At 38.7% G+C, this 115,544-nt stretch overlaps 3 protein-coding genes across 8 annotated transcripts; 2 read left to right on the forward strand and 1 right to left on the reverse strand.

Annotated features, from left to right (window-relative positions):
• Positions 1–12,190: 12,190 nt before the first annotated feature.
• On the forward strand, positions 12,191–37,068 carry ssh2a (slingshot protein phosphatase 2a). Of its 2 annotated transcripts, XM_039662562.2 has the most exons (15): positions 12,191–12,354; positions 16,127–16,170; positions 29,012–29,121; positions 29,934–29,998; positions 30,080–30,201; positions 30,294–30,359; positions 30,455–30,520; positions 30,610–30,804; positions 32,410–32,503; positions 32,658–32,786; positions 33,082–33,128; positions 33,225–33,371; positions 33,441–33,641; positions 34,068–34,935; positions 35,346–37,068. In XM_039662562.2, the coding sequence occupies exons 1-15, from the start codon at positions 12,292–12,294 to the stop codon at positions 36,636–36,638; spliced, it is 3,510 nt and encodes a 1,169-aa protein (XP_039518496.2). In that variant the 5' UTR covers positions 12,191–12,291; the 3' UTR covers positions 36,639–37,068. The 2 variants fall into 2 exon arrangements, with proteins under 2 accessions (XP_039518496.2, XP_039518495.2); XM_039662561.2 differs by lacking the exons at positions 12,191–12,354; positions 16,127–16,170 and adding an exon at positions 22,891–23,444.
• A 3,104-nt stretch (positions 37,069–40,172) lies between these two features.
• ankrd13b (ankyrin repeat domain 13B) lies at positions 40,173–67,561 on the reverse strand. Of its 3 annotated transcripts, XM_089121190.1 has the most exons (16): positions 67,158–67,561; positions 54,461–54,596; positions 52,179–52,303; positions 51,746–51,791; positions 51,490–51,633; positions 51,059–51,281; positions 50,777–50,843; positions 49,612–49,693; positions 48,850–48,914; positions 48,574–48,704; positions 47,615–47,772; positions 47,310–47,486; positions 46,862–47,025; positions 43,426–43,502; positions 43,172–43,231; positions 42,589–42,681 (listed from the first exon to the last, which is right to left on the reverse strand). In XM_089121190.1, exons 1-15 carry the CDS (start codon positions 67,263–67,265, stop codon positions 43,201–43,203), a joined length of 1,734 nt encoding a protein of 577 aa, XP_088977316.1. In that variant the 5' UTR covers positions 67,266–67,561; the 3' UTR covers positions 42,589–42,681; positions 43,172–43,200. The 3 variants fall into 3 exon arrangements, with proteins under 3 accessions (XP_039518486.2, XP_088977315.1, XP_088977316.1); XM_039662552.2 differs by lacking the exon at positions 43,172–43,231 and having other exon boundaries at positions 40,173–42,681; XM_089121189.1 differs by lacking the exon at positions 43,172–43,231 and having other exon boundaries at positions 42,527–42,681; positions 43,419–43,502.
• A 1,296-nt stretch (positions 67,562–68,857) lies between these two features.
• On the forward strand, positions 68,858–94,399 carry git1 (G protein-coupled receptor kinase interacting ArfGAP 1). 3 transcript variants are annotated; one of them, XM_039662531.2, is made up of 21 exons: positions 68,858–69,371; positions 73,590–73,723; positions 73,797–73,909; positions 74,663–74,768; positions 75,043–75,129; positions 75,516–75,646; positions 76,859–76,953; positions 77,251–77,293; positions 77,749–77,775; positions 79,187–79,235; positions 80,831–80,903; positions 81,421–81,518; positions 82,823–82,934; positions 83,078–83,205; positions 84,294–84,446; positions 85,180–85,461; positions 90,091–90,168; positions 90,260–90,339; positions 91,480–91,644; positions 91,737–91,800; positions 91,884–94,399. In XM_039662531.2, the coding sequence occupies exons 1-21, from the start codon at positions 69,320–69,322 to the stop codon at positions 92,097–92,099; spliced, it is 2,286 nt and encodes a 761-aa protein (XP_039518465.1). In that variant the 5' UTR covers positions 68,858–69,319; the 3' UTR covers positions 92,100–94,399. The 3 variants fall into 3 exon arrangements, with proteins under 3 accessions (XP_039518465.1, XP_039518477.1, XP_039518472.1); XM_039662543.2 differs by lacking the exon at positions 85,180–85,461; XM_039662538.2 differs by lacking the exon at positions 77,749–77,775.
• Positions 94,400–115,544: the final 21,145 nt, after the last annotated feature.

The raw sequence follows: 115,544 nt of genomic DNA on the forward strand, positions 1-115,544 counted from the left end.
TCAGAGAATGTCAAAGCAACATGTAGCCTAGGTTTATTTAGCGAAATCAGATTGCATGTAGTGGGTGGAAAATGAATATTGAAACTGTTTTTTTTTTATATTTAAATCAGCACACATTTCACATTAAACATACATGGTTTAATGATTGCAACTCATTCCTATGTTTGTTATATGACTTTTTTTTTTGTGTACAACCAAGTTCTTGACAAGAAATAAAATGTATAGAGGGGTGAATGTGACGTCATGTGAGTGACAGGTTGTCCCGCCCTCGTACCAGTAAACACATCATCAGAGAAGAGATATCGCTGTAAGGGGGTAGGGGGAGATATTTGATTGAAGATTAGAAGAGCACATGAATTTATCAAAATAATTAATTGTAAATTTTGATTTCATGGTGACTTTATGTTCCACGTTTATTTAGGCCTATAAACATTTGCAACATTTTCTTTTATAGAAACCTATCTTTGATCTGTGAACTGTATGTATTTTCTGCATCTGTTTGTATTAGCTCCTTGAATCCTTGTATCCTGGAATCCTTCTCTCCTCCTCCTCCTCCTCTTTTCTCCTGTCTGTCACCCAGCCTTTGCCCCGCCACTAACTGATCTGGGTGATATGTTGCCTTGCCAAGACAGGAAATGAAACCTTTCATTCCTCCTCAGTTGCAGCCCCTTTATCAAAAGCAACTGGGTTTCTTCATTGCAGCTCACCGCCTAATGAACTCATTTTGTGCGCAAAGAATGCCTCCTTATCTCAACAAATACACACAACACACACACTTCCATCTCCCCCCCCCCCCCCCCCCCTCGATTCTCACTACACTGTATTATAATTGTTTTCAGAAGGCTCAGAACTTTAACTTCAATCCACCTTCTTTATAGACTGAGGTGCTGAGAGAGTAAAGACACATATGACTACAAATGAAAGGGTGGGAGAGAGAGATGATGGTGGACTCAGGTTAAAAAAAATGGTGGTCTCGGATTAGTTAAATATCACTAAACAATCTGGATGAATTGGAAAATATGATGATAAAGTTAAATGTTTAGAATTTTCTTTTTTTTAAAACACAGCTTTAGTTTGTCATTACTTCAGGGCTAAGCATTTCACAACTGTTGCATTGTCATCATCTAGGAGGTGACGCCATCTCATGGAGATTGCAGTGCAAGAGGTTTGTTTGATAGACACATTTAATATTAGTATAGGCCACTGTGGTTACCCATTAGCTTTTCACCCTAAAATAGAAGTTCTGTAGTCAAAATTACTCAACCTCATGTCGTTCCAAACCTGTAAGACTTTCGTTTGTTTATCTATCTATCTATCTATCTATCTATCTATCTATCTATCTATCTATCTATCTATCTATCTATCTATCTATCTATCTATCTATCTGACAATGAAATGGATCTTCCTTCACATGATGTGCAAGAGTTTCATGAGGGGTCACATTAGCTAAATTCCCCTTAAGTTAAAAGTGAAAACCCTGTCCCAGCACAAGTGTATTTGGTGTAATATTTACATCTGGAAGACGTATTTTTAAGAGTGTTTGCTCATCTGCAATACGTCTATAGGACGTTTCCTGTCAGATGTCAAATAGACGTTTAGAATTAAGATGTCTTTAAGATGTAATGATTTAGAATGTATGTTAAACTGAAATCTTCTTAACGTCTTTTGACATCTGACAGGAGAAGTATAGACGTAGGCTTTTGCAGATGAACAAACACTCTTAAAATTACGTCTTCAAGATGTAAATATTACATCAAATAGGCTTGTGCTATATGGGTTTAGAGGAAAATTTTTTAATTAAAAACGGTTTAAAAAATAAACTGGACAATAAATTCAAGAGGATTTTTTTCACGTTTACAGAAATAATTATAATATAGAAAAGTATCGCAAGTAAATACATAATAAATGATTACAAATTACACAGCATGCAATCTAAATTTATAATTTTGCTCAATTTGAATCATAGATTTAACTTTAACAATCACGTGACGACCAACTGTCTGCGTGTCTTCAGGACAAGAGTTTTCCTGGATCCATCGAACTGGATCGTGAAATCTCCTGAAAAATCATGGACCGACTTGCGAATGTCATTGGACAACAACAAATAGGTAACGAAAAGCCCCATGCTTTGTTGTCATGATAAAAATAAAAAGATAATTAGACTAGGACACATCTTGACTCCTCGCGTATCAGTTGCGTTCTAACTAGAATAAACGTTCTACGAACTTATATTCACTCTATGGCTCTGAAAACGTGTCTTATAATATTAAACGAGTAAATGCCTTCACAGGTCTGACGGTGGGATTGAGTTTGATAATCATCGTTGTGATTACGAGGCTGACTCCAGCTCCTTTTTCGCCAGCTCCTTATTCGCCGAACTATTCGTTCCACCTTAAAAATGTGGGATGGTTGTTAACCCCTCCCCCTCGGTTCTTTTGCCCGTATTTCTTAAAGGAACAGTTGTATGGGGATTATGAGCCTGTTGATCGGGCAGCATTTGTCATTTAACAGTGCATGTATATATTTATACTCTTGTAAAAATATATTTTATGCCTCTGTAAATGGTGTAAACTATGTGGTAAATTCAACCAAAGGACTTATTTTGTATTTAAGTTCAATCTCTTACTAAATGTATTTTAAAAGAAAGGAGAAAAGTGACATTATGTTTCTAACTGAAAATTAATGTTATGTAATTTATATTCTTTATTAGAATTTATTGTATATTTATTAGACTGGAGTAATGGATAACTTCTAATAAAGAATATAAATTACATAACATTAATTCTCAGTTGATAACATAATGAAAAAAAAACAGGAATGTGCAGGTGTAGATAATTAATTATTAAATGAAATCTTGCATTACAACATTTTCTGATGTGTTATTGTTGAAGTATGGTACCCAGAAAAGTTCTCAAAAAAGGGGAACATAGAGGTATAGATAAATTTATTATTAAACGAAATCCTGCATTAAAAATTTTCTGATGTTTCATTGTTGAAATATGGTACCCAGAACGAGCCTCACCATTGCAACTTTACATGCCTGCAGAGCATACTGGAGGTGTCATTTCTTTATTTTTTTCAAAAGTTCTCAAAAAAAGGTGAACATAAAGGTATAGATAAATCCATCCTTAAATGAAATCCTGCATTATCACATTTTCTGATGTGTTATTGTTAAAATATGACACCCACAAAATGACTCTCCATTGAAACTATATAAGCCCGCAGAGCATACTGGAGGTGTCATTTCTTTATTTTTTCAAAAGTTCTCAAAAAAAGGGGAACGTAGAGGTATAGATAAATCCATTCTTAAACCAAATCCTGCATTTCAACATTTTCTGATGTGTTATTGTTGAAATATGACACCCAGAAATTGACTCTCCAATGAAACTATATGTGCCAACAGAGCATATTGGAGCTGTCATTTCTTTATTTTTTCAAAAGTTCTCAAAAAAAGGGGAACATAAAGGTATAGATAAATCCATTCTTAAACCAAATCCTGCATTTCAACTTTTTCTGATGTGTTATTGTTGAAATATGACACCGAGAACATACCCCACCATTGAAACTATATGTGCCGACAGAGCATACTGGAGGTGTCTTTTCTTTATTTTTCCAAAAGTTCTCAAAAAAACGGGAACGTAGAGGTATAGATAAATCCATTCTTAAACTAAATCCTACATTACAACATTTTCTGATGTGTTATTGTTGAAATATGACACCCAGAACATGCCCCACCATTGAAACTATATGTGCCCGCAGAGCATACTGGAGGTGTCATTTCTTTATTTTTTCAAAAGTTCTCAAAAAAAGGGGAACATAGAGGTATAGATAAATCTATTCTTAAACCAAATCCTGCATTTCAACATTTTCTGATGTATTATTGTTGAAATATGACACCCAGAAAATGACTCGCCATTGAAACTATATGTGCCAACAGAGCATACTGGAGGTGTCATTTCTTTATTTTTTCAAAAGTTCTTAAAAAAAGGGAAACGTAGAGGTATAGATAAATCCATTCTTAAACGAAAACCTGCATTATAACATTTTCTGATGTGTTATTGTTGAAATAGGACACCGAGAACATGCCCCACCATTGAAACTATATGTGCCTGCAGAGCATACTGGAGGTGTCATTTCTTTATTTTTTCAAAAGTTCTCAAAAAAAGGGAACGTGGAGGTATAGATAAATCCATTCTTAAACCAAATCCTGCATTTTAACATTTTCTGCTGTGTTATTGTTGAAATATGACACCCAGAAAATGACTCGCCATTGAAACTATATGTGCCGACAGAGCATACTGGAGGTGTCATTTCTTTATTTTTTCAAAAGTTCTCAAAAAAAGGGGAACGTAGAGGTATAGATAAATCCATTCTTAAACCAAATCCTGCATTTCAACATTTTCTGATGTATTATTGTTGAAATATGACACCCAGAAAATGACTCGCCATTGAAACTATATGTGCCAACAGAGCATACTGGAGGTGTCATTTCTTTATTTTTTCAAAAGTTCTTAAAAAAAGGGAAACGTAGAGGTATAGATAAATCCATTCTTAAACGAAAACCTGCATTATAACATTTTCTGATGTGTTATTGTTGAAATATGACACCGAGAACATGCCCCACCATTGAAACTATATGTGCCTGCAGAGCAGACTGGAGGTGTCATTTCTTTATTTTTTTAAAAGTTCTCAAAAAAAAGGGAACGTGGAGGTATAGATAAATCCATTCTTAAACCAAATCCTGCATTTCAACATTTTCTGCTGTGTTATTGTTGAAATATGACACCCAGAAAATGACTCGCCATTGAAACTATATGTGCCGACAGGGCATACTGGAGGTGTCATTTCTTTATTTTTTCAAAAGTTCTCAAAAAAAGGGGAACGTAGAGGTATAGATAAATCCATTCTTAAACCAAATCCTGCATTTCAACATTTTCTGATGTGTTATTGTTGAAATATGACACTGAGAACATGCCCCACCATTGAAACTATTTGTGCCGACAGAGCATACTGGAGGTGTCTTTTCTTTATTTTTCCAAAAGTTCTCAAAAAAAGGGGAACGTAGAGGTATAGATAAATCCATTCTTAAACTAAATCCTACATTACAACATTTTCTGATGTGTTATTGTTGAAATATGACACCCAGAAAATGACTCGCCATTGAAATTATACGTGCCAACAGAGCATACTGGAGGTGTCATTTCTTTATTTTTTCAAAAGTTCTTAAAAAAAGGGAAACGTAGAGGTATAGATAAATCCATTCTTAAACGAAAACCTGCATTATAACATTTTCTGATGTGTTATTGTTGAAATATGACACCCAGAAAATGACTCGCCATTGAAACTATATGTGCCAACAGAGCATACTGGAGGTGTCATTTCTTTATTTTTTCAAAAGTTCTCAAAAAAAGGGGAACATAAAGGTATAGATAAATCCATCCTTAAATGAAATCCTGCATTATCACATTTTCTGATGTGTTATTGTTAAAATATGACACCCACAAAATGACTCTCCATTGAAACTATATGTGCCGACAGAGCATACTGGAGGTGTCATTTCTTTATTTTTTTCAAAAGTTCTCAAAAAAATGGAACGTGGAGGTATAGATAAATCCATTCTTAAACCAAATCCTGCATTTCAACATTTTCTGATGTGTCATTGTTGAAATATAACACCCAGAACATGCCCCACCATTGAAACTATATGTGCCCGCAGAGCATACTGGAGGTGTCATTTCTTTATTTTTTTCAAAAGTTCTCAAAAAAAGGGGAACGTAGAGATATAGATAAATGCATTATTAAACCAAATCCTGCATTTAAACATTTTCTGATGTGTTATTGTTGAAATATGACACCCAGAAGATGACTCGCCATTGAAACTATACGTGCCAACAGAGCATACTGGAGGTGTCATTTTTTTATTTTTTCAAAAGTTCTCAAAAAAAGGGGAACGAAGAGATATAGATAAATCCATTCTTAAACCAAATCCTGCATTTCAACATTTTATGATGTGTTATTGTTGAAATATGACACCCAGAAAATGACTCGCCATTGAAACTATAAGTGCCGACAGAATACTGGAGGTGTCATTTCTTTATTTTTTCAAAAGTTCTCAAAAAAAGGGGAACGTATAGATAAATCCATTATTGAACGAATTTTATGAATGACAACATTTTCTGATGTGTTATTGTTGAAATATGGTACCCAGAACATGCAACTGTATGTGAAATATGACTATCATTTCACAAGTTCTACAAAGAAAAAAAAAAGTAATATCGGCACCTATATGTGCTTTTTTTAAAGTTTTTTGGAGAACTAATGAAATAAAGTTTAAGTATGCTTGTCGGCACATAAAGTTGGATGTTCTGGGGAACCATATTTCAACAATAACACATCAGAAAATGTTGAACTGCAGGATTTGGTTTAAGAATGGATTTATCTATACCTTTATGTTCCCCTTTTTTTGAGAACTTTTGGAAAAATAAAGAAATGACAGCTCCAATATGCTCTGTCGGCACATATAGTTTCAAAGGAGAGTCAATTTCTGGGTGTCATATTTCAACAATAACACATCAGAAAATGTTGAAATGCAGGATTTGGTTTAAGAATGGATTTATCTATACCTCTACGTTCCCCTTTTTTTGAGAACTTTTGAAAAAATAAATAAATAACAGCTCCAATATGCTGTCGGCACATATAGTTTCAATGGAGAGTCAATTTCTGGGTGTCATATTTCAACAATAACACATCAGAAAATGTTGAAATGCAGGATTTGGTTTAAGAATGCATTTATCTTTATCTCTACGTTCCCCTTTTTTTGAGAACTTTTGAAAAAAATAAAGAAATGACACCTCCAGTATGCTCTGCGGGCACATATAGTTTCAATGGTGGGGCATGTTCTGGGTGTCATATTTCAACAATAACACATCAGAAAATGTTGAAATGCAGGATTTGGTTTAACAATGGATTTATCTATATCTCTACGTTCCCCTTTTTTTGAGAACTTTTGAAAAAATAAAGAAATGACACCTCCAGTATGCTCTGCGGGCACATATAGTTTCAATGGTGGGGCATGTTCTGGGTGTCATATTTCAACAATAACACATCAGAAAATGTTGTAATGAAGGATTTAGTTTAAGAATGGATTTATCTATACCTCTACGTTCCCCTTTTTTTGAGAACTTTTGGAAAAATAAAGAAAAGACACCTCCAGTATGCTCTGTCGGCACATATAGTTTCAATGGTGGGGCATGTTCTCGGTGTCATGTTTCAACAATAACACATCAGAAAATGTTGAAATGCAGGATTTAATTTAAGAATGGATTTATCTATACCTTTATGTTCCCCTTTTTTTGAGAACTTTTGAAAAAATAAAGAAATGACAGCTCCAATATGCTCTGTTGGCACATATAGTTTCATTGGAGAGTCAATTTCTGGGTGTCATATTTCAACAATAACACATCAGAAAATGTTGAAATGCAGGATTTGGTTTAAGAATGGATTTATCTATACCTCTTAGTTCCCCTTTTTTTGAGAACTTTTGAAAAAATAAAGAAATGACACCTCCAGTATGCTCTGTCGGCACATATAGTTTCAATGGAGAGTCATTTTGTGGGTGTCATATTTTAACAATAACACATCAGAAAATGTGATAATGCAGGATTTCATTTAAGGATGGATTTATCTATACCTTTATGTTCACCTTTTTTTGAGAACTTTTGAAAAAAATAAAGAAATGACACCTCCAGTATGCTCTGTCGGCATGTAAAGTTGCAATGGTGAGGCTTGTTCTGGGTACCATATTTCAACAATGAAACATCAGAAAATTTTTAATGCAGGATTTCGTTTAATAATGAATTTATCTATACCTCTATGTTCCCCTTTTTTGAGAACTTTTCTGGGTACCATACTTCAACAATAACACATCAGAAAATGTTGTAATGCAAGATTTCATTTAATAATTAATTATCTACACCTGCACATTCCTGTTTTTTTTTTCATTATGTTTGCAACTGAGAATTAATGTTATGTAATTTATATTCTTTATTAGAAGTTATCCATTACTCCAGTCTAATAAATATACAATAAATTCTAATAAAGAATATAAATTACATAACATTAATTTTCAGTTAGAAACATAATGTCACTTTTCTCCTTTCTTTTAAAATACATTTAGTAAGAGATTGAACTTAAATACAAAATAAGTCCTCTGGTTGAATTTACCACATAGTTTACACCATTTACAGAGGCATAAAATATATTTTTACAAGAGTATAAATATATACATGCACTGTTAAATGACAAATGCTGCCCGATCAACAGGCTCATAATCCCCATACAACTGTTCCTTTAAGAAATACGGGCAAAAGAACCGAGGGGGAGGGGTTAACAACCATCCCACATTTTTAAGGTGGAACGAATAGTTCGGCGAATAAGGAGCTGGCGAAAAAGGAGCTGGAGTCAGCCTCGTGTTGTGATTGTCGTCCTCGCGGCTGTTGTTTACACTCCCCCGGGCGCTACAGCTCGCTGCTTGAGAAGAAACGGGACTGAAGAACACCTCTCCCTGACTGCTAACAGAATTTCATGACTGCTGACTGAAAAAGAAACATGAACTTTATTGATCTCTGTGTTGGACCCACAAATGTTAAACATGAAATGTAAACTTTTTTTTTGTTTACCCTAATAGCCTAGTGGTTTATTAAGAGTGACTTCCGAGCAAGTTTCCAAACTCATGGAAGTTTATTAACACGTTGAATGTCTTGGAAATACCTAGTGCTCTGTTGATATCAATTAGCTGCTAAGCAGGATTCAAATCTCAGGTCACGTTTTTGTCTTTTTGGATCCTTTCCCAGATCGCAGATAGCACATTTGATGTGCTATTTACATCTGGAAGACGTAGCCTATTTTTAAGAGTGTTTCCTGCAGATGTCAAATAGACGTTTAGAAGATGTCTATTTGATGTGATATTTACATCTGGAAGACGTATTTTTAAGAGTGTTTGCTCATCTGCAATACGTCTATAGGACGTTTCCTGTCAGATGTCAAATAGACGTTTAGAAGATGTCTTAAGATGTAATGATTTAGAATGCATGTTAAACTGACATCTTCTAAACGGTTTATCGAATGTCCATCTGAAAAATGCTTAGCAAAACTTTATAAACATCCCTCCAAAATGGAATCAATAATGTACAGGACCAGAAAATGTGAAAATGATTTGCTAGTTCGAGGCACCCACATTGTCGCCAACATGCCGAAGAATTGGTGTAGTGCTTTTTTGAGCTGCTTGTAGTAATGAAAAACCTTTGAGTAATAAAAGTTTTTTTCAGCAAAACAGTTAAAGGTGGACTGTAGCACAGGGGTAAAAAATTTCCTGAATTATTATAAGCTTTTATTCAATATGAGAGACTTATTCTCTATCGCGTGGATTTAATCTTTTTATAACAAACTCATTGACACTCAAGAAATCTACACAGGCTGCAATTCCAGTAGATCACCACTAGAAGGACTAGTGCTCTGTGGAAAGGATGAGAGTCTCTGCTTGTATCCTGGTGATGTTTTATATTCCATTGCATTAAAAAATGCTGCTGTTATGAGTCATCTCAAATGGGATTAAACAGAATTTAACACTTGGACTGATATCACAAAAATCATGAAGTGGTTCTTGGTTCACCAGTGTGAATATGTCCACTGCATCTGAAGTGGCTCTGCTTCATTTCATTTAATTCTCTCATTTAAATTTTATTCGAATTTTTGCAAATCCCCATGGAGCAATTTCTCTTACTCCACCCCTCTCATCCCCCCTTTCACTGTCACCGAGCCAACCCCTCCGAGTCGAACTTTAATTAAAAGCCATGACTGTTGTTGTCTGTCTGTCTTAAACCCTGATGGTCAGTGTTCCCTAATCTCAATCTTATTTTCCCTGCTCTCCCTGCTAATCCACACTGGGAGACAGAGATACGGTCACTGACAGATGCAGACAGCGGCACACATGTGATAACTGATAACAGACAAAATGTGAGACGTGCCCATGTGGAAAAACAATATTTGAGTATAAAAGCATCAATGATTCTTCATTTCCTTATGTTGTGGTTGTTCTTTTACTGTTTGACTTTGACAAAAATAATAATATATAAAAAAAACTCATTGTATGGGATTTTAACTGTATTGAGAAAATATGAGGTATAGTAATGCATTAAACAACCAATAAGACATTCGACCACTGAAAGTAATAACTCAGAGAAATTAATCCATAAATCACTGTCACAACATTCGGCAAAATAATCTTAATGTGGTGTCTCATTTTTTAATCAATATGTTTTGTGTCTCCGTCTGACAGCTTGTTTTCTCTGGCAGAATGAGTCTGCATTGATTGTTGGCTGTGGTCTTTTGCCACAAGCTCTCTAAAACACCAGCATACTGACGTTACATCTGCTGGGATGAAATGGGGGATGGAGCTCAGACTGAATGGGTGGGTTTAATAATCTGTAACGGATTTTATTCATTTTTCCTACATACGCTCCACCATAGATGAAAATATTTTGTGCAAATCTCAGCTGAATTGGTTTACTTTAGTCCAGTTTTTCTAAATAAAATAAAGAAAGCTGTGGATAAAACAATCACCTCTAGACTGATGATCAAGCCCTTCTATTCAGGCCCTGGAAATAGCACCCTCCTCCGTACATATGCATCATATGACACAAGGGTGACGGGAGCACTCCCACCCGTTGCTGTCTGTCTGTGGAATTCTTTACTCATTTCAACCAGGGATTTCACAGATGCTGCCATATTCAGAATGTGTTTAAAACCCACATGACAGTGTTTATCGTGAATTTCGTGACTGCTTACTCACTTCATCCCATCATTTATTTATTTGTGAGGAGCACGTTCAAATAATCTACTCATTAGTCCATCAGACAGCAAGCCAATTATGCATACTCTTTACGCTATTTGATTATACAGGGGTTGGAATTAAACCAATAATGTTGGATGTTTATATTCTCGGTCATTCATGGCCAATCTTTACTGATTTTACATTCCATCAGTAAGAGTGTGAAGGTTGAAATAGCAGAGCAATAGCACAGATTGCAACCCACACAACATAATGGGAGACATATCAGAGTTTGAAAAAGGACAAATTGTTGACTCATCTGTGACTTCGGCAAGTCTTTGTGGTGTATCAAGAGCCGGTTTTGTATTTTTATTCTTTATGTGAAATTGCGTAGGCTCTTTCTGGCAGGCTCTGAGCCCAGAAGACTGTGACAACAAACTGCCATCCTCTTAAGTGGTGTTTGTCATTAGGTTGTTGTGACTATGGGGAACAGGTTCTCTGTCTTAATGAGGATGATTAGGGACAGACTACAGCTCCCTTTGAAACATGACCTTAGCATCAGTCATCTAGGTGTGGAGTGTTTACTGTCACCTTGAAAACAGCTTCCTCAATGTTGTATTGAAGGAGGTAAACACGAGGTTAAGTTTCCAAAGGTTTTAAATGAAGCTGTGAAATGAGATCACACATTCATTATGAAGGTATGTTTTAGAGCAGCTGATCAATATGGACATGGCAAATTTAGGTTATTTTAGGTTATTATTGTTAGGGAAAATACTTTGATTTCATATTTCACATATTTGTCTTTGTCTAGTTCAGAAATATTTGAATACAAGTATGATTGTTGTACATGTTATTCAAAATACTTGAAAAAATCAAGTAAAGGAAAAAATATATAGGTCTATGCCTGTATCGTGTCATCCACCATCACCACCTTCCCCCACATTTCATTTTAAACATTTTAATAGAAATAATAAAAAAGCATTAAATTAAGCACTCTGTCTCAAAATTCAAAACAAATTCAACTAACAAAATACAGCTTATTTACGTGACATTATAGGCTACATTCTTATTTAATCTTTCTTTTTAAAGCTTGTTTAGACGATTATGCTACAGCTTGCTCAATTTTTAGGCTACAACACTCCCTGGCTGTTCCCCATTTAGCCTAATTTATAAAAGAATGAGACGAAAATTGTTTAAAATAGTTATATTCAAATGGCATCCACAAAACTATCAACTATGACGTTCTTTCCATGGCAACGCATCATTTAAAGGATTTAGAGAGCCTCACCCCTTTATTAAATTACTGTTTAGTAGTGGATTGACAGCTGGGACGCATCGCGCATGCGCAGAGCGAACAGATCTGAGCGAGCTCAAAGACGTTGCACATCTTCCTATGTCCGACGGCACCAAATGATGTGAGTTTCGCTGCTACCTTCTTTTACTTCTTGTGTTCCTGGACCTTAATGGCGCTGGTCATCGTACAACGGTCGCCAACCCCTAGTACAACCTCCAGTCCGTGTGTGTCGGTGAGTTTCTTATCTATTTGACCAGTTTTTCTCTACTTATTAAATTATCTTATATCCATGTCCGAGCAGCAGCGACAGTTTTAGTGTTTACTGCGCATGCGTAGATCTATACTGAGCTTATCAGTTCATTAGTAGACATGCAACTAGCCGGTCATGCTTTGTTCTGTACAAGCGTTCGTAGTTTCTTGTTTCATTTTTGAATGTTATTTTAAAATAACTACAACTCTCCATTAAGGTTAGCCTGCTATTAGTGAGCAAATTGTATTTTTTATTACTGTAGTTTTGTGAGCTAGTTGCTAGCTGCTGCTGTTCTGTAGCATAGGATCTGTAGTACGTGTATAGTGACATCTGGACTTAATCTTTATTGTAGTACCCTGTCATTCTGTTGCATTAAATTTATATAATCAGATCAATACTTTAAATTGAGGTTTTGGAGGAAATGTCTTAGTTATAAGTTACCTCAAATATGGCGAAAGGACACACACACATTTTATACTGTGTTAAAACTGTGTCTAGGATGATAGGATACAGTAGGTGTCACAAATACTGGTTAGAATCTGTGCAAAGCTTTGCCCTGATACAGTAGTGCATTGACTTGGCCTATTTGTACTGTTGCAATTTGATAAAGTATCACAGCCCTGTGTGTTTACACAACTTCCCAGTTTCTCTGAATGTTTTCTCACAAATTCACAATTAGTATTACCACCAGTACACAATTTGTGGTTCAACAAGCATATCTCATAATGTTTGTCTGTGTTGCAGAGACTGACCATGGATCTTTTACTTTCTTTAATGTGTTTTAATGCTCATAACAAAATGCTAAAATAAAGTGTCAAAGAAAGAGATGGTAAAACTGTGGCTGTAATTATTTGTGTATATGCATTCACATTGTACACTGCAGAAATATTAAGCAAAGTATAGTTGTGCTATTCTGAACGTATATGCATATGTCTATAGCCACTATTTTGAGATCTGGACAACACAGTTTTTACTTGAGATGAATGCGTTTGTTGATGACAAGGGGGTGATGGTGCATGAAAAGTGGGTTAGTTCTATAAAGCTAAAAGCTCACGTCATGATTTGTCGTGTCTTGCGGTCCACAAGAAGTAATTTTCAGTGACATTAAGACTCTCACCATGAAATTCCAATATTTAAACCTTGAAATATGTACACCAATACATCCTTTTCATTTTCATTTGGATTTAGAATTAGTATTTATTTGATAGAATATGAATTTTTTTTTAACTGGTTACTACGCAGTATATGAATATTATATATATTTTTCTTCATATAGTACATATTTGAAACAATATAAGATGCAGCAATAAACACTTACAATATTAGTTTGCTTGTGCGACTTTCATGTTACTTGACCATATTTATTATAAGTTGCACATTCAATTCAGTGAGTGTCATTATCTGGTTATTATCTCATAAAATAAAAGCTTAAATATATATATATATATATATATATATATATATATATATATAATTAAAATGTCTTTTAAAAACTTTCAGCCTGATCAAATAATAAGTCACGATACCCCCCCCCCCCCATTACCATCATGTGATCCCATTGAGGCTTCCATGTGAGTCATCTTGTGAGATGCCTCAAGGTTTTCCAGACAAAGTCCTCAGTGAACCTATCCCAGCGAGCCATATTAGTACGCCATGCTTGACGCCAGTTGTGATTCATGCCTGCATGCAAACTTTACTTGCTGAGAGCTGGTATTGGTTAAGCAAATTAGCCACTTTCTCAAATGTATTGAAATAAATTGGAAGTGAAGAGTTACATTGTTGTACATTCTCATATTACTGAAGCAATATACCTTACAATATACTCACACAAACACCACCTTAGTTTATGGCCCTGCAGTGCAGCGTATGTCACACTGTTGTTTGCTGGAGAAGCATATTTTGGCATTTAGCATGGCTATTGTAGTCTGAATAGTTTACAGCACTGGGTTGTGACGTCCATATGCAGCATGGCTGCCTGATCCCCGAGAAAGTACTCTGGGATTGGGAATTTGGGATTACTGAAACAGGCAGCATGGATTAAACATAGCTTGTAGGCAGAGGAAGCCTGAAGCTTTGCAGTAATCACGTGTGTGTGTGTGTGTGTGTGTGTGTGTGTGTGTGTGTGTGTGTGTGTGTGTGTGTGTGTGTGTGTGTGTGTGTGTGTGTGTGTGTGTGTGAGAGAAGGTTTAGTTTTGAAAGATATCAATCACTGGAAGACAGGGATGTGCGAGCCGCTTGATAAGCAGGCTTGATGCGTCATTAGACAAAAGATTCTCTTTCTTAATGTGACTGCAGATGGAGAAGGGTTTTGAATAAACGTCCCCTTCTATTTTGCTTGGGATTGACGTGTCTGTGTGTTGAGTGCCTATCCTCATCTACACTACTGATTTAAAAAGTGTAATATATTTTATTATTATTTTGAATGAAATTAATACTCTTATTAAGGATGCATTAAATTGATCAAAAGTGACAGTTAAGCCATGTAAACTCTAAAAAATGCTGGGTTGTTTCAACCCAAATTTGGGTCAAATATGGAGAAACCCAAATGTTGGGTTAAAAATGCAATTTAAAAAAATTACAGTTGAAAGTGAAAGTTGAAGTTGGGTTAAAATTATAATTTACATTTTTAACACAAGGGTTTGTCCATATTTTACCCAAATTTGGGTTCAAACAACCCGGCATTGTTTAGAGTGTATCATGTTAATTTCGATTTCAAATAAATGCTGTTGTTTTGAATTTTCTATTAATCAAAGAATACTGGGAGAAAAAATGTATCATTGTTTCCACAAAAACATTAACCAGCACTGTTTTCAACCTTGATAATAATAAGAAATGTTACTTGAGCAGCAAATCATGACTAAAGACTGGAGTAATGATCCTGAAATTCAGCTTAATGTCACAGGAATAAATTACATTTTACATTCTGATCAAATAATCAAATGATGTTCAAATTGTGGTTGATATTGTTTTAGGAAATAACCTATACTACAAAATTATATGAATAATGTGCTGTTAATAACATAACATTTAATTAACCTCAAATATTTTGTTTGTCAACCTCTCAATAAATTCATATTTTGCACAGTGTACATACTGCATAGTGAAAAATAATACAAATATGGTAGTACATACTTTAGAATGTAGTTTTAAGGCCCTCTCACACCAAAAATGTTAATTATAAAGATTTTAAAATGTTAAAAAAGAAAACTTTTAATTTGTAATATTTCAGTATTCCTGTTTTTACTGAATTTTTGTTTAAATAAATGCAGCATTGGTGAGCATAAGAGACTTTTTTTCAAAAAAACATGAAAAAAGCTTACTGACCGAAAATATGAATTGAATATTAATGACTATTATTATTACATTTATTACAGTATTTTCTAGTAGTCATATCAGAACCGTGGTGTCTTTTCGTGCGGCAGTTCAGTTTGTTTTTGCTAAACTTGAAAATAATTATGAATTTTTATTATAGGAAAAAGTATACAAAATCTGTCAAAAAGTGGAGAAGCAGTATATTTTAACACTGGGGAATATAATTTGTGTGTAATTTCTGTAGTTTCCTGTCACTTGTTGGCTGATGCTAAAGTTTGATGGGAAAAACTAGCACTTTATCTGCCTATCGTTGCAGATAGAGGTACAGGTAGGAGTGCAATTACTGTAAGTTTTGGATTTCACGCTGGACCACTGTAATCTGCTTGAATGTACTCTAGGTCTGACTATTGTATCTCTCTTTTTCCTCATTCTCTTCCTATAGGAGGCAGGAAGTGCTGACGATGACCGACGCTCTCAGCCCAGAAGGTACGTCCACAGGCCTGCATTTAACTTCATCTGTTCACCCACCAGTGTGCTAAAATCCACATTTATCTCTTAGATATTCATAGCCACACTTGACCGAACAATCATTTTGTTTTTGAGGAAAACATTCACTTCATTTTCGATCCATCTTATGCAGTATCTCCACCAAGGGGGGGTATTCTGAACGATGCGTGACTTACAGAACATGAATAATATTCAAACCCAGCCAGAGTTTGAGTTTTTAATAATGGTTGGTTCATGTTCAGAATGGGTAACTCTATTGTTTGATCTGCCAAGTAGGACTAGTGAAAAAATTGAAGTCAATGTGGAAGCCCATCTTTGATTTCAGATAATGTAACAATAAATATCTGTGTCTAAGAAAGGAACTGAAAAATTGAAAATAGTTAATGATTATTTGAGTAACCAGGAAGATGGTGACCTGAATTTTGACTTCCTAATGTACGTGACTATGCAGTCCAGTACACTACAGTATTTGGCCAGTAAGATATTTGCATAATTATCAGTTTGCTGTATCTGAGGTCAGCACTATTTGTGTTTTTTAGAGTACACGCGTATGTAGTGACATCAGACTTGATTCTTTTGTATACGTCTCTTGTTTACAACATCTCCGTTGTGGTTTGTGGTAAATCAGACTTCACATGAGAACCTATTATAGTACATAGGCTTGCACGCAATTTGTTTTTTGCTAACATTAAAAAAAAAACGTCTACACATTCCCATTTCCCACCACTTGCGTTTTTTTATTTTGATTATTTAAATGTTTTAAATAAATTATATATTATAGAATCATTATTATTTTATATATATATATATATATATATATAATGATACTATAAGCTAATAAACTTGTAGTGGTCCGAGTTCTACACATTTTATTACATTTAACTCCACAAAATTATAGGACATTAAAGTACAAACTTGTGGAGAAAACTTCTGCATTACATGGTTGACAGCGTAGGGCTTTCATTAGAAGGTCTTGACAGGATTCAGACTCTAGTCTAATTTGAATCATAAGAATCCTGGTGCATGAGAACTATTCAAGCTTAGTTATGCAACGCTGTTTGGCTTCCCACCACCAGTTGGAATCGTCTGGGAAGGTCTTGCATGACATCAGACTTTTGTTTGTGTAGTATCCAAGACAAAAACTAGAACCCCCAGGTCAAGCTTAAAAGGGACCCCAAAACTTGGCACTTTCAATGCCGTGCCACACATGTCCTCAATTACACGGCTTGTTAGGTAATCCTATGATGTCATTTTCTTGCGTTATTCTCATATCTCTGAGCGCTGTGTGTTTTCTTTTGCCTTTTCCCACTGGCACCCCTGTGCAACAACCTGACCCTCGATGACAACATTTGGCCTGAATTAAGTATATCTCGCTGTGCATGATAATGTATGATTTCAAGGGACTGAGTAGGGAATCTCGGTACACTCTGGATTGGAGCACAAATATAAATGCTTTTTAATTTAGCTGTGTTGCTGCCATGTACACTACCTTTCAAATATTTGGGGTTAAAAAAGTCTCTTATGCTATAAGATCACATTTATTTGATCAAAATACATTAAAAACAATAATATTATGAAATATTATTCCAATTTAAAACAATTGTTTTGTATCTTAAAAGATATGTGATGGCAAAGCTGAATATTCATCAGCCATTACCTACTTAGTGTGACATGATCCTTCAGAAAGCAATACAATTGTGCTGCTACAGTACATGTCTTAACTGTAACTTTTGATCGATTTAATGCATTGTTGTGGAATAAAAGTATAATTTCTTTAAACAAAAACAACAACATGGACTTGTCGATGGTTATCACTTTTGAAACTAAAAAGAATCACAATCATTACAGCATGTGGTGTGTATCTCGGAGGAATTTTAAAATGGACTCCGTGCTTGTAAAACCCCATGTGGTCAGAGAAGGATGTGGTTGATGAATAAAAACATGGTTAAAACAAATCAAATGTATTAAAACACATAAGAACTACAACAAGTTCAAGTTGTAGCTGCTAAAGAGATTACAGAATGAATCTGTATGTCTGAATTGTATGTATTAGCAAGACTGTCATCATCAGCGTTTGCATTTATTGTTCTTTTTATGGGACTATTAAGTCAGTATGCAGTGCAGTTATTGTGTTATTTAGCTGGCCTGCAATAAATTTGCTTTGTGCACTGGCCTCATTCCAGCAACTCAAATTAGTCTTGGGGCTGGATAAGGGGGTGGTTAAGAGAGAAAGCAGAAGATACCGGCACCAGGAAACAGAATAGAAAAATAGATCCAGCATATAAGGAAAATTTCAGAGATATTAACTTGGAACTTGGAAATAAGCTCATTTTACAACTCAAAAGTTGAGTTTTACCATTTTCGAATCCATTCAGCCGATTTTCTGATATTAGAAAAAAAATGAGCCTATTTCCAAAAAAGGTGGAGTATCCCTTTAAGGTGTCACAGCAGTGTGGCCGAACAGGTTTTTCTGGACCACTTACAAATATATTTTTATGAGTATGTGTATATAAATTCGGTTGGCTGACCATTTGTCACAGGGCTGGGCAGAGCAAGTTTATTCATGCATGAGTTTCTCTTTTCACCTAGTTTATTTAAATATATTCAGGTGTAATCTTGTGTCAACCGGTGCTTCTGCTACACTATAACATGGTATATGTGGTGTAATTCATTGCAAATGAGTGCTTTCATAGTAGATAGCTTTGCTTATAATGGGAGTAATTCATTTATTCTTTGTTTATGTAACATATTTTATTTTGCCATTTTTGTTGGAGCGAAAGTGAGAGGGATCAGGATAGGACCAAAAGCAAAGATTCGAACTTTGGTTGCTTCTGGTTCCTCAAAAAACTCAAACTCATCAACTTTGCACCTTTTGAATTCAGTGTTTTGTCGCAGTTGTGCATTTATAGGCTTATATTTATTTACGGCGGCTTTGAACATATCTCACCGAGTGATATTTGAAATGTATTCATCTTTTGACTTTTTGAGATGTACATTTATAATAGGTGGTAGACAAAAGTCCTGGTGAGGTACACTACTATTCAACTACTATTGAACTTTTTGGAAATCATTTAACACTTTTATTCAATGCATTCAATTGATCAAGCTGTTTTTGCACTTGATAACAGACTTTTCATTTTATAATCAGATCTTTGTCTTTTACACACACACACACACACACACACACACACACACACACACACACACACACACACACACACACACACACACACATACATATATACACTATATTTCTATCATTTAATGTTATTAAAATTAAAATTTTTTTTTTTTTCATTTGTGAAGAATCTGAGAATCTGGGTTGAATTTCCAGCCACAACAACTATATAGTGACTTCCCTTTACCGTAATAAAATTACTCATGCCGCAATATAAGATTTTGGTCATACCGCCCACAGGATTTTCCATGTGGCTGACCCTTTTTTAATAGAGTGTAGTAAAGAATTGGTATCAGACACGTTCCCAGCTCCAAGTATAGGAAACAGCTGGCTCTTAAGAACACTGTGGTCATGGAATGGGGGTAATCAAGGGAGTGTTCATTATCTTGGAAGCACTAGTGACCTTTTCCAGGACATTGCATGCAAGACGGCAGCTGTTGCACAACACGGACTCAAAATTTTGTAAACACGACTTGACAACAGCAATATCTCAAATTACCAGCCAAGAGAGTCAAATGGGAAAAGTCTGAAATAAACACAAAGTAGCTTACTCAACCCTGACTGTGTTAACAGCCTGGAGATGTTTTTGATAAGGCTTCAGATGTTATACTGTCACAAGAACAAATGCATTGCAAAGCGGAATGAGATGTATTTTCACGCGAGGAGATGGGTGTGTTGATCCCAAAAATCTTAAGCACGTAGAACCTACGTCATGTATTCACGTGCAAGTTAGATTTAGATTTAAGTAGGTTTACTGTTTACATAAAATTCACTCAGACATGTAGAAGAGCGAGCTCTAAACCAGTAGCCTTAATGGGTTTAAGTGAACAATCGATTAGTATCTCAATATTGATTCCCAGCAGTCTGATTTTGTTCATTTGAAGTCTTTCTCTGCACTGACTGATGTTTATCTGTTAAAACCAGACATTTTGTCTGTTACTGTTCTCTGTCAAACTACCCAGGTTTCTCTTTCAAGCCGTAATGCAAATGTCTTGGTGACGTTAAGTCGTCTAAGGCTTTTATTGAGACATCTACCTTGAAATCGCAGTGGTGTGTTTAGTTTACACCTTACCCTGCTTTTAAGTCTCCAAAGATGAAAAATATCCATAAATCAAATAATATGATGGTATGTAAAACTTGTTGTGCATGAACTCACTCGGATATTTGGATGAGAGATTTATAGTGTTTGTCGTGTTGTGCCTTTTTAAACAAGATTGATTTTCCCATTGGTCTGGGTCAAGTCATCGCCTTTGACAAGAACACAGAAAAAATAGACTGAATCTTGTGACGGGCCAAATATGCGGTTTGCAAACAATAAACCTTCCCTTCTAGTGAATCGGAAAGTAAACGTTTATCAATTTTGAAATGTGATTTAATGATGTATTTGAAGTATTTAGTTCCTTACTGTCAGTAAATATTGGAGGCACGCCCAGTCATTCACTTGGATTTACATAACAGTGATGTTCTGTATGAACAATGTCTGTGGTCCTCTCACAAACTATCTTGTGACTTCAGAATCAAACCTAAAGTATTTTTTGAGATTCTTATGGTATGATTTTTGTTTCAAGGCCTGCTGTGCATGTACCTTTTCCACTTTCTATGACAAACAGCATTGTTGGGTTTTATGTGTTCACATAAATAAGACAAGCCATGGCCTAAATAAACTAGAGACTGAGTGTTTTCAACTGTGTGAAACCATATTGTCTCTCTACTCTCTGAGAAGTTTATCACTCAGACCTCAATTGACCAAGGCCTTTGATTACAACATTTCTCAAGACGGTCTTAAAAGAATGTTGGGTGAATCTCACGAACCTGTGAACTGAAACGTTCCTCTCTCTTATTTATTATTTACCTCAAATTCAAATGATGAAGGAGAGTTAGTTGGTTTTTTTTTTTACATTATTTTATAATGTTTTATTAAAGGTGCAATATGTATTTTTTTTTCGCCGCAAGAGGGCGCAGCTTTCAACAATAACAAAGGCGTAGGTTGATGACGCAGTGATGAGCTGAATGATGGGACTTGCTGACAAGCTGATGGATCTACAGTAATAATGTTTATGGATTTAACATTACAGTGGTATGAAGCAGGTCGCGATTGCTAAAGAGACAGATATCACACCGAGTCCCACGGATGTAAATGAATAAGGACATTGAATTTTACTGAACTACATGCAAGTGCTGGATTACTCGCACAGCTTAGTTTATTAGACTAATTAAACAAATTAGACTTCACTTGGTCTAACGTTACACTATCATACTAAACGGCATTTAAATGTGTGTGGAAAGTTATAATGTTACGTGTTCGTTTGTTTGTTATATGAAACTAGCAGTAGGCTCAACATTAGTATAACATACTGACGATATTCTAACATTTCATCATGTTGAGGTAACGTTAACATCCACGTCTGTCGCCATGTTTACGTCATTGCTATGGCAGTACGAGCAGAAACCGAGGATAGCGCGGATATTGCGTCTTTGACGGGCGACTTTTTTTTCGGGACGGCCACTTATTTAAAAATGGAATTTCTCTGAAATAAAAAATTATAAGGAGACAGGGGGGTTTGGGACCCTCGGAGCCCTCCCCTCGGATAGCAAGCCAAATATGCATAACCTTTACTCTATGTAATTGTGAACTTGTGAAATTACAATTAAACACATGCCACCACACTGTAATTAGGAAAAATCTATTATTTTAATCTATAATATAATTATAGTAATATCTGAAATCAAAAATAAATAAATAAAGGCTTTACAGATGTGTGGCCAAGTGTAAATGTGATGTGCCTTCCCCATCGGATAGCAATCCAGCCCACCAAGATTCATAAAGTAACCAAGTGTAAATTTCTAGAGATAGAAAGTAAGGTGAAATATTTTAATGGTTGGCACACATGGTAGCTTTTGCTGTTTTGGACTCTCCACTCAGACTATTGCTTTGGCAAGATGCCAGCATTGATTATGAAAACCTGATGGTGGATCTCATAACAAACCTAACTAAAGCTAAACTGAGCTCTTACGTCAAAACTTGAATTTAATTTGAATGAGGTTCTCACTCATTTTTGCATGTTGTTTGGGTTTGCCGGTTTACACTGACAGGTAACATGTTTCGACCACAGATTTTGCATATGTCCAAGATCCCAGACAGACCCAAATCAAAAATATATATATAAAAGCTTTATGCAAAAAAGAAATGTGTAAAATGAAATATGACCTTGAATTGTTGTCAGATTCATCCTTAAACACACTTGCAGTTTAAACCTGGCTTGCTAAATGTTTTGTTTTTGTTTTTTTCCCCCTGTACCTATGTTCTTTTTAAATCTCAGCTATTCATAGAGCCTCTTGACTGCTCATGGAAAACAACTGTCTGATGTGAAGGATGCACTGAAGTGCACTCCAGGCTCGTGATTTCGCAGCTGAGGTCGTATTCCGTGTCCTTGCGCGGGTGTCTGAAGTGTCGGCCGTCTGTGTAGTCCTGCATTGGACCCTTCCTGAAGCACATGTCAGCAGCTCCTCCTCTCTTCTGTTCAAGCATTAGTGCGCCGCACCGCAGTTCTTACACACGGGAGTTGTGTGAGTGAAGCGGCTTGCCGTCGTCGGCTCATGCCAAAGCAAATGCACATGTAGAGTTTGTTTTTGTATCTTTATACGTTCTCATTTGTAGTTTTGCGCTTGTTTAGGGACAGTGTTTACTGGGTTTAAACGAAACGATTAACTTCTGGGGACTTTTTTTATTTTATTTATTTATTTATTTTATCACCCATTACGTTATTATAAGGCCACGTTGGTGTCCTTTTAAGGCCTTATGGACGGATCATTTTAAAACTATTTTAGCAGACTGTTCAAAGCACCCGATTTATTTATTTTGAGCAGCTTTTTAGTACTTTGGTAGTATGATGGCTGTTGGGGGATCTATCTGAGGATATCCGGCTCTCTGGTCCTCCGTCATGACCCTGGAGAGTGTGGCGATCACGGAGAGCTCAAGCTCCTCTGCCCGGGGATTCTGCTCCTGCTGCGGGGCGAAAATAATGCCGTACTTCTCCGACAATGCGGTCGCTTCTCAAAACCAGATCAACCAGCTGTAAGTAAAGCTCAACTGCTATGTAGGTTACCACATTTATAAGCAATGTAAATCGCCATTGATTCCGCTCTTAAGTAACTTAGTTATACTATAGCAGTTATTTGTGCGAATGATTTTTTTAGTGTAACGTTAGTCTACTGACTCTGATAATCAAGATTATGACTTTCACACGAATGCAATTATTGTGACGGTAAATACACTGCGAAATACTTCTCGTCACATCAGTTAGCAGAAGTGGATGTTTCCTAATCCCAAGCCTTTGACGTAGTTGTGCGTTGTGAAAGATGACAGGAGAGTATTGTGATTCACTCAATGGATGAGTCGTAATAACTCTGCGTCAACTTTTTTATCATTGCCATATAAAGTCACAACACAAACTTATTTTAATTGTGTGTCTAGTACCAACGCACTATGTAATGGCATGTTTTGTATGTAGTAGGTAATACTGAGTTTTTTTATGTTTGTATAATTCATATGCAAAATATATACGTTACCGTTCAAAAGTTTGGTTTCGTCAACTCCGATATCATTGCAATTGAACTGTTTTAATATATTTTAAAATGTAATTTCTTCCGCTGATGCAAAGCTGATATTTCATAATCATTACTCCAGTCTTCAGTGTCACATGATCCTTCAGAAATCATTCTGCTCAAGAAACATTTATTAATATTAATGTTGTAAACTGTTGTGCTGCTTTATATTTTAGTGTAAACCAGAGGGTTTTTTTTTTCAGAATTCTTTGATGAATAGAAAGTTCAAAAGAAACATTTGTCACAATTATTTGGAAGAAAAACTTTACTGTCATAATTTCAGTGCCATCCTTGTTGGACAAAAATATTTATTTATTTTAAAAATGTGTATAATTTTTAATTACAGTGCATATTATGGAGCCCCTAAAGGGACATGAATGAAAAAATTATTTGATAATGCTTTTGCATTCTCTCACAAATGTTTTGCGTTCCCCTGAGAACCTTTGCGTTCACTCGCAAAGAACAAAAACATGAACTAAGAAACTTATACACAAAGCTCCAGATAGCTTTGCGATCTTTATTTGATGAAAATAGCAATTGTAAATGTCCTCCAAGTTGGTTTTGAGTTGTAATTGATGACAATGCGATTCAGGAAGTGGTTTGAGATGCGTACAAAAGATTTGACTTAAGTTCTGCAAAATGTTGCTGTCCAGCATCATCAAAAATGTGAACTTGGTTAAATTTGCATATTGTGGGGGTATTAAAGATAGGATTAATATCTGTTTACAGATGTGTGGCCAAGTGTAAATTTGATACCCAATTTGCAATCCAGTCCACCAAGATTCATAAAGTAACCAAGTGTAAATTTCTAGAGATAGAAAGTAAGGTGAAATATTTTAATGGTTGGCACACATGGTACCTTTTGGTGTTTTTGGACTCGTCTCCACTCAGTTAGACTTTTTATTACTTTGGCAAGATGCCAGCACTGATAATGAAAACCTGATGGTGGATCTCATAATAAACCTAACTAAAGTTAAACTGAGCTCTTACGTCAACTTGAATTTGATTTGAATGAGGTTCTCACTCATTTTTGCATGCTGTTTGGGTTTGCTGGTTTACACCGACAGGTAACATGTTTCGACCACAGATTTTGCATATGTCCAAGACCCCGGACTGCTTGAAACCTCAAAATAAGCAGCATGTTCTAAATCCTATTTGCTACACCCCACCAGACTGTGAAATCTTTTGAGTCAGGGCTAAACTCCAGTCGATTGGTTTCTTTCATGTTTCAGTGCAGAGCAGAGATGTATGGCTCTGTTTTTAGACTGAATAAGCAGTCATCTGACATTAATCAATATTGTTACAGCATCATTTGTTTGTTTTTTCTCCTTATGCAGAGGAATCAGAACTGATGTTATTTACTGTGTTAATAGGAAAGACTTGATCACTGGGGTAGTGTACTTTTATCTTGCAAACCAACAGTAGATATGGATCATTTCATTTTTAGTGAACCGTAATCCAATTTTTTAATCCGTCAGATAGAGCAGGTGATACCTGATGGGAATTTCCAGGATAATTTGTAAGCATATAAAAACCTCCATTACTCCTCATTCACTGACTAAGGAAACAGAGCTAAGAATAGGCCTGTGTTTGTCAGTGAGCTTTAATGATTAACCTGGCTGGGAAATTACAGGTGTGAGATACTAGAAGGAAGTTGAGCAGTGTGTTGACATTTGCAGTGAGAAACAGAATTATACTTACCTTTACTTCACACAGTCAGTGACGTAGAGAAGCACGTGTTTTCCAACTTCCAAGTCAAGTATGCACGTGATGCGCTTAAGGGTTGGTATCGTCATCGTTCTTTGGGAGCGAGAACTATACTCTGTCTGCTATCAGATTTTAAAAAAGCAGCTAGTTGTATACACTTCTGTTGTCGGAATCTAGTCATGTTTATGGGTATAAAATAGAAATGAAATATGAAAACAACACACAAAACTGGATTCAGACCAGTGTAATGTTACTGTAGTTTATACTATTTATATTTATTAATACTTTTCATTGTATTGAATTTTATTGGAATATGTTGTTTTAATTTTCATTTAAGTTTATTTGTTTCATCAGTTTATGTGCTTTTTATAATTTATTCATTTATTTATATCTTAACTTTATTTCAGTTTATCTTTAGAATTTTTAGCTTATTTGTTTCAGTTAGCTGCTGACGCAACATTGTAAGTTTTTTTTTTTCATTTAATGTTTTTATTTTATCTTTTTCAATTACCAAAACATTTTATAACCGGATTATAGGGTCATGAAAAATAATGAACAGGCTCATATTATTTAATTTGAGTTTCTAAGGTGTACAAATAAATAACACTTTCTAAGTAACTCCTTTCACCTTTTGTTAGGAAAAAAAATTGACTTAATTTCTACTAACCTAATCTTATTTTCTCTTTTTCGTGGAAAGTGCCCAGACGCTTGGGAAAAGCATATTCAGAATTTAAATATTTTGATATCAGATTATGTTTTAATTTGATCTGTTTCATAGTTAATATTCAGTATAGTAGTAGTCACGACTGGTCACACATGTGGACCAATTAGTAAGCAGGACTGTGAACTTGAATAGTTCCTCGCTGTCTCGTTTAATTTTTAAAACTAGGCCAGCCTGTACTGTCAAATTTTTGTTCCCGTGTCTGTCTGAGTTTTCCAAACCTGTCTGTATTAGTGGCAAGGGGGCTAATTCGAATCTCAGAAGGTGACAAAATTCCACTCCTTCTCTCACTCTGAATTTTTATCAGGCTTGAACTCATGAGGCCTTCAGCCCGGACCTATATTTATCCCTTCCCTAGTGGGAGAGTGACTAATATGGCCAGGGACAGGTGGGGGTCAGGCATCTTTCAGCTTGTTTCATGGCTCTCAACGGCCCCTTACATAGTGATGATTGTGTCTGTGCCCTAGCAACTACTGTCCAGCGCTTCATGCCAAAAGATGACCCTCCCACCCTCTCTCCCTAAGCTGTGTGTAGACGAGTGCAGGCAGGTCATCTATTTCCTCTGTCTGACCTATCTAGATTCTCTTCTTTTTTCTCTCGTGTGTATGCCCTTACATGTCTGACTTAGTGAAATGCCAGTGGGTGGAAATGGGATCACATGGCCCCGGTGCTCTCTCCACTCTCTGAGCACGGATACTTGTGCTGCAAAAAACTGCCCGGCCGGCACAGTATCCCGGGTCATATTCTTGACACATCACCGAAGTGGTGTCTGCACCCATGGTGCCTTTTTAGTACATCTTTTATACTCCATCTCAAACTATTTTAAATGCCATTTTGTATTTATGATGCATGAAGATTTAATGGTCACATTTTGAGAGATTCCATGAAATATTTTAACTTTTTAAATGTGGCACTCTGCAAGACTAAAAATTGTGAAAAAACAATAATATTGACTTTTAGATTCATATTTTAACTTAAAGTCTGTATTTAATATACCTATATGTTAGCTGCAGCTCATGTAAAATGATAATTTAACAATGGGTAGTTGGGTTGAATATGTGCAAACTGCAGGAGAGTCAATAATCTTATCAGACCTCGATGTTCTTTGCAGTCTGCATACTGTCTGCTGTCTTGCACAAAATTGCAAAGTTTTGTCCCAAGCGCTCTTCCAGCTGTCATGTTTGGTTACACGAGATGATATACAGTAGCTACCAACACTGTAAAAGTCCATCAGCATTCATTCACTCTGCTGTTTATTTTTAGGTGTGTAAAATTAGCCACGACCCTGTATCAGCCTGCAGCTCATATCCCCTCATATGCTGATAGATGTGCAAAGTGCAGAGCAAAAGAGACTGTTTGCACTATACTCTAATTTTCTGCCTATCTTTGTCACTTTCTTGCTTTTCTTTTCATATCAAAGCTTCCGTACTCTGTAAAACAGTTTTATCAGCTTAATAATAATAAAAAATTGATCATCACACCTTCCAAGGGTGAGTGTGCCTCGTACACTGATTATAAGTATTTCTTTCTGGCTATGAAACTGTATTTGGCATTTTTTGCAGATGTAAATTTCTTTTGCTCACCAAGCCTTATTTGATAAAAAATATATTTAAACAGTAGTATTGTGTGAGATTTTACAGATTAAAATAACTGTCTTTAAAACTGCGCCTGTCACAAAAACATGAAACCACATTGTTGTTTTGAGCAAATATTTCTGGTGGTTTTAAGATGAAATTTAGGAGAAAACACTTCAGGCATCCTAGATAAACTTCTGATTGTTAGGGTTTAGGCTAGTCAATTTTCTATAATTTTTGTTTAAATGTGTTTAGTTCTAGTTCCTAATAAACTCGGTTTGGATTTGGTGCTTAGCAATTGTTGTTAACTTTGGACCCTTGGGTCGGCTAAAAAAATAAAGACCATGAGATCGAACTGAGACTAGAGATTGGAGGAAACAGCTGGGTCAGAGGTGACTGGGATGTGGGAAATGAGCTCAGCTGAGTCTGATGGGTTTTTTTCTTTGTTTTTATTTGGGGAGTGACTGCCCCGGGCTTCTTGCATTCCCTCAATTCTGCAATCCTTCCTCCCTCAAAACCCTGAGACAGAGGGCTGGCGTTTCCGCAGAAATACCCAGATTCCTCAGAAGTTACTCCGAGGGTGCTTTTCAGAGCCAGACGTGGAAAGTTCAAAGCCTGTGGCATGTAATACAGGAACAGCGGTTTATGAGCGAGACCACTGGTCACTGTACAGTAAGTGTCGAGATGAAGGTGGTGCTTCGTAATGACTGCTGTCATGGGTCAAACGTCTCCCAGCTGTATAACTGAGCCGCTGCAGCTGCAAGCCCCTTCACATATTTTACAATACCACTTTGAGATATGAGATTGAGCCTCTTAATGTACTGATAGCGCAAGATGTGAATGCTGTTATACCAATTTGGTGTGTGCTTTTGCGTCACTGTGGCAGTACTTCCAGAAATCAAATGTCTGTGTCTGTGACGTTTAAAATGTATCCAGACTATTTTTAGTATATGTATAATTATATATTAAATAAAACGTTTTAAAAATATTTACAATATCTCTGCTTTGTCTCTCTGTCACTGTTCTTGTCATCAGCATCAGCGAGAACTTCCTGACCGTCAAAGGTGCTGCGCTCTTCCTCCCTCGAAATGGCTCCTCCTCTTCTTCAGCACCCCGCATCATTCAGCGGCGGAACAAACACACAGGTATGAAACCGCACAAAAGGATCTCTTGACGCAGTTTATTGTGCTATTCTCTCTGGCTGTCAGACGCTGTTAACACATGAACATGTTATGGAATTGGTTTACGTTGAACTCTTCCATGTGGCTGGCAATGCATAAAACTGACATTGAGATGAAGGATTTTGTCACTCAAGAATGTTTGTGTGCATGTATTGCATTCATGTTGATGGACATACTGCTTTGCTTGCAGATAGACAGCATTGATTTCATTATGAGACCCATTAGCTTACAGGAATGCATTATGAAGGGACCCTAGGGTCCGTCAGTCATTGTATAATATACAGTCTTTATTCATCTTTATTTGTCTTCAGTATTTAATTTAAAAAAAAAAGTTTTTATTTAGTTATATACAGTGGCCCAGGAAAGTACTTATGCTACACATAATAAATTGAATGAATTTTATTGCATTAGATAACAAAATATTAAATTAAGCTGTATTTATTTAAAGTAAAAAAAATTAGCACAGTTTCATATTAATTTTTTTGTAGATAATCGCAATTTCTGTTTCATGCCAACTCCAAGGGTTCAAAAAGTTTTTGTGTCCTCTCTATGCCACTTTTATCAACCATATTTGTTTTTAACTCTCCAACTGGTTTAATATTTTAATATTTTATTCATGATTTACAAACCCAAGCTTAATCACACAGTAGCTTGACAAGGAACGTGTCTTGTATGGGAGGAAATGAAATTGGCCTCTGGGTAATTTTCACTGAAGCATGCAAATGTCACAACACTATTATCTGAGAGGTTTATGGTTGTTATTGTTTCCTTCACAGGTGACCTTCAGCAGCATTTGCAGATCATGTTCACCCTGCTGCGCCCAGAGGACACCATCCGCCTGGTAACTACCACCATCCAGACCTAATTAATCAAACCCCATGCATAAGAATGCTGATCATCTCTGATTCTGTCTCCATCACAGGCTGTCCGATTAGAGAGCGCCTACACCCTGCGTACACGCTACATGGTGATTGTCTCCACCAATGGTAGACAGGACACAGAAGAAAATGTGGTGCTGGGAATGGACTTCAGCAATTCAGACCGGTCAGTATAATGCAGACACGCTGATAAGTTCATTTTGCATTTGTTAATGTTGAAGGTGGTGCTCAGAATATGTGATGATGCGTTTCCTGTAGCACTTGCACAGTTGGGCTGGTTTTACCTTTGTGGAGCGATACACTTATACACTTGGATGGAGACGGGTGAGGCATAACATGCATGCACAAACCAGTTCTGCATTTTTAAACAAAACTTTTACAGAGTATTCATACTAAAAGAAATGTTTTCCTCTCATTAGTGGCTTCAGCGTGTCCACCGTTAGCCGAGTCCATGTCTTCAAACCAGTCTCAGTGCAGGCCATGTGGTGAGTGTCTATAAAGACAGCTTTTTCGCACTTTCATACTTTTTTTTTATGTAAGGTTAATGTATTTTCTCTCTCGCACATATTCTTAGGTCAGCCTTGCAATCTCTGCATAAGGTTTGCGAGGTGGCCCGGTGTCATAACTACTACCCCGGCAGTCTCTTCCTGACCTGGGTCAGTTACTATCAGAGCCGTGTGTCCTCCGACCAGCACTGCATCAATGAGTGGAACGCCATGCAAGACGTGCAGTCCTACCGTGCAGACTCACCCGTGCTGTTCACCGATGTGTGAGTAATGTTTTTAACATTGATAATAGAAAATAGTCATTATAAATTTAAAACATCAGAAAATCTTAATGACCCCAAACCTTTGATCAACAGTGTATGGTTTTGTGGAAATAGGTGTCCTTATGAAACAAGGGTATTGTTATTGTACTTTCCATATTTAGAGCCAAGTTATTGTTGTTTACAAATAGGTGTGAATAGCGGGTTGTAAATCAGTCCTTGTTTTTTTGAGTCGCAAAGTTCAATCACATAGGGCAAGTTTGCATCAGAGTAAGACAAGGAGGCATGGCGTTCCCTGAATAGATTAATGTGTTATTGCCAAATCGATGAGATGACCCCTAACTTCTTCGATGCACAGCGGCCTGATGGTGTAATCCATGTTGTTGCTTAGACTGCAAGGGGGAATTTCCCCTCAGTTGGAGGCATACTCACGTGCATGTGTTTATAACATACACCAATTCAGGCTCAGGCTCTTGCTTTTTATAGCTCCACGCTGAGGTAGTGATTTACAGTCGGAAAAAAGGGCGAGATTGATAGGTAGCCTGGTGGATGGATGGAAACAGGTGGCTTGAGAAGGGGAGTGAAAATTGTCTATCAAGTAGACACTGTGACCCTAAAAGAGGGCACTGAGGTTACGCCATATAGATTTGTGTTTTCCTCGAGAGTTGAGAGGTCTTTAGTGAAGAGGATCTGTTCTTTTTAGACATCCTGTGAAATGGTGCCCATTGAATGCTTTTGAGTTAGGTTAACTGAGAGAGCTAAGGTATTGTCTTTGTCTCCATAGCTTAAAGGAGAACTCTGGTGCAAAATGAACCCTCATTATAGTACTGTGTTAGTGTGGGGCTATTTTGAGTCTAAACTAGCGATTTCTTTTTACTTATTAAATGCCCCCATTACTAGCGTTATACGCTAAACCATTTTTAGAGATAAAACTCTTAACATTTGATTATCATCAAAACAAATCTCAGAGAACGGTTGACTTGGTAGGTACCAATGTTTTGGTAGACCAAAGGTTAATTTTGCGCCGTAGTTCTCCTTTAAGATTTAGTATGGTCACTTTGCATGAATATACATAGGAACATAATGGGATTATAATTCCACACACTGTCACTTTCTTTTTTTCAAGTTTGCATAAAGGTCAATCAAGCTGGCATGTGTAAACATGTTTAACTTTCCTGCATAGGGGCTTTTCAACCCTCGGAGTGCCCTTGTGAACACAGCCACCATCTGAGGGTGTTGACCTACATTGCATAGCAAGTGTTTTTAAGGTTACTGATAATGATTAAGATCACAGTGCAGTCTCCTGGTAGCCAATCAGTGCCTTGTTTTGGTATCAGTGTAGAGACATTTGTCCCATGGTGAACCCAACACCAGAGGCCTAGGTATGATGCACATTTACCATTAATATTTGCACATACTGGATCTGAGCTGGGATTTTATTTCAAATTGTTTGTTTAATTCAAACAAAGGCTTTGTTCTAAAGTTTCTGTTTTTTGTAGCTATACTCGAACAATACCACACAGAAATACAAAGAATCATACGAGGTGAGGCACGCCTCACGTTGAGACAGAACTGGATGATTTATGATTCTTGGTTTCATACATACAGGCCAACTGAGAGAGAACGCACCGAGAGACTGATTAAGACCCGTTTGAGAGAGATCATGATGCAGAAGGACCTGGAAAACGTTACTTCAAAAGAGGTACAAACATCCACTGTGCATATAGTATGCAATCTTAAAGTCTTCTTGGTTTGATGCCTTCCGTAAATCCCACCAAAATCTGAATGTCTTAAATAAAACCACCAGTTCTTGAGGTTTATGTAAAAACATGGTAACAAAAAACTTTTTTCTTCAGATTCGGACGGAGCTAGAGATGCAGATGGTTTGCAACCTGCGTGAGTTCAAGGAGTTCATCGATAATGAGATGATCGTCATCCTGGGCCAGATGGACAGCCCCACCGAGATCTTCGACCATGTCTATCTGGTTGGTCTCCTACCCACTTGTCTATACCTCTCAATAAAAAGGACTAATCTCCTACGGACATTAGGGGAAGGAGTGTTCAATCTTGCTTGTGAAGGACCACTGTCCTGCTGAGTTTAGCTATAACCTCAATTAATCACCCGAACCAGCTAATCAAGGTCTTCATGCCTACGTCCAAACTTACATGCAGGCGGGTTGGAGCTAATCTCTGCAGGACGTTGGCCATCCAGGAGCAGGTTTGGACACCCCTGCTTCAGGAGCATCAACCGTAACGTTTAATTTCTCTTTATGTTTCCAGGGTTCAGAGTGGAATGCCTCTAACCTTGAGGAGCTTCAGAACAGTGGGTAAGTGACACTGTTATTCCAGGCCACTGTTTTTAAACGAATACATCCGCTCGGCTGGATGCATTCATTGTTAATTTTACCACCCCACTTCCTCAGAGTTCGCTACATCCTGAATGTGACGCGCGAGATTGATAATTTCTTCCCCGGGCTTTTCGAGTATCACAACATCCGAGTGTATGACGAGGAGGCCACAAACCTCTTGGAGTATTGGAATGACACCTACAAGTTTATTTCCAAGGCCAAGTAAGTAGCAAATCTGGCTTCTGAAGTTCTGGTTCTCCGATGGTGTTTCACCAAAGTTTTGCGATCCAGGAAAGCTGGGGTGAAGTGTCTGGTACACTGTAAGATGGGAGTGAGTCGTTCTGCCTCCACCGTGATCGCATACGCTATGAAGGAGTATGGCTGGGACCTGGAAAGAGCCTTCGACCATGTGAAGGAACGGCGCTCCGTCACCAAACCAAACCCATCCTTCATGAAGCAGCTGGAAGAGTACCAGGGTATCCTGCTAGCCAGGTATAGCTTGAAGTCAAATGCTTATTCATATTTCCTTTAATCCAACACGACCTTACCTTTTAAATAAAGAGCCAAAGAATAGTTCTACTGACACACATTGACCTTAGGATTAAATGTAATACTTTTGCTCTTGTAAAAAAAAAGTTTCCATTTGAGTAAATGCTTTTGTATTTTGACTCAATGGCATCGAGTTTCGTCACCATTGTGATCTATTATGCTGGTCTCTCCACATTCCTTTTGTTGTGCAGCTTTTGCTGTCATACTTGCTTTCGTGTTTGGATTCCCATTCACACACCCAGAGCTAATTATATTTTTAAGATATCGGTCACCACCCTCAGTGATTCACCTGACATTTAATGTTTCCACCATATTGATGAAAGGCGCTCATCTGACACTCATGTCTTTCTTGCTTTCTCATTCCTCCAGCAAACAGAGGCATAACAAGCTGTGGCGTTCCCACTCAGATAGTGATCTGTCAGAGGGTCACGAGCCGCTGTGCAAGGCACCTCGCTCGCTGGACCACCCGGACCCATATAACAACAACAGTCTTCCTTCCATCCAGCAGATGCTTGGCATTGCTGTGCACGAGACCCTTACCAATCCACAGCCTGTTACAGGCAACACCCATATCAAATCGGGTGAGCTGCCACATGAGGACCCCTTCCTCCCGCCTCTACCCAGACAACGAGCAGCTACAGTGGTGCCTGAGCAGAATATGGCGAAGAACTCTCGTAAGAACCTTGCGGTGAGCGAGCCAGTTGCTCGTCGCCACCCTCCTCCCTCTCTACACGTTCTCGCTCCTCCTCTTTCCCCAGAGGAGAGAGAGGGCAATACAACTCCAGACCTCGGCGCCCAGTCGTCTCACCAAGTGCCTGAGCCAAAAACAGATACTGTTGAGTTGTCCCCTGACACTCCTGATCAAAATGACTCTTATCAAGTGTCACAAAGCTTAGAACTTTGTCTGGAAAGGGCTGTCAGTAAAGATGAAGGGAATCTGCCTTCTCCAAGCACGCCCGAGGCTGACAGCCCCTCAGCAGCCCCTTTGATTCCCAAACTGGACTCTAGTGATGATAACAACAACCCCAACGCTGCAGATCTGGTAGCAGCAGACTCTGTGCATGCTGGCGCATCCCGCCTTAGCACAGATAGCATTGACTTCTTTAGTGCCAGAGAGAAGTTCCTCTGTCTTTCCCAGGACAAGCATCCTCGCTCATTTTCTGAAATGGCTGCTCTGCAGCCACCTCAATCCAGATGCACCCCTCCCTTGGATGATCCCAGTGAGGAAACGGATGAGGTAAGAGTTTGCGCTCACTTCAAAGATCAATGCACTTCCTGATATGTCATTCTGAAAGATAAATGATAAAACTTGAATGGGATGACTCATTTATTGATCTAAAAGTAAAGACACAGGAAGTATATAGAAGTCATAGAAGTACAACACTGCCTCTTGCTGGTGTAAACTGAAAATTGTACATTATGCTGTAGCTTCAGAAGATTATGAATATGAAAGGAAGAACTTTTTTTGTGATGATTTTTAGAGGTTGATGGCTACAGTTCCCATTCTGGGAAAAAAAAAAACAATTGCAATTTTGTGAGCCATGGAAGAGTTAGTTGAGGGTGCTTCAATAACATGAATTGAATGTAAAGAACATTTATGTTAATGTGGTAAGCTCTCTTGATTGAAAGTATTTTCTCTTTTCTCAGTGCCATGCCCACTCAGAGACCAATAGTAATGCAGTACCCCAACCCCTTCACCATGACAACAATGTGTGTGTGCGTCATATAGTTACTGAACTGGAATCCATATCACACACCTGCGGTCCACCACTGGCACGCAACTCACCTCAAACAGCAACACTGGAGGAGGTGGATGGGCAAATTTCTTCAGCTCCTCACTCACCCTCCGACAGGACCTCAGGATCTGTGCGTCGGGCCACTGAGCAGTTGGAGCTTATGCTACGACAGGGTCAAGAGGTTCCTCGCTCTCCTCTTCCTTCCCCATGTTTGGACTGCTCTGAACTGCAATCTTTCTCCAGTAAGCCAGAGGGCGCTGTGGCCCCGAGCTGCACTGAGACCCAAAAGACTGCAGACGGAAAAGGAGGCGACACCAAAGTGCTTGATGATGAGGACTCTGGTATAATCCCTGATCCTTCCTTCTCACTGTATCTTGAGGGGAGTGTTTCAGTGGAGGCTGACCAGATCACTTTGAACCCCACTCTTGAGCCCAGCTCTGGCTCTTCCTCTGTGTTGTGGCTAGAAGGCGTGACCGAGCTTGAGACGGATGTAGACGACCTGTTGAGGCCCCAATTCCGGCTAGCACGCAGCAGTGAGGACTTGCAGAAGATCCAGGAGACTCTCCGAGAGCTCCAGGCATTCTTGTATGAGGCTGGAGGACTGGGGGCCTGCAATGCACAAGTTGAGGAGAACCAGCCGCTCAAGGGCCAGTGGAACTCATTAGATGGGGAGCAACGCTTGGAGCCCAAAGCACCTGCGATGTGGCAGAGAGCCATGGAAATCGAGGCCCGCATCAGACAGGCCGGTCTTACCCCTCCCTCGCTCATGAAACGCTCTGCCTCACTTGCTAAACTTGACCGGCTAGAGCTGTCTACTAACGACTTGAGCGACTGGGACATCCATCCGGCTAACACAGGGTTTCATCAACCCACTTCTTCCTCTTTATCCACCTTTCACTCCTTGCCACTGACCCACAGCCATGACGACGCCCATAAGAAGCAGCGTGTTCTACCTCAGAGCCCTCCCAACCCTGATTCCACTGTCCATTTGATAGAGGCGGACAGGACTGAAGGCTCCGCCCACCTCTCACCCTCATGTTTGCAGATAATGCAAGAGGGTGAAGCCAGTCCCCCTGAACACTCCCCTGTCCAGCCCACCAATTCCGTGTCCACACGACAACATGTAAAGACTTATCCCATTCGCCGTTTCCGCAAAGCGTCAGACAAGAAAAAGACGGTCACTGTTTTGTACAACACCATGTGACCATTACTGAACTTTCACGTGCTGCTTTTATCAGCGTGAAGGGCTATCTCAGACTGCAACCAATTTTCAAGTTTCATTCGGTCTAAGCTAAATTTGTACGCTAAAGATGTATGCTACTGTAGGTGCGAATGAGAGCGTGAGTGTGTTTCAGTTTTGTGTTCAGAATCTTTCAGGTTGCAACTCAAACAAGAGGGTTGTTTCTTAAAATATGCACTTTACTCTCTTGTTTTCTTTTTTACGTTTTTCTTTTATTTTTATTTTTAGATAGCATTTTTATTTGAGTATTTTTGCACTGGCTTGTTCGGTAGAGTTGACTGTATGTCTGACAGCATGTGGAGTCATGATTCTGTTTGAAATTAAGGTAAACTTGATCAACTTTTTTATCCTGTGCTTTAGCTGTGACTCATAAAATAAAACTGCACTATTTTAATTATTTTTGTCAAGTCATTCATTCTGTAGACAGTTTAATAAGAGTTTTTTAGGATTGGCATATTACAAACCGCATTTGTAATTTTAGAGGTGGTGATGATTATTATTGATAGTATTGATAGTAGTTTGTTTTATTGTTTATCATCATCTGAATTGGGATGGAGAACTGTAGTAGCCTGCTCTTTCAGTGCAATTTGCTGTCTGAACCACATCGCCACAGTGTGGTAAAGAGCTGTACTGCAATATGATGTAATGCATTGTATGTTGTGGTGGTTGGTACTGTTGCCTGTTCACTAACATTATTTTAACATTCAGCATTCCCTTGTTTGTAATTTACCAAAACCAAGCAAGTTAAGGTACACTAGTAATGATGTCCTGCATCAATCTCAGGTATTTTAAATTAATTTTACAGAAAGTTCTGTTAAAACATGAGCACACCCTTGGTGCATATTAGAGAACAGAAGTTCCACCAGAGTCATTTTTATCTCTGTGTGGGATCAGTGGCTATTATTTAAAATATTCTCGTAATACTACCTGCATCGACTGACTCTGATTAATATTATTCATTAAGGTTGACTCATCACTTAGCTAAAGCTTTCTCTAGACTGCTGATTCATTAAAACACTCCCCCGATAATCCCAAAATAATCATGGGAATGAAGGTGTTTGAAGCCTTTGGTGAATGACATGAAACAAATTTTAATTATTTTAACCTGCTGTTGATCAAATTTCACCTGCAATTTTTGGAAGGAAAGTAGGCAGGCCTAGATGATGAACACAGTACAATCAATATGTTATCTGACATTTAACAGTCTCTTGATGTACAGTGCTCGCTAATCACTGAAAACTAAACTACTTATCAGTAATTAAAATAAAGCTGAAATAACTTAAATTAGACCTGTTGCATTGGTCCACTAATTTAAATGCGTTTAAGTACTGGAAACAATATATATAAAGCTAAGTAAAATAAAAAAATATGACAATTCAAAATTTCTTTCTTTCTTCAATCGAAAAGAAATTTGAAGGTTTTCGATGAAAACATTCCAGGATTTTTCTCCATATAATGCCCGGTCCAGATTACACAATTTTAGCCCGATTTTGATTCGTAAACGACAACGGGCGTCAGGACGCAAGATTCAATCGTATCATCTCGTATAGTGTGTCATAGTGTGCGACAACCTACTTCGCGTCTGCGATGCTTCACGACAAAAGACTAGCGTGTTTAATTTTTTTAAAGGGATACTCCACTTTTTTTGGAAATAGGCTCATTTTACCATTCCCCGAGAGTTAAACAGTTGAGTTTTACAGTTTTCGAATCCATTTAGACGATTTTCTTATATTTAGAAGAAACTGTCAGTAACCAGACAGTTTCTGGTCTCATTGACTTCAATAGTAGGAAAAAATATATACTATGGAAGTCAATGAGACCAGAAACTGTCTGGTTACTGATATTCTTCTAAATATCAGAAAATCGGCTGAATGGATTCGAAGCCTATTTCCAAAAAAAGTGGAGTATCCCTTTAACAGTCGTCCACGACGGTTCCGTCACATGTATGAGGTTGACCAATAGGAACACAGAAGCTTTACCATACACAACTTTCAAAAATGGCGAAACGAGACTAAGTTAGATGCTAACGTTAAAACTAAAAGTAAAAATATATAAGAAAACAATATATTTTACTTCAAGTTTTATTTGGAGGATTGACAGCCCATACTGTCCTCTTCGAGCAATCCAGGAATGTGTCCATTGTCGTGTTTTCATCACGCGCGCCATTAAAGGGTTGGTTCACCCAAAAATGAAAATTAAGTCATTAATTACTCACCCCCATGCTGTACCAACCCCGTAAGACCTTCGTTCATCTTCGGAACACAAATGAAGATATTTTTGATTAAATTTGAGAGCTGTATAACTACCACATAGACTTCCGGGACTGGCTCTTGACGGCCCAGAAAGTCAATGAAGAAAATGTTTAAATATTCCATGTGACTACAGTGGCTCAACTATAAGTTTACCAAGCGACAAGAATACTTTTAGTGCGAAAAAACAAACAAAAATAACGAGTTTATTCGACTTTTCCTTTTCTTCCTTGTTGGCCTGAAACGAGACTTCCTTAGATTTCCACGTCGCATGCGCGAGAATTGCGATCTCCTTACACAACTTCAGTTAAGTTTTCGCGCATGCGTCGTGGAAATCGTATGGAAGTAAATCCTACATAGCCACTTTAAATTTTATAAGCACAAATGCTGGCCTGTTCTGTGATGCGCGTTTGTGACGTCACATAATACGCAATTACATTAGGACTCAGAACAGAGCAAGGCGAGCATTTGGGCTTATAAAACTTAAACTTTTTTCACGAGTTCACACTTACATTTAATTTTGAGTGAGTAAGATTCAACGCGTATTTGGCGTGCTGTCCGGAGGGAGGGCTCCAAGCTCGGAAATCTGCCCGAACCCAGAGTACTCCCCCCGTATGTAAGTGATTTTTTTAGAAAGAGGAGTGTGGAGAACTAGGAGTGTGGAGGAGGGATGCTGCAAACTGTCAATGGATCGAGGTAAGACTGCTGAGTCTATATATACCCTCTTATCATTGATTGCTGATTGCTGTCCACTCATGTTAATTATCTGAACGAGCTCCTCCCGAACTTAGTTAATAAAACTTCATTTATTTATTTTTGAAATGACCGTCATTTCGCTAGATAAGAGCCTTATTCATTGTCTGGTTTAAAGCCTGTTGAAGCTGCACTGAAACTGTCATTTAGACCTTGAAACGGTTGGGGTCCAATGAAGTCCATTATATGGAGAAAAATCCTGGAATGTTTTCATCAAAAACCTTAATTTCTTTTCAACTGAAGAAAGAAAGACGTGGACATCATGGATGACATGGGCGTGAGTAAATTATCAGCATTTTTCTTTTTTGTTAAAGTGAACTAATCCTTTAATGCCACGGAGGTCCAAGGTACTTATACCATGAAAAAATACCATGGTACATGTAGGCCTACATGCATATTTTTCTGCAGTATATGATCAAGCACAAGACCTTTGCTTTTAGAACCACAAACTTCAAAATTCACAGACGCATTAATTTCCAAAGCTTGAAAATTCAAGTTAATTTCGATGTCATTACCCTTTATTCGGAATGCATTTAAGTTACAAATGTGAACAATATATTTCAGTCACATACAGACACAACAGCAGCACTCCACACAAACCACAGCTCAACCAAATTCAAATGAAAAAAATGTTAAATATAAATAATGCTATTATTTGTTATACTAAAACATTGAGTCATATCAAGCATTTCTGCCCAGGCATTCACAAGTCACACAATCATAAGATCAATCCTACGTGTTTATTAGCTCCGTCTCTAGACAGCGCCATCAGATCCGCTTCCTTTGAAAACTGATGGTTAATCTCTTGTGTTTTTTACGTTGAAGCTTTTCGGAAGTGGAGTATGGCCATGTTTCCTAATTTGTTTTTCATATTCACCTGATACATCAAACCCTGAGGGCACGTCAGTCAGCCCCAGAATAAATCTGACTAAGGAGACAGATCTATTTTAAGATTCTCCAATAAAACTTTCCCCTTTGTCTGTGCTCAGGGCATTATCTCTGTGAGTGATTCCTCCTTTCATGTTTTATTCTAGAACTGGCGCCCCTTATAAAAGCACAATTAGATTTCTGATTAGCTACCGCAGGTGTTCCAGTCATGAGACAATGAGCTCTGATGGGAATGTTGAAGGAAGCACTGAATGGAGGCCGGTAAAGAAACAGTGTTGTCGAGTGATTGAACAGATGGATGAATGCATGTCGTGACAATCACACTGATTAAAGTACCCAAGAGTTGATATGAAAGATCAACTTAGCACCATTTGAAGTAGAACAATGAAAAAATAATGTCTTTTTTTTCTGAAACGTTCATTTAGGACACATGATGAATATTGTAATGAGCATTTGATTCAGATTCAAAGGAATCATTTAGTCATTATTGACATTTACCTGAAAATGGCTTGTTTCTTCCATTCACTCTCAGTTGTGCCATTACAATAAATGATCTTTTAGGTTCGGATTATCAATCTGGCCAATGATTCAAAATCATGCCATTAATAGTGCGCAAAGGGTGGTTTTCAACCTGCTGTCATCATAACGCAGGGTTTGCGCTTGCACACTACAAAAAGTATGGCGAATGATTGCACAAGATTCATTTTGAGGGTGTGGAAAGAACTGGATGAAGGCCTGTTCACACCAAGACCAATGTGTGAAAATGTTAATTTGAATGAACAAAAATAACATTTTCAAGCCACAAATATAAAAGATTTTCTAACCTCTTTTCCATTGCACTGCGAAGCCAACCAAGATTCAAGCTTTTGGTCATGTGCCCAGAGCTGCTGCTGTTACATAAAACCATGATTTAGTGGCCTTCGCAAACAGTATGTGAGAGTAAATAGCACAAGAATCCTAAACCAGCTCTTTTCTCTCTACACTTGCACTAAGAGGTGTTTGATACACTACACAAAATACCAAAATCTCATCCAAAATGTCCAACCGTCTCTTTGAAACCAAAAGTCTCTGAAAACATACTGTTACGTTTTGACTTCCTTTGTTCTCTGTTACAAGCAGATGTCAGAAAAGTTCTGTTCTGTGCTGAGGTGTTTCTGCTTTTCCACCTACAGTGAATTTGTGCCGAACATTGATGCTGGTGTGAACAGGTCTTTAGTTTGAAATCAAATGGGAATACATTAAATTAGATTTCCGAATTCATAGCTGGACCTGTCTGAGATTCTCAAAGTTCAGCAGGTTAACGTACCGACATTGGAGGATATGCAGCAAAAGTATAAGTGTCACTTTCGCAAACATTTGCGTTTTTCTTCATACGTCTTTGTGAATGCAGCATTCCCATCAAATTGAGGTGGATTTGCTGCATTAACTCTTGTGAGTGCCCTCCCACATTCGATTAGGAGACATCGTGACCCCTCAATCCAAGTACAGTGAATTGTGTGTATTAACAACCAATACTTAAGTTCTTTAAATCCATAATATGAAATTGAAAAGTGACAATTTCCCCCAGAATTCACACCTACCGGTGAGTATCCAGGAACTCTGTGTGAGTGCTTAGATGATAGCTTTTAGAAACAACAGTAAGATACACAGCGCGGACTGTCTCGGTCAAAATCGCACATTCACACGTTAGGAGACCAGACTGGTGCAGATCAGTCAGTGGATTGCCATGAGTTTAGTAGTTTGTGTTTGTAAACTTGCAGAGTGAAGACAGGGTTCTCTGTGATTGCGAATGACTCCTTGGAGAGTTCCAGTTCTTTGGAAGAAGAGGGTGGGGCGTTTGGGAGTGGCCAATCATAGTTCACGCTGGTTGGTTACAGATCCCCAGGCATGCTCTGCCACCCCTCGCTTCCCAATGGCCCGGTCACTTTTCCATGAGTGACAGCTGTATGATACGCTGCAGTTCCTCTTCCTCTCGTCTTTGACGTAGCTCCGCCTCTTCCTGCTCGCGGGCGGACAGCGCCATGGCTATACGCAGCTGCTCGTCGTAGCTGCGCGGTGGCTTATTGTTCGGTGTGCTGCGGGGGCTCTCCACGGTGTTGGGTTTGTGCTGTGGGGTTCTGGGTAATGGGGAAGAAAAGAAGTGACTGAGATTTCTGCTAACTGAAGATTGTTTTTGTTTTTTTAAGCACTAAAATCAGCACTTTAAGTGTGATGAAATACACTTGTGTATTAATATATGCGCCATCTGTCTTGCGCTTTTTTGCCCCTGTAGCTTGAATTTTTATGTTTTTAAAAGTGCCTTCTGCTTAAAAAAACAGTAATATTAATTCAATATCAGTACAACTTAAAATATCTGTTTTCTATTATTTTTAAATGCTGATTTTTTAGGAGCCATTCCTCCAGTTTTTCAGAAATCAATCTAATACGCAATTATTTATTATTCACATCATTTATTATTATCATCAATGTGGAAAACAGTTTTGCTGCTTAAAACTTTGTGGAAATCGTATTTTCTTCCCAGGACTTTTGGATTTACTTGAACAGCATTAATTACTTGAAATAAAAATGTTTTGTAACATTATAGATGTCTTTAACTTTTTAACTAACCCTGATAGTGTGAAGTGACTGTTCTGGATTCATGTCGGCATCTCAATCTGCTTTAAAACTCTGCGAGGAGCAAGTGGAGGTGAGGAGAGAGAGATGAAAACCACAAGTGAATTTCTATGAGCTTCACTGAGGCTGTATTGACAGTCATGCCTGTGTCAATAGCTCCAGTAAATGTGATGAGAGTGTGATGCTGTCCCTATTGTGTGTGAGATGTAACTACAGGAGACAGTAGAAGAAGAATACTGACTGCAGACCTTTCATGTCGGCTGGGGTCGCAGGGCAGAGTGTGTGTTCCCGGCTTACTGTTGGTCAAAGCCTCCCAGATCGTCACCTGTGAGTGAAACAGTGTAAAAGGGTTTACAGAGTCTAATCAGACAACAAGACACATTAAAGCAGCAATCTCTCTCTTTTTTCCCAAGGTAACCAGGGTGATGTTAACTTCCTGGGTTGGCCTACAAAAACGCTGTTATCCCTGCTGCACTTTATAACAATGAAAAGACTTTCATTTAAAGAAGCCAATCACTTTCACTCTAGGATTTTTCATGCAACTTGAGTTGCTAAATGTATACATTTTTGGTGAACTCATTTGCATTATAAGGGCTTTGCATACGCAACAAAATCTGGCTCTACATAGCTGGATATTAAATTCCCCTGATTAAATCAGGTCCCCTTATTAAATTTTCACTTTCTGAGGTTTTTTAACAATATGAGTTTGTTACAATAACAGGTCCCAAGATCAAAATGCAAGTAAACTTGTTAAGTTTATTAATGACAGGTAGCACAGGACACATCTCAAAACGACACTTATGCAGGTCGGCGACCTGAAAGCGACAATCCCGAAAGAGAGTCAGTAGACGGAGACAACGCTGCAAGGACTCAGACTGGTGAAAGATAACTGCAGATGATCTCCCAGAAGTCTGCATGCACCGAAGAGACTAAGGAAATAACTCCACTAGAAACTTGGACACAGGAACTAGGTAAGAGAACACAAACAAGAGTGACGAAATGACACCAAGCTTCAAACACTCCAGCTAGATAAAGGCAGCTAACAAGCAGTAGAGAATAGCTGCAGCTGAAGACTGACTGAGTGATCAGCTGGTTACCTGGCAACAAACAAGCGCTAACACACACAGACCCACACCTACAAACACACCAACAGATATCCAAAATGAACACAGAGTTCCCCTAGCCTGTATATGGTCCCCCATTGGCTAGAAATTTCAATCGGTGGAAACCGAACTTTGGCAATTTGTCTCTGCCTTTGAGAAAATGAAAGCTCAGACGTGCTGATCTTGAATCTCCTCCGTATGCCGTCATACAGAGAAGGTTACCTTCCATTGCTCTGCTTTGCCTGCCCAAAGAATTTGGCTCGCCCATGAGAAAATGAGCTAGGAAGTACGAACGCGATTTGCGATTTGAGTTTTTCCTCAAAAGATGTCATGGCTTGCAAACGAGCGAAGCATGGCAGTTGATCAGTGTTCGGATGTACAAATGAACACAAAGGTATTTTTTAGTTCCTTCATCCGAGCCTCTGAAGAAACAATGGGTTCATTTTATTTTCTCTGGAAATGCACCGACACAACTTCCCAATGTTCTGTAAGGTCCAAACATGTTTACAAATGTACAAAAGTCAATAACAAATTTAGTGAAAGCCTATTTTGGAGATTTGCAATCTAGTTTCTCAACTCCAGAATTCAGCTCTACATGGCAGTGCTTAGAGGTTGTAATAATGGCAGAATGCACAATTTCTCCACAGGCTTTTACCATGGCTATGGAAGTAATCATTAGGGCATCAAGATGGGAAGGAGGAGAGCGCTTGGCTTCTGGAATGCGACTACCACCAATCAGAGCATACATGGATGACATAACAACCATGACTACAACAGTAGCCTGCACTAATCAGTTACTGGGTAAGTTAAAAGATAATATTGAGTGGGCATGATTGCAATTTAAGCCATCTTAATCAAGGAGCATCTCGATAGTTAAAGGAAAGGTAGTAGATAATACATTCTTCAGTAATGGTGAGGAAATACCAACAGTTTCTAAGAAGCCAGTGAAGAGTCTTGGGAGATGGTACGATGGGGATCTAAAGGACACAGTTCGCATGGGAGAAGTAAGACGACAAGCAGTGGAAGGGTTAAAGAACATAAACATCTGTGCTCTACCAAGCAAACTAAAACGCTGGTGCTTTCAGTTTGGTCTACTGCCGAGGTTGCTGTGGCCACTGACTGTGTGCGAGGTTTCTTTGACAAACGTGGATAAGCTGAAGCGTTAATAAGTTCATACATCAGTAAATGGTTGGGAGTTCCACGCTGCCTCAGCAAAGTGGGACTTTATAGTAAAGGAATATTTCAAGCTGCCAGTTTCTGCTTTAACCGAGGAGTTTAAGTGCACCAAGGTCAGACTGCAAATGACCTTAGTAGAGTCACGCAACAGTTGTGAAAGGGAGAAAGTGGTCAGCAAAGGAATCTGTGGTAGAGGCAAAGGCTCCCCTTCAAATTGGAGATATCATGGGATAGGTACAGTATGGAAGAGGGGGTTTTGGGCTCAGTTTAGCTCCTCCTAAATGGCACAAGGCAGGCCCAGCTGGTGGTCAACGAGGTGCGAAAGTCAAGAGGTGGAAGCTGGTGGTCAGTGAGGTGTGAAAGCAGGAGGAGAGGATGAGGTGTATAAAGGCCATTTCCCAGGCCAAGCAGGGAGAGTGGATGAGATGAGCAAGATGGGCTGTCAAGACCTTTGGTCAATGGAAGGGAGTAGAATCAGTTTCCTTATCAGGTCAACATATGATGTTCTCCCATCACCTCAGAACCTAAACCTCTGGCTCGGGGAGGATCCCTCTTGTCTTTTGTGTTCATCATCTGCCACATTAAGGCACATTTTGACAGGAAGTAAGGTGGCTCTTAGCCAAGGTCAGTTTACTTGGCGCCATGACCAAGAGCGATGTTTGGCTTTAGCATTGGAAGGCAAGCGTAGCATGACCAACAAGTTGCCGCCTGTTCTAGCAAAACAGAAGACAATATTCCTCCAAAATTGTGGTTAGGGCACATGTGAACTACTGTATGAGGAAGGAGCAACCTCAGCAGCAGGAGGGATGTAAAGGTCAGTAAGCTGGGCTGAGTTGAGTGGGGGACAAAGGGGGGTGACTCTGGGATGCCAGAGTCACAGTCGACGAAACACTGAGGACAGAAGGTGCCCACTTGAAGACCCTAGAGATCTCCCCTACTCGGCTCAATCCAGACGGTTGTCGTGCTGGTCCACTGGGGAGACCACACTGTAGTTGCAGCCGTTGTGTGTGCTGACCCGCCAAGTACACTGCAGCCGTTAAGGCCGGACAGAAGGAGATTCAAATCACTACATGGAAGGAAGTGTAAATGGGTATAGCATAGTTTACTGTAGAGATACGTCTTAGTTTGTGCTGTACTTGTCGAAAGCCAGGTACAAATCAGCGTGAAGTTTGAACATCTACTCTCGTGTAATGGAAATCATATGGGCAACCCAGGAAACATTATAAAATATGTCAGGGGACCTTTAAACATCAAATATTTTCAGAAGACTGCAGTATTTTTGGATCTAGTAAGGACAGAAAAAATATTTGAAGCCATGTTGTTTCATGGTTGGTTAGGACATGGTGTAAAAGGGTATATTTCTCTATGTTGCGGACACCTACAGTATGTGCATCTGTTAACAGACCTGGTCATATTCTGATCCAGCCTCAATCAGGCTCTGCTGGATGGCATAATGTAGCAGATCATCCTCTTCTTCTCTAATGTTTTCCCTCTGGTTTCCTCCTAAAATGCTGTAGCCCCGCGGAGCCTCAAAAACACAAGGTGGGATCTCTCCTCCACGACATGAGTCTAATTGTATGAACAAACACAAATTTATGAAGACCGGTGCAGAATTTTGTAGTTAAATGCATTAACCAGCAGATCTGAGTTACATCAATACTACAGGCAGCGCTAAAAGGAATGCAATCATTAAACACGTGTCAATTAAATATTTATGTCTCTGGCCATTAAAAATGGCAAATGCTTTGTCTGAACACGGTTTTATTTTGTGACACCATATTTCACTATCTGATCATCATCTTAAATAGCTTCTAACAAACACATTTTCTTGAGGGTAAAAGGTTGATTCGTACTTGTGGAGCTAGAGCTGGACACGCTGGAAGAGTCGCTGCCTGGAGATGGTGCCTCTGTCCTGGGACTGTCCTTTTGTCCGTCCCCTTCAGTGTCCACCCTGGGCAAACCACCCTCTTCACAACCATTCAGGTTCCCAAAGGTGATCCGAGCATTTAGGATGTGGTAGATGGGAATTTCTGTTGTGAAGAGATGTCATTGTTCCATTACCCTAATAACTTAAATGTTTGTTTGTTTGGAAGCATACTTCGAAAACACATTTTTAGGCATATAGCATGCTCTTTCCATTTTTTTCCCTTTCTCTCACCTATTTTGATGGGGAAGCCAGGGGGCAGACGTAAGGTGATGAAGTCCCTAAGCTTGGCGAACAGAGTGTTGGAGATGGCCATGAGGTCGATGATAGGAGCCACCTGCTCCTCCAGAGATAAAGGGTGAGATTCACATAACCACAGCTTGGCTTTGAACCTGGGAAAAAAAACATTCACGTAAGGGTCGTGATAGCAAGCTGATGGTCTGATGTTGGCTATCGATGAGTATCTGTCGGGCTAGTTTTGAGGTGTGTTCCACACGTCAATTAAAGTCAGGCTAACGTTGCAGGCAGTTTGCCTGATTCACCATGTTGAATCGGCCCCTGGGCCGTCGGTGAGAGATGTCGCTCTGATTGTTCAGTTTAGCCAACGAGTCATTGCATTACAAATAAAAGCGAAAGTGATGAAAGCGAGCAAAGTTTTACGTCATCTCGAGCCTTTCATATCAAAATCAGCCACCTGGAATGAAGAAAGTGATCAACATGGTAAGCACTGCTTTGTTTACAGTTTGTTTATCTGCAGTCCTGGTATCGGTTTCCCTTTGTGAATGAAGAATAGACCATTCATATCTACTGATATTGACAGGTAATTCCTAACATGCAAACGCTGAACGCACAAGCTAGTTGGCGGTCGCCTGTAGTCTTTAGAGTTCAAGCTCAGATTTCTGGCCCAGACGCCGACCCGAGGCGACAACACAGTTGACAGTTGTCATTTTCAATTCAGATGTAGTTATTTGGGTTTATCGTTGTTCATACTTAAAGTAAGGTTTGGAGTTAAAGAAACCTTCCATATTTATATAAAAGTTCGATTTTTTGCATTTATTTTGATAGCACTCTTTGAGGAGAGATGGGAAACAGTTGGAGAGGAGAGAATGGAATGGGACTGGGAAAGGAGCAAATTTTCTTCAGAGAATCTAGTTATTTGTTTCAAAATGAAAATGAAAGGGTTGAGACACTACCTTTGTGTTTTTGTGGTGAGGTTACAAGGCTGTCCGATGTCTCTCTGACTCATGTTGGGATTAAAGTACTCCTCAGCTGTCAAGGCCAATGGGTTTGTTGAGGGGCATGATATCTGAGTCACCATTGTGTGCTGTAAAACACACACACACACACACACACACACAAACAAACATGCACACACTTTACTTTGAGGCAACAAAAGTGACATAGTCCTAGAAAGCCACTTTAGATGTTTTGATAAATGAACAGATTCTTGACAGGCTCCTCTCACTCACTCCGTTGTTAGGCCCCATGTGCTGTTCAGCGATACCCAGGAAGGATTGCAGAGGTGTCTTGCCTCCTGAGACAAAAACGCAATACACAGCAGGTCATATTACAGAAGATGTGCACAATACCAATGATCTGTATTGCATCGCTGTAACAGTAGATGAGACAAAGACATTGTTTGTTTGGAAAAAAATCTGAGTGGGCATTGAAATAATGAATCATCATATTCACTATGGCATGCCAACCATTGCACACGCTCATTGTGTTTTGTTGAGAAAATAGCATATGCGCTTAAACTAAATTTCTTAATCTGTATTTTTGTCCTTAAATGTTATCCTTATGCTCACCAAGGCGGCATTTATTTGATCAAAAATAAAGTAAAAATAGTATTAATGTGAAATATTATTACAATTTAATTGTTCTCTATTTTAATATATTTTCAAAATGAATTCCTGTTGTCCCTGCTGAAAAGGGTTCTTAAGGGGGTTAGGATTCTTTGAAGAACAGAAATTTCAAAAGAGCATTCTTTTTTTAAATAAAAATATTTTGTAACAAAGTCTTTACTGTTACTTTTGATCAAATTAATGTATCCTTGCTGAATAAAAGTGTCAACTTGTTTTAAAAAAAATCATACCCTAAACTTTAAACAGTTATTGTATTGATTTAAGAAAATAATTTCAAATGTGTGATTTAGATTCTTGAAAATATAGATAAATGTCAATGTGAGCATGTAAAGATTGTGATTTGAGAAACAAACTGGTCAAACTTACCTTTGGGTTTTGTTTTGTGCTGGTCAGTGAGATGGTCAGTACGTGTTCGTGTGATTAGCTCAACATTAGAGGCACAGTAAACCTGAATCAAAGACATATGAAAATATTAGTTGAAGATTTGTTTGTTAATCTGCCACATTATATTCATGACAAAAATAAAACACTCGCTTATCCTATGAGAGAATGCTGTTCAAGGACTTGACATTTCAAAATATGGATAATTTTGAGGAATATTAAGAATTTTCATTGTGAAAATAAAGAGCTCATAATGTATCTAATGCTCAATCTACACGACTCAATCTAGTTACGTCATGTCGCATCTCTGCACTCTCTTCCAGTGTACTGGGTGTAACCGAATGTTGTTTCATAGCAATAATTGGTTCCTTTCCAATCGGGTCAATGGATGAAAGCGGGCTAAATTTTGCAACCATGAAACACTATGTGAATCAAGGGAAAACTGCATGAATATTAATTGGGTCATAGAGACGTTGCTTGGTAACCTTCCAGGAGTGTCCAGTCAAGTACCTTAATTACTATTCACGAGCTAAGCCTTCACCCTAGTTGGATATGTCAATTTGCCAGCTAATTAGCTCACAATTTAACAGCCTTCTAATTAGACAAGGATATAACTGTCAAGATAAATAAAGATATTAAACTTGAAAAAGGCTTATCAGCTAAGGTGTTTAATTACCATTGTCATACATCAGGACATCAGGATGTGTTTCTGAATACTGTGGTGAAGTGGCTTGTTTTGTTGATTAGTTAGTTTGCCTATTTAAGCCCCTGGCTGTGTCTGAAATTGCATACTCTCTTGAGTAGGTACTTATTTTGAATAAGTAATTACTTCACAACCACTAAAAAAAGTAGGCTATATAGTATGATTGTATGTGTATATACAGTATATCCAACTGTATATAAAGACATGAGCATTAATATGGTTACATTTTGCAACAAATTAAAAAATATGGCAGTTGAGATTTACTATAACAGCATAAAAAGTATGTATGCAGGTAAAGTGGTCTATATTACATCCAACTTTCATTATATATTATTTCTCATTTTTTAACGATATAATGAAAACTATTGAAAATTCATCTGTTTTGCATTTTCTTTTATATTATCAGCAAAACGATTTGATTGAGATTTACTGTGATATAAGCCATACCTTTGATTCATACCCGTTCACCACCTCTGTTTTCTCACTCCGCCAGCCAAGAATGCCTGTTTTATTCCTGCAGAGACATCCGGGCACGTTACCAGGTGGCCGACGTGCCATGCAGGCAGAGGTGAGTCCAATATCACACATTTTATGATGAAGCTTATCCCAAAAGTGCTGGCTCACACTCTCAGCTTTACAGTAAAGCCAAAATAACAGGTTACGATGCCCTTCCTGTCTAAAATTTTAATTGCTGACAATGACTTGGCAATTGTTATGTTATGTGCTCACCTCTCAAATGAGATGTTCCTGGTGTCAAGCTGCGTGGCCACCACGGGAGCGGATAGACGGGCCGCCACCTGTTCATCGCTGGGCTGCAGCGCCCCCAGAAGGTTCAAAGCGGTTGTGCACGACCTGGGGGAGGGGGAGGCTGGAGAGGAAGTTGGGCACGGCAGCTTCTCGCAAAACACCAGCTGTCTGTCATGATCCACTTCCATTACCATGGCGCTGGAGTCTGAATGACAGGTGGAGAGAGAGCCAATTAGAGACTGTGGCGAAGTGAGAATGAGGTTGTTTCCATGCCAATGATGGCTCGTTTGAAAGAAAGCTAAGTGAGAAGTGGCAGTGAGAACAAAAGCTCAGATCAAACCCAAAATCGGATTTGAAGGCAACAGGCAGTTCGGCAACAAAATCAGTGCAGGAAAAAAAGCCATCACACTCACCTTGACCCCTGAATATAAAGCTGCGATTGCCTCTTTGCCAGGTCATTTGATCAAATCCCATGAGTGTTGTGTCCACCCGCAGGCACTGGCCACTCTTCCATACCCGATATGTGTCACTCGGACAGATACGAGACACGAGCGGAACTGGAAATAGTAGGAGAGGAGAGTTCAACAATAGCAGGACATGAGGATGTGGAAAGAGGAAGAGCCTGTCCAAACATACCATTTACACATGATTACAGCACGAATGACCTACCCCAGCTTGTAAACTCCCATTTCATCTCCACGTAAAAATCCTGTGCCTGAAATACAAGAGGGAGAGATAAGGTTAGTGCATACAGTGGGAGGCCGAAAGTGAGAGACGGATCGCTCTGCAGGGAAAGACATGAATAATAAAACTCCCGGAGAGATGAGGAGCGGGGAGAACCAGAAGCTCGCACATCCATCCATCATAAACAAAAGAAAGAAGGCTACGGGGCGCCCAAGGTTGAAAGAAAAAACTCGTAGGGACAAAGAAAAGAGAGGCCTTTGCAAACAAACCCGGTGGTTCCCTATTAACTTGTTTGTGTGTATGGAAGAATCTACTGGAATGAGGGCTCAGGTGTGCAGGCAGCAGGTGGTTGTTACGATGCTGTTTGTTAAGCTCATACCTTGTTGTTTTGTCATTAACAGGTTGAGGGTTTATTTACCTGTCGGAGTCTCTCCAGCAGTCGCGGAATCCCTGCCAGTCTCTTAGTGGTGCGCTGACAGTCACGGTAACGTAGCACCAGCCGTACCAGCTCCGGGTTACGTGTGCTAATGGCCTCCTGCAACACTGACACACAGTAGGTAAAGTTTCAAGAGACACCAAATTAGGGATGCATCATGCATGATATATTTATGCTATTTACTTTATTTATTCAGTAGCTTTGCCATCATTGAATGCTCACTTAATGTTAATCTTTAAAACACTAATACACATTTATAAACATTAATGATGATTTTTATTCTGTACATGATATTGTTCAGATACCTAAATTTTAGAGTTTTATTAAGAATTTATTTTAACACAATGACTTTCTTTTTATTCTTATTATCACTCTGGGTTATAGCGCTGTGGGTTTGAGAAAACTGCAATATAAATAAAATGTATTATTATTAAAATAATAGAACTTCAATATCTTCCAGAAACCAGTGATCGGCCATTACTAACTTTCAAATGTTTGAGCTTGGTATGACTTTATTAATGCATTCAAAAAAGCTCTTATGCTCACCAAGGCTGCAATTATTTGTTTTATTGTCAATTAAAATATTCATGAATTTTTAGCCTCGTTACTCAAATGCTGATTTCATATTATTATCAATGTTAAAAACTGTTGTGCTGCATAGTATTTTTGTTTAAACTGATAAAAGAGAAATGTCAGGATTATTTGATGAATCGAAGGAGCAGCATGTAACTAGCCTGTTTAAAACCAGACCTTTCTCAGTTGTAACTGAGTTATTATGGTCTGGCAAAGCGTCACAAATCATTTCCAGAGGGGCGTCACCAGCGGACGTCGCGGGTAGACCTAATCCACAAGTTTCCGAGGGAAGCTCCTGTAAAATATAAAGTGGGTGAAACTTCCGGTGACGCGGCGGAAGTAGCATTCCAATGGTATTTTGTGTGTTAGTTAGCGAAGAGACTAGCTGTTTTTCTGAGAATTATTTTACTATTTAAAGACGCAAATCTTTATGAGAGATGTCGTTACGGAGCTCAGGGACAACATGTGCTGTTCGCGGTTGTATGTATAGCCGGACTAAACTAATTCAGTGGCTTAAACGTGATTGTTTTGAACATAAGCTGAAAACGAAATCAGAGTGATCCTGCCAAGAGCCCGTCTCTGATCCTGCCAACGACTGTAGTTTCCATCACCTCCCAAAAGACGACGAATCGTTCTGTGTACATTTGTTTAAATTATTAATATTCTATAAACTCTCTCGGCATGTGATTGGCTGTTCTCTACTGATGTTACACCTAAACTCAGGATCAAAGCCTGTGTTGACAGAATACCAAATATGCCAGTTAATGTATTCAAGTAGCACATTCATTTATAATTTTGAATAAACTCCAAAGCACAATGACTAAGTGTGCATTTTTTATTTTAATTGTTTGTCAGCTCGCACAACTGTCCGTCAACATGCCTTGATGAGTATTGATTAATAATAATGTTATTATAATACTCCCACTCAACTACTGCGGAGGGTAAAAGTACTGTTATTTCACCCTTTTGAATTTCGTTGAGGTTGTGTTCCCACATCGTTAGCTAGTTTGGATCGCAATAACTTGAATGACTGTCAACTGTTGAATGAACGAGTGTCAAGCATGTCAAATCGCGCTTTGTTTACTTCCTACCAGAAGTCGCGCCCACTTTTGATGCAAGGCATCATGGGGCGTAGGAAACTTGTGGATACCAATCAGAGCGATGGAGGAGATGACGTATGCAGAGCGGCGGCCGGCGGAGAAACATCTCAGAGTGTTGTTCTTTGCACGGTTTTTAACAAAAAGGAAACGTTCAAATCGCTTAAAAACAGACGCGATAGCCGATTCGAACGAGTGATGTTCGACGGCGGCGAAGGCTACAAAATCTGCTTCAAAATCTCAGCGCTGTCGTCATCGTGTAAAGCCCGTCCCAACGTTTCTGATTGGTGCCGCGATTTCGACGGATTGGAAACATAGATTGGAAATAGGCTTGAATGAGCTCTTTGCCAGACTAACTTTCAGAGTAAATAATGCTAAATTTGCTAAAACTTTCCAAATTTGCCAGAAGTTGTCTGGGTTTTCCCAGGCTATAGCATGTAACTTTAAATGTCTTCACAGTCAAAGCATAATTTTAAAAAATAATAATTAATTTCTTTCAACAACCAAACGACCCCAAAATTTTGAACGGTAGAGTAAATAATTATCAGCTTATAATATTGGCCAGAAAGTGGCTGGAGTTTCTTGCTGTATTACCTGTCCAGCGATTTCTGTTTTCTTTGCTGACATCAGCTCCATGCTGGACTAACAGACGGGCGCAGTCTAAATGACCCAGTGTCACGGCCAGGTGCAAAGGTGTCCGACCCCGTGGGTCCAACACTTCTAAATCAACCTTTAAGACAGAGAGAGATTTATTTTATTGACCACTTCATGCAGTAAAATATTTGACAAACACAATTTTTTGTTTCTGCCCTAAAACAGAGATCTGTCAGAGCAGTGGCCTAGTGGTTGACTTATGTCCTCCACAGATGCAGAGTTTTTGAAATAGGACATTGTGTCCTAACCCATTCCACCTATTTTTTTTTTCTTCTGATCTATTAGGCCTTGTATGGAGACCTAAACAGTTATCACTGTACCTCATCAAAGTTGTTTCTCGAAGTTGTTACTATAGTTAGTTGATCCCGATAAGCGCACAATGTCACAGTTGTAAACATGACGGCTTTCTTCTATGAGGGTTTTTTTTGTGTCACACTGTTGTTGTTTTTCAGGCGGACCGTTAAAAACGTGACACACACATCTCCCGAAATTCCTGTAGGATTTATCCAATCAGATGATGACTTCAAAACGTCTGAAGTATTTCCAATTTTGTGTGCCACATGTCTTTAATGGACGGACGCTTTGTTGAATAGATACATTGGCCCTGTCGCTAATGGAACCCTAATCTCTTGCGATCCTCTTTTGAGTCCACACATGTAATGCCGCTTTGACTGTCGGGTAAAAGTCTGCTCTGGGGTTGCTAGTGCACATCGAGGGTGCATATCAGCCACAAAGCACCCATGAGCACCCTTCTGAAACCTAAAATGAGAAATGGGACACCCTTCGGTCTTGTGAACTTAACAGACAAGCGCACACGGCGGGTGTCCATCTCATATTAATGCAAAATGATGGATTTAAAAGTTAATGGTCAGACGGATCAAACGGAGTCTAACTGTCAGTTACATACTGTATATCTGCCATGTTGTATTTTTTTTATTAAAAAAATACACTTTTTATTTGTATAGTTTTTAACCAAATCTTCCAAAGCAAGATGGGTTGTGTGCAATATCAACAATGTGCATGGATCCACACTTCGAAAATCTACCGAGACCATCCGGGGACTTTTGGCATACTCTTTTCAAACATGGGATAAACTTAATCTTATCTTACACACTATTTAGGATGGATAGTGTGAACACTGGGATGCAGGGTGACATTTATCCAGTAGTGTTGGCTTCTGGACTCCAACATTCACCAAAAGAACACAAAAGAAGATACATTTAAAGAGTGTCTCTTAAGGTCCAGTGTTGTTTAGTATCTCATTGACTTTCAAAATATCTTGGTTTGCGTTCCGCTGAAGAAAGAAATGAGGGTGAGTAAATGATGACATCATTTTCATTTTTGTGTGAACTGTCCTGTCAACTGCAGTATATGATAATCTTGAGAAAGCCTTAGCCTTGAGAAAGAAGGAAAGAAAGCACCATTCTGGCCACCAGCTACGCAAAAAAGAAAAAGATGGCAGAAGTGAAAGAGAGCTATGGATGAGAGAAGCGTTAGGCGATAATTAAGGCATCGCACTCGAACATGACACAGACCACGGTCACATGCCATGGTGAGAAATACTTCTACACTTCTACACTGAGATCCGCGCTAACTACACTGTGAAAACCAACGTGCCAGACTGTTTCCTCCAGCTTCTCATCTGTCTCTCGGCCCCTTCTGAGCCAGTCAACTCAAAAGAGTTCCTGATTCTCTTCTGGGAGGCTCATTTATAATAAGATCATCACTCACTGTCATCCGAACGCCAACACAATCATTCCGTTCACCTCCACGCGCTACCAAACATTTCAGTAAATATGCTTGTGTTTATAGATGCAGGATGACCCATTAATCATTATTTGATGAGTTGGTTGTGCTGTGGTCGTGTCCATATTTATAAGCTTACTCTCTGAAAGCAAGGGCATGACAGGCAGTGCATGGTGATGAGTTGTGTAAGTGGAGCAGAAATGAGAGTCAGGACAGCTTTATTTAGAGACTTATATTTGAGCCATGTTTTCTGTTTTTAATGAAGCATTTTGATAGGCCGTGTGGTAATGGAAACATATTATTACCCCGGGGCTATGAAAGCTGCTTTGGAGTTCTGTAAATTAACTCAGTGCAGGTGTGTGTATTCATGCGTGTTCGTTTTCGTGTCTATGTGTGCATTATCTATTCATAGTTAGTGGTGCTAGGATATGGCTATTATAAATTGCTCTTGAAAAAAAACCTTAACCAACCCTAAATATTAAACTTCAGCACGCAGCACGTCTAACTTTTCTGAGAGTTCAGACTGATTTTCCCTAGTGAGAGAGAAAAAATAGCCAAAAATCCCATAGATTTGAGCCAGAGACCAGAATATCAAAGCGATGGGCTCTTTTAACTTAGGCCAGTAAAGAACCACCACAGCAACTACCTAGCAACAGGCTAACATCCAGTTGTTTAGATCTTTTACTGTAGTGTGTCAGTCAGAAATATCAGCTTACATTTACAAACATTCCAATTACCATTATGTGTAATAATCCGCACGGAGATCTGATCTCACCATCACAGAGTCCATCTGGGATTACATGAAGAAACTGAAAAAAACAATACAGACTAAATACAGAAGAACTGAGGCAACGTCTCCAAGACACTTGAAGAAATCTACCTGCAAAGCGACAAGATTGTGAGAAGTTTTAGGTACTTGTGTAAAAATACTGTAAAGTCAGGTTTTCTTTAAGTGTCTTGGAGATGTTGCCGCAGTTCTTCTGGATTTAGAGTCAGTTTTTTTCATGTAATCTAAGATGGACTCAGTGATATCCATGTGGATCATACAGGCAGCTGTAAAACTCCTTGTCCATTCAAAAATTTCACTGATTATAATTAATTGCAAAATAAAGATCAGTTTGCAGAATTAAACTGATATTTCCTACTGGTACGCTACAGCAAAAATAACTTTCTTAAAACCATTTTTCTTTAATGAAAATACTAACGTGCCTAAGACTTTTGCACAGACGACCGGTCAAAAGGAGAATCGCACCAAGATATAAACGGGATAGATGTTGTTGGCATCCAGAAAGATGTTTATTACAAACTGACGTGCTAAATGGGAAAATGGTTAAGAGAAATAAAATAGGTTATCAATAAAAAACAGTCTAAAAACTAGAACTGTTATGTACTAAAACAGTACAAACTCTCCGCTTCATCTATTGAGGACAAAGGCTGCCTTCGAATATATATATATATATATATATAAGAATATATTTGCATATTTCCCTTTCCACAATGTGAGACTAAAACTCATAAAACAGTAGGCAAAAAGTACCCGGATGACCTGCTGCTTCCAGCAAAATTCTGATTAACTCTTGCCTCACCATGTTTATAGATAAATATACAAGATTATTAAGAATAACTTCAAACAAATTATTAAATTCAATAACTAGGATGGATTCCAAACATTTCCATAATAGTGAAAATGCTCCCCTACAATTCGTGCTCTCTTTAAGGCCACGCCCACTCAGGGTAAAATAAAATCCCATATAACTATTAAAAAATGATTAGGAACAGTGAGGACAAAATGAACGGTGATGAAAGACAACTCCAAGGTCTCTACATCACATCAGGTCTCTACATATACATATATACAAGTCACAATTATGTTATTGTTATTATCACAGAAAACTCCTGTGTGTCCGACACTCTTCTGCATAATTAGCCGGCCCGTTTCGCAACATCATGACGGCAGTCCCGGCGGTCCCTTGAGGGCCTCTAGAAAAACAGCAGCCTGGTCCCCAGAGATCGAGATGAGTGCTAAGAGAAAAGGGTGTGGATGGGTGGTGGGGGTGGGGGTTGCTATGGTAACCCTGGATGAGGAGTACAGATCAGAGATGCAGGACAAGGAGGGAGAACTGCAGATTTAAGTGAATGATGGCTCTCACATCCATCCTGTGGGGATCTCCAATCAACCCTGACACTAAAGATGGCTCAGATGACTGACAGAGAGAAGGAGATAACTGTCAGGACAGGAGGTGTACATGCTTTAGCCAGTGAGGGAAGGTTTGAGATTGATAACTGGTTCTGAAAGCTTCAGGGAAAGACGGAGGGAAACATGTTACTCGGTAAGACAGATTAGCAGCTGTGAGAGGAGAAGGGTTCAAGAAACATCAGTTGTTACAGACTGGCCTTCTGGTGACCTGAAATGCAGCTATATATCCCTCTGAGACACGCTTGACAAGACAACACACACACACACACACACACACACACAATAACACAAACACAGACAGTCCCTTATCTCATCTCATCACACAGCCACAAACAAATACAGACAACCACGCTGAATGTCTCTTGTCATGAGATCCACAAACTTCCACCTAAACGCCATTGTTAAAGGATTTTAACAAACCTCTAACACTATTCAATTTTGTTTCTTAACTCATCCAATATCAGTTGTGCTATTTAAATCTAACTATGCAGGTTTTTTTGTGTTTTGTTTTTTTACGAACAATAAAATGGGGATGAACTTCAGCAGACTTTATAAGAGCCACATCTAGGGACCTAAATATACACTTAGGAGCTTATTTCTTCTTCCTAACCATACATTTCAAACCACTAATAAAACTTGACTTCTCCTTAAAGCAACACTGGTAAACACCTTAGCAGTATTTCAAATTTTCAATTCAAAGAACTAAAATATTTTATATACTGTGTGTGTGTGTGTATATATATATATATATATATATATATCAATCAATCAACTTTTATTTATAAAGCACAATAAAAACAACAGTAGTTGAACATTGTGCTGTACAGAAGAAATAAAATATCGTAAAAAAAAACAAAAAAAAAAACAAGACTGACCGCAAAACTAATGAGAAAGGGGGGGGGGGTGTTTACATCGAAACCACCAATTTGACCATTCAACATTAAATCAAGGACACTTGTAGGCCAGTGAAAACAGGTAGGTTTTTAACTTAGATTTAAAAACAGACTCAGTGGCTATTAATCTTAAAGATACAGGAAGACTATGCCATAGTTTTGGACCAACAACAGAAAAAGCACGTATACAGTAAAATATTTTAGTTCTTTGAATTGACCATATACACCACGCTAAGTCTTTGTAAGGTTTCTTGAGCAGTGAGGGATAAGGATAATAACAATAATAGCTGAATCCTACCTGAAACACCTACACATTACAGTTCTCCTGTTCTGACCGAAACTCGTCTATCCCACCTACACTGCCTCTCACTGACAGCACTGTAACAAGCACACTTGCCGGCTGACATGCATGCACTGCATCAGACACAAGTGCACAAACTCAAATTCTTGTTAATTACAAATCCTTCACCGCCACATTGAAATAGACAGTATTACATCATCAAGGGCCTGTCCTCACATTTTAGCATAGATGCTCTTCCACATAACTGTCCATCTCTTCTTCCACACTCTCTCGCTCTCTCTCAGCCTGCTGGAGACTGCATTATTGATAGTCATCTCTGGCTGGTGCATCTGCTCTTGCACTCTTTCTGCCTTGGCTAATGTTCTCTGGCAGCTACTTAAACCAACATCAATCTTTCATTGGACGTCTAAACTGTGTATGTGGGAGGCAGGCAGAAGAAAATCATATGTGTGTGTGTGTGTGTGTGTGTGTACAGTATGTGCAAATCACAGCATGCGATGGATTCTGCTGAAGGCTTTGCACAGGCTCTCTTGTGTGACCGTGTGCATAAAAATGTGCATACATGCATAGATTTACACACACACAATCTGTTCTGCACATAAATGCAATCATGTGCTTCAGCGCTTTCACTTAAATGAGCATTTGTTTGAAGACAGACAAGGCAGAATGACATCAACGTGCAGAAGCACTTAAAGACTGTGATGTGCCAGAAGAATGAAATGAATTGCATAGACAAGGATGCAACCCAGAAGAGAAGTGAACAAGAATATACAAATTCTTTAAATAAGTCTACTCTAGGCAGACATATTGTGAGGAAGGAAAGGGGACGGAGAAATATGGGCCCTTGTTCGACTTTTTATGCACTATTGTGTCACAGGAGGTTGACACACACACACTCACACCCACGGTGTGGTTTGTATTCTGGAGATTAGCATCCAGGCCTCGGGCTAAAAGGCCTGAAGCGGCCGTCTCATAGTGTGGGAGGTAGAAACCAATGGAGCTTGCACCAAAACACAATCAATAGTACAGCCATTACTTTTTAACTGTCAGTGGGAACAAATACAGTGGGAAACAGTAAACGTCACAAGGGGACAAGAAGGGTTGTATAAAAGCTCCATTTCACATACAAAACGTTTGGATATGCCCAGTTTAGCATCCATTTTGGACATTCTGATTGTCCCGGTGATGACATGTCTTTTGCTTTATTCTGGTAAATGCCACAGAGCTGGTGGTTTGAGATAAGAGGAAGTGTGAGGTCATACTGAAACTTTTTATATTTGTATATTATATTTTGAGGAATATTTCATCTGCTTTTGTCCATATAAGAAAAGTCAAAGGGGTCCAAACCCACATGGCTTTTGTTGTATGGACAAAAGCTTTTTTTTATTTATTTATTTTGTAAGAAAGTTATACAGGTTTGCAGTGACCAGTGTTTTTTAGTTACTATTATAGCATTTATTCATACTTTGAATTAGCTTTAATGGTAACGCTTTATAATCCTAAACTGGATGCCATTAGTTTTAACAGTTAATTCATAATTTCTAAAGCATTAATAAGCAGTTCATAAATACAGCTATACATGCTTTGTTCTTGATTTATAAGCATTTCTATAATGTGTTTAATAATTATATTTTCATACTATTAATGATTGATTTATCATTTGTAAATGAAGTATTTACAAAACAGTTATTTAGGAGTTGTCAGTGGTTCATGAGATCACTTATAAAGTGTAAGTAAATTCAGGTATAAAGCATTTAGTAGTGGTCAGTTAGCTATTTTTGTGAGCTCTTCTAAAGTGAGGGCTATTTATGCCTTGTAAAGCATTTACAAAAGAAATTTAAAGGCTCATTTATATTCTAAACAGAAAAAGGAAACAAACACAACAGTGAAACAGAACAGACATATTCAACTGAGCCTTTTAAATTGTCCTCACAAAAATAGTTAACTGACCACTACATAATGCTTTATACCTACCTGAATTAACCCTGAATTACAGTAGCAATACATGTTAATAAAGCATTTATTAACACACTAACTATTACATGTCTGAACAATAAGATGTATGAATGTACATTTAAATAGTTTTATAATCATTTACTTAGTGATCTTGTGAACCACTGACAACTCCTAAATAACTGGTTTGTAAATAATGCAATGCTTCATTTAGAAATGATAAATCGATCATTAATAAAGTGTGAAAATACAATTATTAAACACATTATATGCTTTTAAATCAAGAATAAAGCATTTATAGCTGTATTTATAAACTGCATATTAATGTCTATTAATGCTTTTTATGGTATTTTTTAATTGTTTTTTAAACATCATTTTAATACTTCAACACAAATTTATTTTAGTTCAGTTAGTTGCAAAGGCAACATTTCTCATTTTCATTTTTGAAAAATTGTTATTTCATCTGCTTATATTTTATTTCTGCTTTATTTCAATGAACAAATTGTAGTTTTTGTTTTAGTTAACAATAACACTGGGAGAATGAAGGGTAATATGAGGGTGAGTAAATGCTGACAGAATTCTAAACATCCCTTTAAAAGAAAAATACTGAGACGCTTAAGTACACCATGGTTTGAGGTTATGTTTGCATATCTAAATTAGAATAGGGGAATGTTTACTGGAAAAACAAACATATGTAAATCACAGAGATGAGTAGTGCTGAGAGCCATGTTATAGACAAATCCAGCACAGTTCAGACGCCAACTTGGGTCATAAAAAATAGTGAATATAGTGAAAATGTAATTCACTATTATCTAATCATTTTTTCATACCTGGACTACTAAGAACTACATGTTCATAATTAATCTAAATAATCCATAATGCACAATCCAACTCAAGTATTAAAGATTCAAGTATTACCAAATCCTTCAGAAGGAATACTAATTATTTGGACAATAATATGACAGCTCTCTAGTAATTGAGCAAGTAATAGCAACAAAAGTAATTGTAAACTTTTGAGGTTTTTGTAAGGTTTTGGATAGTAATTCCTTTTGAAAAATGTAGCAATACTTGAGTCATTACTTGTGGGTCACCACGATCTTCACTTTAGTATACTGAATAATTCCTTTAAAAGGATTTGGTACTTAAGTCATGACTAAAACCTAAAAACCTAAAATGCTTAATGACTTCAGTCATTAAAAGAGAGTTATTATGCTTTTCACTTTAGAAAACTGACCCAAGTGATACAGGCAATTTATATTGAAGGACTTGAGTAATTATAGGTAACTATAATCTTTTTTTTAAAAAAAAATGTATTATACATAGGCCTGCTCTCATTAATTATGAACATATATTATTTGTAGTCCTCTGGGAGGTGAAAAAGTAGATACTGATGTGAATTAACTCTACTTACTAATTTGTTATTGCTAAATGCTTATTGATATGTACAATAATTCATGTTCACTTTCAATTACATTAATAGTAGTTTAATTTAAGTCATGTTTAATGTGATGGTTTCTTTCATCCTTAAAATCTATATGCTTTAACTGTTCGTGTTTCTTTATGGTCTGGTGGTAAACTTGTGTTAAGCGTGTCTGGGTTCAAATCTGCCCTGTATAGTTTTTTGTAATTCAGGACACGTTTTTCAAGGACACATTTGTGTGCATTTTGTTCACTGATTTAACAGGAGCAAACAGAAAGTTTCCGCAACAGTGTTAAGGTGTAAAGCTTTGAAACAAACTGCATTGAATAAAACGCTAAATTGACTAAAGTTCACTTTGAAATTAATTTTTGGTATGTTCAGCTTATACCTCAAGGGCATCCAAGATGTCTTTGTTTCCACAGTATTTTCAATTTTGATATTTTTAGGTCAAACCGTTCTTGTCTGTCAGTCATATAATGGAGGTTTATGGGGTCCACCTCAAAGAGCATGCACAGAGAAGTCCAAATTAAAAGATGATTTAATGACTCGTAAATGTAAGTACACATTAATGGCCTAAGACACGAAACGAGCGGTTTGTGTGAGAAAACGAACAAATGAACAAATATTCTGCTGAACAAATGAACGAATATTCTGCTGGAGATTTTCATTTGTATTAGGTATCCGTGCCGCTAAAAGTGGTGGGGCCAGTCTCTGACAAAAAGTGGGGACATCTGTCCCACCCTCAAATTAAACCAACTATGTTAATATTGCGTTACGCATTTGTTCTTAGTTATTAATAAATGACAGAACAGCATTCTAAAGTGTTACCAAAGCTTCTCATAAGATAACCAAATCGCACTTAACACTCGTCCTCTGAGACAACGCTGTGTAGCAATTAGTGTTGCGTTACGGGTGGAGTGCAGGAGGGCCGAGAGTTGAAGAAGAGAGGTAGTAAAACAGATGTGTGGGCAATGGCAAATGTGCTGATGGAGGGCCCCGTGTTGTTGTGTATTTGCTGAGGCACTGCTGACTTCACTCAGAAGAATGTAAAACTATGCAATTTCTCCAATTTTTGGACTAGGCTCTGTAAATCCATCAGCCGACTGCTCTTCTCTCATAGTTTACTCATTCAATCACCCACTTTATCCATTCTCCATTCACTCTTTCTAAATTCCCTGCTGCTCTCCTCCAAGCTGTCATCTGTCCACTTTCTCCCCCGTGACTGTTTTATGGCACCGTCGAAGCATACAGCAAAATGAGCTTCTTTTCCCCTTGGTAACTTATTTTTCCCCCTTCACCTGATCTCTTTGCTATTCACGTCCTTTCGCTCTCCTCCCTCTTTGTTCTTTCACTGACACCTAACATCTAGCCCATAATCCCGTGTGCTGGTGCAGCAACTTTTCCCCTTGTCAGGGTGGCTACGTGCCTCATTCACTGGAGAGGAACAATAGAGACAGCATTGACCTCCCTTCGCGCCTCATGCCGTCCCTGGAGGGACTCGGTTTGACTCATTGAGCCTACCATGCCAAACGTGGCTAGATTATGCTGTCAGCGGCCTGTAAATCATCTAAACTGGAAGTGCTTTATATCGCAGTGATCATGAAGAGGGTTAGGGGTCTGAATTATTACCGTCAGCCTGAGTCATAAAAACCGGCACAGGAACAAGATGGCTGGTATTGGAGTGAGTTACAGTTTGTTTGGGGTTTGGAAAGATGGAATTGTGAATGGCTGCTGTAACTGAGATGGATTACTTTGCTCAAATGAGTTATAGTTATTTACCATAGACTGTAAAAGAAGTAGACAGAGCCATCTCATTGGAACTCCATTGAGACAAGTGAAGCCCGTTTTTAGTGATTTTTTTAGCACTTCCGTTCCTGACGCGAACAGAGCTCAAACAGAGCTTGATGATGTAGATGTGACGTGAGCAACCCGTCTGTCTTCTAGTGGCTGTGGCACGAGAAAAATTGAATCATTCCCTTCCGAAACTTGCAGAGGTGGAGAGTGTGAGTAGGAGCTGTCCATGAGCGAGGAGCAGGAGAAACTTTTGCTAGGTATTCTGATTTATTATTTTGTCATTTTGCCTCCACTTTTCCCCGATTGCCCGCAAGCTTCTCTTCCTGTCCATACGGTAATGCGACAGAGAGTCGCATGGTTATGATGCAATCGTTAGCCTACTTTTACTACTACAAGGTAATGGAGCATTTTATACATTGTCGTGTTTCTTTAGAAATAAATAATGGACAAATGGAGTCTTCAAATGCCTCAGATGTAAAGTTATTTGCTGTCAAAGTGACGCCAAAATGAATGGGAGTCAATGGAAATGCTAACGCAATTGAAGTTCTGCTACAAGATGGCAGCTCCCGTGAGGCTTCAACTTTCCGGTCAATGGATAACCCCCTTGTTATTTACTCATTAGACAGAGAGTTAAACCCAAATAGTGAAAGTCTGATAAAGAGCATACACTCTAAAAATTCCTGTGTTGTTTTAACCCAATTTGGGTCAAATATGGACAAACCCAAATGCTGGATTAAAAAAATGGAATTTACAAAATTAAACCCAATAGCTGGGTTTGTCCATTTTTGACCCAAAATTGGGTCGAAACAACACAGCATTTTTTAAAATAAGTAATAGTTGTTGTTTTTTTATTGACATCTATGTTCCATGAAAAACCTTTAACATTTAACATTTAACATTCTTTTTTGTTTATGGTGGGAAAAGTTTCTTTAGATTATTAAAATGTTCTTCACATAGGAAAAAGGGTTCTTTTAAAAACTTCTGACTGAAAGTTTCTTCTATGGCATTGCTGTGAAAACTTTATTTACAGGCCTTGATATTTACAATCAGCTCTGCAATCTCAATTATTATTTTGATATAAACTTCTGTTTGTTACAGAAAAATGCATTCTGATTTTCATTGGCCTCTTCCAATGCATTCTAATATGGCTTCAATATTAAAAAAGGAGTAGTTTGATGTTACCCCTAACAAATTGTGTATTATTTAATAAATCTATTGTATAATATTAAATAGTTTATTTGATATTTTAACTGGAATACATTTAAATAGCAATGTTTTAATAGATTTAGTTTCTTAGCAGTCTTACCATTATTTGTCTGTTGATCTACAGTATTTGTAGATTTTTCTCTCTAATAGAATAAAGATGAATGCCACACCGATTATATCTACAAATTGGTGGATAGATGTTGCATTAAAGTTGTGACGTAACTGAAGAAGCGCCAGATCTTTTCCTCAGTCTTGTAATCTATATATAAATGGATTATCAACAAAGGGAAAAAAAAGTAGAACAGGAACTAGTACTTCAATTTAACTGTTGTTGATCGGATGAAGGCAGATCTAAAAGCGAGCTTGCAGTCTACTACTGGAAATCATTGCAGAACTCAAGCAGAGAGAAGTCTGTCATTTGACTGAAAGTTATGACATTCTGATTAAAGATTAAGAGGTCAAATTAAAACAACTGTATGAATCATTCAAAAGATCAATAACATCCATTTAGAAAATATAAGGTGAATTTTAATTTCATGCTCTTTAACTCTTTTGAAGATGGTTGATCATCAAGCGCATCAAACACACCCTCTCCCGACACACCATCTATCCTCAGGAACTGTGAGTGTCGTTCTGTAAGCATTATTCACCCACAGCCTTTGAAAGCAATGGCACTTTATTGTGGAGCCTCTCTGTGTTTAATGCATCTCAGATCGAAATACAATTCAACTGCATTTCTGATCACGTTTCCACATTAAATGGACAGACGCGTAACACGAGAAGGTTTGGAGAATAGGGAAACTAGTGAGCTACATAGACAGCATTAGTACGCGTTCGAACGTGACAATACGCCCAAAAATGCGGTCTATCTAGGCAACTCAATAGGTTTGAAGACACAGCCAGGGTGTGAGGATTTTGACATTCATTTCTGTTTGTAGTTGGCATATCAAACCACTTAAATGGGTAACTGACCAGAAAACAAAGAAAATTCACTTTTCACCCATGTATCACAGATTAGGCTACAAGCCGAATGAAGTACCAGAATCAGTTTCCCTATCAAACGCACGGCCCGTTCCTCACAGCATCATCCGCCGCGATACAGGAACGCGGAAACGAACGCATCTTACCTGCTCGTGCGCGGAGAGCTCTTTCTCCAGCTGCCGGTGTTTGTTGTGCCACACAAGATAATGCAGGTGGTAGCGACTCTTCTCCGGAGTTTTTCTGGCAGAAATCATCCTCAGTGCATAGTTCGCTGCTGCTCTCTCTCCCGTTCCGTTTCCCTGCTTTTGTGCGATATCAGTTACTTTTGTAAAGGGCGCGTGCTATAGCCTATTCTTATTGCTGAGACGACCGATTAGGCTATTTCTCTCAATTTTCGTATCCAGCATCCCTTTTTGCATAGTAGATGGCATTCAATGTCTCTATGTTGAAAGGCAATTTAATGCTAACGCGTGTGTAATAATGATCTCCGCTGTGCTCTCCACTCCTAGTCTGTCTCTTCTCCCTCTCCTCTCTCGCTCAAACGCGCGCGCGCGCACATACACGCTCGCTCGCGGAGGCTGAAGCAAGGCTCTCGAAAGCGACTCGCACCGACAGTCTATGAGCCATTGAACTTCAGTGTGTAATTCTGTCATACATGATGATGCTGCTCACTGCGCCATGGGAGAGGATATAGAGAGAACATCTCATGCTGCCACCTGTTTAAATACCTACTGTATTTCTTAATAAATATATCATGCAATGTATCATTTATTAACAGAGCCGGAACATAAATTAAATTCTAGGGTTATAATTATATACTATTAGCTACAGAATGGAACATAGACTAAAATAACGAAACAATGATTGTGCTGATTTTGTTTTCTGTGTGCTGATTTTATCATGTTTTCTGTCATGTTTTTTGTGTTCTGTCAATTGTTTTAATAATCTGTTTTAATTATTTCGTCATATGTCCCATGGTGACTGCCATAGAATCAAATTGAGTTTTGTTCAACATTGATTTTAATATTTCTATAGGTCTAGGCCTCCTTAAAATAAAATATTTATGCTAATATTATTAATATCTAGGCTACTAATATAATATCTAAATATCTTCATCTATATCATCCACCCTTATAAACCCAGAGGACTGGACATAAGCCATAGCTAAAACTGCAAAATGAAATATTCAAGTTTATTGAATAATATTATTAATTTGCTTTCTCACATAAAACATGATCACATTACACATGTCAGTGGTCACATGTGTTGCTGCAGTGGCAACCCCAAAGCAATGGGTCCATATTAGCCTAAATTCCAAATAAAGTCAAAGTGAGTTAAAGTATGACACAGTAAAATTAATAAGATATAGGCATGCATAGTCTTGGTTTACATTTTTTTATTGTTTCTTTGCAGATGTGACAATAAAACACATTATTCACACAGTTACAGAAAAAAGCATAGGCTAGTACATTTCAATGGCCTATCCATAAATAAATAAATACAAGAAGGCCTAATGGCTCAATAGAATAGAATAGAATAGAATAGAATAGAATAGAATAGAATAGAATAGAATAGAATAGAATGTGTAGTATTTAAATAGCTATATTAACCCCTGTGTAGGGTAGGATTATTTTCCATATCCAATTTACTGAATCTTGTATATTCTATTTAATTATTTATAGGCCAATAGGCTACTTAAAGTTTATTGATTCGGGGATTGTAGGTATGCAAATAAAGTTATTTAAAATTCATCTACACTGGTGGGCATGACTGCATGGTCCCTCTGCTCTGTCTGCCCCCGCCTGTGCAATAACGACGGTGGGGCAAGAGAAAGAAAGCGAGACAGACGTCAGAGAGAGAGAGAGAGAGAGAGGGAGAGTATGCAGCCCGCCGTGCAAAAGTCAAGTGTATAGGGCAGTGGATGTAAATAAACCGTGTACTGTATCCATACTTTTCTTATTCCCACCCCCTTTTGCCCGAGACAGAGACGGGGCTTGGATAATGGTCGGGGGAAAAACATTAGTGGGGACGCCCAATATTAAATAATCTGAGAACGTAAGGGGCCTTCTGAAAAATTTGATTCATTCAGAGGAATTGTTAAATCCTTGCAGCGTTAAGGCAGAAGACACCGCAGAAAAAAAGGAAGGAGAGACAAGGGTGAGGACCGGCAGCACTGGAGAGCTCGTCGCCGGCTTCCGGACATTCAGGGCGGCATTCAAATCGCAGACGTCGCTCCTGGGGGGACAGCAAGCCAAATATATTAAGTATTGGACTAAAATCTTTGGAAGCGGTAGATTTGGTTTCAGCGATGTCCAGGAAAGTCCAAAGAACCGAGGTGTGCGCCGACTGCAGTGCACCAGGTAAGACTGAGATTTATGGATCGAGGCGTTGTTGTGAGCTAAGGCTGTCCCGAACTCGGTCGAGCGCGGCGGCAAGCGGGCGAACAGCAAGCCCACATACGCGCAGGGATACTCGGTTAAGCGCGTCAGGAAAGTGGCCGAATATTAAGGACGATACTGCGGCCCAACATATCTGCTCCCTCCCTTAAACCCACTCTTAATTTAATTCTGCGTGTATCTACGGTTTATAATGCGACAGAACAATTGTCTATAAATTAGATTATTTCATAAATTTACTATTTTTATGGCTATAAATTTGAGCTTCTAACTGCAGCTACCCTGCTTCCGTGGCTAAAGTTTTATCCTTTGCTTGTTAGCACTCATCCTAAGCCAGTTGACAAGGCTGCGGGCTGTTGTCAATTCAAATCAGCAGATTTATACTATAGTCCAATCTTTGTATATGCACATATTGAAATGACAGCTAATTATGTTGATTAAAAGTGAGTTTTTAGTTAATATTGAGCACGGAAATGGGCTCTGTAGCGAGCAATGCTAACTGACAGTAGTTAGGCTCGGTTGCTAAGTAGCCTGCGGACTCTTGTATGACTTCCTTGCCAGTATTTGAGTAAAACACATTCCTGTTTTTACAAACGTTAAATGCACTATGGCTACCAGAATAACGTTACTAGTTCAGTTTGTCCGGGACTGTTTTCGAATCCGAACTTTTGGGTTGAGACTAGAAAGACAACTATCGTAGCGTTAGCAGGTTGACAGGACACATCAAACTCTGACGTGGGTCAGTATTTGCTTGTGTTTGTACACAACTTTGCTTCTAGATAACTGTTTTTGTGGGTAGATGTTGATTAGTTACACATTTCCTGTTTGTTTAATCATTTGTTTTGTTATAACGTATCTAAATGGCATTGTTTGATTATTAGACGTATGATTTACTTGATTTATATAATTCTTTTTCCCCAACAGGAATATATTTCTGTGTGCTGCTATATATTGTTTATTATTCTAAAAAGCATAAAAAAATGCTTAAACCAGCCAAAACTGGTTTACTGGTCTTAGCAGGTTTAAGCTGGTCTCCCAGTCTGCCTAAGCTGTTGCGTAGTTGGTCTTCAAGCTGGTCTCTCAGCATGACCAGCTGAAAAGTGCCCAAAACCCCTCTAAAACCAGCCAACAGAACAATATGACCAGGTTTGGACACCAGCTAAAAACCTCAAACAAGCTTATGCTGGTTTAAGGTATGTTATTTCTGTAATGATTTAGTAGCAAAAGCTTATGATATAGATTTTTCACTGATCAAGGTTGCAACATAGTTGAGCTTGTTAATAACCATTTCTAGTCCCTTCACATGTGCCTTCAGACAAGGAACAATTTCCTAAATTAACACTACAGTGGAAAAAAATGGAAGTCAACCTCGACCCTGCATTTATGCGTTAAATAAAGATGAACTTCCTACGTTGTCTGGCTTTTACCCGTTTGTCCCAAAATGTAAGCTATTGCTCAATAAGTTACCAGCCGTTTAAACCACCCAATAAAGACATAAGCCTATAGCCTAGTTATTTTCAAAAAAAAACATATTTTTGATGGCGCTCAGCTGTGCCGTCACTTCTAGGCCACCCTTGGCCTTGCTCATTTAGCTTCACCGTCCCCACGGGGGGGGGACCAAGGGGTGTGGTACGGGGGGCATGACAGCTGCTCCCTCATCCACAGCTGCTCTCTCTCCAGGAATGTACGTGTATGCGAGAGTGTGTCTCGTTTTTGACAGTTTAGTTCTGTTTCTCACCACCTCAGCTACCTGCAGTCATGCTCTAAGGTCGGCCTCAAACACTGTCACAAATGCCCCTGGCTTACCACTCCACATCTAAGTGCTTGTGTCTGGCTTTTTACATCCTCTCACACTCCTTGTCCTTGTGTTGGCCTGTCACACAGTGCTGATTGAGCTTGTCATTTTCGTGTTTGACATGTAGGAAAGTAGCTAATGGTGAGTGTGTCGGAAGGTGTGGAACTGATGACTGAGAGAGGAGGAGGATGGGTGGTGAGCCGACAGACAGATGGATTCTGGTAAATGTGTTAGGAGAATGAATGAATGTGTTGAAGATTGTCAATTGGATCAGGACTGAATGGCGCCGTGTGTATTGAGTGCGTACGTATGTATGTAAAATTTCATTAGACGCAGAGAAAAAAGTCACGTTTGAGATGGGGGGCGGGATAAATATGTTCCTGTTAATGGTTTCATGCACTCATAGGAAGGATGAGCATGTTAGTTAAGAAGTATGGCGTCATCTTTGATTTTCTCACATGCAGGTGCTCAGCTCTTTCTCTGATGTCTGCACGTCTTAAGACACTAAAGGGGATTTAATAACACCATATTATTTTTAACTACGTAAATAAATCTTAAGTCCTTCACCACATGCATGATTTAAACTTTTGGCTGTATATGAATATTTGGTGGATTCAAATAAGCCTTCTATTTTCCTAAAGTAAGGAACATTGACATTAATTCAGGCTTCTTTTTTTACATTGAATGCCTCATATTACTTTAAAAGAAAAAAATATAATATATGATCTTATAAACGTATATTTCTTTGTGAATTAAGTGAATGTGAAACTTAAATTAACAACTATTATAACGATTTGGTTTGTTTTATTTTCCATATTTTTATTGTATATATACACATTCCAAAGTTTGGGGGTCAGGATTTTTTATTTTTTAAAGAAATTAATACAGTTTGGACTCTCTGTTCTTATGAAAAGATTAATATCCGTTAAAAATATAAAGCAGTGCAACTCTTTTCAAAATTGATAATAATATTTCTTGTGCACTAAATCACAGAATGATTTCTGAAGAATCATGTGACACTGAAGACTGGAATGAGACTGAAAATTCAACTTTACCATCAAAGGAATAAATTACATTTTACAAGTTTGAAATAGAAAACAGTTATTTTAAATAGTATTAACATTTCACAATAGTACTGTTTTTAAAACATTAATATTAAGAAAACAAAACATTTTAAACAGTTTAAACCTTTTTTTAACCCTGCTTCCTACATATCAGTATTAATATCTTCCATTTTTAGATGTCATATTGTTAATCTGGGAAATCAGTAATCATGTTATGACACTGTTTACGCTTGTGCAAAATAATCTTTCATTCTAATCATATCAAACCCCTGCTTATTGAGATTCTGTGGATGAGATTAGTGCTTGAAGCATTGTGGGTGCTGGTTTAATTTTAGCCAGATTCTTGAGGCTGTGTTAGTCAGAGGCACACTTCTGTCACACTTGATCGGTCCTGAGTCCTGACTACGCCCGTACCCTGCCTCATATGAGGAGCGCCCTTTGCCTCAGATAAACTCAGTCAGATCTGGGCAGTATGGTGTGGACTGCATGGCTCAACAATAAAAATGATACAATTATTATTTCATTTTTGCAGCATTAGAGAAGTATCTATATAATTTCATTAAGCATTGCTTTCACATATTTGCATTTAATTTGTAACATGACAGCTGTAAATTCATGAATGCACACTGCCCAAATGATTTAATTTGTTTCTAATTCTAATAGGGCTGTCAAACGAGTAATCGCGATTAATCGCATCCAAAATAAAAGTTTGTGTTTACATAATATATGTGGGTGCACTGTGTATAATTATTTTATATATAAAACACACACACATGCTTGTATATAAGAAATATTTTCATATATATAATTTATATTATATATAAATATAAATATTTTATATATAAATAATATTTTTTTCTTAAATATGCATGCATGTGTGTGTGTATATATATATATATATATATATATATACAAAATTATACACAGTGCAGCCAAATATATTATGTAAACACAAACTTTTATTTTGGATGCGATTAATCGTGATTAATCGTTTGACAGCCCTAAATTCTAACACAAATCACTATCTCAATTTCTACAACCTCATCTGTGTTACCTAATTAGACTTCGGTGACATTGTCTTCATCAGCAAAATCAATGACAACAGACTGTCCAAAATAGCACCAAAAAGAAAGACCAAAGTAAGGTACACAACATGTAGGGAGAAGACCCAGGAATATAAAAATGCTCTTGTTTTTGTGATCGGTCTAAGCAAATGAGTAAGTCTTTCCACATCCTTTTTTTTAGGAAAGTCACCCCTCGATTGATGTTGTCTTTTGCTCATTCTCTCAATGAAATGTACTTTACTCTATCATGTGTGTTCAGACCCGGGCTGGAGCAGTATAAACCGAGGGGTTCTGATTTGTGATGAATGCTGTTCTGTGCACCGGAGCCTGGGCCGACACATTTCCATTGTCAAACACCTGCGACACAGCGGCTGGCCTCCTTCCTTACTGCAGGTAACCAAAGAGCCTCTCGCACACACGTATTTCTGCTAGATCGTTGCCTAACAAATGCGTGCATGTGTCTCAGATGGTGCAGACCTTGGCCAGTAACGGCGCTAACTCCATCTGGGAACACTCCCTGTTGGATCCAGCACAAGTTCAGAGTGGGCGCAGGAAACCAAACCCACAAGATAAAGTCCAGTAAGACATCGCATCAACCATTCATGCATTATATAACAGAATGTCATAAAAACAGAAGACTGGGGGTGTAATTTTTGTTTTATTGGTCTGTGCAGTATATAATTGTTCTCCTGGAGCTCCATGTAATAGCATACCACTGAGACTAGACTAGCAAAATCTGCTCACTCAAAATAAATGAGAGGAGATTTAAAAAGTAAAATACAGAGTAATTAAAGAGTAATTTGTCAGAGCTGTGGTGCAGTGGTTAGCCCAGTCTTATTCCCGCACATACGCTCATACAGGTGACGAAAGTTCAGGCACATCTGTTTTCGATAATTTTCTGTACATCAGAGCTCTAATAATAAAGCAAAAGTACATCATTCGATTTAATACTAATCATAAAGTTTTAGGTTCTTAAATACAATCAAGCAGAGACATGGATCCATGAATCTGGGTCCAAAATTAACTTCCTGCCACTAGCGAGTGCATTGAGAAAATCTACATCACTTTAATGAAAATATTAATATATATATATATATAGTATGCTTTCACCTTATTTGTTACAAACAGCAGACAAGTACTGTTAACAATTACAGTTTCTATTCATTTGAATGGGGAAAGACAAAGCTAAACTTTTAATGGTAAAACATTTTTAAAATAAACAGCCTTGACTGTGTCTATGTAAGCAGGAGCATGTCTCCTATTGTATATTGTTTGATTCATTGACATTGAAATTGATTTATTTGATCTATGGTTGTATCTCTCAACACACAGCCCCACCAAGTCGGAGTTCATTCGCGCCAAGTATCAGATGTTAGCCTTTGTCCACAAGCTTCCCTGTCGTGATGATGATGGGGTCACTACAAAGGACCTCAGCAAGGTGAGACCGCCAAAAGACATCACTTTGGACTCTTTATTTCAGTCTCTTCCCTCTCGCTCTCATTCAGTCTTTCCTCCTCGGCCTTTCTTTGCTCCCCTCTGTCTGTGCCCTTGCAGGGGGGCCCTTAAAATGACACCCCGCTAGTGAATAAATGTGCCTTCCTCAGTGCTATTGAACGTCCCTAATGAGAGGTTAAGCAGGAGGTCTGCTTGGTGGTCCCTCTGTCTGTCTTTCTCTCTCACACACTCACTTATTCTCTTGTTGTTGCCTGCAGCAACTGCACTCTAGTGTGCGGACAGGAAGTCTGGAGACGTGTTTACGGCTGCTGTCACTGGGGGCACAAGCCAACTTCTTTCACCCGGTAAGATCTGCCTTCTCACACAGTTCTCTCCACAGATCTTATGATTACTAGATTGTTAGATATCAATTTTGTGTTGTTCAGTATGGGAACAGAGAATCTATTTCTGTGTCAAACTATGAACATTATTGTTCATTGTATCCTGTAACTGTTTATACATTTTGATTTTTAAAAATCCGATCCATAAATACTTTCCAAACCAAAATATTTATTGGTTTCTGTCCTTTCTTTTTTCTAAAGTTATTACTATGGCGAACAATGTAGATACATCAGATATTGACTACGTTGTCTGAAAAGAAAGGATTAGATTTCATGACTTGTATTTGACACAGCAGAGTGAACAGAGCTTGTAATCTGTGGTGGTCATACATCTGATGTTCCCTCCACAGGAAAAGGGCACGACCCCTTTGCATGTGGCCGCCAAAGCGGGGCAGGTTCTGCAGGCCGAGCTGCTGGTGGTGTACGGGGCGGATCCAGGAGCTCCAGATATCAACGGCCGGACACCTATAGACTATGCCCGGTAAACACAAAACAAAGGGGTCACTAGCTCCTCATCAATGATCTGTCTGATGTTTTTGGAAAGAAGTCTGTTTTATGCTGACCAAGTCTGCATTTATTTGATCAGTATTACAGAACATATACACACAAACCTAAAGGATTATTAGGAACACCATACTAATATTGTGTTTGACCCACTTTCACCTTTAGAACTGCCTTAATTCTACATGGCATTGATTTAACAACGTGCTGAAAGCATTCTTTAGAAATGTTGGTCGATATTGATAGGATAGCATCTTGCAGTTGATGGAGATTTGTGGGATGCACATCCAGGGCACAAAGCTCCCGTTCCACCACATCCCAAAGATGCTATATTGGGTTGAGATCTGGTGACTGAGTTGACTGCACTAAAATTGGCCCCACATAGTCATGTTCAAGAAACCAATTTGAAATGATTTGAGCTTTGTGACATGGTGCATTATCCTGCTGGAAGTAGCCATGAGAAGATGGGTTCATGGTGGCCATAAAGGGATGGACATGGTCAGAAACAATGCTCAGGTAGGCCGTGGCATTTAAACGATGCCCAATTGGCACTACGGGGCCTAAAGTGTGCCAAGAAAACATCCACCACACCATTACACCACCACCACCACCAGCCTGCACAGTGGTAACAAGGCATGATGGATTCATGTTCTCATTCTGTTTACGCCAAATTCTGACTCTACCATCTGAATGTCTCAACAGAAATCGAGACTCATCAAACTCATCACATTTTTCCAGTCTTCAACTGAGCTCTTGCAAACCCGGTAACCGGTGGGATCTTCTGCTGTTGTAGCCCATCCGCCTCAAGGTTGTGCGTGTTGTGGCTTCACAAATGCTTTGCTGCATACCTCGGTTGTAACGAGTGGTTATTTCAGTCAAAGTTGCTCATCTATCAGCTTGAATCAGTCGGCCCATTCTCCTCTGACCTCTAGCATCAACAAGGCATTTCCGCCCGCAGGACTGCTGCATACTGGATGTTTTTCACCTTTCTTTCCTATTCTGACATTGTCTTGACCAGGACCATACCCCTAAATGCATTAAAGCAACTGCCATGTGATTGGTCGATTAGATTTAACAGGTGTTCCTAATAATCCTTTAGGTGAGTGTGTGTGTGTGTGTGTGTGTGTACTAGCTATTATAGGTTTACAGTGATGTAGAGTCTTGGGTTTGTAATGTGACTGTGTTCTTGCAGGCAAGCAGGTCACGTGGAGCTCGCTGAGCGCTTGGTGGAGTGTCAGTATGAGCTCACAGACAGACTGGCCTTTTACTTGTGTGGCCGTCGCCCAGGTGAGCTTAGAATATTATAACCAATAACCATTTTTACAGTATTCAATATTTCCTTTAATATTTTGTTGTTGCTTCATAGAAATCCAAATTGCATGTGTTGATGTTTTCTGCTGAGTTCAGTGTGCTTTTCACACAAAAATAGGCCCAGCGATTAAATTTTGCTTCTGTTGTGCTGCTGTAAATTTGGCCAATGAAATAAATACGTCCTGCTTGTGTGTGTGGGGTGTGAATAAGACAATCTGTCCTCCCAAATGAAATTAAAAACTTCATGTTTTTCTTTTGTCTGTGTTTTTGCAGATCACAAAAACGGTCATTATATTATCCCTCAGATGGCAGACAGGTACATTGTTTGTGTGAGGTTGTGTGTCTGATTCAAAAAAGAAATAATTCTGCATATAAATATTGAAACGCATCAGTGCAGTTTTATTTATTACCTGTCATTATGCATGATATCCTCCCTGAAGTCTTTTCCATAGCACTGCCCGTACATACAGGGTAGATAAAGTGTACTAGGATCAGTTGGCAGCGGGTGTATTTGAGTGTGCTGGCCAGCAGGTTGCGCCACATGGTCAATCAGTTTGCATGAGGGCAGAGTGTGTGTTGTCGTCCTCTGTAGGGCTGACACCTCAAATGCACCACAGCTGAAAGAACTTTACTGACCTGTCCAGAAGTAGTGTTGATATGGGGTCTATCCCTTTTCTTTCTCTCTCTCTCTCTCTGTCTGTTTTCTGCTCACTTTTCGGTCTCGCTCACTCGTTCTCTGTTCTCTCCATCTTGCTGCGCTTTTGGAGGCAGAGCTCGCCCTAAGTGCCCGACGCAGAGGTATCTCTTTCTCTCTCTTTTCATCCCCCTCTCCATAAACCCTGCTCTTTTTCTTTCTCACATGGCCTTCATCTGAATGTGGCGGTGTCTCAAGGGATGAGGTTATTTACACATTTAGGGCCCTATTTTAACAATCTAAAACGCAAGTGTCAAGCACAAGGCACAAGTAACTTTCTGGGAGGATCTCTGCGCTGTTGCTATTTAACCGGGGGGATAAATGATTCTTGCGGTCGACGCAAATCTAAAAGGGGTTGGTCTGAAGTAGCTTCATTATTCATAGGTGTGGTTTTGGGCTTAACGGGTAACACGCCAATAAGAGCAGGGTTCCCCAAACTCAGTCCTGGAGGGCCACTGTCCCTGTAGAGTTTAGCTCCAACCCTGATCAAAAACACCTACCTGTGAGTTTCTACTGATCCTGAAGACCTTTATTAGCTTGCTCAGGTGTGTTTGATCAGGGTTGGAGCTAAACTCTGCAGGGACAGTGGCCCTCCAGGACTCTGTTTGGGGAACCCTGATAAGAGCGTCATATCACATTGATGAACGAGGTGCGCTTGTTCCATGGCGCAATACTATTATAACGGCACATTTACCAGGCACGCTTCAGAATCGGTTCATAGCCGAGGAGATCGACGTTCTCGTCAGGGCCATAAAAGAAAGAGAAGTGACATTGGGGATGGGACAAACCCACCCAAATTAGCTTCAGTTAAACATGCATATAATAATTTGGGTAAATGTGTAAGCTTTACGCCTAGTTCACAAGATACGCAAGTTCATTCCCTAGTTTGCTGGCGTGCGTCTGTGGAGGGAAAAGTCTGCTTTGCACGGGTGCGAAATATGAGTTATACATGCGTCGGTGTACAAAGTCAATTGCGCTGGGTTCGAGATAGGGCCCATAAAGTCAAAATTAAATCAAAATGTACCATTGTTACCTAAATACATCCTCCTTGTCTTATTGTGCACAATGTTTAGTTCATGGTACAGTGCAGTGCTCCACCTCAGAAAGACTAAAATTCACCTTGGCCACACAGGCTATAAGGTTAGCCAGTAGCCAAACAACTAAATAATGGTTGTAGTTAAAACAAACAAAACAAAAACACTGGTTTAGGCTGTAATGTAGTCATTCTTGCTTAAGGTAAATGCAATAACTACATTCTGATTAATGTTAATGGAATACAAGTTTTGGAAATAGTAGAAAACAGTAGTTTTGAAAATTAGTCATTATTGTGACCTCATTCAAAACCCTAAGTACATCTCCTCATCTTTTTGGGCTACCCATGTCCCGTCCCCACACTTCATCCATACGTCCAGCTCCTCATTCCCACCCATCTCCTTTCCTCTCTCCTCATCTTTCTCTGTCCGCATGACTCCAGCATCCTTTTACTCCTGTGTCTGTGTCTTTGTCTTTGCGTAGCCTGGACCTCTCTGAACTGGCCAAGGCAGCCAAGAAGAAGCTTCAAGCGGTGAGTGACTGCAGGTTAATGAGCTGCTACAGAGACTTAAGGGAAACAACACAAAGCAACAAGCGATAAAATCTTTTCCATGTTAAACTTCAAGTATACATCAATTTGACACAAACACCAACATATGTGTACAGCCAAATGCATAGCAATATTCTCCGTTTGATAGTGTGCCTCCAATAGTCCACTGTCTCTGCTATTTCTCTCCAGAAAAGTATGAGCGATTAAAAAAAAAAAGCCTTCGTAGTCGTTTAAACTAGAGCTGTGTGTATCTCGTAACCCCCTCACCCATGCGCTTGTAAACACGGGCATCTGTTGTTGTCGTCTCCTGTAGTTTGTTGTTTAGATCTTTTCTTTATTTTCCATGTGAAGCAATGGGCAGGGGTGGTGTTACTGTCTTGTGGACAAACTAAATAGAGCAACAAAAAAAAATAATGAAAATATATGAAATTGAGATATATGAAATTGCGAACAATGAAATTGACTTCACTAGCAATGAACTCTAGCGTACATTTACAAACTGAAGTATCCACCTTATTTTTCACGTAAGAGCGGGTTTTTCTTTTATGGTTTTCAATTTTCATTTGACAATTTAATTTAATGTGTCATTTAATGTGTTATTTTTAGCTGTACAAAACAGCTTGATATTGCAAACTGGTAATTCTTACGATATTATTTGAATATTTTGTCATAGCTATAAACACACTGGTCTGTAGTGCAAATTGTTTTACTGTCTACTGCACTTTGTCATTCTTCTAGTTAAAGTGGCTAATGAATCAGGACATCCACAGAAAAGAGCTTACTTCCTCATTGCAAAATAAGGTGGATACTTTTGGAAGTTTTGTCTTACTTTACTTAATTATTCTGACATACTTTTGAGTTAAATGGAATATTGAATAAGGAAAAATAGTGGTTAAGGATGATCTGCCCAATCTGTCAAAAGGATGTCATAAGTAAAAGAATGCCATTTCAGAGTCAAAGCTAATTTTTAGATTTCGACTAAAGATTACAAAGACAAACCAATGTTTCATGTGGATTAACTGGCACGGATTAGTTGTTGACCACAAGACTAGCAATGTCCACTAACAGAGTAAATTAAATACATTTTTCATGCTGATTTTATTTCTGAGGTTTTGTCCTAACCAGCTCTATCAAGTAAACAGGACATTTTATTGGACATTAGGTTTTTTATTTTTGTACTATTGCCCTGGGAAGCTCCACCCACTCTGAAATCTCTTTGGTCCAAAACTAACTTGTCGTAGGGATCGTAGGGAACTTTAGTTGGGAAAGGGGTACAGCGTTAGCCTTTATTCTTGAGAGATTTGAGATGAATACTGTATGTTTGACAAACTCTTCAAATGCTTCGAAATTCAGTAGATATATTAAGCAGATGCTTTGAGTTCGCTGAGCTTGCATTTAATCTTTATTTAGTACCTTGTTGAAGCATCTTGCTTTGTTTTGTCTTCTCACTGATGCCTTCCTGTTGTGTGTGTGTGTGTGTGTGTGTGCTCTGATTTTGCTGTGATTCCGTGTTTCTTTTTCCCCATACCTGAATCTTAATGGCACATACTGATATGTTTGTGTGTGTGTGGACACAGTTAAATAACCGCTTGTTCGAGGAGCTGGCTATGGATGTGTACGACGAAGTGGACCGTAGAGAGAATGATGCAGGTAAGACTCAAACCCCCATCTGTTCCTGTTCCAGCTTTTCCTGCATCTCACTCTTTTCCTAATCTAGTTATGGAGCTGTCCAGAGGCGTGAGGACGGTTGTAGTCATGTCCCTGGAGACACAGTGATCGGGGTGTTGTATAAACACTGACTATAGAGGGACTTTAGCGGTGCAGTCAGCATGTAGAGAAGGGAGGGAGAGGTGCTTAGATGGAAGGAGGGTGAAAGGGAGCGAGGGCGAGGGAGTGCCGCAGGAATTCTCTCCTCCTCCTCTCTCTCTCTCTCTCTCTCTCTCTCTCTCTCTCGACTCCCGTTCCTGGTTGTAGAGGAGAAGAGGTAGCATGCTGGGGTGGCAGACTGAGATTCTGATGGTAAGCAGGGCTGTGAGCGAGGCAGGGGGCCAAACAAACACAAACTGAACGGGAGGGGTGGATGCGTACTCTCCATAACTTCGGGGCTACGACATCGGAATCTGTTTGTATATATTTGTCTTATGTTTGTCCGTTCTGTTTCTCTCAGTGTGGCTGACAACTCAGAACCACAGTACGCTTGTGACCGAACGGAGTGCCGTCCCCTTCTTACCCGTCAACCCTGAATACTCAGCGACACGCAACCAGGTAACACGCACAGCTTTTTATTCCTGAGCCTCAGAGGATGCGTTTGAAGTATGTTTGGGAGGAAGCTCTCCGCTCCCGCTCCCCTTTGCGTAAGCGGCCGTCACTTCCCCGCGGGCCTGTTTTTGATGGAGGCATAAAAGAGAGATGATTTCTGGGGTGCAGCAGACACAGAGCTAAAAATAGACATTTTGTGGCTGTGCGAACGTCTGAGTGAGGCCCGGGTTTGGCCAGGATGTTTTCCAGCTGCGTAACTGCTGCAGACACGCGACTGCTCCCTCTCCCTGTGTTTCCACTGGCATCCTTGCATGACCTTCTCTGTATTTCTGTTTGAAAAGAGAAATAGGACTTTTATACAGCAAGACATTCACACGGGGGCATGTTTCCTGCGGGCTGATTGGCCAGGCTGAGAATTTCCTGCTCTTTTGCTTATACATGAGACATGAAAAGAGATGATGGGAGGAGGGACACGCACACCCAGTGGTCAAGAGTTGGAACAGTGAACTGTTGATGTGGCAGTGTTTTCCAGCCTTTAAAAGTCTCCCTCAGCTAAAATAGACTGTTCTGTAATATGCATTGCAGAGTGACTAAGTGCTCAAATAAAACTTTGTCAAATGTGCAAGTTTCACCTTATAATCAGACACAGACTCCTGCAGATTTCCTTTAAGGCCATCAATTATAAAATTCTACTTGTTCTCCCAAAACTTTCATATTTGGTTATAAAAATGTTGTTCTTTCCATTTAAGTTTCAATCTGTTCTGCCAAATTCCACAAATTTTGCCCTAAAATTGTAAAAAACACATTAATGATTCACACTACCATTCAAAAGTTTAGGATCGTTAAGATTATTTAATTATTTAATGTCTCTTATATATATATATATATATATAGTAAAAACAGTAATATTGTGAAATGTTATTACAATTTAAAATAACCTTTTTTTCAGTTTCAATATATTGTCAAATGTAATTTAAGCTGAATTTTCAGCAACATTGCTCCAGTCGTCAGTGTCACATGATCCTTCAGAAATCATTCTAATATGCTGACTTACTTTCCTATTATTATCAATGTTGAAAACAGTTTTTCTTAATATTTTTGCAGACACCCTGATGCACTTTTTCTGGGTTCTTCGAATTGAACGTTCAAAAGAACAGCATTTATATGAATTTTATAAGAACTTTACGGTCACTTTTTATCAAATGCATCTTTGCTGAATAAAGTATTATTTTCTTAAGAAACAAAATCTTAACGTATATAAAATATTTTTATATAATGTGTATTTATTTGTGTGTGTGTGTGTGTGGTAGGGGCGGCAAAAATTGGCTCGTTTTAATGCACGAGAATTCGCCACCCTCATTATCGACATACTCAGTGATGCCAAGCGGAGGCAGCATGGAAAAGGCCTGACAAGCCCCACAGGTGAGACGCCCACATTGCATTTCTCAAACTCTGAGATTGTAGGAGAATATTAATAATACAGCTTCAGTAAAGATGGAAATAGCTACGCCAGTGCAGTTTCTCCTCATATTAATGATGTTATCTTTTGTGTTTGTTGTTTTCAGACCCGCTGGATCTGAGTCAGGCAGACGATGACCAGCATGATTATGACAGCGTAGCGTCTGACGAAGACACAGACAGCGAGCTGACCGCACAGAATAACAACAACACCCACCGCAACAACCGGGCCAAGGTGAGCTCATCAAATTGTAACTGGGTGTTTACCTGGGGAAAATCATCTCTGTACTCCACCTAAACATAATTAATAGTGTGAAGTTTTAAGATTTGAGTTCATCCGTCCAGATGTCCTTCATTTCTTATAATGAAACCACCTTATTTAATTGAGGAGCATTAAAACATTTGGTGAAACAATTTCAGGTGATCCACTGAATCTTGGGAAATGTTTAATTTCTTCTATCATAGGTTAGGCATTGGTAGTTGTTGATCTTGGGTTTGCCAGACCAGCAAATTAGTATATACAGAAGTAGTACAGACGCCAGAGTTGTCATGTCCCCGCATGCACCACTGGAAGAACAGAAGCAGCAGCCCTGCCTCATATTTGCAGAATGACATCATCCCCTTTCAAGGCTGTGATCAGTGAAGCTATTGTTTTGCAGCTGAAGACACCAAGCTGTGTCTGAGCATGCTCACTCCACACACACCGGAAGTGACATGGCTGAGTGTAGAGGAACAAGAGTAAACACCTAATATTACAACACCTTGTTTGTCATATTGCACCATGCATCATTTATTTTTTAACTCAAAATGGTATGAAAATATTATTTTACATAATCCCTTCTTGTAATGGTTTACAATAACGGTTTATAAATGCGTATGGACATTAATACTTCAAATGATCTGACTTTTTTGCATGCCAAATGATAAAAAAAGACAAATCTAGGATGTCATATAGCATTGTGGTGAGCTCTTTTGACTTAAATGTATAATACCAATTAAAAGTTTGAGTTTTGAAAGAAGTCTCTTCTTCAGCGCACTAAGGATGATGTGGTGAAAAAACAGCATTTATTAAACTGAAATCTTTTGTAAAATTTAATGAATGTCTTAACTGTCACTTTTGATCAATTTAATGTGTCCTTGCTTGAATTCATTTATTTCCAACGAAAATCTTACTGACCCAAAACTTTTGAAGAGTAATGTAAATACTACAATAAATGAATGAAATTTATGATTGTGTATGTTTTGGAAAAAAAATATCATCTTTTTCAAATCTGTTCCTTTTTGCTGTTGACATTAGATTGTGATTTGTGTTGTGTGTATTAGAGCATGGACTCATCAGACCTGTCAGATGGGCCCATCACACTACAGGAGTATCTGGAGGTGAAGAAAGCACTGGCCTCTTCTGAGGCCAAAGTTCAACAGCTCATGAAGGTCAACAACAACCTGAGTGAGGAGCTCCGGAGGCTACAGAAGGAGGTGCGCTCACCCACTTTATTTAAACTGTGTCCTTGTTTTGAAAATATGTGTCTCACACAGATAGAAATGTGATGATGCCATAAACTACAGCTCACCATCACACAAACTGATCCCAAACCATCAACCAACAGCAGAACTGCATTCGCGTACACTACTGTTCAAAAGTTTGGGGTTTTTGAAAGAAGTCTCTTCTGTTCACTAAGGCTGCATTTAAATGATCAAAAATACTTATAAAACAGCAATATTGTGAATTTAAAATAAATAACTGTATAAATAATTGTAATATATTATAAAATGTAATTTACTCCTGTGATGAAAAGCTGAATTTCAGTCTGCAATGTCACAACTTTCCATATTATTATCAATGCTGAAACAGTTTACATGAAAACATGATACATGTTTTAATAAATTTATAAAATAGAAAGTTCAAAAGAAACAATCACTTTTGCTCAATTTAATGCATCCTTGCTGAATAAACGTATTAATTACTTATAAAAAAAATCTTACTGCCCGCAAACTTTTGAATGGTAGTGTAACTATCAAATACCATGTACCTTTCACTGAGAATGAAGCCCTTCCTTGTTCAAACAACCTTAAACTTCGTGTCTATCAGAATTACCCCATTTTGTCGCCCACAGCATGTCGTAACCATCCGCACTGCAACTGTTGTGTTTTCTTTGGTCCTTGTGTTTGTGTGTTTGTGACTCCCCATGATGCCCCTCCATCCCTGTAGATCACGCGGATGCAGACGGAGAACAGCGTGCTGCGGGGGGCCCAGGCTGGGGCCGGGGGAGCTCTGACCGGGGGTGGTGGCACAGGGCTGTGGTCCGGTGGGGTAAGGGGTACCGGCAGTGGAGGAGGGGTAGGTGGAGACTCCGGCCTAACCGCACCCTCGTCCGCTCCCCTCCGCCGGGATAGACAAGCCTTCTCTATGTATGAGCCTGTGGGGACCACCCCCAAAGCTCTCACCCCAACCCTGGACCCCCTGACGGGCCGCCTGCTGCCTCTCAGCCCCGTAAGTGTGAGCATTAGTGGCCGGCCTGATCTTTTTATACTTTACACACTCTCTCCCTCTGCTTACCTGAACCCACAATGATGTGCTGCTTTTGCCTGGAGCACCTGCTTTCACTATGGCTCACTGCTTTCTACTGCCACCTTCAGGACGGTCAGGGGCACTTCCTGCCCTAATAACACCTTTCTTTTTGTAGATATTGCCTGTGTCTCCAAACTGAGTCAGCTGCCTAAATAGACAGAATTTTCGGTCATTATGGGTCTCTTTTACACCTGGTATCAACAACTGTCTTGAATAATTTGATCATTCGTGGACTGGCTAAAATTTTGATTATCTTTAGTACTGTGCTAAATGCGAATATGTTAAAAGTACATTGTGTAATATTTAGGAGGATCTGTTGACAGAAATGCAGTGTCATCAGTGTTGAAGAAGTTACTTTTAAAAAAGTAGTGTAAGCCGTTACCCATTACTTCTTAAAAAAAGTAATCCGTTACTTTACTTAGTTACCCCATATGGAAAGTAACTTTTTACATTACTCGTTACTTTTATGTTACTTTTATGTTGCTTGACTTTGGACAGAACCCAATATCTGGACCTAAATGTGTAGGCCTACATAAAGTTCTACTATGCATAATGCCATAAATGCATATTGCATTTATCAAAATGTTTAATGTTTATGAAGAAATGCCCGTTAATGGATAGACATATGCATGGGCGACGCTAGGGAGGGGCTAGAAAAAAAAAACCCAAGAAAGACTAAAGCACCCGTTAGCACCCCCAAAAATAATTTCTGGAAGCAATTATTATCAGGCTGTATTCTATGGAAGTCCTGAACCGCATGGTGAAGAAAAAAAAAGAAAATATATCTTGTTATTTCGACATAATAAGGGGATATTCTAATCTGCATTAAGCCAAATTAAGCATTCTTATAATGGTTTTCTATGGGAGGAAAATGCTTAATGTGTAATTAAACACGTTGCGTTAATATTCTGGGCTCATCTGATTTTTTGTACATAGGATAGCCTACTTTATTATGATTTTGGCATCATCATGATTAATAAATGCATGCACAATTATCCTTGAACTTGATAAATGATGCAGATATGTTTTACTATGCACATAAACAAATGCCTTTCAACTTATGTGTGCAAAATTAAATGAATGTGCAGCAATTTGTACAAATAGAGAGTCTAGGCCTACTATACGAGTTGTAGCCATCAAATAAGCCATATTTGTTAATTTTATAATGCTATTTTTTTCCATCTATGAAAAGTGATTATGAAAAGTGAACAGCATGAGTAAGATGGATGCGCATTGAATAGGTCAGACATGATTTTGACCACTTTTTGATTCGAAGAAAGCCTTTCTTTGGAGTGAATTTCATTTTGTATCTTAATTTTAATTATTTTCTTATCAACTAATTGCCTGTATATTTAATAAATAAGAAGCAAATATAGCAGACAATATAATCATGACATGGAGGCATGGTCACTTGTTGCGTGTGAACTGGAGCGCACCTAATCATAAAGTAACCGAAACTCAGTGTATGCCTCACAGACATGATAAATATATCTATATATAGAAAGCTTGAAATGTCTTTAAACGAAACAATTTAAAACGAAAAGAAATAGGCTACTCTCAGATTATGTATAATCCATTATATGGCGTTCACAGAGATGGCGATAGCTGTTTAATCTGTCAAATGATGGAGATCGCTGTCAAATCTGTCCCTGGGAAAAGTAACGTGGCGTCGAATTGAAAAGGAACTACTTTTCGTTACCAGATTTTCAGTAGTAGTTAAAGTAGTTATGTTACTGTAACACGTTACATGTTTCTTGGGTTTTGCCGGATCAGTGTGTTACCCCTGTCGCCGTTGGTCGGGGTTTGATTTCACCCAACTGAACATGTTCAATCAGTGTTTGTCTGTGTCTGTTGGAGCAGTGTGAACATGACATTTATTTTTCATGAAAGTTTAAATCCAACAGCCAACTTGTTTGTTGGTGTTTGTTGGCATTTGTCTGTGCGGTTTGAATTGGCCTTCAAGCACGCCCGAAGCAACTAATCAAGGGCTTCATTAGTTGCAGAAGGTGTGCTTGAGCTAGAACACATGAAATATCTAAACTGGCTTGGTTTGTTGAGTGCCACGTTTGACTGCATGTTAGAAATATGGCTAAGTCAAAAGAATGGTCGAAAAAGTTATGAGAAGAAATCATGGCCCTTCACAATCAAGGAACAGGATACAAAAAAAGGATAGAAAAGGCCCTTAATGTTCCTAGAGACACCATTGGAAGCATAGTTTATGTATTCACAAAGTTAAAGGAACAGTGGTGAGACTTCCTGGATGGGGCAGAAAAAGGAAGCTATCAACGGCTGCAACCAGATTTCTGAGAAGGCAGGTTCAGAAAAACCCTTGAGTGACTGCAAAAGACCTGCAGCAAGACTTGGTCCAACAGGCGCTGGAGTTTCAGCTTGAACAGTAACGTATGCCAGAACTCCAAGACGTACACAACTACTGACCCAAAAGGAAAAGAAAAGTGCTCAAAATCATAAAAATAAACCACTGAAGCTTTTGGATTCTGCTCTGTGGAGTTCCAGTTTAAACAAAACTGGAACTTTTTGGACCTATTGATCAGTGGTATATCTAGAGGAATAAGAATGAAAAATGACGCTGAAAAAAAAACCTCTGCCTACAGTTAAGCAGTGGTGACTCTGTGATGCTCTGAGGCTGATTTGCATCCTCTGGCAATGGAAACCTGTAGCGTGTGGAAGGCAAGATGATTCATTGAAGTTTTAGAAAATCCTTGGAGAAAACGTCATGTTGTCAGTGAGGAACCTGAAGCTTGTGTGTGTGTGTGTGTGTGTGGACCTTCCAACAACAGGACAATGATCCCAAGCATACCTCAAATTCCACCAAGGCTTGGTTGCAGAAGAAGTCCTGGAAGATTCTACAATGGCCATCACAGTCACCTGACTTGAACCCCATAGAAAATCTCTGGTGGGATTTGAAGAAGGCGGTTGCAGTGCGCAAACCTGAACTGAACTATTACTGAACTGGAGGCCATTTCTCATGAGGAATGGACTAAGATTCCTCAGAAACGCTGCCAGAATCTGGTGTCTGGTTGGTTATACATCTCATTTGCAGCAGGTTGTAACAGCAAAAGGGTACTAAAGTTGCTTGCCATGAAGGGGTTGAATAACTTTGAGACTGCAGAAGTCATTAAAAGTAGCATTTTCAGTTGAATTTGGGGAAACCACTTGAAACATTTGTTCTGTTGAGCTATTTTAATTACTTTTCTTTGATTTGTTCATTGCAAACTGCTGAAAGTCTGTAGTACATTTTGACATTTTGCTTTTTATTACTTTTTTGCAGAACTTTAATTAGACTTTTTTTAATTCCTTAGATTTATTAAAGGAATATTTCACCCAAAGAAGTTTGTCATCATTTACTCACCTTCAAGCTGTTTCAAACTTGTATGAGTTTCTTTCTTCTGTTGAACACTAAATAAGATACTTTAAAGAATGTTGGTAACTAAACAGTTGATGCACCCCATTGACTTCCATAGCATTTCTTTCCTTATATGGAAGTCACTGCGGTGCATCCACTGTCAAACTCATACAGATTTAGAACAACTTGAGGGTGAGTGATGACGATGCTAGTTTTTTGGTGAACTATCCCTTTAACATGCAGAATTTTTAATTAATGTATTTATTCGTGTAATGCAGTTATTATTATTACAAATACCTCCTCTCAATAACATCTGATCACAATCTGTCTTTGCTCACCCAAAACAGATGTTAATACCAGGTTTGCCTATGATGCTCAAAAAGGCTGCTTAGGTAGGCAGCTCAATAAATTTTGAGACACAACCACTATATATTGTCTATGTAGCATAGGATGATAGAACTGGCATGAGTGGCTTTGTATCTTTCCTAAAATTGTTACTATGCCAAGAGAGGCTCTCATTGAGATATGCTTGTCTTGTGCAACGTGTCGTGTCTGGAATGTTTGAAATTTGATTTATTGTTTTCCTGATTAGTGACACTAAAACTGCATGCCACATCTGAATCCATGTGCTGCTCCTGTCAGCTCTGAAACTGGAAATCATTCCCTGTTTGTGGATATTTTTAGATATGTAGGATATATTTGAATGTCTTTTGAATGCAATGTTTTGATTTGCTTCAATTGCTTTTGCAATTATGCAAATATGCCATGTTTTGATAATGCAATATTCAATTTTGGGCTATTTCTGAAAGTCTGTGGTGGTGTATTTGAGATCCACCTTTGTGCCTGTTAATTGCACAGTTTTCCAAGTAATGTAATGTGCGTTTCTATTTTTAGTATTTTCATTAGTTCAGAGAAAAGGATGTCGTTGTTCTAATTCAGTTTTGCTTTTGAGCTTAATGTAGATGCTTGCTGTTCTGCAACTGCAATATCTAAAAGCGCTACACTAAGCTATTTGTCTAACAGAATTACAGTCATTAGTATAACAGCGTTTTTGCTGCAGATTTCCTTCCATCTAACAGTCCTGTGCAGAAAAGACTATCAAGGCTTCTTCTTTTCTTTTCATCCTCTGCCTGCAAGTAGCTTGTCAGCTTTTCTCCTCCTCTTAATCTGGTTCTGCTTGTGTTTAGGTGCGAAGGGCAGGCCCTGCGGGTCCCACCCCCTATGGAGGACCGCACCTGTCAGCTTCCACTGATGGACGATATAACGTGAGTGCCAGTTTCCATTCATATATGCACTGACATGCGAGTTGCAGACTGTGATGTGTAACAGACCTCTGTGTGTGTTTGTCCTGTACAGACTCCAAAAGCAGGAGAGAGATACGGAAGTGGTACTGATAGTGACTATGACAACTCTCAAACATACGACGTCTCCTTTGGGTGAGTACAAGGCACCATTGAAATAAAGCAGAGCATCATTTGATGCATTTTTGTGGAAAGAGGTCTACTGCATTTCATTTGCAAAAACTGTCTAACTGGGTCTAAAGGCCCATTCACACCAAGGACGAATTCTATAACAATAAGATGGTTCTAAAAATTGTTCTAAAAAATATTCCAAACCACAACTGTAACGATAACTGCATAGAGGAACTATGTCCTTGGAATTACTTTCAGATTTTTTTTTCTAGCTGATGATTGATTAAAAACATTGACGCCAATCAGAATCCATCCTGCTTTAAAGTTATTATTCTTGGTGTGAACGACCCTTAACGCATGAAGAAATATATTGCTAAGGTATTACTGTTGTACTTTTGATTCATTTGTAATTGCTTGAATTATATAAATTAGTAAAAGTTAATTTACATATTTATATATTAATATTATTTTTTCTATTTAAATAAAGGAATGTACATCATAAGAGTAATATATTTTTCTATTTTTGTAATAAATCACTACATAATATGAAATATCGGTAATAACTGACTATAAAAAATACTTAAAATAACTTATTTAATTATTTGAGGGATTACTAGTAATATTACAAAAGTTGTACATTTATATTGTTAATTATTTTTTTTTATTTTGCAATAAAAAGTAATATTTGTCTTTTTATTTTCTAATATTTGTATATTGTAATATTTGTCTTTTTATATTTTAAAAGTAATATTTGTCTTTTTAATTCATTTTTGTCTTTTTATCGTTATATTAATGTTGTTTTACTCTTCATACTGCCTCTAATAATAATATTAGCAATACTTTTAGAACTATTAGATTTATTTTTTATAGCAGTCATTTTACAATAGTAATACACATTTCTCTTATAAAAATAAATAAGATACTGCTATATAATAGGATGCAATATAATAAGTATTAACAGTTATTATAAAAAAATGAATGTAATAGTGTAATAAGTAATACATTATTATTATAGTTATTACAAATATATTTGTCTTTTTAAATTAGTTATAAAAACAATTAGTTATTACTAAGCTTTTTGAAACTTAAAAACCCACTAACGATACATTTCATGCCTTTTGTATGGAAATGTTTGTTTTATTGTGTTCATATGGTGTGTTGTAGCGTGGGCCGCAGCAGTGAGGAGGACAGCAGGGGGGAAGTGGAAGACACAGAGGGCGACCCTGACCCCACACTGCCCTGCACAGAGGACGTCATCCTCAAAACTGAGCAGGTCACCAAGAACATCCAGGAGCTCCTGAGAGCTGCACAGGAGTTTAAACACGACAGGTAGGATGGACTGTTGCCCCTCACAGCTGGTTGCAGTGTCGTTTCGCTGCAGTTTGAAAGAAACCCGTTGTAACATCTATCTTTGGTTGCAGTTTTGTGCCATGCTCAGAGAAAATCCACTTAGCTGTGACAGAAATGGCCTCGCTGTTTCCCAAGGTGAGTGATTGCGTCTTATGGTCATACTTTGCCTCAAGATATCCAGCCAGACCAACTAAATCTGTTGTGTCTGCTTCTCTCAGAGACCAGCGCTGGATGCAGTACGTTCCTCTTTGAAGCTCCTGGGGGCCAGTGCGTCCCGCCTGCAGGTAGAGTGTCGTAAAGCGGCGCCCTCTGACTCGTCGACCAGCACAGTGGACTACCAGCTGCTCACCCAGCAGGTCATCCAGTGCGCCTACGACATCGCCAAAGCTGCCAAGCAGCTGGTCACCATCACTACCCGCGAGAAAAAACAGTGACCCACCGGGAAAAGACTGAGAAACGGGAGAGGAGGAGGATACTAAGTAAAAACTGACGGCTGGGAATTGTTGGTCAGGTAGATAGAAAAATGATGTGAGGGAACGAAGATGAGAAAAGAAAAGTCTAATGTATGGGTGATCAATCCAGCTTTGGCCACCCGGACGCAGAGATTTGGGAGAAGCCGAATGGAGCGGCCTGGTTTTCCTTACACTCCTTTTCTTCTTTCAGTTCTGTTTTTCAGGAGGATCTTCTCTCGCCAACACATGACAACACTACACAAGCAGTGCCTATGGCTACTGTTTGGTTCTCTTTGTGAAATACTCAAGCACTCCTAACATCAGAGAACCTGAAATGTTCCTCCTGAATTGCCTATTTTCAGTTTTTCCTCTCTCTCTCGCTCTCTCTCATTTGATGTTTTTAAGTGCCGCTCCATTGGCCTGTTTCTCTTGGGACAAATGTACTGACTTTAAACAACAACACTGGAGTTATTTTAATGACTATGACTTATGTTTTGCATTATTGTTACCATTATTGATGTCTTTTTTTGATTTTTGTTTTGGTTTGTCAAGTGGAAATCACACAGAGCTTTGCGAACATTAACAGGAGTGAACAATAACCTGTGAAAACTAACCAGAACACTCCCGTCCTCCAGTGGCAGAAGCACTGGTTCACTCACACAGTGTTTTACAATATATACTACATTCTTTTTTGTTGTTGTTGTCAAAGTGCGTTGAACACTAGCCAAAGTGGGGGGTTGCTGATCCCTCTTCTTATTTTCTTTTTTTTTCTTCGAGCACAAAGACAACAGTTGGGGTTGATGTACAGAAAAGGCTCGCCGGATCTCATCCTGGCTCCTCTCATCTCATCTCAACCCCAACATTAATGGATTTTGCTATCAGAACAATGCAAATGTGTTAGCACAATTATCACATTGTCTTCAGCTTATTAGATTAGGACACCATGAAGACACCATGTCTTCATTTTCTGCACATTATTGACTGAATCGAATGGCCTTCATCAGTTTAGCGGAGTAAAGACGACTCTTTACTTCAGGACCAGGCTTTTTTTTTTGTGTCTGTGGTGTTTCCATTTGAGAATATTTGATTTTGATTTCACGCTGTTCTTTAAATTTCATAATTTCTTTTAATCATGTCTTTATTAAATGTAAGAAGATCCTTATGTTCTATAAGCTACAAACATGTGAATGTTGATGGTTGAAGATGACCACTATCAATGTTCTCATCACTAACATTTCAGATACAGTCACAGGGAAAACATGTGCTGTCCATCTGCTGCATCAGGACCAGCGTAGTCACATTCTGTGGCATCAGTCGGTGTGATCGCGGTCACTTGGGTGGGGGATTGAGCCCCTTGTTATAGCGATGTTCATGGGAAGAGAAATTGAACTGGAGCTTCCAGTACCAACGCACATGTAGATGAACGGTTCTCCACCTGAGGCTTGATGCCACACCTGTGTGTGAGCACGGTCACGTATTTGTTGGACAGTCACTTTGCATTTTAGATGTCATGCTATGGGCCTTAATCTTCCTGTTGTTTTCCATGTTGGTTTTACCCACCAGCCTTTTAAGTTAAGCCATTTTTTGTTTGCTTTTGCTTTTTGTTTCTTTAACTTGGGGAATGGGATAATGTTTGTGTCCCCTGAAAATGTGTCAAAAAGATTGTCTGAAAATCTCTTATCATTGCCTTTGCACATCTGCTAGACTGATTTTAATCAGTACTCAAGTAACACTTTTCCACACTAGAAGCACATGGTGAGTAAAAACCGTGTATGCAGAAATACGTTTCTTTTTCGTTTTAAACTAAACATGTCAGGAACGGTCACTGAGTGATGGCTTACTGTGATGATGACTTTGGGAGAAAGAGATTGGGATATTATTTAATAAGCACTAAATTCAGATTGGTATCTGGGAAAGGGAGTCAATGCACACTATGTAATCCAACTCTGAATCTGATTCCTTTTAAGGTAGTAGGTAGACATAGTCATCCTGCTGCAGATGCATACATGGCGAAATCATTTTTAAAAACGAATGCACACACACACACTCTCTCTCTCTCTCTCTCTCTCTCATGTGATCTGTCATAGCTGCACTGTACTTGTTATGACTTTTGTTATCACTTGTTCTTACATGAGAGATTAGCTGATGGGAGAAATTTGTTTAGCAGAGGCTACCTGTAAGATATAGAATTTAAAATAAAAAGACTAAGCAAAACCATTTAAATCGTAATGAAGACTCGTAAACTGTACATTTGTAATAAATAAAAGAAAAAGTTCATTGTCTCCTGTGAATTGTTATTGTTTATCATTGGGATTATTAGAGGTCATAAAAAGGTGTCTATTAATATGCATGGTATTTCACAGGGTGTTTCCTTTTGACTAAAAAAAATGCCAACAGAATAATTAGATTATATCTAAATCTAATTTTAGTTTAGCGGGTTTTGCTCCAGTGGTACCCCTTTCGTTTTTTTTTTCGGGTCAAAATTTTGAGTTTCGATATCTCAGCTCTGGAAGGGTCTAGAGCCTCCATTTTTGCACTCAGGTCTAAGTCTCATGGCCCTCTATCAGAATCCAGAGTTTCTAGAAGATCAGAGAAACTCAAAATTTCGACCTGAAAAAAAAAAAACGACAGTGGTACCCCTTTCGGTTTTTTTTTTCGGGTCGAAATTTTGAATTTCGATATCTCAGCTCTGGAAGGGTCTAGAGCCTCCATTTTTGCACTCAGGTCAAAGTCTCACAGCCCTCTATCATAATCCAGAGTTTGAGAAGATTGCAGAAACTTAATTTTTCGCCCAAAAACGAAATAAAACGAAAGGGGTAACACTGTCATTTTTTTTCCGGGTCGAAATTTTGAATTTCGATATCTCAGCTCTGGAAGGGTCTAGAGCCTCCATTTTTGCACTCAGGTCAAAATCTCACAGCCCTCTATCATAATCCAGAGTTTGAGAAGATTGGAGAAACTTAATTTTTCGCCCGAAAACGAAAAAAAAAACGAAAGGGGTAACACTGTCGTTTTTTTTTCGGGTCGAAATTTTGAATTTCGATATCTCAGCTCTGGAAGGGTCTAGAGCCTCAATTTTTGCACTAAGGTCAAAGTTTCGTGGCCCTCTATCAGAATCCAGAGTTTTGAGAAGATTGGAGAAACTTAATTTTTCGCCCAAAAACGAGAAAAAAAACGAAAGGGGTAACACTGTCGTTTTTTTTTTCTGGTCGAAATTTTGAATTTCGATATCTCAGCTCTGGAAGGGTCTAGAGCCTCCATTTTTGCACTCAGGTCAAAGTCTCACAGCCCTCTATCATAATCCAGAGTTTTGAGAAGATTGGAGAAACTTAATTTTTCGCCCAAAAAACGGAAAAAAACGAAAGGGGTAACACTGTCGTTTTTTTTTCGGGTCGAAATTTTGAATTTCGATATCTCAGCTCTGGAAGGGTCTAGAGCCTCAATTTTTGCACTAAGGTCAAAGTTTCGTGGCCCTCTATCAGAATCCAGAGTTTTGAGAAGATTGGAGAAACTTAATTTTTCGCCCAAAAACGAAAAAAAACGAAAGGGGTAACACTGTCGTTTTTTTTTTCGGGTCGAAATTTTGAATTTCGATATCTCAGCTCTGGAAGGGTCTAGAGCCTCCATTTTTGCACTCAGGTCAAAGTCTCACAGCCCTCTATCATAATCCAGAGTTTTGAGAAGATTGGAGAAACTTAATTTTTCGCCCGAAAATGAAAAAAAACGAAAGGGGTAACACTGTCGTTTTTTTTTTGGGTCGAAATTTTGAATTTCGATATCTCAACTCTGGAAGGGTCTAGAGCCTCCATTTTTGCACTCAGGTCAAAGTTTCGTGGCCCTCTATCAGAATCCAGAGTTTTGAGAAGATTGGAGAAACTTAATTTTTCGCCCAAAAACGAAAAAAAAAACGAAAGGGGTAACACTGTCGTTTTTTTTTCGGGTCGAAATTTTGAATTTCGATATCTCAGCTCTGGAAGGGTCTAGAGCCTCAATTTTTGCACTAAGGTCAAAGTTTCGTGGCCCTCTATCAGAATCCAGAGTTTTGAGAAGATTGGAGAAACTTAATTTTTCGCCCAAAAACGAAAAAAAACGAAAGGGGTAACACTGTCGTGTTTTTTTTTTCTGGTCGAAATTTTGAATTTCGATATCTCAGCTCTGGAAGGGTCTAGAGCCTCCATTTTTGCACTCAGGTCAAAGTCTCACAGCCCTCTATCATAATCCAGAGTTTTGAGAAGATTGGAGAAACTTAATTTTTCGCCCAAAAAACGGAAAAAAACGAAAGGGGTAACACTGTCGTTTTTTTTTCGGGTAGAAATTTTGAATTTCGATATCTCAGCTCTGGAAGGGTCTAGAGCCTCAATTTTTGCACTAAGGTCAAAGTTTCGTGGCCCTCTATCAGAATCCAGAGTTTTGAGAAGATTGGAGAAACTTAATTTTTTGCCCAAAAACGAAAAAAAACGAAAGGGGTAACACTGTCGTTTTTTTTTTCGGGTCGAAATTTTGAATTTCGATATCTCAGCTCTGGAAGGGTCTAGAGCCTCCATTTTTGCACTCAGGTCAAAGTCTCACAGCCCTCTATCATAATCCAGAGTTTTGAGAAGATTGGAGAAACTTAATTTTTCGCCCGAAAACGAAAAAAAACGAAAGGGGTAACACTGTCGTTTTTTTTTCAGGTCGAAATTTTGAATTTCGATATCTAGAATCTGGAAGGGTCTAGAGCCTCCATTTTTGCACTCAGGTCAAAGTCTCACAGCCCTCTATCATAATCCAGAGTTTTAAGAAGATTGGAGAAACTTAATTTTTCGCCCAAAAATGAAAAAAAACGAAAGGGGTAACACTGTCGTTTTTTTTTCGGGTCGAAATTTTGAATTTTGATATCTCAGCTCTGGAAGGGTCTAGAGCCTCAATTTTTGCACTAAGGTCAAAGTTTCGTGGCCCTCTATCAGAATCCAGAGTTTTGAAAAGATTGGAGAAACTTAATTTTTCGCCCGAAAATGAAAAAAACGAAAGGGGTAACACTGTCGTTTTTTTTTCAGGTCGAAATTTTGAATTTCGATATCTCAGCTCTGGAAGGGTGTAGAGCCTCCATTTTTGCACTCAGATCAAAGTCTCACAGCCCTCTATCATAATCCAGAGTTTTGAGAAGATTGGAGAAACTTAATTTTTCGCCAGAAAACGAAAAAAAACGAAAGGGGTAACACTGTCGTTTTTTTTTCGGGTCGAAATTTTGAATTTTGATATCTCAGCTCTGGAAGGGTCTAGAGCCTCCATTTTTGCACTCAGGTCAAAGTTTCGTGGCCCTCTATCAGAATCCAGAGTTTTGAGAAGATTGGAGAAACTTAATTTTTCGCCCGAAAATGAAAAAAAAAAACGAAAGGGGTAACACTGTCGTTTTTTTTTTTCGGGTCGAAATTTTGAATTTCGATATCTCAGCTCTGGAAGGGTCTAGAGCCTCAATTTTTGCACTAAGGTCAAAGTTTTGTGGCCCTCTATCAGAATCCAGAGTTTTGAAAAGATTGGAGAAACTTAATTTTTCGCCCGAAAATGAAAAAAACGAAAGGGGTAACACTGTCGTTTTTTTTTTTCAGGTCGAAATTTTGAATTTCGATATCTCAGCTCTGGAAGGGTGTAGAGCCTCCATTTTTGCACTCAGGTCAAAGTCTAACAGCCCTCTATCATAATCCAGAGTTTTGAGAAAATTGGAGAAACTTAATTTTTCGCCCAAAAAAGAAAAAAAACGAAAGGGGTAACACTGTCGTTTTTTTTTTCGGGTCGAAATTTTGAATTTTGATATCTCAGCTCTGGAAGGGTCTAGAGCCTCCATTTTTGCACTCAGGTCAAAGTTTCGTGGCCCTCTATCAGAATCCAGAGTTTTGAGAAGATTGGAGAAACTTAATTTTTCGCCCGAAAACGAAAAAAAACGAAAGGGGTAACACTGTCGTTTTTTTTTTCGGGTCGAAATTTTGAATTTCGATATCTCAGCTCTGGAAGGGTCTAGAGCCTCCATTTTTGCACTCAGGTCAAAGTCTCACAGCCCTCTATCATAATCCAGAGTTTTGAGAAGATTGGTAAAACTTAATTTTTCGCCTGAAAATGAAAAAAAACGAAAGGGGTAACACTGTCGTTTTTTTTTCGGGTCGAAATTTTGAATTTTGATATCTCAGCTCTGGAAGGGTCTAGAGCCTCCATTTTTGCACTCAGGTCAAAGTCTCACAGCCCTCTATCATAATCCAGAGTTTTGAGAAGATTGGAGAAACTTAATTTTTCGCCAGAAAACGAAAAAAAAACGAAAGGGGTAGCACTGTCGTTTTTTTTTCGGGTCGAAATTTTGAATTTCGATATCTCAACTCTGGAAGGGTCTAGAGCCTCCATTTTTGCACTCAGGTCAAAGTCTCACAGCCCTCTATCAGAATCCAGAGTTTTGAGAAGATTGGAGAAACTTAATTTTTCGCCCAAAAATGAAAAAAACGAAAGGGGTAACACTGTCGTTTTTTTTTCAGGTCGAAATTTTGAATTTCGATATCTCAGCTCTGGAAGGGTGTAGAGCCTCCATTTTTGCACTCAGGTCAAAGTCTCACAGCCCTCTATCATAATCCAGAGTTTTGAGAAGATTGGAGAAACTTAATTTTTCGCCCGAAAACGAAAAAAAACGAAAGGGGTAACACTGTCGTTTTTTTTTCGGGTCGAAATTTTGAATTTTGATATGTCAGCTCTGGAAGGGTCTAGAGCCTCCATTTTTGCACTCAGGTCAAAGTCTCACAGCCCTTTATCATAATCCAGAGTTTTGAGAAGATTGGAGAAACTTAATTTTTCGCCCAAAAACGAAAAAAAACGAAAGGGGTAACACTGTCGTTTTTTTTTTTCGGGTCGAAATTTTGAATTTCGATATCTCAGCTCTGGAAGGGTCTAGAGCCTCCATTTTTGCACTCAGGTCAAAGTCTCACAGCCCTCTATCATAATCCAGAGTTTTGAGAAGATTGGAGAAACTTAATTTTTCGCCCAAAAAACGGAAAAAAACGAAAGGGGTAACACTGTCGTTTTTTTTTCTGGTCGAAATTTTGCATTTCGATATCTTAGCTCTGGAAGGGTCTAGAGCCTCAATTTTTGCACTAAGGTCAAAGTTTCGTGGCCCTCTATCAGAATCCAGAGTTTTGAGAAGATTGGAGAAACTTAATTTTTCGCCCAAAATGAAAAAAAACGAAAGGGGTAACACTGTCGTTTTTTTTTCGGGTCAAAATTTTGAATTTCGATATCTCAGCTCTGGAAGGGTCTAGAGCCTCAATTTTTGCACTAAGGTCAAAGTTTCGTGGCCCTCTATCAGAATCCAGAGTTTTGAGAAGATTGGAGAAACTTAATTTTTCGCCCGAAAACGAAAAAAAACGAAAGGGGTAACACTGTCGTTTTTTTTTTCAGGTCGAAATTTTGAATTTCGATATCTCAGCTCTGGAAGGGTCTAGAGCCTCCATTTTTGCACTCAGGTCAAAGTTTCGTGGCCCTCTATCAGAATCCAGAGTTTTGAGAAGATTGGAGAAATGTAATTTTTCGCCCAAAAATGAAAAAAAACGAAAGGGGTAACACTGTCGTTTTTTTTTTCGGGTCGAAATTTTGAATTCCGATATCTCAGCTCTGGAAGGGTCTAGAGCCTCAATTTTTGCACTAAGGTCAAAGTTTCGTGGCCCTCTATCGTAATCCAGAGTTTTGAGAAGATTGGAGAAACTTAATTTTTCGCCCGAAAACGAAAAAAAACGAAAGGGGTAACACTGTCGTTTTTTTTTCAGGTCGAAATTTTGAATTTCGATATCTCAGCTCTGGAAGGGTCTAGAGCCTCCATTTTTGCACTCAGGTCAAAGTCTCACTGCCCTCTATCATAATCCAGAGTTTTGAGAAGATTGGAGAAACTTAATTTTTCGCCCAAAAACGAAAAAAAAACGAAAGGGGTAAAACTGTCGTTTTTTTTTTCGGGTCGAAATTTTGAATTTCGATATCTCAGCTCTGGAAGGGTCTAGAGCCTCCATTTTTGCACTCAGGTCAAAGTCTCACAGCCCTCTATCATAATCCAGAGTTTTGAGAAGATTGGAGAAACTTAATTTTTCGCCAGAAAACGAAAAAAAAACGAAAGGGGTAACACTGTCGTTTTTTTTTCGGGTCGAAATTTTGAATTTCGATATCTCAACTCTGGAAGGGTCTAGAGCCTCCATTTTTGCACTCAGGTCAAAGTCTCACAGCCCTCTATCAGAATCCAGAGTTTTGAGAAGATTGGAGAAACTTAATTTTTCGCCCAAAAATGAAAAAAACGAAAGGGGTAACACTGTCGTTTTTTTTTTCAGGTCGAAATTTTGAATTTCGATATCTCAGCTCTGGAAGGGTGTAGAGCCTCCATTTTTGCACTCAGGTCAAAGTCTCACAGCCCTCTATCATAATCCAGAGTTTTGAGAAGATTGGAGAAACTTAATTTTTCGCCCGAAAACGAAAAAAAACGAAAGGGGTAACACTGTCGTTTTTTTTTTCGGGTCGAAATTTTGAATTTTGATATCTCAGCTCTGAAAGGGTCTAGAGCCTCCATTTTTGCACTCAGGTCAAAGTCTCACAGCCCTCTATCGGAATCCAGAGTTTTGAGAAGATTGGAGAAACTTAATTTTTCGCCCAAAAATGAAAAAAACGAAAGGGGTAACACTGTCGTTTTTTTTTCGGGTCGAAATTTTGAATTTTGATATCTCAGCTCTGGAAGGGTCTAGAGCCTCCATTTTTGCACTCAGGTCAAAGTCTCACAGCCCTCTATCATAATCCAGAGTTTTGAGAAGATTGGAGAAACTTAATTTTTCGCCCAAAAACGAAAAAAAACGAAAGGGGTAACACTGTCGTTTTTTTTTTTCGGGTCGAAATTTTGAATTTCGATATCTCAGCTCTGGAAGGGTCTAGAGCCTCCATTTTTGCACTCAGGTCAAAGTCTCACAGCCCTCTATCATAATCCAGAGTTTTGAGAAGATTGGAGAAACTTAATTTTTCGCCCAAAAAACGGAAAAAAACGAAAGGGGTAACACTGTCGTTTTTTTTTCTGGTCGAAATTTTGAATTTCGATATCTTAGCTCTGGAAGGATCTAGAGCCTCAATTTTTGCACTAAGGTCAAAGTTTCGTGGCCCTCTATCAGAATCCAGAGTTTTGAGAAGATTGGAGAAACTTAATTTTTCGCCCAAAATGAAAAAAAACGAAAGGGGTAACACTGTCGTTTTTTTTTCGGGTCAAAATTTTGAATTTCGATATCTCAGCTCTGGAAGGGTCTAGAGCCTCAATTTTTGCACTAAGGTCAAAGTTTCGTGGCCCTCTATCAGAATCCAGAGTTTTGAGAAGATTGGAGAAACTTAATTTTTCGCCCGAAAACGAAAAAAAACGAAAGGGGTAACACTGTCGTTTTTTTTTTCAGGTCGAAATTTTGAATTTCGATATCTCAGCTCTGGAAGGGTCTAGAGCCTCCATTTTTGCACTCAGGTCAAAGTTTCGTGGCCCTCTATCAGAATCCAGAGTTTTGAGAAGATTGGAGAAATGTAATTTTTCGCCCAAAAATGAAAAAAAACGAAAGGGGTAACACTGTCGTTTTTTTTTTCGGGTCGAAATTTTGAATTCCGATATCTCAGCTCTGGAAGGGTCTAGAGCCTCAATTTTTGCACTAAGGTCAAAGTTTCGTGGCCCTCTATCGTAATCCAGAGTTTTGAGAAGATTGGAGAAACTTAATTTTTCGCCCGAAAACGAAAAAAAACGAAAGGGGTAACACTGTCGTTTTTTTTTCAGGTCGAAATTTTGAATTTCGATATCTCAGCTCTGGAAGGGTCTAGAGCCTCCATTTTTGCACTCAGGTCAAAGTCTCACTGCCCTCTATCATAATCCAGAGTTTTGAGAAGATTGGAGAAACTTAATTTTTCGCCCAAAAACGAAAAAAAAACGAAAGGGGTAACACTGTCGTTTTTTTTTTCGGGTCGAAATTTTGAATTTCGATATCTCAGCTCTGGAAGGGTCTAGAGCCTCCATTTTTGCACTCAGGTCAAAGTCTCACAGCCCTCTATCATAATCCAGAGTTTTGAGAAGATTGGAGAAACTTAATTTTTCGCCAGAAAACGAAAAAAAACGAAAGGGGTAACACTGTCGTTTTTTTTTCGGGTCGAAATTTTGAATTTTGATATCTCAGCTCTGGAAGGGTCTAGAGCCTCCATTTTTGCACTCAGGTCAAAGTTTCGTGGCCCTCTATCAGAATCCAGAGTTTTGAGAAGATTGGAGAAACTTAATTTTTCGCCCGAAAATGAAAAAAAACGAAAGGGGTAACACTGTCGTTTTTTTTTCGGGTCGAAATTTTGAATTTTGATATCTCAGCTCTGGAAGGGCCTAGAGCCTCCATTTTTGCACTCAGGTCAAAGTCTCACAGCCCTCTATCATAATCCAGAGTTTTGAGAAGATTGGAGAAACTTAATTTTTCGCCCGAAAATGAAAAAAAACGAAAGGGGTAACACTGTCGTTTTTTTTTGGGGTCGAAATTTTGAATTTCGATATCTCAACTCTGGAAGGGTCTAGAGCCTCCATTTTTGCACTCAGGTCAAAGTCTCACAGCCCTCTATCAGAATCCAGAGTTTTGAGAAGATTGGAGAAACTTAATTTTTCGCCCAAAAATGAAAAAAACGAAAGGGGTAACACTGTCGTTTTTTTTTTCAGGTCGAAATTTTGAATTTCGATATCTCAGCTCTGGAAGGGTGTAGAGCCTCCATTTTTGCACTCAGGTCAAAGTCTCACAGCCCTCTATCATAATCCAGAGTTTTGAGAAGATTGGAGAAACTTAATTTTTCGCCCGAAAACGAAAAAAAACGAAAGGGGTAACACTGTCGTTTTTTTTTTCGGGTCGAAATTTTGAATTTTGATATCTCAGCTCTGGAAGGGTCTAGAGCCTCCATTTTTGCACTCAGGTCAAAGTCTCACAGCCCTCTATCAGAATCCAGAGTTTTGAGAAGATTGGAGAAACTTAATTTTTCGCCCAAAAATGAAAAAAACGAAAGGGGTAACACTGTCGTTTTTTTTTCGGGTCGAAATTTTGAATTTTGATATCTCAGCTCTGGAAGGGTCTAGAGCCTCCATTTTTGCACTCAGGTCAAAGTCTCACAGCCCTCTATCATAATCCAGAGTTTTGAGAAGATTGGAGAAACTTAATTTTTCGCCCAAAAACGAAAAAAAACGAAAGGGGTAACACTGTCGTTTTTTTTTTTCGGGTCGAAATTTTGAATTTCGATATCTCAGCTCTGGAAGGGTCTAGAGCCTCCATTTTTGCACTCAGGTCAAAGTCTCACAGCCCTCTATCATAATCCAGAGTTTTGAGAAGATTGGAGAAACTTAATTTTTCGCCCAAAAAACGGAAAAAAACGAAAGGGGTAACACTGTCGTTTTTTTTTCTGGTCGAAATTTTGAATTTCGATATCTTAGCTCTGGAAGGGTCTAGAGCCTCAATTTTTGCACTAAGGTCAAAGTTTCGTGGCCCTCTATCAGAATCCAGAGTTTTGAGAAGATTGGAGAAACTTAATTTTTCGCCCAAAAATGAAAAAAACGAAAGGGGTAACACTGTCGTTTTTTTTTCAGGTCGAAATTTTGAATTTCGATATCTCAGCTCTGGAAGGGTGTAGAGCCTCCATTTTTGCACTCATGTCAAAGTCTCACAGCCCTCTATCATAATCCAGAGTTTTGAGAAGATTGGAGAAACTTAATTTTTCGCCCGAAAACGAAAAAAAACGAAAGGGGTAACACTGTCGTTTTTTTTTTCGGGTCGAAATTTTGAATTTTGATATCTCAGCTCTGGAAGGGTCTAGAGCCTCCATTTTTGCACTCAGGTCAAAGTCTCACAGCCCTCTATCAGAATCCAGAGTTTTGAGAAGATTGGAGAAACTTAATTTTTCGCCCAAAAATGAAAAAAACGAAAGGGGTAACACTGTCGTTTTTTTTTCGGGTCGAAATTTTGAATTTTGATATCTCAGCTCTGGAAGGGTCTAGAGCCTCCATTTTTGCACTAAGGTCAAAGTTTCGTGGCCCTCTATCAGAATCCAGAGTTTTGAGAAGATTGGAGAAACTTAATTTTTCGCCCAAAATGAAAAAAAACGAAAGGGGTAACACTGTCGTTTTTTTTTCGGGTCAAAATTTTGAATTTCGATATCTCAGCTCTGGAAGGGTCTAGAGCCTCAATTTTTGCACTAAGGTCAAAGTTTCGTGGCCCTCTATCATAATCCAGAGTTTTGAGAAGATTGGAGAAACTTAATTTTTCGCCCAAAAATGAAAAAAACGAAAGGGGTAACACTGTCGTTTTTTTTTCGGGTCGAAATTTTGAATTTCGATATCTCAGCTCTGGAAGGGTCTAGAGCCTCCATTTTTGCACTCAGGTCAAAGTCTCACAGCCCTCTATCATAATCCAGAGTTTTGAGAAGATTGGAGAAACTTAATTTTTCGCCCAAAAAACGGAAAAAAACGAAAGGGGTAACACTGTCGTTTTTTTTTTCGGGTCGAAATTTTGAATTTTGATATCTCAGCTCTGGAAGGGTCTAGAGCCTCCATTTTTGCACTCAGGTCAAAGTCTCACAGCCCTCTATCAGAATCCAGAGTTTTGAGAAGATTGGAGAAACTTAATTTTTCGCCCAAAAATGAAAAAAACGAAAGGGGTAACACTGTCGTTTTTTTTTCGGGTCGAAATTTTGAATTTTGATATCTCAGCTCTGGAAGGGTCTAGAGCCTCCATTTTTGCACTAAGGTCAAAGTTTCGTGGCCCTCTATCAGAATCCAGAGTTTTGAGAAGATTGGAGAAACTTAATTTTTCGCCCAAAATGAAAAAAAACGAAAGGGGTAACACTGTCGTTTTTTTTTTCGGGTCAAAATTTTGAATTTCGATATCTCAGCTCTGGAAGGGTCTAGAGCCTCAATTTTTGCACTAAGGTCAAAGTTTCGTGGCCCTCTATCATAATCCAGAGTTTTGAGAAGATTGGAGAAACTTAATTTTTCGCCCAAAAATGAAAAAAACGAAAGGGGTAACACTGTCGTTTTTTTTTCGGGTCGAAATTTTGAATTTTGATATCTCAGCTCTGGAAGGGTCTAGAGCCTCCATTTTTGCACTCAGGTCAAAGTCTCACAGCCCTCTATCATAATCCAGAGTTTTGAGAAGATTGGAGAAACTTAATTTTTCGCCCAAAAACGAAAAAAAACGAAAGGGGTAACACTGTCGTTTTTTTTTTCGGGTCGAAATTTTGAATTTCGATATCTCAGCTCTGGAAGGGTCTAGAGCCTCCATTTTTGCACTCAGGTCAAAGTCTCACAGCCCTCTATCATAATCCAGAGTTTTGAGAAGATTGGAGAAACTTAATTTTTCGCCCAAAAAACGGAAAAAAACGAAAGGGGTAACACTGTCGTTTTTTTTTCTGGTCGAAATTTTGAATTTCGATATCTTAGCTCTGGAAGGGTCTAGAGCCTCAATTTTTGCACTAAGGTCAAAGTTTCGTGGCCCTCTATCAGAATCCAGAGTTTTGAGAAGATTGGAGAAACTTAATTTTTCGCCCAAAATGAAAAAAAACGAAAGGGGTAACACTGTCGTTTTTTTTTCGGGTCAAAATTTTGAATTTCGATATCTCAGCTCTGGAAGGGTCTAGAGCCTCAATTTTTGCACTAAGGTCAAAGTTTCGTGGCCCTCTATCATAATCCAGAGTTTTGAGAAGATTGGAGAAACTTAATTTTTCGCCCGAAAACGAAAAAAAACGAAAGGGGTAACACTGTCGTTTTTTTTTCAGGTCGAAATTTTGAATTTCGATATCTCAGCTCTGGAAGGGTCTAGAGCCTCCATTTTTGCACTCAGGTCAAAGTCTCACTGCCCTCTATCATAATCAAGAGTTTTGAGAAGATTGGAGAAACTTAATTTTTCGCCCAAAAACGAAAAAAAACGAAAGGGGTAACACTGTCGTTTTTTTTTTCGGGTCGAAATTTTGAATTTCGATATCTCAGCTCTGGAAGGGTCTAGAGCCTCCATTTTTGCACTCAGGTCAAAGTCTCACAGCCCTCTATCATAATCCAGAGTTTTGAGAAGATTGGAGAAACTTAATTTTTCGCCCAAAAAACGGAAAAAAACGAAAGGGGTAACACTGTCGTTTTTTTTTCGGGTCGAAATTTTGAATTTCGATATCTTAGCTCTGGAAGGGTCTAGAGCCTCAATTTTTGCACTAAGGTCAAAGTTTCGTGGCCCTCTATCAGAATCCAGAGTTTTGAGAAGATTGGAGAAACTTAATTTTTCGCCCAAAAATGAAAAAAAACTAAAGGGGTAACACTGTCGTTTTTTTTTTCGGGTCGAAATTTTGAATTTCGATATCTCAGCTCTGGAAGGGTCTAGAGCCTCAATTTTTGCACTAAGGTCAAAGTTTCGTGGCCCTCTATCAGAATCCAGAGTTTTGAGAAGATTGGAGAAACTTAATTTTTTCGCCCAAAAACGAAAAAAAATGAAAGGGGTAACACTGTCGTTTTTTTTTTCGGGTCGAAATTTTGAATTTCGATATCTCAGCTCTGGAAGGGTCTAGAGCCTCCATTTTTGCACTCAGGTCAAAGTCTCACAGCCCTCTATCATAATCCAGAGTTTTGAGAAGATTGGAGAAACTTAATTTTTCGCCCAAAAAACGGAAAAAAACGAAAGGGGTAACACTGTCGTTTTTTTTTCGGGTCGAAATTTTGAATTTCGATATCTCAGCTCTGGAAGGGTCTAGAGCCTCAATTTTTGCACTAAGGTCAAAGTTTCGTGGCCCTCTATCAGAATCCAGAGTTTTGAGAAGATTGGAGAAACTTAATTTTTCGCCCAAAAACGAAAAAAAACGAAAGGGGTAACACTGTCGTTTTTTTTTTCGGGGTCGAAATTTTGAATTTCGATATCTCAGCTCTGGAAGGGTCTAGAGCCTCCATTTTTGCACTCAGGTCAAAGTCTCACAGCCCTCTATCATAATCCAGAGTTTTGAGAAGATTGGAGAAACTTAATTTTTCGCCCGAAAATGAAAAAAAACGAAAGGGGTAACACTGTCGTTTTTTTTTGGGTCGAAATTTTGAATTTCGATATCTCAACTCTGGAAGGGTCTAGAGCCTCCATTTTTGCACTCAGGTCAAAGTTTCGTGGCCCTCTATCAGAATCCAGAGTTTTGAGAAGATTGGAGAAACTTAATTTTTCGCCCAAAAACGAAAAAAAACGAAAGGGGTAACACTGTCGTTTTTTTTTTCGGGTCGAAATTTTGAATTTTGATATCTCAGCTCTGGAAGGGTCTAGAGCCTCCATTTTTGCACTCAGGTCAAAGTCTCACAGCCCTCTATCATAATCCAGAGTTTTGAGAAGATTGGAGAAACTTAATTTTTCGCCCAAAAAACGGAAAAAAACGAAAGGGGTAACACTGTCGTTTTTTTTTCGGGTCGAAATTTTGAATTTCGATATCTCAGCTCTGGAAGGGTCTAGAGCCTCAATTTTTGCACTAAGGTCAAAGTTTCGTGGCCCTCTATCAGAATCCAGAGTTTTAAGAAGATTGGAGAAACTTAATGTTTCGCCCAAAAATGAAAAAAAACGAAAGGGGTAAAACTGTCGTTTTTTTTTTCGGGTCGAAATTTTGAATTCCGATATCTCAGCTCTGGAAGGGTCTAGAGCCTCAATTTTTGCACTAAGGTCAAAGTTTCGTGGCCCTCTATCAGAATCCAGAGTTTTGAGAAGATTGGAGAAACTTAATTTTTCGCCCGAAAACGAAAAAAAACGAAAGGGGTAACACTGTCGTTCTTTTTTCAGGTCGAAATTTTGAATTTCGATATCTAGAATCTGGAAGGGTCTAGAGCCTCCATTTTTGCACTCAGGTCAAAGTCTCACAGCCCTCTATCATAATCCAGAGTTTTGAGAAGATTGGAAAAACTTAATTTTTCGCCCAAAAATGAAAAAAAATGAAAGGGGTAACGCTGTCGTTTTTTTTTCGGGTCGAAATTTTGAATTTTGATATCTCAGCTCTGGAAGGGTCTAGAGCCTCCATTTTTGCACTCAGGTGAAAGTCTCATGGCCCTCTATCAGAATCCAGAGTTTTGAGAAGATTGGAGAAACTTAATTTTTCGCCAGAAAACGAAAAAAAACGAAAGGGGTAACACTGTCGTTTTTTTTTCGGGTCGAAATTTTGAATTTTGATATCTCAGCTCTGGAAGGGTCTAGAGCCTCCATTTTTGCACTCAGGTCAAAGTTTCGTGGCCCTCTATCAGAATCCAGAGTTTTGAGAAGATTGGAGAAACTTCATTTTTCGCCCGAAAATGAAAAAAAAACGAAAGGGGTAACACTGTCGTTTTTTTTTTCGGGTCGAAATTTTGAATTTCGATATCTCAGCTCTGGAAGGGTCTAGAGCCTCAATTTTTGCACTAAGGTCAAAGTTTCGTGGCCCTCTATCAGAATCCAGAGTTTTGAAAAGATTGGAGAAACTTAATTTTTCGCCCGAAAATGAAAAAAACGAAAGTGGTAACACTGTCGTTTTTTTTTTCAGGTCGAAATTTTGAATTTCGATATCTCAGCTCTGGAAGGGTGTAGAGCCTCCATTTTTGCACTCAGGTCAAAGTCTAACAGCCCTCTATCATAATCCAGAGTTTTGAGAAGATTGGAGAAACTTAATTTTTCGCCCGAAAACGAAAAAAAACGAAAGGGGTAACACTGTCGTTTTTTTTTTCGGGTCGAAATTTTGAATTTTGATATCTCAGCTCTGGAAGGGTCTAGAGCCTCCATTTTTGCACTCAGGTCAAAGTTTCGTGGCCCTCTATCAGAATCCAGAGTTTTGAGAAGATTGGAGAAACTTAATTTTTCGCCCGAAAACGAAAAAAAACGAAAGGGGTAACACTGTCGTTTTTTTTTTTCGGGTCGAAATTTTGAATTTCGATATCTCAGCTCTGGAAGGGTCTAGAGCCTCAATTTTTGCACTAAGGTCAAAGTTTTGTGGCCCTCTATCAGAATCCAGAGTTTTGAAAAGATTGGAGAAACTTAATGTTTCGCCCAAAAATGAAAAAAAACGAAAGGGGTAACACTGTCGTTTTTTTTTCGGGTCGAAATTTTGAATTCCGATATCTCAGCTCTGGAAGGGTCTAGAGCCTCAATTTTTGCACTAAGGTCAAAGTTTCGTGGCCCTCTATCAGAATCCAGAGTTTTGAGAAGATTGGAGAAACTTAATTTTTCGCCCGAAAACGAAAAAAAAACGAAAGGGGTAACACTGTCGTTCTTTTTTCAGGTCGAAATTTTGATTTTCGATATCTAGAATCTGGAAGGGTCTAGAGCCTCCATTTTTGCACTCAGGTCAAAGTCTCACAGCCCTCTATCATAATCCAGAGTTTTGAGAAGATTGGAAAAACTTAATTTTTCGCCCAAAAATGAAAAAAAATGAAAGGGGTAACGCTGTCGTTTTTTTTTCGGGTCGAAATTTTGAATTTTGATATCTCAGCTCTGGAAGGGTCTAGAGCCTCCATTTTTGCACTCAGGTGAAAGTCTCATGGCCCTCTATCAGAATCCAGAGTTTTGAGAAGATTGGAGAAACTTAATTTTTCGCCAGAAAACGAAAAAAAACGAAAGGGGTAACACTGTCGTTTTTTTTTCGGGTCGAAATTTTGAATTTTGATATCTCAGCTCTGGAAGGGTCTAGAGCCTCCATTTTTGCACTCAGGTCAAAGTTTCGTGGCCCTCTATCAGAATCCAGAGTTTTGAGAAGATTGGAGAAACTTCATTTTTCGCCCGAAAATGAAAAAAAAAAACGAAAGGGGTAACACTGTCGTTTTTTTTTTTCGGGTCGAAATTTTGAATTTCGATATCTCAGCTCTGGAAGGGTCTAGAGCCTCAATTTTTGCACTAAGGTCAAAGTTTCGTGGCCCTCTATCAGAATCCAGAGTTTTGAAAAGATTGGAGAAACTTAATTTTTCGCCCGAAAATGAAAAAAACGAAAGTGGTAACACTGTCGTTTTTTTTTCAGGTCGAAATTTTGAATTTCGATATCTCAGCTCTGGAAGGGTGTAGAGCCTCCATTTTTGCACTCAGGTCAAAGTCTAACAGCCCTCTATCATAATCCAGAGTTTTGAGAAGATTGGAGAAACTTAATTTTTCGCCCGAAAACGAAAAAAAACGAAAGGGGTAACACTGTCGTTTTTTTTTTCGGGTCGAAATTTTGAATTTTGATATCTCAGCTCTGGAAGGGTCTAGAGCCTCCATTTTTGCACTCAGGTCAAAGTTTCGTGGCCCTCTATCAGAATCCAGAGTTTTGAGAAGATTGGAGAAACTTAATTTTTCGCCCGAAAACGAAAAAAAACGAAAGGGGTAACACTGTCGTTTTTTTTTTTCGGGTCGAAATTTTGAATTTCGATATCTCAGCTCTGGAAGGGTCTAGAGCCTCAATTTTTGCACTAAGGTCAAAGTTTTGTGGCCCTCTATCAGAATCCAGAGTTTTGAAAAGATTGGAGAAACTTAATGTTTCGCCCAAAAATGAAAAAAAACGAAAGGGGTAACACTGTCGTTTTTTTTTCGGGTCGAAATTTTAAATTCCGATATCTCAGCTCTGGAAGGGTCTAGAGCCTCAATTTTTGCACTAAGGTCAAAGTTTCGTGGCCCTCTATCAGAATCCAGAGTTTTGAGAAGATTGGAGAAACTTAATTTTTCGCCCGAAAACGAAAAAAAACGAAAGGGGTAACACTGTCGTTCTTTTTTCAGGTCGAAATTTTGAATTTCGATATCTAGAATCTGGAAGGGTCTAGAGCCTCCATTTTTGCACTCAGGTCAAAGTCTCACAGCCCTCTATCATAATCCAGAGTTTTGAGAAGATTGGAAAAACTTAATTTTTCGCCCAAAAATGAAAAAAAATGAAAGGGGTAACGCTGTCGTTTTTTTTTCGGGTCGAAATTTTGAATTTTGATATCTCAGCTCTGGAAGGGTCTAGAGCCTCCATTTTTGCACTCAGGTGAAAGTCTCATGGCCCTCTATCAGAATCCAGAGTTTTGAGAAGATTGGAGAAACTTAATTTTTCGCCAGAAAACGAAAAAAAACGAAAGGGGTAACACTGTCGTTTTTTTTTCGGGTCGAAATTTTGAATTTTGATATCTCAGCTCTGGAAGGGTCTAGAGCCTCCATTTTTGCACTCAGGTCAAAGTTTCGTGGCCCTCTATCAGAATCCAGAGTTTTGAGAAGATTGGAGAAACTTCATTTTTCGCCCGAAAATGAAAAAAAAAACGAAAGGGGTAACACTGTCGTTTTTTTTTTTTCGGGTCGAAATTTTGAATTTCGATATCTCAGCTCTGGAAGGGTCTAGAGCCTCAATTTTTGCACTAAGGTCAAAGTTTCGTGGCCCTCTATCAGAATCCAGAGTTTTGAAAAGATTGGAGAAACTTAATTTTTCGCCCGAAAATGAAAAAAACGAAAGTGGTAACACTGTCGTTTTTTTTTCAGGTCGAAATTTTGAATTTCGATATCTCAGCTCTGGAAGGGTGTAGAGCCTCCATTTTTGCACTCAGGTCAAAGTCTAACAGCCCTCTATCATAATCCAGAGTTTTGAGAAGATTGGAGAAACTTAATTTTTCGCCCGAAAACGAAAAAAAACGAAAGGGGTAACACTGTCGTTTTTTTTTTCAGGTCGAAATTTTGAATTTTGATATCTCAGCTCTGGAAGGGTCTAGAGCCTCCATTTTTGCACTCAGGTCAAAGTTTCGTGGCCCTCTATCAGAATCCAGAGTTTTGAGAAGATTGGAGAAACTTAATTTTTCGCCCGAAAACGAAAAAAAACGAAAGGGGTAACACTGTCGTTTTTTTTTTCGGGTCGAAATTTTGAATTTCGATATCTCAGCTCTGGAAGGGTCTAGAGCCTCAATTTTTGCACTAAGGTCAAAGTTTTGTGGCCCTCTATCAGAATCCAGAGTTTTGAAAAGATTGGAGAAACTTAATTTTTCGCCCGAAAATGAAAAAAACGAAAGGGGTAACACTGTCGTTTTTTTTTTCAGGTCTAAATTTTGAATTTCGATATCTCAGCTCTGGAAGGGTGTAGAGCCTCCATTTTTGCACTCAGGTCAAAGTCTAACAGCCCTCTATCATAATCCAGAGTTTTGAGAAGATTGGAGAAACTTAATTTTTCGCCCAAAATGAAAAAAAAACGAAAGGGGTAACACTGTCGTTTTTTTTTCGGGTCAAAATTTTGAATTTCGATATCTCAGCTCTGGAAGGGTCTAGAGCCTCAATTTTTGCACTAAGGTCAAAGTTTCGTGGCCCTCTATCATAATCCAGAGTTTTGAGAAGATTGGAGAAACTTAATTTTTCGCCCGAAAACGAAAAAAAACGAAAGGGGTAACACTGTCGTTTTTTTTTCAGGTCGAAATTTTGAATTTCGATATCTCAGCTCTGGAAGGGTCTAGAGCCTCCATTTTTGCACTCAGGTCAAAGTCTCACTGCCCTCTATCATAATCAAGAGTTTTGAGAAGATTGGAGAAACTTAATTTTTCGCCCAAAAACGAAAAAAAACGAAAGGGGTAACACTGTCGTTTTTTTTTTCAGGTCGAAATTTTGAATTTCGATATCTCAGCTCTGGAAGGGTCTAGAGCCTCCATTTTTGCACTCAGGTCAAAGTCTCACAGCCCTCTATCATAATCCAGAGTTTTGAGAAGATTGGAGAAACTTAATTTTTCGCCCAAAAAACGGAAAAAAACGAAAGGGGTAACACTGTCGTTTTTTTTTGGGTCGAAATTTTGAATTTCGATATCTTAGCTCTGGAAGGGTCTAGAGCCTCAATTTTTGCACTAAGGTCAAAGTTTCGTGGCCCTCTATCAGAATCCAGAGTTTTGAGAAGATTGGAGAAACTTAATTTTTCGCCCAAAAATGAAAAAAAACTAAAGGGGTAACACTGTCGTTTTTTTTTCGGGTCGAAATTTTGAATTTCGATATCTCAGCTCTGGAAGGGTCTAGAGCCTCAATTTTTGCACTAAGGTCAAAGTTTCGTGGCCCTCTATCAGAATCCAGAGTTTTGAGAAGATCGGAGAAACTTAATTTTTTCGCCCAAAAACGAAAAAAAACGAAAGGGGTAACACTGTCGTTTTTTTTTTTTCGGGTCGAAATTTTGAATTTCGATATCTCAGCTCTGGAAGGGTCTAGAGCCTCCATTTTTGCACTCAGGTCAAAGTCTCACAGCCCTCTATCATAATCCAGAGTTTTGAGAAGATTGGAGAAACTTAATTTTTCGCCCAAAAAACGGAAAAAAACGAAAGGGGTAACACTGTCGTTTTTTTTTCGGGTCGAAATTTTGAATTTCGATATCTCAGCTCTGGAAGGGTCTAGAGCCTCCATTTTTGCACTCAGGTCAAAGTCTCACAGCCCTCTATCATAATCCAGAGTTTTGAGAAGATTGGAGAAACTTAATTTTTCGCCCGAAAATGAAAAAAAACGAAAGGGGTAACACTGTCGTTTTTTTTTTGGGTCGAAATTTTGAATTTCGATATCTCAACTCTGGAAGGGTCTAGAGCCTCCATTTTTGCACTCAGGTCAAAGTTTCGTGGCCCTCTATCAGAATCCAGAGTTTTGAGAAGATTGGAGAAACTTAATTTTTCGCCCAAAAACGAAAAAAAACGAAAGGGGTAACACTGTCGTTTTTTTTTTCGGGTCGAAATTTTGAATTTCGATATCTCAGCTCTGGAAGGGTTTAGAGCCTCCATTTTTGCACTCAGGTCAAAGTCTCACAGCCCTCTATCATAATCCAGAGTTTTGAGAAGATTGGAGAAACTTAATTTTTCGCCCAAAAAACGGAAAAAAACGAAAGGGGTAACACTGTCGTTTTTTTTTCGGGTCGAAATTTTGAATTTCGATATCTCAGCTCTGGAAGGGTCTAGAGCCTCAATTTTTGCACTAAGGTCAAAGTTTCGTGGCCCTCTATCAGAATCCAGAGTTTTAAGAAGATTGGAGAAACTTAATGTTTCGCCCAAAAATGAAAAAAAACGAAGGGGGTAACACTGTCGTTTTTTTTTTCGGGTCGAAATTTTGAATTCCGATATCTCAGCTCTGGAAGGGTCTAGAGCCTCAATTTTTGCACTAAGGTCAAAGTTTCGTGGCCCTCTATCAGAATCCAGAGTTTTGAGAAGATTGGAGAAACTTAATTTTTCGCCCGAAAACGAAAAAAAACGAAAGGGGTAACACTGTCGTTCTTTTTTCAGGTCGAAATTTTGAATTTCGATATCTAGAATCTGGAAGGGTCTAGAGCCTCCATTTTTGCACTCAGGTCAAAGTCTCACAGCCCTCTATCATAATCCAGAGTTTTGAGAAGATTGGAAAAACTTAATTTTTCGCCCAAAAATGAAAAAAAATGAAAGGGGTAACGCTGTCGTTTTTTTTCGGGTCGAAATTTTTAATTTTGATATCTCAGCTCTGGAAGGGTCTAGAGCCTCCATTTTTGCACTCAGGTGAAAGTCTCATGGCCCTCTATCAGAATCCAGAGTTTTGAGAAGATTGGAGAAACTTAATTTTTCGCCAGAAAACGAAAAAAAACGAAAGGGGTAACACTGTCGTTTTTTTTTTCGGGTCGAAATTTTGAATTTTGATATCTCAGCTCTGGAAGGGTCTAGAGCCTCCATTTTTGCACTCAGGTCAAAGTTTCGTGGCCCTCTATCAGAATCCAGAGTTTTGAGAAGATTGGAGAAACTTCATTTTTCGCCCGAAAATGAAAAAAAAAACGAAAGGGGTAACACTGTCGTTTTTTTTTTTCGGGTCGAAATTTTGAATTTCGATATCTCAGCTCTGGAAGGGTCTAGAGCCTCAATTTTTGCACTAAGGTCAAAGTTTCGTGGCCCTCTATCAGAATCCAGAGTTTTGAAAAGATTGGAGAAACTTAATTTTTCGCCCGAAAACGAAAAAAACGAAAGTGGTAACACTGTCGTTTTTTTTTCAGGTCGAAATTTTGAATTTCGATATCTCAGCTCTGGAAGGGTGTAGAGCCTCCATTTTTGCACTCAGGTCAAAGTCTAACAGCCCTCTATCATAATCCAGAGTTTTGAGAAGATTGGAGAAACTTAATTTTTCGCCCGAAAACGAAAAAAAACGAAAGGGGTAACACTGTCGTTTTTTTTTTCGGGTCGAAATTTTGAATTTTGATATCTCAGCTCTGGAAGGGTCTAGAGCCTCCATTTTTGCACTCAGGTCAAAGTTTCGTGGCCCTCTATCAGAATCCAGAGTTTTGAGAAGATTGGAGAAACTTAATTTTTCGCCCGAAAACGAAAAAAAACGAAAGGGGTAACACTGTCGTTTTTTTTTTCGGGTCGAAATTTTGGATTTCGATATCTCAGCTCTGGAAGGGTCTAGAGCCTCCATTTTTGCACTCAGGTCAAAGTCTCACAGCCCTCTATCATAATCCAGAGTTTTGAGAAGATTGGAAAAACTTAAT

This window comes from Pimephales promelas, chromosome 16, assembly GCF_988280905.1.
Source record: "Pimephales promelas chromosome 16, fPimPro1.hap1.1, whole genome shotgun sequence".
Lineage (NCBI taxonomy): Eukaryota > Metazoa > Chordata > Actinopteri > Cypriniformes > Leuciscidae > Pimephales > Pimephales promelas.

Excerpts from the sequence above, each read along its gene's own strand:
- git1 (XM_039662531.2), top strand. The coding sequence starts at position 69,320 with ATGTCCAGGAAAGTCCAAAGAACCGAGGTGTGCGCCGACTGCAGTGCA. Across the intron at positions 79,236-80,830 it reads CCAAGAAGAAGCTTCAAGCG|TTAAATAACCGCTTGTTCGA; the intron begins GTGAGTGACTGC and ends GTGTGGACACAG. Across the intron at positions 80,904-81,420 it reads CCGTAGAGAGAATGATGCAG|TGTGGCTGACAACTCAGAAC; the intron begins GTAAGACTCAAA and ends TGTTTCTCTCAG.
- ssh2a (XM_039662561.2), top strand. The coding sequence starts at position 23,311 with ATGACCCTGGAGAGTGTGGCGATCACGGAGAGCTCAAGCTCCTCTGCC. Across the intron at positions 23,445-29,011 it reads CAAAACCAGATCAACCAGCT|CATCAGCGAGAACTTCCTGA; the intron begins GTAAGTAAAGCT and ends TCTTGTCATCAG. Across the intron at positions 33,372-33,440 it reads AAGTTTATTTCCAAGGCCAA|GAAAGCTGGGGTGAAGTGTC; the intron begins GTAAGTAGCAAA and ends TTTGCGATCCAG.
- ankrd13b (XM_039662552.2), bottom strand. The coding sequence starts at position 67,265 with ATGATTTCTGCCAGAAAAACTCCGGAGAAGAGTCGCTACCACCTGCAT. Across the intron at positions 51,634-51,745 it reads ATGGGAGTTTACAAGCTGGG|TTCCGCTCGTGTCTCGTATC; the intron begins GTAGGTCATTCG and ends TACTATTTCCAG. Across the intron at positions 48,915-49,611 it reads GCACAAAACAAAACCCAAAG|GAGGCAAGACACCTCTGCAA; the intron begins GTAAGTTTGACC and ends TTTTTGTCTCAG.